The sequence below is a fragment of the Rutidosis leptorrhynchoides genome, chromosome 5 (genome assembly GCF_046630445.1).
Source record: "Rutidosis leptorrhynchoides isolate AG116_Rl617_1_P2 chromosome 5, CSIRO_AGI_Rlap_v1, whole genome shotgun sequence".
In the NCBI taxonomy this organism is placed as follows: domain Eukaryota; kingdom Viridiplantae; phylum Streptophyta; class Magnoliopsida; order Asterales; family Asteraceae; genus Rutidosis; species Rutidosis leptorrhynchoides.
Genome location: NC_092337.1, coordinates 362,867,585 through 363,011,763, shown reverse-complemented (window position 1 = coordinate 363,011,763; position 144,179 = coordinate 362,867,585).

The window sequence follows — 144,179 nt, the reverse complement described above, 5'->3', positions numbered from 1 at the left end:
TAGGAAAGAAAATGGAAATGAAAATGAAATAAATGGATGTGTGGTGGAGAGTAAATGCTCCCACCAGATTTACATGTCAAATTACCATTTTGTCCCTCAAAGTCATTTAATTTAAGCTAAAACCGGAATCAGAACTGCAGAATTGCCGCGGCACGGCACTAAATGTCGCGGCGCGACGTTACAAAGGAAAAACCACCACTCTTAACTCAACTTCTGATCCTGGTTTGCTTGCTTTGCCGCGGCACGGACCCATTTGTCACGGCGCGGCTTAAGGCACGATCTGGTCAGCTCGACCATCTTAAACACAAAAATCGTTTTACACAACATTAATTCGTTCAAGCCTCCAATACAAGTCTAACTCTCATATCTAAGTCTCACAAGACTTAACACTAACCGAAGCTCCTTTAAGACTTATTTACACACACATTAACAAGTATATATATATATATATATATATATATATATATATATATATATATATATATATATATATATATATATATACACAATTACGCATAAACAACGAGTTACATACGTACAAATGATTAAGTATGTACCTTTCGATATGTACGGGAAAAACGGGATGTTACAACTCTCCCCCACTTGAATCGGAGCGCGTCCTCGCAATCCAAGCCGCATGACAAGAAGGAAGATAAACCAACACAAACTCTTCGGGCTCCCAAGTAAACTCGGAACCCTTACTACGACGCCATTGAACTTTAAAAGTCCTAACCTCTTTATGTCTCAACCTTTTGACCTTCTCATCAAGTATGGCAATTGGTTCCTCGATATACTCTAACTTATTATTTAGCTCAATCTCGTCTAACGACACCCAAGACGAATCATCCGCAAGACACTTACGGAGATGAGAAACATGAAATGTATTATGGATCCCCGCAAGCTCTTCGGGTAATTTCAAACGATACGCGACTTCACCAACACGAGCTAAAACCTTAAATGGTCCAATAAACCGAGGAGCTAACTTTCCTCGTTTCCGAAACCGAATAATACCCTTCCATGGCGAAACTTTGAGCATCACCATGTCACCTTCTTGAAATTCGATCGTTTGTCTACGTTTATCGGCATACGATTTTTGCCTATCTTGAGCCTTTTTCAAATGCTCTCGAATCACATCAATCTTGCTATTCGTCTCTAAAACCAAATCGGTACTCCCGATTTCCTTTTGTCCCACTTCACCCCAACAAATCGGGGTTCGACACCTACGCCCATAAAACATCTCATAAGGTGGCATCCCAATACTAGTATGATAACTATTATTGTACGAGAATTCCACCAAAGGTAAGTGCTCGTCCCAACTACCACCAAAATCGATAATACACGCCCGTAACATATCCTCCAAAGTTTGATTCGTACGTTCGGTTTGACCGTCCGTTTGAGGATGATACGCCGTGCTCAATTTCAATTGCGTACCCATATCTTCATGAAACTTTTCCCAAAACCGAGATGTAAAACGGATATCTCGATCCGAAATAATAGATATAGGAACACCGTGTCGTGAGATGACTTCCTTGATAAACAACTTAGCCAAGGTCTCCGACGATATCGCTTCCTTAATGGGAAGAAACAAAGCACTTTTCGTCAATCGATCAACTATAACCCAAATCGAATCAAATTGGGTTCTCGCCGTTTTAGGTAACTTTGTGATGAAATCCATGGTAATGTGCTCCCATTTCCATTTCGGGATTTCTAACGGTTGTAACTTACCATACGGCTTTTGGTGCTCGGCTTTAACTTGCAAACACGTGACGCATTGCTCAACATACTTCACAACATCACGTTTCATGCCCGGCCACCAATAATCTTTCCTTAAATCAAGATACATTTTTGTTTCGCCCGGATGAATGGAATACTTTGACTTATGTGCTTCATCAAGTAGCACTTGTCGGTAATCACCCATCTTAGGCACCCACACTCATCCTTGAAAAGACAACAAAACACGCGAGCCCATAGTAATGAACTCCGATTGTCCCACAATTCGCTCCGCATGCTTGTTGTGAACGTAAGCCTCTATTTGAATCATACCAAGTTTCTCAAGAAAATTGTTAGTAATAATCATACGTAACAATCCTAATCGTAACGCCGGGTGATGACTCTTTCGACTTAACGCATCCGCGACCACATTCGCCTTGCCCGGATGATAAAGTATCACACAATCATAGTCTTTTACCATATCCATCCACCTACGTTGACGATAATTCAAATCTCGTTGATTAAAGAGATGTTTCAAACTCTTATGATCCGAATAAATCATACACTTGACACCATACAAGTAATGGCGCCAAATTTTTAACGCATGCACAACCGCCGCCAACTCAAGATCATGAGTCGGATATCTCGTCTCGTGTTCCTTTAATTGTCGAGAGGCATAAGCGATGACTTTACCTCCTTGCATTAGAACACACCCGAGTCCATTTAATGAAGCATCACAATAAACAGTCATGTCTTCCACCCCTTCCGGCAAAACTAACACCGGAGCTTGACACAACTTCTCTTTTAACACTTGAAAAGCAATTTCTTGCTCGTTCTCCCAAACAAACCTCACGTTCTTCCTTGTCAATTTCGTCAATGAAGAAGCGATCTTAGAAAAGTCTTGGATAAACCGACGATAATAACCGGCCAATCCGAGAAAACTTCGGACTTCCGTAGGCGTAGTCGGTTGTCTCCAACTCTTCACCGTCTCTATCTTCCCCGGATCCACTTGGATACCGTCCTTGTTCACAATGTGGCCAAGGAATTGAACCTCCCTTAGCCAAAATTCACATTTGGAGAAATCGTAACGTCTTCAATACTTCACGCAAATGATGTTCATGCTCGTTCATACTTTTCGAGTAGACTAGTATGTCGTCAATGAACACAATCACCGACTTGTCCAACATGGGTTGGCACACCCGGTTCATAAGATCCATGAATGCCGCCGGCGCATTCGTAAGACCAAAAGGCATAATTACGAACTCAAAATGCCCATAACGCGTTCGAAAAGCCGTTTTCTCGATATCTTCCTCACGGACCCGCATTTGGTGATAGCCGGACCGTAGGTCAATCTTTGAGAAATACGTAGCACCTTGGAGTTGGTCAAACAAATCGTCAATCCGAGGCAACGGATAACGATTCTTGATCGTCACTTTATTCAACTCCCGGTAATCGATGCACATCCGCATACTACCATCCTTCTTTTTCACGAATAAAACCGGAGCGCCCCACGGCGAAGCACTCGGTCGAATAAAACCCTTCTCAAGCAACTCTTGGGTTTGATTTAACAACTCTTGCATTTCCGTCGGTGCTAAACGATAAGGAGTTTTAGCAATGGGAGTAGCTCCCGGAACCAACTCAATGCGAAATTCAACTTGTCTTTCCGCCGGAATACCCGGTAACTCGTCAGGAAAAACGTCTTCGAATTCACTAACCACCGGAATTTCACGAATAGGTGGTGGCTCATCATGAGTATCAACAACATGGGCAAGAAAAGCCATGCCACCACTAACAAGAAAACGACGTGCCCGTGCAAAAGAACATATCGGCACAAGTCTTCTTCGTCTATCGCCATGAATAATCAACTCTCCACCACTTGGGGTCTTCACACGTATAAAATTTTCATGGCATGCAATATCAGCTCTATTTCAATCGAGCCAATCCATACCAACAACGATATCAAAATCGCCCAAAGTCATAGGGATGAGATCAATTTTAAAGTTTTCGGCACCAAAAATGACATCATAGTTCTTACACACATCAACCACTAGCACCGTCTTGCCGTCCGCTATTTCGACTTCTACCGGGCGACTTAACTTAGCTAACGGTCTATCAAGTTTAGGCACAAATTTTGGAGAAACAAACAACAAATTTGCACCGCTATCAAATAAAATCCTTGCCGGATTAGAATTAACCATGAAAGTACCTGAAACTACTTCGTTTGATTGTTTGGCTTCGTCATTGGTCATCAAATAGTTGCGACCTCGAGCCGTACCCGCCGCCTTCTCTAGCCTTTTAACATTATCGTTGTTCAAATCGGGACACTCTGACTTTCGGTGTCCTTCTTTGTTGCAATTAAAATAAGTGGGCTTGTTTGTTGAATTTGGCTTCGGGCAATCTCGAGCCATATGTCCACGTACCCCACAATTGTAGCAAGTAGGGACGAAGTTCCCAAAACCACCGGTAGCGCCCTTCTTCACACTATTGACACTTTCGGAACCCTTTTTGTTCTTGTTCTTTTTATTTGAAAAGTTCGAATAACTCGAACCTTCAAACTTTCTTTTCGGAAAAGTGAAATCGCTTTTTCTTGGAACCTCCGGCTCAAAACCCCGAGCCAACTCGTATAGCTCTTCAAAAGTCTTAGCCATTCCCCCACTAATCTTACCCTTGAACTCGTCGTTTAAAGTACGGTAGAAATCTTTCATTAGCTTGTGATCGTCACCAACATATTCCGGGCAAAAGCGAGTCTTTGCCAAAAAGGTAGACTTGAGAGTAACCAAGTCCATTGAACCTTGTTGCAAATGATGCAACTCGTCCCGGATTCTATCAAGGTCGGAAGAAGTTCGGTATTCTTGGAAGAATTCCTTCTTAAACACCTCCCATGTCAAGATCATGCATTGCTCTTCACCGTATAAATTGATTTTATCGTCCCACCACAACTTGCCTTCCTCACGTAGCATGCTAGACCCATATCTCGTCTTCTTTTCGGGAGGACATTCCGCGGTACGGAAAGCTCCCTCGATATCGAAAATCTAACAAGTGCTTTTCAATGGATCCCTCACCCCATTAAACATCGGGGGGTTGAGTATCCTTGAAGTTTTTGTAGCGGAAGTCCCGCCTTCCTTCACCTCCTTCACCGCGAGGATAAATGTTTCTAGCATCAAGGGCCTCTTCGATAGTGGCCTTCATTCGTTCATTTATCAAATCGGTCACTTGCCTGTCGACCGAATCTTGGAAGACCTTTCGGACGTCCGTAAGAAAATCCGCTTTTAACTTTTTAAAGACGGCCTCAACCTTAGCCGAAAACTCGACGTCCTCGCTTGTACTTCCGTTATCATGATCGGGTCCGTTTCTCGTCTTCATTCTATAAAACGGAAAGGGTTAAACCATGAACGAAAAGCATAACATGTGAGTATACACATGCGTACCACACTACCCCATCTTGCTCAACAATCGTCGTACATTACTCGTTTGACACGATTTGCACTCGTAACAATGGTAGCTAATCGTTGTTACGCGAGCAAGTCGCATTAACTCACTAGTACAACGTCCGTCTTGCTTGATGATTGCTAAACACAATACAAAACAATTAGCACAAGGTTAGTTCATATAAACCAAGGCACTAACAATTCCCGATTAGACCCAAAGTCCTACAAGTCCCGCATAAAGCGCTCACACAATAAAGTCCAAGTCTAGGCACCTATCTCAAGTCGCCTAAATCCCTTAGACCATGCTCTGATACCACTTAAAACAACCCAACCCGTACTCCGTACGACATATTTTTTAAAAAAAAAATATAATACACATTTACGCGTCAATTAAATATGTAACCCATTCCACACGATTCGTCAAAACACACTACGAGTTTAATGTCTACAAAAAGGCACAAAGGCCATTAACGAATGTGATACTAGTTTGACCAACAACAAATGATAGTTTATAATCCAAACGACACTCGAGCATGGTTTGGGGCTAAACTACCCAAAACGTTCGGCCACTTCAAAAACTATCCCAAAAGCATCCCCTGTCAACACAAACGGGAGACAACTAATCCAACCGTATGCCCTTACCCTTGTCCAAGCCGGAACCTATAAAATGGTAAACAACGAGAGGGTAAGCAATGCCTAGTGAGTGCAACAATTATACATACATATATATAACCTACTTACTTGCAAACACTTACCAAATCCGCATACATACTAGTTACATACTTAGCATACATTTCACAAGTATAACGCTAAGTACCACGATAGCAAGGCTAGTATAACAATAGCATATATCACAACAACACATTATGCTAAAATACAAGTATAACGATGATGTTCACAACATTCATAGTACTCAAGATTTCAAGGCTAACCCAACGAATGGTATCGTCAACATCGAACTTAAACCCCATTCGCCTACATTAATGTGGTATCGTCAACACCGAACTTTAAACCCACATATGAGGTATCGTCAACATCGAACTTTAAACCCTCATCAACTCACTACAATAGTCGTATGACATCGTCAACATCGAACTTTAATTCCATACGTGAGGTATCGTCAACAACTAACTTTAAACCCTCATCACAACACAATATACTCTAGTGTATGGTATCGTCAACAACGAACTTTAAACCCACACCCCACAAGTAAATAAATTATATACATACACATATAATTATTCCACTCACCTTGTCACAAGGATGATGATTTAGCACTTCCGAGCTTCAACGCAATGTACCTAAATCATTAAGTGCACATTCAATTTCACAACTAGTGGGATTTACCACAATACTCCCACTTGAGCATTTAATGACCCAATTTGCATTAAATGACTCGACTACACACAACCGCCCATAAATGGCCAAGACTCAACTTTAATCAATAAGACTAGTGAATTAAAGTCTATTAACTTCAATTAACACAAAACTTAAGGTAATCCATACCCATTTCAACTAATTAGGTCAACTAGTACATTTTGACCCATTTTATAACACTTAAACTCACAATCAAGTCAAACTCGCCCATTAACACCTCTTTCATAATTCTTAAAGTGCATTAGTGGCTAACAACACCAATTGACACTTACAACCTCAAATCACAAGGCCAAAATCCTATATTGTGGCTATTAGGGTTTCATTACAACACATAACCCAAACTCGCCCATTTTACCACCAAATGGGTCTTACAATTCTCTAGTACCCAAAACCCTTGTCATTAACCAATTAAAACTCAAAACTTAGAGTTAGAACTTACTGAGACTATCAACGCGTAGCTAGAGACACAAGGAACAACTTTAAATCTCGCTCCTAGGTTTGATTCACAAATCTCCAACTTCAAATCTCAAGATCAAGCTAGGTGGATTTTGTGTTTTGGGAGAGAAATAGGAAAGAAAATGGAAATGAAAATGAAATAAATGGATGTGTGGTGGAGAGTAAATGCTCCCACCAGATTTACATGTCAAATTACCATTTTGTCCCTCAAAGTCATTTAATTTAAGCTAAAACCGGAATCAGAACTGCAGAATTGCCGCGGCGCGGCATTAAATGTCGCGGCGCGACGTTACAAAGGAAAAACCACCACTCTTAACTCAACTTCTGATCCTGGTTTGCTTGCTTTGCCGCGGCGCGGACCCATTTGTCGCGGCGCGGCTTAAGGCACGATCTGGTCAGCTCGACCATCTTAAACACAAAAATCGTTTTACACAACATTAATTCGTTCAAGCCTCCAATACACGTCTAACTCTCATATCTAAGTCTCACAAGACTTAACACTAACCGAAGCTCCTTTAAGACTTATTTACGCACACATTAACAAGTATATATATATATATATATATATATATATATATATATATATATATATATATATATATATATATATATATATATATATATATATATATATATATATATATATATATATATATATATATATATATATATATATATATATATATATCTACACAATTACGCATAAACAACGAGTTACATACGTACAAATGATTAAGTATGTACCTTTCGATATGTACGGGAAAAACGGGATGTTACACATAGGAAGTTATCTTTGGTGCAGTCGTAACTACGGGTTTCTAGGGGCAATTTTAGGTTATTTTTGGGGAATTTCAAGGTCACTAAACTCCTTAAATCATTTCATTAACGAAGCTTGATCTTATCAACATTGAAGAATCATCATCAATTTGGGTTAATCTCTTCTTTGATTCAATGAATTCTTTTTCAATTGTTTTCATGACTTTTGCTTTAATCATGGTTGTAGGCTAAACTATGTATGACTTTTACTTTAATCATGGTTGTAGGCTAAACTAATTATTTTCATCTAGACAAAATACTTGTGTTGAATGTATCTTTGAAGATTTTTTATTGTATGTTTTGTTAGGTATCTGAGAATGAGTCGATCATACTCCCAACAGATCCTTTAGATGAGGGTCATATAAAGGATCTAGAAACTCAATAGAAGTTAACAATAGTCAATGTTATGTAATGAGATCAAGAAAGCCGTGGAATAGAAATTCTCATTTTCTCTCAACTTCCTTGATTACTTTGTGGCTATTCGTTCCATTCATCGTGTTCATGTTGGTCTTATGATCCAACATGTGGTATTAGAGCGGGATCTTCAACGAAACGAAGATGATCCGCATGAATATCGATGAATGTTCATATCCGACACCTTACACCTTCATATCTTCGAACCTTCATCATGAAGATCTTCATATCTTCATGAAGATCTTCATACCTTCAACCAAAAATTTTCGAAAACACGAAATTATTCCAAACACGTTACCGAATCTCACCAAAACACAAACACATTCAAATGAGATTCAACCGAAACCGAATCTCATTTTATCGAATCTAAACCGAAACTTATTCAATTTCACACCAAAACACAAACATCAAATACACAACAACTATTCTGAGATCATATCATTCTTTATCATATATCATAAAATAAATTCACAAACTCAAATTCAAGTTTCACTTCTCTTACTGTACTAGACATTCATATTCATGAGTCTCAAATCAAAAGTTTAAAAAGTGATGATCATTCAACAATCTCAATTACAAATTCGTGATCCAAAGTCAACAACAAACACTCGTTGATCACTAAATTAAATGATCAAAATCAGATTCAAAAACTAAATAAACAATTCAGTTTCATTAGTCTGCTACAGTACATGCCTATTTTTTTTTTTGAGATTCTTAATTGATGTATCTGGATACAAATGAAGCTTAGCATCATGATTCTAAGCCTAAAGATAACCTTCGATAATCAATAATTCTAATTATCATCAACAAAATCATTATGAATCAGGAATTCATTGTTCATCGAGCTCAAAATGAAACCGATTCGGTCTCTGGATCATTCTGAATTGAATTGATGAAAAGTAAAAATACAACTTGATTGGTGATCTACTCGTTGATGTTTCTGCAAAACTTGAAGTTCTAACTCGAAGAAATCATCACAAATTCGAGAGTCAAAGCTTCAAAACACAAAGTCAAACTGATTATTTGATTCAAATTCGGTTTCTATGTTGTGTTTCTGGTTCGATTAATGATCAACGAAGGTTATACAAATGATTTGCAGCATATTTTATTGAGGAATAATGACCTAAAACTGCTCAAATCACGAAATCGAATTTTTGAAGTTCATGCTCATCGCGCACTGTTCATCGGAGAATTCATGTTTTTCTTGCTATTTTTGTTCGAGTTTCATCACAAAAGATGTTAACCGATGCAGCTGGAATCTGTCTCAATTGATTTTGTGATCTAATTTCTTGAATTAATTTGTTCGATGAATTTTTGTGAAGAACAGATTCGGCTCAAACATTTGAAGATGAACAGCTTTAATGATTCCGTTGCACTTGTGATGAAGGCAGTAAAAGCCTTGAATCATATTCGGCTGTTGAAGATTCATATTCGACTCAACTTTGCTAAATTACATTCGGTATTACTGATGATTTTGCATTGCATATTGAGAGTCGGTATTGTATATCATTCGGTACGGCTGTTATTATCTCAGACTCGGTATTGAAGGTTTGTTATTGCTGTTTATATGCTTCGGTCTGTTGATGATAACTCGGTATAACATTCGGTTGTTCATGTCAAGCCTGATTTGGTATTCTTTGTTCACACTTGGGCTCTCAAATACCGAAAATCCTAAATGCACAATTGATGTTAAGTGGCCCAACCGAATCTGGTTAGCCCATTAGGCTGTCCACTTTCTTTGGCCTGATTTCAGATTTGTTACAAGAATAGTCCCTGGCAGGTTTGAAACTTTTGCAAGGGTAGTCCCTAAACCGAATCTGAGAGCTTATTTGATAGTTTTGACCCCTGCAGCTTATCAGAATTTTCAAGACTGGTCCTTTACTAAATCTAGCCTTCCAAAGCATATTTTTCAACTACTTTTGAGGCTCGGATTCCCATGGTTATTCTCATACTCGTTCGTTATGATATTTTGGAGATTTGCCGAGCTCATCAACCATTTTAAACAATGAAGCTCTTATTTCATGCGAGCATCATTGTGGGGGAGATATGTATATGGTTGATGTGCGTATGACTTCAATACACGTACTTTATTGGACTCGGACTTCAAAGAAAGAATTGTTTGTTTGGGGGGGGGGGGGGGAGTTAGAGACTCGAAGAAGATTCCACATCATATGGGGAGTTTAAGGATCAAGCTACCAAGCCAATAGCTAATGATCGAGACTTTGATGAGAGCCCATGTAATTTGAGGGGGGACCTTTTAGAGTTTCAAAACGACTTCTCAATGCAAGAAATTCTAGAAAGACAAAATCGTTGCGTTACTTGTTTGACGAGTGAGCAAAGGAAAACGAAAAGCGACTTCCACATCCTTGGGGGAGTATCTAAGACGTTAGGAACTTCAAAGGAGCCATCGATCTATACACTTTATGAGAAGATCATGTGTTTGATTGAAATCAAACTTGACCGGTCGTGCCCCATATACTTTGAAGGGGGAGTTTCTCTAGTTTTTCGAGCTTACTAATCAAGACAAGTGTTGGAGGGGAGTTATATTCATCAACGACATGAAGTGATGCTACGATGAATGTCACATGGTTGCGCATTGCTTCTGTACAAATCCAAAGACCATTGAAGGTAGAAGAAATCCAACATTGAAGATCTACTTCAATGGCCATGCAAGATTCGCGAGGGGAGCTAGTTAGCAATAGCGTGTTTCTTTCATTGTAATTTTGTATGTATATCCTATGGAGTGTTCGTTTGGAAGTATGATTACCTCATGAGGGGAGATTGATAGGTACCCGAGAATGAGTCAATCATACTCCCAAGAGATCCTTTAGATGAGGGCTATATAAAGGATCTAGGAACTCCATAGAAGTTAATAATAGCCAATGTTATGTAATGAGATCAAGGAAACCGTGGAATAGAAATTCTCATTTTCTCTCAACTTCCTTGATTACTTTGTGGCTATTCGTTCCATTCATCGTGTTCATGTTGATCTTATGATCCAACATGTTTAATGATTATTAGCTTGAACAATTGAATTCTTGTTGATGTTATTTGATTTTAGTGATTGATGATTATAATTGTTCAATAGAATGAGAATTCATTGAAGACTGTTATAATGGTTCATAAAGATTAAAGCTTTCGTTTCGATTTATGGATTGTTGTGGTTGTCCAATTTAGTGACGTATATTGGAGTCTGTCACATATAATTGATTAATTAAACTCTTATAAACACTTGTGCATTGATCAGAGACAGTATTGAATTGCATTAGTTGATTAGTTGATACAAAGGTTGATTGTGTACAACGAGAGCCGGCACAGTTGTTGATTACAGTGAACTCAGAGTCATAGTTCAAGTCTAACAGTGTAAGATCCTGATTCCAGTTCTGTGGGACGCCGTCCAGAAGTGTGGGACGCCATCCAATTGTGAAAGACCGGACGCCGTCCAAGTTGCCGAACGCCGTTCAGATGAGCTGACGGGCCAGCTGTTAGATTTTAGATATTTAAAAAGGGATTTTTGGTAATTTCACTCATGGGACGAGTTTAAGGCCACAAGATCAGTTAGTGGAGTGTCATAACTCCATTATCACCTACCTTCATCTTTCCACTTAAATTCAAGAGAGAGATAAGAGTTCTAGAGTGAGAGAGCTCAAATCGAGAAGGAAGAAGGTTGATTCGGGTCAAAGTGCGCGCTTTAAAGTTGTTCATCTAGTCACTAGCTGCGTTGTGATTGTGGTGGCAAGTCTTAACCTTGATTTCCTTATTTTAAGTTGCTTAAGGTTTAGAGTTTTGTGTTAGAGATGGACATGAAACCCATTTGATAGCGGTTTGGGGGGTTTTTGGGTAAGTTTGGGTCATGAGGACTCGAAGATGACTAACCCAGGGTTTTGAAATGATAAATTGAACTCTTGAGTCTTAATTTGGTTAGTTGAATGCTAGCACACTTAGATATTTTGTAAGTGGGTGTTATTCGGGTATGTGGGTGACTCAAATGGGTGTGTTAACCACGAAATGGGTCAAATGAGTTTTGGGTGACCTAGGTTGTTTAACGAGTGTGAAAATGTGGTAACCTTGCGTTAAAAGTGTATTAGGACCCGAAATGGCTAGTGTTAGGGTTTTGACGAAGATCACCTAATATTAGGGTTAAGTGTGCAAATGGGTCAAAATTGCACTATGGGTCAATGTGTCACTTGAATGGTGAGTAAGTTGGTTGACCAACTCGATTGTATGATTGATTATATGAATGATGTAATAAGTACGTCACGTTGGAGATTGCGAGCTTGATTAACTCACCAAAGGCGTTAAGGTGAGTGGAATAATTATGCGTATATGTATATGGCGTATTTATTTGTGAATGTTATGGTATGAACCACGAGTCGATAGTACCATAGCATGTATGTGACGAGTGTCATGATGTGAATCACGAGCCGGTAGCATCAAGTGTGAACCACGTGCCGGTAGCACTATAAAATGAAGTGTGAACCACGAGCCGGTAGCACTATAAAACGAGGCATGAACCACGAGCCGGTAGCGCCAAAGTGTGAACCACGTGCCGGTAGCACTATGAAGGAGTATGACTCAAATGCATAGTGGCGTGAACCAAAGAGCCGGTAGCGTCATAGCATTACGTATGGTGTGAACCACGAGCCGGTAGCACCATAGCGTTATGGTTAACCATATTATGTTTGTTGATTATTGTTTAGCATGCTATATATATATATATATATATATATATATATATATATATATATATATATATATATATATATATATATATATATATATATATATATATATATATATATATTGTGTTGAGAATATGCTAATGAGGTGTTGTGATAGAGTGCGAGTTAGTAGCATTATGAGTTCATGGCATGCTATTTGTGTTATAAATTCGTATGAGGTATTTGGTGGGTGCGTTTGCAAATAGATGGGTTATATATATGTATGTATAATTGTTGCACTCACTAAGCATTGCTTACCCTCTAGTTGTTTACCTTTTTAGGTTCGGGCTTGGATAAAGGCAAGGGTATTCGATTGGATTAGAGGCCTCCCGCTTTGTTTGATAGGGGACGCTTTTGGAAAGAATAGTTTTTTTGAAGTTTTACCAAGATGTAGGTAGTTTAACCCCAAACACCATGCTCTAGGTGTCGTTTGGAATTTAAACTCTTATGGTCGAAACTTGTATTTTTGAACGAAACTTGTAAATGGGCCGATGTGGGCCCGGTGTTGTAAAACTTGGTTTTATGGTGAAAACTTCTTAGTTTTAATTATTATAACATGTTGTGAAGGTCGTTTCATTTTAAAAGTGTCGGGAAGCGGGTTTTTCGCTCACGTAAGTTGAACCCCGGAGACAGCAATCTGCAGTTCATTTGAACGCCATCCCAAATGACTGGACGCCGTCCTGGTCTTCAGTACTGGACGCCGTCCAGATTACTGGACGCCGTCCAGATGCACTGCCAAGCAAAAAAAATTTTAGGGCGTGTTTTTGGCATAACGAGGGTTGGATCGTTACAAGTGGTATCAGAGCATGGTCTAAGGGATTTAGGCGACTTGAGATAGGTGTCTAGACTTACACTTTATTATGTATGCACTTTATGCTGGACTTGTAGGAGACGGGTCGGACCGGGGATTGGTTAGTGCTAGGGTTTATATGAGCTAACCTTGCGCTAATTGTTTAGTGTTGTGTATGCAATCATCGAGCGAGATAGACGTTGTACTAGCAAGTTAATGCGAGGTGCTCGCTTAACAATGATTAGCTACCATTGTTACGGGTTCAAATCGTGTCAAACAAGCGATGTACGACGATTGTTGATCAAGATGGGGCGGTGAGGTGTATATGTATATATATATATGTTATGTCCTTTCGTTTCATCGTTTAACCTATTTATGTTTTATAGTATGAAGACGAGAAACGGACCCTAAAACAATGACAGAGGTACGAGCGAAGACCTCGAATTCACGGCCAAAGTTGAGGCCATCTTTAAACTTCAAAAAGCGGAATTTCTTAAGGATGTTAGGAGGATTTTTCAAGAGTCGGTTGATGGGCAAGTAACCGAATTAATAAATGAACGAATGAATGCCGCGATCGAAGAGGCACTCGAAGCTAGAAACATTTATCCTCGTGGTGAAGGGGGTGATGGTAATGGTGGACACGGAAGGCGAGACTTCCATTACAAAAACTTCAAGGATGCTCAACCTCCTATGATTAATGGGGTGAGGGATCCATTGAAAAGCACATGTTGGATTTCCGATATCGAGGGGGCTTTTCGTATAGCGGAGTGTCCTCCCGAGAAGAAGACGAGGTACGGTTCTAGCATGTTACGTGAAGAGGCTAAGATTGGTGGGATGATAAAATCCAATTGTATGGTGAAAAGCAATGTATGAACTTATCGTGGGAAGAGTTTAAAAGCGAATTCTTTAAGGAATACCGAACTCAATCTGATCTTAATAAAATTCGGGACGAGTTGCGCGATTTGCGACAAGGTTCGATGGACTTGGTTATTCTCAAGTCTACTTTCTTGTCAAAAACTTGTTTTTGTCCCGAGTATGTTGGTGATGATCGAATGTTCATGCTAGATTTTTATCGTACTTTGAGTGATGAGTTGAAGCGTAAGATTAGCCGGGGAATGGCTAAGTCTTTTGAAGAGTTGTTTGAGTTGGCTCGGGGTTTCAAACCGGAGATTCCGAAAAGAAGTGATTTCTCTTTCTTTAAGAGAAAATTCGAAGGTTCGAGTCATTCGAGTTTTTCAAGCAAGAAGAACAAGAAGGGTTCCGAGAGCGTTAAGAGTGTGAAGAAAGGTGGTTCTTTGAGTTATGGACCCACGTGTTTTAATTGTAATCAAAAGGGGCACATGGCCCGTGATTGTACTAAGGTGCCGAGCAAACTTACTTGTTACAATTGTCAAAAGGAGAGACATCGAAGGACAGAGTGTCCCGATTTGTATGGTGATCAAGTGAAAAACTTAGAGAAGGCGGCGGGTACGGCTAGGGGATGTAACTACTTGATGACCAATGATGAAGCCAAATAATCCAATGAAGTTGTCTCAGGTACTTTCATGGTTAACTCTAATCCGGCAAGGGTTCTATTTGATAGCGGTGCTAATTTATCGTTTGTATCTCCGAGATTTGTGCCTAAGTTGAATAAACCACTAGCTAAGTTAAGACATCCGATAGAGGTCGAAATAGCGGATGGTAAGACGGGGCTAAGGGTTGATGTGTGTAATGATTGTAATGTCGTATTTGGTACCGAAATCTTTAAAATCGATCTTATCCCGATGACTTTAGGTGAGTTTGATATTGTCATTGGTATGGATTGGCTCGATCGTTATAGAGCCGATATTTCATGCCATGAAAAGTCTATTCGTGTGAAGACACCAAGTGGGGGAGAGTTAATTATTCATGGCGATAAACGTAGAAGACTTATGCCTTTATGCACTTATACACGGGCACGTCGTTTCCTTAGTGGTGGTGGCATGGCTTTTCTTGCCCATGTAGTTGATACTCGTGAAGAACCACCGTCCATTCGTGAAATTCCGGTGGTTAGTGAATTCGAAGACATTTTTTCGGATGAATTACCGGGTCTTTCACGGAAAGACAAGTTGAATTTCGCATTGAGTTAGTTCCGGGGGCTACTCCCATCGCTGAAACTCCTTATCGTTTAGCACCAACAGAAATGCAAGAGTTGCTTTAAAAGGGTTTTTTTCGACCGAGTACTTCGCCATGGGGCGCTCCGGTTTTATTCGTGAAGAAGAAGGATGGTAGTATGCGGATGTACATCGATTATCGGGAGTTGAACAAAGTGATGATTAAGAATCGTTATCCGTTGCCTCGAATTGACGATTTGTTTGACCAACTCCAAGGTGCGACGTATTTTTCTAAGATTGACTTACGGTCCGGCTATCACCAAATGAGGGTCCTTGAGGAAGATATTGAGAAGACGACCTTTCAAACGCGTTATGGGCATTTTGAATTTGTAGTCATGCCTTTCGGTCTTACGAATGCACAGGCGGCATTCATGGACCTTATGAACCGAGTGTGCCAACCTATGTTGGACAAGTCAGTAATTGTGTTCATTGATGACAAACTCGTCTATTTGAAAAGTATGAAAGAACATGAACGTCATTTGCGTGAAGTATTGAAGACGTTACGGAAGGATAAGTTGTATGCTAAGTTCTCCAAATGTGAATTTTGGCTAAGGGAAGTTCAATTCCTTGGTCATATTGTGAACAAAGAAGGTATTCAAGTAGATCCGGGAAAGATAGAGACGGTGAAGAGTTGGGAACAACCGACTACTCCTACAGAAATAAGAAGTTTCCTCGGATTGGCCGGTTATTATCGTCAGTTTATCTAAGACTTTTCTAAAATCGCCTCTCCATTGAAAAAGTTGACGAGGAAGAATGCGAGATTTAATTGGGAGAACGAGCAAGAAATTGCTTTCCAATTGTTAAAAGAAAAGTTGTGTCAAGCTCCGGTGTTAGTGTTGCCGGAAGGTGTAGAAGATTTGACGGTTTATTGTGATGCTTCTTTAAATGGGCTCGGGTGTGTTCTAATGCAAAGAGGTAAAGTTATCGCTTATGCCTCTCGACAATTAAAGGAACACGAAAAGAGATATCCGACTCATGATCTTGAATTGGCGGCGGTGGTTCAAACGTTGAAAATTTGGCGCCATTACTTGTATGGTGTCAAGTGTAGGATTTATTCGGATCATAAAAGTTTAAAACATCTCTTTGACCAATGAGATTTGAATTATCGTCAACGTAGATGGATGGATGTAGTGAAGGACTATGATTGTGAGATACTTTACCATCGGGGTAAGGCGAATGTGGTCGTAGATGCGTTGATTCGAAAAAGTCAACATCCGGCGATACGAGTAGGGTCATTACGCATGATTATTACAAATGATTTTCTTGTAAAGCTTGGTGAGATTCAAATTGAAGCTTTTGTTAATAATAAGCATGAAGAACGAATCGTGGGGCAGACGGAGTATATTACTTTAGGCCCGATGGTTTGTTGTCCTTTCAAGGACGAGTGTGGGTGCCTAAAATGGGGGATTTTTGACGACTGCTACTTGATGAAGCACATAAGTCAAAGTATTCCATTTATCCGGGCCCGACGAAGAAGTATCTTGATTTGAAGAAAGAATATTGGTGGCCGGGCATGAAACGTGATGTCGTAAAGTATGTTGAACAATGCGTCACGTGTTTGCAAGTTAAGGCCGAACACCAAAAGCCGTATGGTAAGTTACAACCGTTAGAAGTCCCGAAATGGGAATGGGAGCACATTACCTTAGATTTCATTACCAAGTTACCAAAGACGGCGAGGACCCAATTTGATTCGATTTGGGTGATAGTTGATCGGTTGACGAAAAGTTCCTTATTTCTTCCCATTCAGGAAACGATATCGTTGGAGGCTTTGTCAAAGTTGTTTATCAAGGAGGTGATATCGAGACATGGGGTTCCTATATCTATTATTTCGGATCGGGATACTCGTTTCACATCTCGGTTTTGGAATAAGTTTCATGAAGATATGGGTACATAATTGAGAATGAGCACGGCGTACCATCCTCAAACGGATGGTCAAACTGAATGTATGAATCAAACATTGGAGGATATGTTACGGGCGTGTATTATTAATTTTGGTGGTAGTTGAGATGAGCACTTACCGTTGGTGAAATTCTCGTACAACAATAGTTATCATGCTAGTATTGGAATGCCACCTTATGAGATGCTTTATGGGCGAAGGTGTCGAACTCCAATTTGTTGGGGTGAAGTGGGACAAAGAGAAATCGGGAGTACCGATTTGGTGTTAGAGACGAATAGTAAGATTGAAATGATTCGGACAAATTTGAAAGCGGCTCAAGATAGGCAAAAGTTGTATGCCGATAAACGTAGGTGACTTATTGAGTTCTAAGAAGGTGACATGGTGATGCTTAAGGTTTCGCCATGGAAGGGTATTATTCGGTTTCAAAAACGGGGAAAGTTAGCTCCTCGGTTTATTGGGCCATTTAAAATTTTAGCTCGTGTTGGTGAAGTTGCGTATCGTTTGGAATTACCTGAAGAGCTTGCGGGGATCCATAATACATTTCATGTTTCCCATCTCCGTAAGTGTCTTGCGGTTGATTCATCATGGGTACCTTTAGACGAGATTGAGCTAAACAATAAGTTAGAGTATGTTGCGGGGGAGATGGCTATACTTGATGAAAAAGTGAAAACGTTGAGAAATAAAGAAGTGAGGACTTTTAAGGTTCAATGGCGTCGTAGTAAAGGTTCCGAGTTTACGAGGGAGCCCGAAGAGTTTGTGTTGGTATATCTTCCTGCTTGTCATGCGAGGACGCAATCCGGTTCAAGTGAGGGAGAGTTGTAAGATCCTGATTCCAGTTGTGTGGGACGCCGTCCAGAAGTGTGGGACGCCGTCCAATTGTGAAATACCAGACACCGTCCAAGTTGCCAAACGCCGTCCAGATGAGCTAACGGGCCAGCTGTTGGATTTTAGATATTTAAAAAGGGCTTTTTGGTAATTTCACTCATGGGACGAGTTTAAGGCCACAAGATCAGTTAGTGGAGTGTCATAACTCCATTATCACCTACCTTCATCTTTCCACTTAAATTCTAGAGAGAGAAGAGTTCTAGAGTGAGAGAGCTCAAATCGAGAAGGAAGAAGGTTCATTCGGGTCAAAGTGCGCGCTTTAAAGTTGTTCATCTAGTTACTAGTTGTGATTGTGGTGATAAGTCTTAACCTTGATTTCCTTATTATAAGTTTCTTAAGGGTTAGAGTTTTGGGTTAGAGATGGACATGAAACCCATTTGATAGCGGTTTGGGGGTTTTTGGGTAAGTTTGGGTCATGAGGACTCGAAGATGACTAACCTAGGGTTTTGAAATGATAAATTGAACTCTTGAGTCTTAATTTGGTTAGTTGATTGCTAACACCTAGATATTTTGTAAGTGGGTGTTATTTGGGTATGTGGGTGACTCAAATGGGTGTGTTAACCACAAAATGGGTCAAATGAGTTTTGGGTGACCTAGTTGTTTAACGAGTGTGAAAATGTGGTAACCTTGCGTTAAAAGTGTATTAGGACCCGAAATGGCTAGTTTTAGGGTTTTGACGAAGTAAACCTAATATTAGGGTTAAGTGTGCAAATGGGTCGAAATTGCACTATGGGTCAATGTGTCACTTGAATGGTGAATAAGTTGGTTGACCAACTCGATTGTATGATTGATTATATGAATGATGTAATAGGTACGTCGCGTTGGAGGCTGTGAGCTTGATTAACTCACCAAAGGCGTTAAGGTGAGTGGAAAAATTATGCGTATATGTATATAGCGTATTAATTTGTGAATGTTATGGTATGAACCACAAGCTGGTAGTACCATAGCATGTATGTGACGAGTGTCATGATGTGAACCACGAGCCGGTAGCATCAAGTGTGAACCACGAGCCGGTAGCACTATAAAATAAAGTGTGAACTACGAGCCGGTAGCACTATAAAATGAAGTGTGAACCACGAGCCGGTAGCACTATAAAACGAGGCTTGAACCACGAGCCGGTAGTGCCAAAGTGTGAACCACGAGCCGGTAGCACTATAAAGGAGTATGAATCAAATGCGTAGTGACGTGAACCAAAGAGCTGGTAGCGTCATAGCATTACGTATGGTGTGAACCACGAGTCGGTAGCACCATAGCGTAATGGTTAACCATATTATGTTTGTTGATTATTGTTTAGTTTCATGACCCGTCCTAATCCATCTGGACGAATACATTACATTTGGTTACATCGCGAGGTATTTGACCTATATATGATACATTTTACAAACATTGCATTCGTTTTTAAAAGACAAACTTTCATTACATTGAAAGTTGACGGCATGCATACCATTTCATAATATGTCCAACTATAATTGACTTAATAATAATCTTGATTAACTCAACGACTCGAATGCAACGTCTTTTGAAATATGTCATGAATGACTCCAAGTAATATCTTTAAAATGAGCAAATGCACAGCGGAAGATTTCTTTAATACCTGAGAATAAACATGCTTTCAAGTGTCAACCAAAAGGTTGGTGAGTTCATTAGTTTATCATAAACAATCTTTTCCATCACTTTTAATAGACCACAAGATTTCATTCAATAATCATACACTCGCAAGTGTTTAAAATTCATTCGTATGGATTGAACACCTCGTAACCGACATTAACAAAATACATCTAGAATATCCCCATATATAAATATCGAAGTACTAAAGCAGTTCAAATTCTCTGACTGGGCGTGTCAAAGCCCATAGATCTATCTTTAGGATTCACGTCAGTTGGTGGTAATTATAATAAACACCAATTCTTAGGCTACCAAGTTCAACAAGGGCGATATCCGGTATAACAATTCAACCATAGAATGTAGTTTCAATTACTTGTGTCTATTTCGTAAAACATTTATAAAAGCAGCGCATGTATTCTCAGTCCCAAAAATATATATTGCAAAAGCATTTAAAAAGGGAGCAAATGAAACTCACAATACTGTATTTTGTAGTAAAAATACATATGACGACATTGAACAAGTGAACAATGCAGGGTTGGCCTCGGATTCACGAACCTATATCATTCGTATATATATTAAAACATATACTCGTAATCGAACAATTTCATATATTATAACTTTATACATTATTTATTTAGTTTGTAAATATAATTAAAATGATTATTATTTATATAATTTTATATAACTATTATTCATCATTAATAATAATAAAATTGTATATTAAGGTTTATATATGATAAAAATATATATTTATATTTTAGTTGATATCTTTTATATATAGTTTAATTTATATCTTTTTAATAATAAAAATATAGTGTTATATATTTTTATAAAAACATCTATTTGTAGTGGTTCTGATAAGGATAAAAATGATAGTAATAATATTGATAGTAATAATAGTAATAATAATGATAATGTTAACTTTTGAAAATGAGAATTGTAATAAGGATAATAACTTTACTACTAACGATAATTTACTAAAAATGATGTTTTTACTAATAAAGATAACCATAGTAATAGTAATAATAATGATAACTTTAACAATAATACTTATATTAATGATAACAATAATAATACAGATAATTACCAAATGATACAAATACTAATAATAATAGTCATAATCCTAATAATAATCATAATACATATATTAATAGTAGAAATGATAAAATTAATGATAACAATATTAATAATACTAATAGTATTTAATGATAATATCATAACTAATATTCATAATAAAAATAATAATAGGTATAATACTTAATATTAATAATAATAACAACACTCTTACTTAATAATAATAACAAATAATAATAATAACAACAACAATAATAATCATAATAATAATTAATAACCAATAAAAATAATAGAATTTGAAAACTACCTCAAGTGATAAGCCTTCAAAAATAATAAACGACTTAGACGAGACTCGAACATGCGACCTCTCGTTCCCCGCTAACACCTCCCAACCGTCCAACCAATTCAGTTTTTCTGAATTTAAAGCACTCTATATTTATTTATCTTATTATTCATGTGTTCGATATTTTCTTCTTCACAACCAAATTGACTAGAGATCAAATCCAGTTAATACGAGTTTTTGAGATTTGAATTATACTAGAATTTGAAACCTAAAGGACCTGTGATAAATTGTTTGTGTTTATAGAAATTGAATAAATAAAAAAAAATTCAGACTTTATGAACACGCTATGAACACAAATTCAATCTCGAAATTGTAGGCTGTTATAGCACACAATTCCTTCATGAAAAAGGTTCTAAATTGACTCTGTAAACTTTCTCCATCATCAATTTAATTTGAAACACCAAAATGAACGCGAATTTCTTGATGAACACTTTAGTTGACTTTGAAAATAAGGTTTGACTTTGAAAATTACAACTCGATAGTAAAAATTGGAGGTTGAGATTTTGCAGGTAGTTGGAGTAATTGATTTCTATCGTAACAGCATTTAAGGATTTTTAAAATTCGATATGAAATTGGCTATTGTTGAATGTGGTCACGAACAGAGGTTTATCGAGCTATTTGTTTTCTGTTTTTGAATTGCAGTAAAGAATGGAATGTATCTGAGTAAATGAACGAACTGTAACACTTATAATTGACCCTAATTTGTTTACATTGCAATTTGATATGGACATATAACAATATTGAGACAAGTTTGTACCGGCAGAAAAAAAAATCAAGAAGATAATAAAAATTAAAAGCTAGATTACGATGGGTATCTGATTAAATCTTCAATTCGTACCAGTTTAGAGACATAAACAAAAAAATTACATAGTGTGATTGTGATGTAAAACAAAATTTGAATCAAATAATTGAATACGTAATTATCCTTATTTATTTATGTTTATTTATTTATTTATTTATTTTTTTAAAAGAAAACGTATATAGATATATATCTATATTTAATATGTATTTATATATATATAAATCTGTATTTATTTTATGTATATGTATTTATATATATTTGTATTTATATATCTTGTTTATATATATATATACATATCTAATTCTTAAATTTTGATATTAAAAAAAATAAAAATATTAATATTAATAATAATAATAATACTAATAATAATATTATCAATAATAATATTATTAATAAAGGAACTAGGAATAATAAAAGTTAAATGATAATATTATTACTTACAATAATAATAAATTTAATTACTAATAAAGATAATAATAATAATATACTAACTTATACATATCAAATGTTATTTATTTACATGTTTTATATTTGAATTAAGAATATTAACAATGAAAATATTAATTTTATCAATAAAAATAAAGAAAGTAATGATAAAAATTATATTCAAACTTGTAGTTAAATTTAATATAGTACCATTTATTAACTATATCATTTTTATTTATAATATATTGAATCTTTAAAATTTATTAATTATATATATATATATATATATATATATATATATATATATATATATATATATATATATATATATATATATGATATTACTTTCGTATAGGATTCATACATGTATATATATACAGACAGTTGTTCGTGAATCTTCGGGAATAGTCAAGGTCAAATGCATTCATGAAAATAGTTCAAACATTTTGAGACTCGTTTTAATAAACTTTGCTTATCGTGTCAAACTCATTTACAGATTAAGTTTAAATTTAGTCGAAAATTTCTGGGTCGTCACATTTAGCATGTAATATATATATATATATATATATACATATATATATATATATATATATATATATATATATATATATATATATATATATATATATATATATATATATATATATATATATATATATATTGTGTTGAGAATATGCTAATGAGGTGCTGTGATAGAGTGCGAGTTAGTAGCATTATGAGTTCATGGCATGCTATTTGTGTTATAAATTCGTATGAGGTATTTGGTGGGTGTGTTTGCAAATAGATGGGTTATATATATGTATGTATAATTGTTGCACTCACTACGCATTGCTTACCCTCTCGTTGTTTACCTTTTTAGGTTCGGGCTTGGATAAAGGCAAGGGTATTCGATCGGATTAGAGGACTCCCGCTTTGTTTGATAGGGGATGCTTTTGGGAAGAATAGTTTTTTTGAAGTTTGACCAAGATGTGGGTAGTTTAACCCCAAACACCATGCTCTAGGTGTCGTTTGGAATTTAAACTCTTATGGTCGAAAATTGTATTTTTGAACGAAACTTGTAAATGGGCCGATGTGGGCCCAGTGTTGTAAAACTTGGTTTTATGGTGAAAACTTCTTAGTTTTAATTATTATAACATGTTGTGAAGGTCGTTTCGTTTTAAAAGTGTCGAAAAGCGGGTTTTCCGCTCACGTAAGTTGGACCCCGGAGACAGCAATCTACAGTTCATTTGGACGCCGTCCCAAATGACTGGACGCCGTCCTGTGTAGTGACCCAAACTTTTCCATATTTATTTATATTAATTAAATTTGATAATTACATGATTAAGTGTTTCCAACATGTTAAGCAAGACGTGATTAATTGAAATAGGTTTCATATAGACAATTGACCACCCAAGTTAACCGGTGATTCACGAACGTTAAAACTTGTAAAAACTATGTGATGACATATATATGGTTACATATATAGTTAACATGATATTATGATAAGTAAGTATCTCATTAGGTATTTTAACTATGTGTATATACATAAAAATGAGACTATTGAATTAAAAAAACTCAAAAACGATATATATATAACGATTATCGTTATAACAACGTCTTACTAAATACATATGAATCATAATAAGATATTGATACACTATGTTTAATCATGAAATGATAAGTAAACATGTCATTAAGTGTATTAACAATGAACTACATATGTAAAAACAAGACTACTAACTTAATGATTTCGAAACAAGACATATATGTAACGATTATCGTTGTAACAACATTTAACTGTATATATATCATACTAATATATATTAATATATCATAATATAATGATAATGTAATAATTTAACATCTCTTTAGATATTATAAACAATGGGTTAACAACATTTAACAAGATCGTTAACCTAAAAGTTTCAAAACAACATTTACATGTAACGACTAACGATGACTTAACGATTCAGTTAAAATGTATATACATGTAGTGTTTTAATATGTATTCATACACTTTTGAAAGACTTCAAGACACTTATCAAAATACTTCTACTTAACAAAAATGCTTACAATTACATCCTTGTTCAGTTTCATCAACAATTCTACTCGTATGCACCCGTATTCGTACTCGTACAATACACAGCTTTTAGATGTATGTACTATTGGTATATACACTCCAATGATCAGCTCTTAGCAGCCCATGTGAGTCACCTAACACATGTGGGAACCATCATTTGGCAACTATCATGAAATATCTCATAAAATTACAAAAATATTAGTAATCATTAATGACTTATTTACATGTAAACAAAATTACACATCCTTTATATCTAATCCATATACCAACAACCAAAAACACCTAAAAACACTTTCATTCTTCAATTTTTTTCATCTAATTGATCTCTCTCAAGTTTTATCTTCAAGTTCTAAGTGTTCTTCATAAATTCTATAAGTTCTAGTTTCATAAAATCAAGAATACTTCCAAGTTTGCTAGCTTACTTCCAATCTTGTAAAGTGATCATCCAACCTCAAGAAATCTTTCTTATTTACAGTAAGATATCTTTCTAATACAAGGTAATACTCATATTCAAACTTTTATTTAATTTCTATAACTATAACAATCTTATTTCGAGTGGAAATCTTACTTGAACTTGTTTTCGTGTCATGATTCTGCTTCAAGAACTTTCAAGCCATCCAAGGATCCTTTGAAGCTAGATCTATTTTTCTCATTTCCAGTAGGTTTATCCACAAAACCTGAGGTAGTAATGATGTTCATAACATCATTCGATTCATATATATAAAACTACCTTATTCGTAGGTTTAAACTTGAAATCACTAGAACATAGTTTAGTTAATTCTAAACTTGTTCGCAAACAAACGTTAATCCTGCTAACTTGACTTTTAAATTCAACTAAACACATGTTCTATATCTATATGATATGCTAACTTAATGATTTAAAACCTGGAAACACAAAAAACACCGTAAAACAGGACATACGCCGTCGTAGTAACACCGCGGGCTGTTTTGGGTTTGATAATTAAAAACTATGATAAACTTTGATTTAAAAGTTTTTCTTCTGGGAAAATGATTTTTCTTCTAAACATAAAACTATATCCAAAAATCATGGTTAAACTCAAAGTGGAAGTATGTTGTTCAAAATGGTCATCAAGACGTCGTTATTTCGACTGAAATGACTACCTCTTACAAAAATGACTTGTAACTTATATTTCCAAATATAAACCTATACTTTTTCTGTTTATATTCATAAAATAGAGTTCAATATGAAACCATAGCAATTTGATTCACTCAAAACGGATTTAAAACGAAGAAGTTATGGGTAAAACCAGATTGGATATTTTTTGATTGTTGTAGCTACGGGAAATATTGTAACAAATCTATATTAATCATATCCTAGCTAACTTATATTGTATTATACATGTATTCTAATATATTATGTAATCTTGGGATACCATAGACACGTATGCAAATATTTTGACATATCATATCAACCCATCTATATATATTATTTGGAACAACCATAGACACTCTATATGAAGTAATGTTGGAGTTAGCTATACATGGTTGAGGTTGATTCCAAAAAAATATATACTTTGAGTTGTGATCTAGCCTGAGACGTGTATACACTGGGTCATGGATTGGATCAAGATAATATATATCAATTTATTTTCTGTACATCTAACTATGGACAACTAGTTGTAGGTTACTAACGAGGACATCTGACTTAATAAACTTAAAACATTAAAACGTATTAAAAATGTTGTAAATATATTTTGAACATACTTTGATATATATGTACATATTTGTTATAGGTTCGTGAATCGACCAGTGGCCAAGTCTTACTTTCCGACGAAGTAAAAATCTGTGAAAGTGAGTTATAGTCCCACTTTTAAAATCGAATATTTTGAGATGAGAATACATGCAGTTTTATAAATGTTTTACGAAATAGACACAAGTAATTGAAACTACATTATATGAGTGAATGATCGAAACCGAATATGCCCCTTTTGCTTGGTAGCCTAAGAATTAGTAAACCGATCTACTAATTGACGCGAATCCTAAAGATAGATCTATTAGGCCTATCGAACCCCATCCAAAGTACCGGATGCTTTAGTACTTCGAATTCGTTTTTATCATGTCCGAAGGATTTCCCGGAATGATAGGGGATATTATTATATGCATCTTGTTAATGTCAGTTACCAGGTGTTCACCATATGAATTATTTTTATCTCTATGTATGGGATGTATATTGAAATATGAAATCTTGTGGTCTATTATTATGATTTGATAATATATAGGTTAAACCTATAACTCACCAACATTTTTGTTGACGTTTTAAGCATGTTTATTCTCAGGTGATTACTAAGAGCTTCCGCTGTTGCATACTAAAATAAGGTCAAGATTTGGAGTCCATGCTTGTATGATATTATGTAAAAACTGCATTCAAGAAACTTAGTTTTGATGTAATATATTCTTATTGTAAACCATTATGTAATGGTCGTGTGTAAACGGTATATTTTAGATTATCATTATTTGATAATCTACGTAATGCTTTTTAAACCTTTATAGATAAAATAAAAGTTATGGTTGTTTTAAAAATGAATGCAGTCTTTGAAAAACGTCTCATATAGAGGTCAAAACCTCGCAACGAAATCAATTAATATGGAACGTTTATAATCAATATGAACGGGACATTTCAGTTGGTATCCGAGCGTTGGTCTCAGAGAACCAGAAATTTGCATTAGTGTGTCTTATCGAGTTTGTTAGGATACATTAGTTAGTCTGAACTTCGACCGTGCTTTCTTTAAAAACGATTGCTTAACACTTTTGTTGGAAACTATATATTATTAACATGTAAATATTATGTGATATATTAACTTCTTAATGTGTTTGATATTGTGTGATAGATGTCTACCACTAGTACAAATCCCATCGATTCACCTAATAATAATGAAGAGTCGAATATATTTTGGGAAGAATCACAAATTCCCGAAGAGGAACCGGAAGAAGAGGAACCGGAAGAGGAGGAATCGGAAGAGGAGGAACCGAAAGAAGAGGAACCGGAAGAGGAGGAACCGGAAGAGGAGGAACCGGAAGAAGAAGAGGTTTCGGAGGAAGAAATATTGATACCTATAGTAAATCGATTAAATAAAAGAAAATTCTCAACCAACAGACCAAAGTTAATAATGGTCAATGGTGTTTTCACCGAGGAAGCAAAATATTGGGAAGATTATCAATTTTCCGATGAATCGGATCCCAATGAGGATTCCGATGATGTTATAGAAATTACCTCAACCCAATTTAATAAAGCAAAAGAAAATAATAAGGGAAAAGGTATAATAATAGAGAAACCTGATTCCAACCCCGATGAACTTTATATGTATCGGCAACATCCGTATTTCCTAAATTGTAACAATAACCCGGGAACCTCTAAACCACCAGGTTTTTCTAAACTATTGTGGAAAATGATAGCTCGTATTAGAGGAGCACCATATATCCCTAGAAAATTAGGAAAATGAACCAAGTCCGAAGAAGAAGAAACCAGTGATTCAGAATAGAGGGTTGTAATCATGTTGTGTATTATATGTATTGTAGTGTGCTTGTACTTTTATGTTCTATGTAAAAATTGCTTGTATTGTTTGTTAATTATCCTTTACGAATCTAATCCTTGTCTATTTTACAGTATAAAAACAAAATGGACGTTAAGGGTAGACAACCGAATATTTTAGAAGATCTACCAGAGGATATGATTGAGGAAATCTTGTCTAGACACGGTCAAAATTCTTCAGCACAATTAATTATGGCAAAATTAACTTGTCAAACATTTGAAAGACTTTCCAGAAATGTCTTAGTTTATAAAAGACTTTCCTTTGATAGGTGGGGTATATCACATTGGGGAGACCGTAAGTTACACCATGTTTTCTTTAAAACGTTAAATGCGGGGAACCCAAATGCAATTTTACGCTACGGGTTAAGAACCTATTTTGACTCAACATATCCCAACATAGGATTTTGTGAATTAGAAAGAGCTTCTAACATGCAACATAAAGAAGCATGTTATGCTTACGGGTTAGTGATGTTCGCTTCTTACCAAAGTGAGAAAAAGAACATCGGATTGCAACTTTAAAATAAAACCTTCTCACAAGTGACGGATTCAGTAGTTGGGGTGAGAAACAAGGTTTTTAGATTATTACAGGGCTGTTGGACATTATGAAACCCTCGTCCTTTTGACGACATTACAACATGCTGCCTAGCCAATGGTCATAACGGTTATTTTCCACAAGACCAAGGATGGGAAGTCGTCTTAGTAAAACCAGAATGCATGACTTGTTTATGGACTTATGAATTACGTGTCTTTATTTCCTTTGCTGAACAACTTGCGTATTAACTAGATTTATCTTCAAAACTATCCTGTATCAAAGTGTACTATATTTCATGTTATATGTAATATAGCGATGTTGTAAGTTTGAAGAATATTTATATGTGATATATTATTATAATCAGTTTTTTCATATGAAATTGTAGTAGTTGAATTGTATATTAGCTACTAAGTATGAACTTAACGGGTAGGTAGTACCCGAATTTAAACTTATAAAACGCTAATATGAAGAAAAAGCTTTTATAAATGAGTTCATATTATGCTACGAAATACTATTGACTACTTTTAATATTCTGTATGATTAACTCGATTTAGTTGGCTATTTTGAAGGAAATGGCACCGACTACTCGACACACCATGAATATGAATGAAGAGGAATTTCGTACCTTTCTTGCTGCAAACATAGCCGCAGTACAGGCTGCGCTACATACCAACAATAACTCTGAATCTAGCAATGCAGCTAACGGCGCAAGAAATCGTGTAGGATGCTCCTACAAAGAATTCACTGCCTGCAAACCTTTGGAATTTGATGGAACCGAAGGACCAATTGGATTGAAACGGTGGACCGAGAAAGTCGAATCGGTGTTTGCCATAAATAAGTGTACTGAAGAGGACAAAGTTAAGTACGCTACGCATACCTTCACAGGTACTGCGTTAACGTGGTGGAACACCTATCTTGAACAGGTAGGACAAAATGCTACTTACGCACTACCGTGGTCGGCATTCAAGCAATTAATGAACGAGCAGTACCGTCCTAGAAACGAAGTCAATAAACTCAAGGTAGAACTTAGAGAGTTACGAACACAAGGGTTCGACATTACCACATATGAACGACGATTCATAGAGTTGTGTCTATTATGTCCTGGAGCATTCGAAGATGAAGAAGAGAAGATCGACGCATTTGTAAAAGGGTTACCAGTAAGGATTCAAGAAGATGTGAGTTCACACGAGCCCGCTTCTATACAGAAGGCAAGTCGAATGTCTCATAAACTCATAAATCAGATTGAGGAAAGAATTAAAGAGCAGGTGGCCGAAGAAGCCAACACAAAACAACTCAAGAGGAAGTGGGAGGAAAATTGTGACAAGAGTCAACAGTACAACAACAACAACAATTACAACCACAATCGCAACAACTATCCCAACAACCGCAACAACATTCGCAACAATAACCGCAATCCTAACAATAACTACAACAAACATCCCAACAACAACAACAACTACAACAACCGTTTCAACAACAATAACAACCCCAACAACAACCTCAATAACAACAACGGCAACAAAAACTAAAAACAGCCATGTCATAGGTGTGAAGAAAATCATCAGGGGTTTTGCACGACATTTTGCAACAGGTGTAAAATAAATGGTCATAGCGCGACAAAGTGTGAGGTCTACGGACCAAAGTTTAACAGAACTAAAGGAACAAATAATGACAGAACAAGTAACGCCGAAACGAATAGTGTCGGAGCAAGTAATACCAACACTGTTTGTTATAAATGTGGAAAACCGGGCCACATTATTAGAAATTTCCCGAATCAGGGGAATACTAATGGGCAGGGCCGTGGAAGAGTTTTCAATATTAATACAGCAGAAGCACAGGAAGACCCGAAGCTTGGTACGGGTACGTTTCTTATTGACGATAAATCTGCTTATGTTTTATTTGATTCGGGTGCGGATAGAAGCTCTATGAGTAGAGAATTTTGTGCTAAATTAAGTTGCCCATTGACGCCTTTGGATAGTAAATTTTTACTCGAATTAGCAAACGGTAAATTAATTTCAGCAGATAATATATGTCGGGAGAGAGAAATTAAACTGGGGGATGAAACGTTTAAACTTGATTTAATACCAGTCGAGTTAGGCAGTTTTGACGTAATAATTGGCATGGACTGGTTGAAAAAGGTGAGAGCAGAGGTCGTTTGTTACAAAAATGCGATTCGCATTATCCGTGAAAAAGGAAAACCTTTAATGGTGTACGGAGAAAAGAACAACGCGAAGTTAAATCTTATTAGTAGTTTGAAGGTGCAAAAACTAATAAGAAAAGGTTGTTACGTCATTCTAGCACACATCGAGTAAGTTAAACCTGAAGAAAAGAACATCAGTGATGTTCCCGTCGCAAAAGAATTTTCCGATGTATTTCCGAAAGAATTACCGGGATTACCCCCACATCGATCCGTTGAATTTCAAATAGACCTTGTACCAGGAGCTGCACCAATAGCTCGTGCTCCATACAGACTCGCATCCAGCGAAATGAAAGAATTACAAAGTCAGTTACAGGAACTTTTAGAGCGTGGTTTCATTCGACCAAGTACATCACCATGGGGAGCTCCTGTTCTGTTTGTCAAGAAGAAAGATGGTACATTCAGCGAGAGTTGAACAAACTTACCATCAAGAACCGTTACCCATTACCAAGAATCGACGACTTATTTGATCAACTACAAGGCTCGTCGGTTTATTCGAAGATCAATTTACATTCTGGATATCACCAAATGCGGGTGAAAGAGGATGACATTCCGAAGACTGCTTTTAGGACGCGTTACGGTCATTACGAGTTTATGGTTATGCCGTTTGGATTGACTAACGTACCAGCTGTGTTCATGGACCTCATGAGTGTGTGGGCCATATCTTGACAAGTTTATCATTGTTTTCATCGATGACATACTTATTTACTCGAAGAATGATCAAGAGCACGAATAACTTTTGAGAAAAGTGCTAGAGTTGCTGAGAAAAGAAAAACTGTACGCTAAGTTTTCAAAGTGTGCATTTTGGTTGGAAGAAGTTCAATTCCTTGGTCATATAGTGAACAAAGAAGGTATTCAGGTGGATCCAACAAAGATTGAAACCGTTGAAAAGTGGGAAACCCCGAAAACTCCGAAACACATACGCCAATTTTTAGGGCTAGCTGGTTATTACAGGAGATTCATCCAAGATTTTTCCAAAATAGCAAAACCCTTGACTGCATTAATGCACAAAGGGAGGAAATTTGAATGGAAGGATGAACAAGAAAAAGCGTTTCAATTGTTGAAGAAAAAGTTAACTACGACACCTATATTGTCATTACCTAAAGAGAATGATGATTTTGTGATATATTGTGACGCCTCAAAGCAAGGTCTCGGTTGTGTATTAATGCAACGAATGAAAGTAATTGCTTATGCGTCTAGACAATTGAAGATTCACGAGCAGAATTATACGACGCATGATTTAGAATTAGGCGCGGTTGTTTTTGCATTAAAGACTTGGAGGCACTACTTATATGGGTTCAAAAGTATTATATATACCGACCATAAAAGTCTTCAACACATATTTAATCAGAAACAACTGGACATGAGGCAGCGAAGGTGGATTGAATTGTTGAATGATTATGACTTTGAGATTCGTTACCACCCAGGGAAGGCAAATGTGGTAGCCGACGCCTTGAGCAGAAAGGACAGAGAACCCATTCGTGTAAAATCTATGAATATAATGATTCACACTAACCTTACTACTCAAATAAAGGAGGCGCAACAAGGAGTTTTAAAATAGGGAAACTTAAAGAATGAAATACCCAAAGGATCAGAGAAGCATCTTAATATTGGGGAAGACGGAACCCGGTATAGGGCTGAAAGAATTTGGGTACCAAAATTTGGAGATATGAGAGAAATGGTACTTAGAGAAGCTCATAAAACCAGATACTCAATACATCCTGGAACGGGGAAGATGTACAAAGATCTCAAAAAACATTTTTGGTGGCCAAGTATGAAATCTGATGTTGCTAAATACGTAGGAGAATGTTTGACGTGTTCTAAGGTCAAGGCAGAGTATCAGAAACCATCAGGTCTACTTCAACAACCCAAAATCCTGGAATGGAAATGGGAAAACATTTCCATGGATTTCATCACTAAATTGCCAAGGACTGCAAGTGGTTTTGATACTATTTGGGTAATAGTTGATCATCTCACCAAATCAGCACACTTCCTACCAATAAGAGAAGATGACAAGATGGAGAAGTTAACACGACTGTATTTGAAGGAAGTCGTCTCCAGACATGGAATACCAATCTCTATTATCTCTGATAGGGATGGCAGATTTATTTCAAGATTCTGGCAGACAGTACAGCAAGCATTAGGAACTCGTCTAGACATGAGTACTGCTTATCATCCATAAACTGATTGGCATAGTGAAAGGACAATACAAACGCTTGAAGACATTCTACGAGCATGTGTTATTGATTTCAGAAACAGTTGGGATCGACACCTTTCGTTAGCAGAATTTTCCTACAACAATAGCTACCATTCAAGCATTGAGATGACACCGTTTGAAGCACTCTATGGTAGAAAGTGCAGGTCTCCGATTTGTTGGAGTGAAGTGGGGGATAGACAGATTACGGGTCCTGAAATAATACAAGAAACTACCGAGAAGATCATCCAAATTCAACAACGGTTGAAAACCGCCCAAAGTAAACAAAAGAGCTACGCTGACATTAAAAGAAAAGATATAGAATTTGAAATTGGAGAGATGGTCATGCTTAAAGTTGCACCTTGGAAAGGCGTTTTTCGATTTGGTAAATGAGGGAAATTAAACCCAAGGTATATTGGACCATTCAAGGTTATTGATCACGTCGGACTAGTAGCTTACCGACTTGAGTTACCTCAACAACTCGTGACTGTGCATAACACTTTCCACGTCTCAAATTTGAAGAAATGTTTTGCTAAAGAAGATCTCACTATTCCGTTAGACGAAATCCAAATTAACGAAAAACTTCAATTTATCGAAGAACCCGTCGAAATAATGGATCGTGAGGTTAAAAGACTTAAGCAAAACAAGATACCAATTGTTAAGGTTCGACGGAATGCTTGTAGAGGACCTGAGTTCACCTGGGAATGAGAAGATCAGATGAAGAAGAAATACCCGCACTTATTTCCAGAAGATACGTCAACACCTCCAACTGCTTAAAATTTCGGGACGAAATATATTTAACGGGTAGGTACTGTAGTGACCCGAACTTTTCCATGTTTATTTATATTAATTGAATTTGATAATTACATGATTAAGTGTTTCTGACATGTTAAGCAATCAAACTTGTTAAGACGTGATTAATTGAAATAGGTTTCATATAGACAATTGACCACCCAAGTTGACCGGTGATTCACGAACGTTAAAACTTGTAAAACCTATATGATGACATATATATGGTTACATATATAGTTAACATGATATTATGATAAGTAAGTATCTCATTAGGTATTTTAACTATGTGTATATACATAAAAATGAGACTATTGAATTAAGAAAACTCAAAAACGATATATATATAACGATTATCGTTATAACAACGTCTTACTAAATACATATGAATCATAATAAGATATTGATACGCTATGTTTAATCATGAAATGATAAGTAAACATGTCATTAAGTGTATTAATTGTCATAACCCGACCTTAACCATAAGGACGAATACAATAACATATGATTTCATCGCGAGGTATTGACCTCTATATGCGACGTTTTTCAAAAACTGCATTCGTTTTTACAATACAAACCATAACTTTTATTACAAATACAAGGTTTAAACAAGATAATAATGATTATCGTTTAGCGATAATCTTAGACTTACAAACTTTACATGTGATAATAACAATACGACTTCCAACGTATTTTACATTACAAATCCTCCGATATGCAGTTTTATTTTTGACACAAATATGCATACTCAAGATCTTGCTTAAATTCAACATGTTGCAGCGGAAGCTTTTAGTTATCACCTGAGAATAAACATGCTTAAAACATCAACATAAAGTTGGTGAGATATAGGTTTAATGCCAGCAGCGTTATAAATATAGACCACAAGATTTCATATATAAACGTTTTAATAAAAATATTCTAAGTTGTTGAGCACTTGATAACCATACTTAATATTTAATAAACGTCGCATATTCCCTTTATTATGAAATCTTACTACACCGTACCAAGTGTAGTTACCGAAACGAAGTACTGTGCAACCGTTGAATACTGGTCGTCCAGTCCGGTTGGGGTTGTCAGGCCCGATAGATCTATCAACAGGATTCGCGTTTACAATACCTCATGTAAATTATAGTTACCAAGTTACAGGGAAGTATGCCAGTGGTACAACTCAACGTAGAATATATATTTTTAATCACTTGTGTCCATAACGTAAATCATAAAATGCATGTATTCTCATCCCGAAATATTTAGAGTTTAAAAGTGGGACTATATACTCACTTTTGCCTTGAAGGTATTTATCACGACTTGGTCTCCGATAGATATCACGAACCTAACTATATATATATAATATATCAACATATTTTCTTTTTAAGTAATCGTTACATATATATATATATATATATATATATATATATATATATATATATATATATATATATATATATATATATATATACTTTTAATATTTTCTTAGTCCGTAGTTAGCAGTCCGATGTTAGTGGTCCACAATTAGTTGCTTAAATAAAATAAATAAAGACCCCATCATATTCGTACTGATCAGAATTAATCTCGACCCATGGTACCATGTTGTCAAGTGACGTGTTGCGTACATAAAGTACCGTGTTGTCAAATGACGTGTTGCGTACAATCATGAGGTCTTATGATTAATCTTCTCGTGTTGTTTACGGGTGGTCCTGAAATATATAAAATCAAATCATAAGTAAATATATATGAAATATCATATTAATTATAAATATATGATTAATTTAATTTTTCTCCAAATATTTTCGTAGCTAAACTAGCTTAGGATACCCGATCTTGTTTTAGTCGTAGTTTCTTCATTACAACTCCGTTTTTGTTGGTTCAACTTGACACTTCCTTGGATCGAGTCAATTTTTAAGAATATGAACTGAAAATACCTTAGGTTGTATTCAAAATCACAGGTTATAGGTCAAACTTTGGTGAAACTTATGAAAGTGATCATTTTCCATCATAAAAACAACATTTAATGATCATTTTTCTAAAAATACTTACACTTTGAGTTAAACCATGAAATTTTTATGTGTTAACATATTCATAAGAAATATCATTCTTCCAGATCAAGAACTTCCAATTCAAAGCTTAAGATGGTTTTTAATTATCCAACCCAAAACAGCCCCCGGTTGCACTCCGACGACGTAGATTCAGTTTTTAAGATGTTCTTTGTAAAACCAAGTTATATCTTGTTAAGTTAGCATATCATTATGATATATTATAGGTCTTGAAGTATTTTAAAAGTTAAGTTAGAAGGATCTATTTAGTTTGCAAACAAGTTTGAAATCATTCAAACTATGTTCTTGTTGTTAAAATTTTACAACACAAAATAAGATAGCTATATAAATATGAATCGAATAAGGTTATGAACAAGGTTACTACCTCAAGTTACTTGGACAAAGTTACTGTAAAAGATGAGAAAAATCCTAGAACCAAAAGAGTGGTGGAGTTGGATCAAAAGGTTGGAAGTAAACTTGTATTTTTGGAAGGATTATTGAAGTTTTCTTGTAAGGAATTTATTATGATGATTAAGGCTTGTTTTTGAAGCTAGATCTTCATGGTTATTTGCTGAGATTGTGAAGAACACTTAAGGTTCCTAAGAGTGTGTTTTTGGTTAGAGAAAATGTGTAGTAAAAATGAAATTGGAATGGAGTATAAATGGTGGTGAAAAGATGTATAAATTTGTAATATTGTGCAAAAGTCTTGTAATATGCCAAATTGATTAATCATGCATGCTAAGATCCAAAATTGGCTGACTCATGGCTGCTAATAAAGTGATTGTGATGTGTATATATGTCATAACCCGTCCTTAACCATAAGAACGTGTTAGATAACGTATGATTTCATTGCGAGGTATTGACCTCTATATGCGACATTTTTTTAAAGAAAAACTGCATATATTATACATTACAAACCATGATCCTTATTTTTGATACAAGCTTTGGACAAAATAAAGATGATTATCGTTTAGCGATAATCTTCGACTTACAAACTTTACAAATGATAATAACAACCCGATTTCTAGCATATTTTACAACACAAGTTCTTGGATATGCAGTCTTATTTTTGACACAAATATGCGTACGCAAGATCCTGCTTAGATTCAACATGATGCAGCGGAAGCTTCTAATTATCACCTGAGAATAGACATGTTTAAAACGTCAACATAAAGTTGGTGAGATATAGGTTTAATGCCGGCAGCGATATAAATATAGACCACAAGATTTCATATATAAACATTTTAATAAAAATATTCTAAGTGGTTGAGCACTTGGTAACCATACTTAACATTTAATCACGTCGCATATTCCCTTTATTATGAAATCTTACTACACCGTACCAAGTGTAGTCACGAAACGAAGTACTGTGCAACCGTTGAATACTGGTCGTCCAGTCCGGTTGGGGTTGTCAGGCCCGATAGATCTATCAACAGGATTCACGTTTACAATACCGCTGTAAATAACAGTTACCAAGCTACAGGGAAGTATGCCAGTGGTACAACTCAACGTAGAATATATTTTTCAGTTACTTGTGTCCATATCGTAAAACATAAAATACATGTATTCTCATCCCGAAATATTTAGAGTTTAAAAGTGGGACTATATACTCACTGTTGTCTTGAAGATATATATAATTTGACTTGGTCTCCGGTTGATATCACGAACCTATCCATATATAATATATCAATACCTTTTCTTTTTAAACAAACGTCACATATATATACTTGTTATACTTTTAATACTTTGAATAATTCCTTAGTCCGTAGTTAGCAGTTCGTTGTTAGTAATTCAATTTTAATGGTTCATTTTTAGATGTTTAATATACCCGCAATGAAATAAATAAAACCCCCTAACGAAATAAATAAAACCCCATGTTGAGTCCCCAAAATAATTAAGGATTTAATTATGACAAAACAATATTTATTTGCACTAAAGTGTTATGTGCAGCCAGCACACGTTTGTTTATGTATAGTCAGCTAATATAGCTGTGTCGAGTGTTTAGTATGCTGCCTAGTCTATCAGCACAAGGTAGAAATGTATTCTTCGAATCAGCACAGGATGTGCACCCAGCAAATCAAGAATATCAAGTGACTCAGCATATGAAGGACCAGTAAGTCTGGATATTAGCATACAACACAAGACAGCCATGCTCCATTACAAGCATGGTAGTTTCCCAGAGTGGTCTACATCAACGCACTATTCAACAGAAGTCGAAGACAAAGTTGAACAGAAAAGGACAGGAGTCGGCGGCTGACAAGTGACCTTACAAGACCACGTGGGAATGCAGAAGTGGAACGCATGTGCAGACATGTGTTATACTTTATTCATACCTAGGGAACACAACATTCCATTTGTCTAAATCAAATGGTAGTGCCAAACCGAATTGGTGTGTTCCAGCAAATAGCTACCTAAGAGGAAAGAAGGAGAGCACGCCTTCTGACACAATTGTCCCCACAAGTACAAGGCATCCAATGTACTAGTGGACAATAGATTAATTACACGGTTAATAGAACTACTATATATATTGTTGTATCCACTATTGTAAAAACTAGTGGTGTGGGTTTATCTGTTAGAGTCAAAACCGTGTAATAGCTTTAGTTTATCTCTTAGCTATAATCTAGGTAATCTGTATCAACCAACTATCATTTCCGCCAAGGATAGTTGTGATTCTTTCTGATTTAATCAATAAAGAATAACAGTTGAAAATTACCTGTGACTCTATCTTATTTACTACAGAATACTAAACGTGTTTAACTGACTAGTTAATTAAGAAAAGAATTGTATTCACCCCCCCTCTACAATACTCCTGTTGTTATTAAGGGACCAACAACTGGTATCAGAGCTTCAGTCTTGATAATTAATATCTTGGATCTGAATTCTCTTATGGCTTCGTATTCAAACTCAGCTTACCTTGAGAATGGCTCGTCTAACAGACCACCTAAGTTTGATGAAGATGAGTATGAAACCTGGAAGGCAAGCTTCATGCTACATCTTGAGTCTGTGGATTCACTCATGCCTGGAATTGCCAAAGATGGCCCTTTTGTTCCCACTGAGACAGTTGGTAGTGCACCAGCAACAGCTGACACTCCTGCCATCCCTGGCAGAGAGGTTATTCTCACTCCCTCTAGATGGGATGATGAGGATAAACGTCGAGTTGGTCTTGACCCTAAAATCAGAACCCTGTTAGCCATAACTTTGCCTAACCCACTGTTCAAACTGATCAAGGGAAAAGAAAATGCTAAGCTTATGCTTGACTACCTAGATGTCACCTATGAGGGTATGGGAGAAGTTAGGCAGAACAAGATGATTGCTCTTAAAAGAGAATATGAAATGTTCTTTGCCTATAAGAATGAAACCCTTAAGCAAACCTTCATTAGGTTTAACTCTTTGATAGCAGACCTGACCACTTTAAATGTAACCTACACTGAATTTGAACAAGTGAACAAATTCATTGATGCACTGCCATGTAAATGGAAACCTGTTACTGACCCATTAAGAACCACACAGACCCTAAAGAACTTTAACCTGTCTTCTCTCTACAGTTCCCTTTGGAATCATGAGAAGGCAGAAGCCAAGTTTGAACTTAACATGAAAGAAAACTTTAGGTCTGCCCCCACCACTTCAAAATCATCTAAAAATGATGATGCTGCTCTTATTGCTGCTGCTAAATGGAAGAAAGCTCAAAAAGCTTTACTGGTTCAAAAGTTACTGGCAGAACAAGAGTCAGCTGATAGTGTTGAGGAAAGTGGTACTGGGTCTGAAGAAAGCAGTACAGATGAAAGTGATGTAGAAGGGTTTGCTGAAGGTATGGCTCTGCTGGCTAGGCAGTTCAAAAGGTTCAATCGTAGTAGAACCAGCAAGTCATACAAATGGAGCAAAAAGCCAAATGCTAGGTACAACAGCAAGTCAGTCAAGGGTCCTAAATCTGAGTGCTTTAATTGTGGGAAGGTTGGACATTTTGCTGCTGAATGCATGTCCAAGAAACCTTCCACGTCACATGCTAACTCTTTCTCAAAAGCTGATAAGTACAAAAACAAGTACAAAGCTATGAAAGCTCAGATGAAGGAAAGTGCAAAGACTGACAAGAAGGGTAAACAGCCAGAAAAGGTTCTAGTTGCTGAACATCATGACTGGGATGAAGCCAGCACGTCCTCATCTTCTGATAGTGATACTGATGATGATGGTGCTGGTTATGCTACTGGTAAAAGGCTGTGTTTGATGGCCAAAGAGGTAGAGGAGTCTGATGAGGATGATGGTGGTAGTACGTTTTTGGCTGATATGAGGGAAGCTGATCAAAGCAGAGATTCTCCTCAATGGAAAACTGAAATGATGTATAAGGGCATTCAAAACAAGCAAATCTGGTATCTCGACAGTGGTTGTTCGAGACATATGACCGGAAGTAAGTCCCTGCTGATGGACTATCAGGAAAAGGATGGTCCAGTTGTTTCGTATGGAGATAATTCGTTGGGTTACACAAAGGGTTTTGGTACTTTGACAAATGGGAATGTCACGTTCTCAAATGTTGCATATGTAGTTGGGCTTAAACATAACTTACTCAGCATAAGCCAACTGACAAGCAAGAATAAGATAGTCCAATTCAGAAAGAAAATTGGTGCTATTTTTGATAAGACAGGGAAGCCACTGCTGACTGCAAAACGTCATGAAAACATGTATCAAATTGACATGAACACAGCAGTCACAACAACTGATACTTGTTTCTATTCGAAGGCAGCAGACAACCTGAAGTGGTTATGGCACAAGAGACTCTCACATCTCAACTTCAAAGATATTCACAAATTATCCAGTAGAAGTTTGGTGTCTGGGCTACCCACAATGTCTTATGTGAAGGACAGATTGTGTCCTGGTTGTGAAAAGGGAAAACATCACCATGCCTCGTTCAAATCAAAGCAAATCTCATCTGTTGAGAAACCATTTCACTTACTTCATATGGATCTATTTGGTCCAGTGAATGTGGCCAGCTGTTGTGGGAAGAAGTATACACTGGTTATTGTTGATGAATACTCGAGATACACTTGGGTGTTCTTTCTAAGGCAAAAGAGTGAAGCTGCTGATGAAATCATCAATTTTATCAAAAGAATGGAGCTTTTGAATGGGCAACTGGTGAAGCAACTAAGAAGTGATCATGGTACAGAATTCAGAAATGCTACATTAGAAGAATTTTGTGCTGACAAAGGTCTTTCCCAAAATTTCTCTGCTGTGAGAACACCTCAGCAAAATGGTGTTGCAGAAAGAAGAAACAGAACTCTCATTGAAGCAGCAAGATCTATGTTGGCTGAGTCTGGGTTGAAGAATTCCTACTGGGCAGAAGCTGTGAATACTGCCTGTTTTACCCAGAATAGATCTCTTATCGTGAAAAGACATCAGAAAACTGCTTATGAAGTTCTCAAAGGAAGAAGACCCTCAATTTCATTTCTTCATGTATTTGGCACTCCCTGTTACATTCTAAATAATAGGGATCAGCTGGGCAAATTCGATGCTAAAGCTGATGAAGGTATATTCCTTGGATATTCCAACATGTCAAAGGCATATAGGGTCTACAACAAAAGAAGAGGTTGTTTTGAAGAATCCATTAATGTTACATTCGATGAAACTGCCTCTTCTTCATCTACTGATCGTGAAGATGAAGTATTACTGTTTGAAGAGCCTACTCAGCAAGCTCTTGATGATGAAGAGCCAGCAGCACAACCCTCACCAATCCATGCTGCTGGGTTCTCTGATGATGAAATGGAACATTCTGTTTCATCTGTGTCTAAACCAAGTGGACCTACTGGCTCTACTGAAGTGCTGCAACTTGAGCCTAGGTCTGCTGGTTCTGAGAGATCACAAGCTGGTACTGATTCTACTGATATTGATCAGCAACCTTCTGTTGCTGCTCACTCATCTGAACCAGCTGATGATCAAGATGCTGTGTGTTCTACAACCAGCTCACCTGTTCATAACACCAAATGGACAAGGGAGCATCCGATTGAGCAGATTATTGGTAATCTTGCGAGTGGTGTTAAAACACGGAGGCATGCTACCAGTAACTTTTGTATGCATGTTAATTTTGTGTCTACCATTGAGCCCACGTGTCCTGAGGAAGCACTTCAAGATCCTAGCTGGGTTGGTTCAATGCAAGAAGAAATTACTCAGTTTGATAGGAACAAAGTGTGGACATTGGTACCTGAACCTGAGGATAAGACAAAGAAGATCATTGGTACTAAGTGGGTGTTTAAAAACAAGATGGATGAAGATGGTGTCGTTATCAGAAACAAAGCAAGATTGGTTGCTCAAGGGTTTAGACAGGAAGAAGGATTGGATTATGGGGAAACTTATGCACCAGTGGCTAGGATGGAAGCTATCAGATTGTTCTTAGCATATGCTGCTAGGATGAACTTTAGAGTATTTCAGATGGATGTTAAATCTGCATTTCTGAATGGGAAGCTGCAAGAAGAAGTTTATGTCAAACAGCCTCCTGGTTTTGTAAGCAGTAAATATCCAGACCATGTCTACAAGTTAGACAAAGCTCTTTATGGCCTTAAACAGGCTCCAAGAGCATGGTATGAGACACTTCATGTGTATCTCACTGGTATAGGTTTTAAAGTTGGAACAATTGATACCACTCTATTCTCAAAAGAGAGAGATGGTGATCTCTTGTTGGTACAGATATATGTGGATGATATTATTTATGGTTCTAAAAATGAAAAACATTGTCAAGATTTTTCAAAACGTATGTCAAAGGCATATGAAATGAGTTTACAAAGAGATCTGCAATACTTTTTAGGATTGCAGATCAAACAACTTGATGATGGAATATTCATAAGTCAAGATAAATATATCAAAGATATGTTAAAGAAATTTGGTCTGACCTGTTTAAAAGACATAGGGACTCCAATGGCAGCATCCATTAAAATAGATGCTGATCCAAATGGTGAACCAGTCAATATCACTGAATATAGAGGTATGATTGGATCCCTACTTTATCTCACAGCCAGCAGACCAGATATTATGTTCGCCACATGTCTCTGTGCCAGATATCAAGCTGATCCTAAAGAGTCACACTTGCTGGCAGTAAAAAGAATATTCAGATACCTAAAAGGTACTGCTAAACGTGGTCTTTGGTATCCCAAAGACCAGGATTTTGAACTAATTGGGTATTCAGATGCTGACTTTGCAGGGTGTAAAATAGACAGGAAAAGTACTACTGGTGGGTGCCAGTTACTGGGTAGTAGGCTAGTCAGCTGGACAAGCAAAAAGCAAAATACTGTGTCCACATCCACTGCTGAAGCAGAATATGTCTCTGCTGGTAGTTGTACTGCTCAAGTACTGTGGATGCAAAGCCAGCTAAAGGACTATGGTGTTCATGTTACAAAAACTCCAATCTACTGTGACAACACCAGTGCAATTGCTATCACCAACAATCCTGTGATGCACTCAAGGACTAAGCACATCGATGTTCGGTATCATTTCATAAGGGATCATGTTCAAAAGGGTGATGTTGAGTTACATTTTATTTCTACAGACCAGCAATTAGCAGACCTATTTACAAAGCCATTAGATGAGAAACGTTTTAACTATCTCATCTCTGAGCTGGGTATGCTTGAGCTTTAAATAAAGGACAACTTTTGTTGGTGTGCTGGTTCTACAACGTGTAGGGCAAACCAGTAAGTCACATTTATTTACTTACTGCCTACATGTCAAACAACCAGCACAGCAAGGTCTTTTATATTTTGGTTACTTAAATGTTTTAAATGAAATAATAAATAGCTCTCCAAATTTAATGATTCCTTAAAACTGGAAACTCATTTACTTCCAATGATTTAAATTAAATTCATGACATATTAAATGTAACAAAAGTATTTTGTATTTAATACAAAAAATTATTTTTGAGGTTTTAAATCAATTTGTTTGAAATAAAATCTGATGCATTTAATGCTGTATGGGAGTAATGAGTGTTTAAGCCGTATAAATGTCATGTCAACCGTCTGTCTCCATTTAAAAACGTGCCAGTCTGTCACATCTGCCCACGCGCCTGCAGATGACAGTAATTTTCTCTCTCCTGCACTTTTTCACCCAATCACAACGGATAAAAGTGTGTTTCATCTTACAAAATAACCTTCGGTTATTCATTTTTCAAAACACACACACTTTTACTCTCAAAATCTTTTCAATCTTCAAATCTTCATCCTACACTCATCAATGGCAGAACAACAACAGAAATCACCACGTGCTGCAAGCCAGCAAGAGGAACAACAGCAACAACAGCAACAACAACCTCAAACAGTCGAACCACAACAGCAACCACAACCTGCCCCACAACCGGCACCGGCACCGGAGGAACCGGTGGTTCAAGAACACGTCGTTCAAGGACCACTGTTCAATCTCCACCCCAACCTGATTAGGGCTCCCAATGCACCTGATCACTCACTGATTCGCCTATCTAGAGGCAATGCTGCACATGCCCTCTCTATTCCCAAATCGAAGGTTAACAAAGGGTATGAGGCCCTCATCGAATACATCCGTCAATCACCTCTGGCGAGAGCCATCACCGGTGTACCTTCCCGATTCTATGCTGCCTGTTTGGCACGATTTTGGTATACTGCCACTGTTGCCACCACTCCCGGCAACGTTCCATGTATTCGTGGCATGGTGACTGAAACCCTAAATTGCTCTGTCACCGTCGAAGCTATTAGACGTGCTCTTCAATTGCCCGGTGGACCATTTGTTGCTTCACCTACTAGTGACGAATTAAGAAGGGAGGTGTTGGAGACCATTGGGTTTGCTGGACCAGTGGCACACACACCGTTGAGAAAGCATATGCCACCTCTGTGGTACTACTTCTTTGGGTTGATGACTCAGTGCATGAGTCAAAAGTCAGGAAGCTTTGACCAATGCTCAGATTTTGAGCTCAAGCTTGGTCATGGGTTGTTGTTCAACAGGAACATCGATTACGCCCTTGAAATTTATTTGAGGCTAAGGGAAATGGTGACTGCCAGAGTAAGAACCAACTTGATTCCATTTCCACGATTCTTAAGCCTGGTATTTGAAAGTGAACTGGGTGAAGCTTATCAGCAAATTGCTGATCAATCATTTGAGGTCCCAGTAAAACAAGGGGGTATGCCAAAAGATGTACCTGCTGCTCCATATGCTGAGTTGACACCAGCAATGAACGAGTATCTTGCTGCTCGTCGTGGAGCCACCCAATCGACTGCCTCTGGTTCTGCACCAGCTGAGGGGGAGGGTCCTCAGCGAAAGCCAGCAACGCGAAGGAAGCAGCCAGCTACCTCAACTAGTACAGCCACCGTCTCATATACTGGTAAAGCAGTAGTTGTATTAGAATCTAGTGCTCTCTAATCATAAAGAACAGCCCTAGTCTTATATACTGACTACCCAATTCTAGTGTTGGAATCCGTTGCTCATCTATTTCTTGGTAACAGGCAAACCTAAGCGTGCTAAAGCTGGCTCCAAGCGAACCACAGGGGAGATTGCACCAGTCTCAGCTGCTGCTCCTGCAAAGGATGTAGCTATGGAACCTGGTGCGTTTCTAGACCAAACAGCAGAACAATCTAACTTAATTGAAAATTTTTTAACTGCTGACTTGAAAAATGTTGAGGGAGTTAACGGTATAACCCTGGCTCCCAAGCTGACTGGTTTTAAAACTGGTGTCAAGAAGAGTAGCAACCCATACTCGTCTAACCAGGCACTTCCACATTTTTCTGAACTGAACTTATTGCAATACTCTCTGCTGACAGTACAACCAGCAGAGAACATAACTGACCCCCAAAGCAGGCTTGAGCTGGGTCTTCATCGTGTTGAACCAGCTCAGGTGACTGCACAGCCAGTATGTTACTCGGATACTGATAAGAGTTGCACTCCTACATCTTTACCAGCCAGATCTCTTACACTATCTGGGTCAACATGTGTTGCCAATGAGTCAGCAGAGTCACCGCTGTACTTACAGACACCTTCTTCTGTCTCATTCGAAGGGCTGACCAAATCAAAAGTCTGTCCCCAGAGACCAAAAACAGATGCAATTGTTGAGTCAAATTTATTTGGTTCTACAGTTGCTAACATAACTTGTTCTATTGTTTCAGTTCTTAGCAGGGTAGATGAACAGGCAGAGGGGGAGCAAAATAAAGATGTTGTTATTCCTACTGGTGATATTGCTGCCTCTGCTACTGGTGTTGGAGCCACTGATTCTGTTACTGGTGGTGCTGATGCTAGTACTGTTGATTCTGCTGCTGCTGGTGTAGAAGATGTTATCATGGAAGAACCTCCTGTTCTTGAGAAGGTTATTGACAATATTGTCAAGGATGTTCTTCTTGATGAACCTGTCACCCAGCCAAGAGTGGACTCTGCATTAATGTCTGATGAGCCTGCTGATTCTTCTGATTCTTCTTCTATGGAACGTCAAGTTCTTACAGAATCGGCAGTTCGTCATCCTATTGGTCCGATTTTGGTTGCTACTGAACCAGCTGCTGAGATGGAGTTTGAAACCATTCAGCCGAATGCAGCTAATGTTATTGTCATTCCTGGTTCTGTTTCTGGTGCACAGGTTGCTGCTGTTAAGGATGCTGGTACCTCTGCTGACACAACTACTGATTCGACTAAGGCTTCTGTTACTGAGGAAACAAAGCCATATGTTGTGCAGGTACCAGATCCAGATGAAGTTGTTCCTAACTTCATTTTCAAGGGAGCGTCAATCTCTCCCAAGATTGCTATGCTGGTCGATCAGCTGACCATTGATCCCGAATCTGCGATAGTCTCAGCCAGCAGATTACCTCGTGAAGAGATGGTTGAACTATTATCTCAGCTTGATAGACCAGCTAGAGAAGAAATTTATGAGAGGATAGCCCTGCTGGAGCAAATCAATGAACAGCCTTACTATCATGTTTTTGGTATGGCTCCAGCTGCTTCGCCATTTCCTGGTACATGGAGGCCTCTCAAGTTTGTCATCGATCCTACTACTGGTAAGTGTGTTATGCAAAATGTCCCTGATTCGCCAGTACCTTCTTCTTCCTCAGCTTCTTCCTCCTCATCTTCTTCTGATGAGGATGCTGATGAAGGTACTGGTAAGGGCGAACCAGTCACTCATGATAATGTGACTGGTTCCAAAGACAAACCAGTGGATCTTACTGATGACAATGCTGATAGTAATGCTGACAAGGATATCAGTGGTTCTAAGCCTTCGGGCGAAGGTAAAAACGATGGTGATCATGATGATGAGTCAGCTCCTGACCTTCCATCTCCACCACCCCACGGTGATACTCCTCTGTTAGCTTGTGCTGACCAACCTTCAACCTCTGCATACTTAAAGTTCAATGCAGATGAGGTTGCTGATATTTCCACCTTTGCTGTCTATAAGACACTGCAAGGGATCACACCAAATTTGGAGGAAACTATTCGCAGAGCTATTGTTGATAGTGTCTCTGCTGCTGTCAGATCTGCTGGAGAGGCTGTTACAACTCCTATTGATCTTAAACTCCAGCAGGTGTGTGCTTTTGCTGATGTGGCAGTCGAAGCAATCACAAAGCACCACGAAGATGAAGAGGAGCTTCAAAGGCGAATTATCTCTCACAATGAGTACTGTGAAAATATCACCCGACTCCAAGCTGATTTGGATGCTGCTAACCGCAGAAATACTTTCTTAAATGAGGAGAACAGGGTGTTACACGAGAGATTGGAATCGCAGGAAGCTCAAATGGCTAACATGATTCCTGCTGCTGCCTATGTTCAGATGGTTGAAAACATGCAACGAATGGCTGCTTTGCAAGGTGATGTTCGGGCCATCGTTGAACAAATGGCTATGGGTGTAGCCAGGAATGAAGTTAGATCCTCCAATCTTCTGCTACGACAATTTGGTGTGGATCCTGGTGCCCATCTTACTCCAGAGGTTGCTGAGTGGAACAATTTTGCCTTCTCTGCTCCTCAGTCAGACAGTGATCTTGATGCTACTGTCTCCCCTTCTATTCACCTTACTGCCCGTGCTGATGACAAAAAGGGGGAGAAAAAGTCTCAAAAGAAATCTAAAAAGAGAAAACAGTCTGAGGGGGAGCATGAACATGAAAAGGCTCCTAAACAACCCAGGAGAGATGGAGATGGTGATGGTGATGGTCAAGACACTGGCCCTAAGCCCAGCAATGCTCATACTGAAGCTGGTGGTGCACAGGCAACTGGTGGTACTCAACCCAGTGTGTCTGCCACACCAGTGGATGATATTGGTTCTGGCAGTAAGCCCAGTGATGTTTCTGATATGGCTGTAGCTGAAGCTTTTGTGCTGTCTCAATCTATTGAACGTAAAATGAAGAGGAAGTTAGAGAGACATCAAAAGCGACAGCAGGAACTAGATGATGCCTTCAATGCCAAGTTTGAGGCCTTTGCTGAACTTAAACGTCGTAAGATTATGCACAGAAGATGGCTGAGTCCAAAAGCAATGGAAGTCGATGATGACCTGACTGCCTTTGATAAACACAGAAAAGAGGCAAGAAAAAGAAATGCCAAGTTCATGGTCAAATACGACAAACAGAGGGCAAAGCTGTATGCACAGAGAGCAGAAAGAATCAGGAACATGACTCCTGCTGAGATGAAGGATTACCTTGATTCTACTGAGTCAACTGGTGGAGTTAGAGCTGATATTTTCATGAAATGGGTTGATGCTATGTTAGAACCCAGCTCTACTCCTCAACCAGCATCTGCTGCTCAGCCAGCTACACAACAAACACAGCCAGCAGAAACAATCATCCTTAATGATGATGATGCTATTAGACAGGGGGAGCATCTTGCTATTGTTCCTTACCTGCCTCCTATTCAACCAGTATCGACACAAGAACCATCAGCTGAACCCAGGCCTATTGACAAATACAGGGTGAAATCTGCTCCTAGGGACAATCAGCCCCTGAGGAAAGGACCCCTATTCGAGGCAGCTGATGAAGGTACTGATGTGGTTGAGCCAGCTGATACTAATCAGTCAGCTGGCATTGAAGACACAGCAAGGAGTGCTGTGATAGAAGACCCAGCCAGAAGTGTGCTGCTGGGTAGTACAAGTGTTGAAGACCCAGCAAAGTCGGTTGAGCTGGGTGCTAAACAAGTAGGTGATGAAACGGTTGATCCTGCTCACTTCACAGTCTGGGGAAGAGACGGCCAAACATTTGTTCTATCTCCTCTTCCTCCCCAGATTCAAGTTTACTTTGACAGAACACAGGATAACCGGGTCAATCAGCATCCAGTTAGTTCATCTGGCAGCTATGAATCATCTATGTATCCTCCATCTTCCCCAAGGGTTCATGACAAACATATCACTTGGGAAGATGACTCAGTAACCCATGGTGAGCCAAACATCAGAAAAATGAACCCAGATGAAAGAGATGCCTACAGACTTCAGATCACTGTTCCAGAGTTGCTTGAACAAAGACAAATTGAACTTAATGAAAGAATTCGTCAAGTCAGGCTGCTGCATCACCCTCTTGATCAGCCACACTATATTGCTGCACTAACCTTTGGCGTTGACATTAGGGTGTACTTGAATAACAGTGGTCTCAGGCTCTCCACTACTGATGAAAGAATTCATTTTGAAGATGCTCTCCAGCTGGGTATGGATATAAGGGAGTATTGTGCTGCCCTTAGTACTGAAGAGGGTAGAAAGATGGTTGAAGCAGTAAGATCCCTGAACATTTCTTATGATGATTATCTGATGGGTTTAGCTGCTGAAAGGGAAGCCAGAGAAGCTGCTGATGCTGAACTTGCTGAACGTTCAAGGCTTCAGGATATTGAAGACAGATTGGCTGCTGACAGAAAGCAACAGGCTGAGTCCCTCAAACTAGCCAGAGCCATTGTCAAAGAACAGGATAAGGTTTTTGATAAGATAGAAACTGCTGAGAAAGTACCTACCACTGCTCCTGTAGTACCTGATCACAATATTGAGTTTCCTGATACTTACTATAAGAGCAGGTATGGTAATGTGATGAATAGAAGATCTAATCCCTGCAGAATTATCAAGGTAAACAGGGGGACAAAAAGGGCTTTCAATGTTGTCAGGGAGAACAATGTTCAAGAAAGGATTAGTTTTGATGACTTAAGAACTCTTGGATTCAGTGAATGGATAGAAATCTTGGAGTATTTCATTGGTAAAGGCGAGAGTGCTATCAAGAGTGCTCTTAAGACTGAACTCCAACAGCTGTTCAAGAAGGCAACTAAGTTTGGGAATGCACCAGTAGTTGATGTTGATGAATTTCTTGCTCAAAAGCCTAAAGGGAAGCAACCTACTGGTGAAGGACCAACTGGGAGAAGCCGAATTGTTCTACCTCCTTCCATCCCTGTTTTTGACCCTGCTGAATTACCTCTCCTGTTCCCTGAAGCCTGGAAGATTAAACAAGAGGAGCTATCTGATGAAGAAAGAGAAAGAGAAAGGGATAAAGATAGATAGTCTCCTATGTGCTTAACTTGTATCTTTGTAATTTACTTTTTATTTTTGAATTATCTTGTAATTATTGTATATATCTGATGTAATGTAAGTAAAGTGAGTTTATCTTCAAAATCATATCAAATTATAAGATATAGATAACTCATCAAAAGATCCCAAAACAAACTTAAAGGGACGAATTTACTGTCTACTCTCTCTAGGTCCCTAAGTGCTGGCTTTAGTGTTTTCTCTTCAAGTCATAGGTTTTGTCATCATCAAATAGGGGGAGATTGTTGAGTCCCCAAAATAATTAAGGATTTAATTATGACAAAACAATATTTATTTGCACTAAAGTGTTATGTGCAGCCAGCACACGTTTGTTTATGTATAGTCAGCTAATATAGCTGTGTCGAGTGTTTAGTATGCTGCCTAGTCTATCAGCACAAGGTAGAAATGTATTCTTCGAATCAGCACAGGATGTGCACCCAGCAAATCAAGAATATCAAGTGACTCAGCATATGAAGGACCAGTAAGTCTGGATATTAGCATACAACACAAGACAGCCATGCTCCATTACAAGCATGGTAGTTTCCCAGAGTGGTCTACATCAATGCACTATTCAACAGAAGTCGAAGACAAAGTTGAACAGAAAAGGACAGGAGTCGGCGGCTGACAAGTGACCTTACAAGACCACGTGGGAATGCAGAAGTGGAACGCATGTGCAGACATGTGTTATACTTTATTCATACCTAGGGAACACAACATTCCATTTGTCTAAATCAAATGGTAGTGCCAAACCGAATTGGTGTGTTCCAGCAAATAGCTACCTAAGAGGAAAGAAGGAGAGCACGCCTTCTGACACAATTGTCCCCACAAGTACAAGGCATCCAATGTACTAGTGGACAATAGATTAATTACACGGTTAATAGAACTACTATATATATTGTTGTATCCACTATTGTAAAAACTAGTGGTGTGGGTTTATCTGTTAGAGTCAAAACCGTGTAATAGCTTTAGTTTATCTCTTAGCTATAATCTAGGTAATCTGTATCAACCAACTATCATTTCCGCCAAGGATAGTTGTGATTCTTTCTGATTTAATCAATAAAGAATAACAGTTGAAAATTACCTGTGACTCTATCTTATTTACTACAGAATACTAAACGTGTTTAACTGACTAGTTAATTAAGAAAAGAATTGTATTCACCCCCCCTCTACAATACTCCTGTTGTTATTAAGGGACCAACACCCCATCGTATATGTATTGGTCGAGATTAATCTTGACCCACGGTACCGGTGTTGTCAAATGACGTGTTGCGTACATAAAGTACCGGTGTTGTCAAATGACGTGTTGCGTACAAACATGGGATCTTATGATTAATCTTCTCGTGTTGTTTGCGGGTGATCCTGAACCATATAAAATTGAATTATAAGTACATATATATAAAATATCATGTTATCTTAGAAATATGTGATTTTATTTAATTTTTCCCAATTAATCCCGAAGTTAAACAAGTCTTAGATATCCGATCTCGTTTTGGTCATAGTTTCTTCGTTACAACTCCGTTTTCGTTGATTCAACTTGTCACTTCCTTGGATCGAGTCCCTCTTTAAGACTCTGAACTGTAAATACCTTAGTTTGTATTCGAAATCACAGGTCATAGGTCAAACTTTAGTGAAACTTATGAAGTTAATCATTTTCCATCATGTAAACAACCTTAAATGATTATTTTTCTAAAAATACTTATACTTTGAGTTAAATCATGAAATTTTTATGTGTTATCATATTCATAGTAAAAATCATTTTTCCAGAAAATAAACCTCCAATTCAAAGTTTAAGATGGTTTTTAATTATCCAACCCAAAACAGCCCCCGGTTGCACACCGACGTCGTAAATTCAGTTTTTAAGGTGTTCTTTGAAAAACCAAGTTATACCTTGTTAAATTAGCATATATTTATGATATATTACAGGTCTTGAAGTATTTTAAAAGTTAAGTTAGAAGGATCTATTTAGTTTGCAAACAAGTTTGAAAACATTCAAACTATGTTCTTGTTGTTAAAATTTTATACCACAAAATAAGATAGCTATATATATATGAATCGAATAAGGTTATGAACATAGATTCTACCTCAAGTTCCTTGGACAAGGTTGCTGTAAAAGAGAAGTAAAAAGCTAGAACCAAAAGGGTGATGGAATTGGATGAAAGATTGGAAGTAAGTTTGTGTTCTTGGAAGGATTTCTTGAAGTGTTTTTGTATGGTTTTCTTATGGTGATTAAGTAAGGTTTTTGAAGCTAAATGATGGGGAAAATGCTTGGAGATGATCAAGTATGAAGTTAAGAGTATTTTGAGAGAGAAATGGAAGTGTAAGTATGAGAAAATGGGGTGAAGAAATGGTGTGCATGCATAAAAACGTTTTTAGGTTATAAAGGAAAAAAAAAGATACCTAACTTTGTTTTCTTGCTAAATAATTCATGCTACTTGACAAATGGTTGGTTCCACATGTTTCTTAATCATTTAAGGCTGCTAAGGAGCAGATTTTTATTGGTATATACCAATAGTAAATACATCTAGAAGCTGCGTATGATACGGGTACATATACTCTAGGTATACGTATAGAAATCTTTGAGGAAACGGAACGAGGATTCAAATATAGCTATCTTTTGTAAATATACTTATATTGTGTTATGTATGTAAGCCCTTTAAAAGTGATAAAATACATATCTATACGATGCATGTATAAGTAATATAGGTTATAAGTATTTACGTCGAAAAACATTACGTATAGTTATCGTTTTGAAAACTTAAGTTAGTAGTTTTAAAATATACTTATAACTTATTGTTATTAATACAAAATGAGATATTAAAACATTCTTAGATCATGTTAAATATGTATATATACATATATATACACAAACGTATAATTATCATATGTTATATAGTTCGTGATATCATCGGTCAAACTAGACGGTCAAACGTTGTGTAAACTCTTTTCGGAAATATAAATCTCGACAATTTGGATTGCTTATCATGTTGGTAAGGTTTAATTTATGTAAATATTAATCTTATAAGTATAGAACGATCGAAAAAGTGCGGGTCGTTACATTACCTCCCCGTTAAATAAATTTCGTCCCGAAATTTTAAAATTGTACCTATTTTGCGTCATTGAGAAACAAGTGTGGATACTTTTGTTTCATCTGATCCTCTCGTTCCCAAGTAAACTCAGGACCTCTTCGAGCATTCCAACGAACCTTAACGATCGGTATGTTGCTCTGCTTGAGCTGTTTAACTTCACGGTCCATGATTTCGATTGGTTCTTCGATGAATTGTAGTTTCTCATCGACATGGATTTCTTCAAGAGGAATGGTGAGATCTTCCTTTGCAAGACACTTCTTAAGGTTCGAGACGTGAAAGGTATTATGTACTCCGGCGAGTTGTTGCGGTAACTCGAGTCGATAAGCTACCGGTCCAATGCGTTCAATAATCTTGAACGGGCCTACGTACCTTGGGTTCAGTTTACCCCTTTTGCCGAAACGTATTACACCTTTCCATGGTGACACTTTTAACATAACCATGTCACCGATCTGAAACTCTAATGGTTTCCTTCGAACATCGGCGTAGCTCTTTTGGCGACTACGGGCTGTTTTCAATCTCTCCTTGATTTGTACAATCTTCTCAGTCGTTTCGTGTATGATCTCGGGACCCGTTAATTGTCGATCTCCTACTTCATTCCAACAGATAGGAGATCTACACTTCCTTCCATACAATGCTTCAAATGGCGCAGCTCCAATGCTCGCATGATAACTATTATTATACGAGAATTCTGCTAACGGTAGATATTTATCCCATCCGTTTCCAAAATCGATCACACATGCCCTGAGCATGTCTTCAAGAGTCTGAATTGTTCTTTCACTCTGCCCGTCAGTTTGCGGATGATATGCGGTACTCATATCCAAACGAGTTCCTAGTGCCTCCTGTAGTGATTGCCAGAACTTTGAGGTAAATCTACTATCACGATCAGATATAATGGAAATAGGTATTCCATGCCTTGAAACTATTTCCTTTATATATAATCGTAATAATTTCTCCATTCTATCCGTTTCCTTTATAGGCAAGAAATGTGCAGATTTGGTAAGACGATCAACAATTACCCAAATAGTGTCGTATCCCCAGGCAGTCTTTGGTAACTTCGTGATGAAATCCATGGTAATACCGTCCCATTTCCATTCTGGGATTTCTGGTTGTTGAAGTAATCCTGACGGCTTTTGGTGTTCTGCTTTGACTTTGGAACAAGTTAAACACTCCCCAACATATGTTGCAACGTCTGTCTTTAAATTAGGCCACCAATAATGCGTCTTAAGATCTTGATACATCTTTCCAACTCCAGGATGTATCGAGTATCTTGTCTTATGTGCCTCATTCAATATCAACTTCCTTAATCCACCCAACTTCGGTACCCAAATACGGTTTGCAAAATATCGAATTCCGTCTTCCCGTATAACGAGTTGCTTCTCATACTTCTTCATTATTTCATTTCTTATGTTTTCTTTAGTAAGTGCTTCTCGTTGAACTTCTTTGATTTGTGAGTTGAGATTCATGCGAATTTTTATGTTCATCGCTCGTACTCGAATTGGTTCTCGTTCCTTTCTGCTTAGAGCATCGGCCACCACGTTCGCCTTCCCGGGATGATAACGAATTTCACAATCATAGTCGTTTATCAGCTCGACCCACCTACGTTGCCTCATGTTCAGCTGTTTTTGATCGAAAATATGTTGAAGGCTTTTATGATCAGTAAACACAGTGCATTTAACCCCATACAAGTAGTGTCTCCATATCTTCAATGCAAACACGACTGCTTCCAGTTCTAGATCATGCGTCGTATAATTCCGCTTGTGAATCTTTAATTGTCGGGATGCGTATGCAATAACTTTCTTCCGTTGCATAAGAATGCAACCAAAACCTTGTCGCGAAGCGTCACAATATATTTCAAAATCATCGTTCCCTTCTGGTAACGATAAAATAGGCGCCGTAGTCAACTTCTTTTTCAGTAATTGAAATGCACTCTCCTGCTCAGAAGTCCATTCATATTTCTTCCCTTTTTGCGTTAACGCTGTCAACGGCTTAGCTATTCGGGAAAAATCTTGAATAAACCTTCTATAATAACCGGCTAAACCCAAAAATTGGCGTATCTGCATTGGTGTCTTAGGAGTCTCCCATTTTTCAATGGCTTCAATTTTTGCTGGATCAACCTGAATTCCTTTGCTACTAACAACGTGGCCAAGAAATTGCACTTCTTTCAACCAGAAAGCACATTTAGAAAATTTAGCATATAGCTGTTCTTTTCTCAACAACTATAATATCAACCTTAAATGCTGCTCATGCTCTTGCTCACTCTTGGAATAGATAAGAATATCATCAATGAAAACGATAACAAACTTATCTAAATATGGACTACAAACTCGATTCATGAGGTCCATGAATGCAGCTGGCGCATTCGTCAATCCAAACGGCATGACCAAAAATTCGTAATGACCGTAGCGTGTCCGAAAAGCAGTTTTCGGTATATCTTCTTCTTTGACACGTAATTGATGATAGCCCGATCTTAGGTCAATTTTCGAGTACACACATGATCCTTGGAGTTGATCAAATAAGTCGTCAATTCTCGGTAGTGGATACCGATTCTTGATAGTTAACTTATTTAATTCACGATAATCTATACACATTCGGAAAGATCCGTCTTTCTTCTTGACGAATAAAATTGGAGCTCCCCACAGTGAAGTACTTGGTCGTATGAATCCACGATCCAGTAATTCTTTTAACTGACTCTGAAGTTCTTTTAACTCGGACGGTGCAAGTCTATATGGAGCACGGGCAACCGGTGCAACTCCTGGTACAAGATCTATTTGAAATTCTACAGATCTAAATGGAGGTAATCCCGGCAACTCTTCCGGAAATACTTCAGGAAAATCTCTTGCCACAGGCACGTCATTGATGCACTTCTCTTTTTCTTTCTTTTAGACTTTATTAACATGTGCTAAGATAGCATAGCACCCTTTCTTCAAGCACTTTTGAGCTTTCAAATAACTAATGAGTTTTAGCTTTGATTTACCCTTCTCTCCATAAATCATTACTGGCGTTTTATCCTTACGAGGAATGCGAATTGCCTTCTTGGCGCACACAACTTCAGCTCCTATTTTGGACATCCAGTCCATGCCGATTATTACATCAAAACTTCCTAATTCTACGGGTATCAAATCAATCTTAAATGTTTCTCCGGCTAAATTTATTTTACAATCACGGCAAATTTTATCGGCTTTAATTAGTTTACCATTAGCTAACTCAATCATGTACTTAGCATCTAGAGGTAATGATGAACAATTCAATTTAGCGTGAAAGTCTCTACACACGTAACTTCTATCAGCACCAGTATCAAATATAATAGATGCGGATAAGTTATTAATGGTAAACGTACCCGTAACAAGCTCCGGGTCTTCACATGCCTCTCTAGCATTAATAACAAATGCTCTCCCACGTGCAGGTCCGATATTCTTCTCTGGATTCGGGCACTGGCTCTTATAGTGACCTTGTTTTCCACACCCAAAACAAGTAATGGTAGCCAAAGCAGTTCTATTTGCATTGGTGGCAGGAGTCTTGGTACCATTTGTATTTGTAACGAGAGCCCTACAATCTTCAGCAAGATGACCCTTTCGATTACATTTGTTGCATACCACATTACAGTAACCAGAGTGATGTTTGTGGCATCGGTTGCATAAAGGATTTTGTCCTTTATAACCAAAGCTTAAACCACTACCCGCACCTTGCGTGTTTTCTTGTTTCTTAAAAGATTGTTGTTGGTTACCTCGATCATAATTTCCATTCCACTTTCTTTTGTTACCTGATACCTTCACATCAGTATTGGATACTTTCTTATCCATGATGACCTGATCCATTAGCTCGTTTGCCATGGTTATAGCTTCATGAATTGTCTTAGGTTTCGATGCTGTAACATTTGCCTTGACCTTTTTGGGCAAACCATCTTTGTACATTTCAATCTTCCGTTCTTCGGTTGGAACCAATTCAGGACATAGTAAAACTAATTCCATGAATCGCTGATTGTAGTTGGTGATTTCAGTACCAATAACCTTCAGACTTCGTAACTCATCTTCCAACTTCCTAACCTCATTCCTTGGACAATATTCGTTGATTAACATTGTTTTGAATTCTTCCCACGGAGTATCATAAGCTACATCTCCTCCTACAGCCTTCACATAATTTTTCCACCACGTGAGTGCACTATCTTGTAAAGTGCACGATGCATACTTGGTCATGTCCTTTTCAACACAACCACTGATTTTAAACACAGTCTCCATCTTTTCTATCCACCGGGTTAAACCGATCGGTCCTTCTATTCCACTGAATGATGAGGGCTTGCAAGCTTGAAAAGTTTTGTAAGTGCACCCCACACGAGGATTTGGGTTAACTGCAGCACCTCTTGCAGCCTCGACCCATAACATTCTGTCGTTCACTCGCTGATTGATGAGTTCCTGGATTTCTTGTTCCGTCATTCGGTTCAATCGCGCCATATTCTTCTATAAGAATGAAAAGAAAATAATTATTCACATGGAATATTATAGATGTAGTGTATATTTACAGTACATTATAGCTTATTAATAATATGAACCAGGTATTATTATAAAAGCCTTTTCTTCTTATTAGCGTTTTATAATTATATCTAGGGTAGTACCTACCCGTTAATGTCCATACTTAATAGCTTAGTACAGAATCAATTACTACCATCTAAATAATACTTAACCATGGAAAATTATTGCATTTCACACTTCACTATTTTACATATGCTTATCTTACATCGAACATTAAACAAACCACACTAATAATATTATACAAAACATTATATGATCCCATGGTTTAATACGGCAGCGCATCGTTTGGTCTATTTTCTAGGACGTTTAGGTTCAAAGAATCGCTTAACGCTTATCCTGGCTGTCTGCCTATATTTTGGCTGTGGGACTAAAGAACTGGATGCCGGGATAGAACGAATAGGAATAGCGGGAATAGGGGTGGTAGTGTCTAGTGGAGTTGGTGCCACATCATCCTTACTAAACTCGGGATTTAAATTTTCTAATTCATTAGCCTTTCGTTTCTTTCCTAGTTCGAACTCGTCTTTTGTAATTTCCTGTATTTCTTCCTCGGGTTCACTTTCCTCCTCGGGTTCACTTTCCTCCTCGGGTTCACTTTCCTCCTCGGGTTCACTTTCCGGGTTCTCTATAGTCGGTTCATCCGGAATTTGTGAGTCTTCCCCAAAGATATTATTTTCGTCATCGGATAGGTTAATGACTGGAACACCATCTGAAGATTCTGGTTCGGAGTCGCTGAACGTGATGATAAGTTTTGAGCCCAACATCTATCACACAACAACTAACCCATTATGAAAGGATCCAAAACTAATCATCCGGACGATGTCCATATTGATTACAAACGAATTACAACAGTTGATAACATCGCGAGGTACTTGACCTCTATATGATACATTTTACAAACGTTGCATTTATTCTTAAAAGGCAATCTATCTTTACATAAAAAAATTAATAAACTCGTCAAACATTTCTCGATATCCAAATGACCTAAACTGTCATTTACTTAATAAATGTCTTTAATGATCTTCAATGACTCGAATGCAACGTTCTTGTATCATGGCTTAAATGGTCCCAACTAGTATCCTTAATATGAGCTAACGCACAGCGGAAGTCTTAATTCATACCTGAGAATAACATGCTTTAAAACGTCAACATAAAGTTGGTGAGATATATAGGTTTGATGCTAGCAGCGATATAACGATGGACCACAAGATTTCATATATAAACATTTTAATAAAAATATTCTAAGTGGTTGAGCACTTGGTAACCATACTTAACAATTAATCACGTCGCATATTCCCTTTAATATGAAATCTTACTACACTGTACCAAGTGTAGTCACGAAACGAAGTACTGTGCAACCGTTGAATACTGGTCGTCCAGTCCGGTTGGGGTTGTCAGGCCCGATAGATCTATCAACAGGATTCGCGTTTACAATACCTCATGTAAATAATAGTTACCAAGTTACAGGGAAGTTTGCCAGTGGTACAACTCAACGTAGAATATATATTTTTAATCACTTGTGTCCATAACGTAAATCATAAAATGCATGTATTCTCATCCCGAAATATTTAGAGTTTAAAAGTGGGACTATATACTCACTTTCGTCTTGAAGATATATATATAATTTGACTTGGTCTCCGGTTGATATCATGAACCTATCCATATATAATATATCAATACCTTTTCTTTTTTAAACAAACGTCACATATATATACTTGTTATACTTTTAATACTTTGAATAATTCCTTAGTCCGTAGTTAGCAGTTCGTTGTTAGTAATTCAATTTTAATGGTTCATATTTAGATGTTTAATAAACCCCCAATGAAATAAATAAAACCCTCATCGTATATGTATTGGTCGAGATTAATCTTGACCCACGGTACCGGTGTTGTCAAATGACGTGTTGCGTACATAAAGTACCGGTGTTGTCAAATGACGTGTTGCGTACAATCATGTGATCTTATGATTAATCTTCTCGTATTGTTTACGGGTGATCCTGAACCATATAAAATTGAATTATGAGTACATATATATAAAATATCATGTTATTTTAGAAAGATGTGATTTTATTTAATTTTTCCCAATTAATCCCGAAGTTAAACAAGTCTTGGATAACCAATTTTGTTTCGGTCATAGTTTCTTCGTTACAAATCCGTTTTCGTTGATTCAACTTGCCATCTCCTTGGATCGAGTCCCTCTTTAAGACTATGAACTAAAAATACCTTGGTTTGTATTCAAAATCACACGGCATAGGTGAAACTTTAGTGAAACTTATGAAGTTAAACATTTTCCTTTATTTAAACAACCTTAAATGATTATTTTTCTAAAAATACTTATACTTTGAATTAAATCATGAAATTTTTATGTGTTATCATATTCATAGTAAAAATCATTTTTCCAGAACATAAACCTCCAACTCAAAGTTTAAGATAGTTTTTAATTATCCAACCCAAAACAGTCCCCGGTGGCACTCTGACGTCGTAAAAACAGTTTTTAAGATATTCTTTGAAAAACCAAATTATACCTTGTTAAATTAGCATATATTTAAGTTATATTACAGGTCTTGAAGTATTTTAAAAGTTAAGTTAGAAGGATCTATTTAGTTTGCAAACAAGTTTGAAAACATTCAAACTATGTTCTTGTTGTTAAACTTTTATACCACAAAATAAGATAGCTATATATATATGAATCGAATAAGGTTATGAACATAGATACTACCTCAAGTTCCTTGGACAAGGTTGCTGTAAAAGAGGAGTAAGAAGCTAGAATCAAAAGGGTGATGGAAGTGGATGAAAGATTGGAAGTAAGTTTGTGTTCTTGGAAGGATTTCTTGAAGTGTTTTTGTATGGTTTTCTTATGGTGTTTAAGTAAGGTTTTTGAAGCTAGATCTTCATGGAACTTTGCTGAATGTTTATGGAGTTTAATGTTCTTGAGAGTGTGGGTGTTTTTAGCTAGAGAATGGAAGTAAAAATGAAACAAAATGAGGATACATATATACTCCTAAAAAAATGTTTATGTAGTAGACATGGACAAATTTTTAGTTTGTATTTTTGTAATTAGTCTTACAATCATTCAAAAGTAATTACCTTATACATAAGGCATGAACAAGGGCTGGTTAGGTGGTGATTTGATGTGTATATACCAATAGTAAATACGTATAGAAGCTAGGTATGATACGAGTACAAATACTCTAGATATACGTATAGAAATTTTGTGAAAAATGGAATGAGGATTCAAATATAGCTATCTTTTGTGAATACACTTATATGATTTTATGTATTTAAGTCTTTAAAAGTGATTAAATACATTACTTATACGATATATGTATAAACATTATAAGTCTTAAGTATTTATGTCAAATAACGTTACGTATAGTTATCGTTTTGAAAACTTAAGTTAGTAGTTTCAAAATATACTTATAACTTATTGTTATTAATACAAAATGAGATATTAAAACATTCATTAATCATGTTAAATATGTATATATACATATATATACACAAACGTATAATTATCATATATTGTATAGTTCGTGATATCATCGGTCAAACTAGACGGTCAAACGTTGTGTAAAACTCTTTTCGGAAACATAAATCTCAACAATTTGGATTGCTTATCATGTTGGTAAGGTTTAATTTATGTAAATATTAATCTTATAAGTATAGAATGATCGAAAAAGTGCGGGTCAACTTTAGGGTTTTTGCTTATCGTGTCGGAACCATATAGAGATTAGAGTTTAAATTTGGTCGGAAATTTCCGGGTCGTTACAGTACCCATCCGTTAAAGAAATTTCGTCCTCGAAATTTGGTAGAGGTTGTCATAAACAACAATAGGAATGTTTTCATGACGAATATGAGGTAATAATGAAATTTTATCATTATTGAAAGATTTAGATAAAACGATTTGGTTATGTGAGACGCACGAGCGAAGCTATCACAAAAGAGTGAAATGAGTAAATATAGAATTGTTGTAACCGATGACGTGATTATGATCGATTTCCGGGATTTAAGGGTTTTAAAGAAAATCTTATGTAATAAGATTTAGTTTTGCGGCGATCAGGATCTTCTTTGATTTAACGCGGCAATCTGTTTTGATTTCTTTGTCGAATATTTCACTATAAATTTACCTCCTTCCCTTTCTTTCTTCCCACATCTTCTATTCTTTCTCTTTAGTTCATACTTTAAGACATTCGCTAATATGCTCCATCCCATTCTAACCCTTGTTATATTTCTAACTTTCATATCTTTCATTCTTCTTTTTCATCTATCACCAGAAGAATCTATTCTCTTTTATCCTTTCCTTGGAATTATAATGTTTTTAATTCTCCCGTGCCTTTACGTTGCAATACGTATTGATATGCACGGTTTGTAGTTTCGGGGTTGTTGTTAGGTTTTATACCTTCCCTTATATTTCGATGTTCCTACTCCCGTCCCTTAAAATCATTGTCATCCACAGTTAATGCTCTCTCTTATTTGCTGTGGTTTATGTTCCTATTTCTATTCTGAAGTTTTGTCCCTTCATTTCTTCTTCCCGTCCTCGAGCCAAGCGAACAATGGTCCGAAATTCGTAGGTAGGAAATTTGGAATGAACCTTGCTATTGGTTTTAGAATGAAATTGTAATGGCACGATCTTGATTCGTTAAATTACTCGAATATTCTGAAAAAAAAATAGAACTATCAAGGTGATACGTTCTAATATGTTTGAAGACTTGATAGAATGTAAGAGCCGTGTAACATGGCACATGATGACGGTACTGTGAATCATCACATTCCATTAGAAACTTAACATGACTTACTGTAATATAATGAAGTTGATCAAGTTTCATTATATTATACTAGTTCATGTATCAGTTCCCAACACTACTTCAAAACATTCATATTTTTAAACTTAGAGATTTCAGAATTTAGAAACTAACACAGTTTCTTTTATATTGTAGCGCAGATGTTACGGAGAGTTAAATGATCGCAGATAGGAATAGTTGTAAAAATATCTCCAGAAATATGAAAAATATGTATAACGAATGAAGATATCTTATAATATCTAAGATAAAATGATGGTGAAGAATATCATCTTGAAAAGTTTAGAATAAGGAGCAGTGTTCTTACTAACGGTTTCAGCAGGCACTGGATCATTTGGATCCTTTGAAGGCAGGTTCTGTTTTCATGATTTGTTCACGGCCTCCTTCATACTTTGCTCAATCCGTTTTCCAGTTCCAAACCTTCTCTTTTTCTCAGCTTTACCACCATACCATTCTTTATCATCAATCTTTTGATTGTTAAAGTCGTTTACAGTTTTTGCTGCTTCATCAGCATTTCAAGAGCTACTTCATAGTTCAGGGTGTTTTCAGAAATCATGAAAGGATTTGAATGCGAATTGTAATCGTCAAGTTACGAATGAGGTTTAAGATAAAATCAAGTGGCAAACTTGAAGAATTGTTTAGTTTCATATGTTACAATCAACATTTTAATTCATTTTAATTGTCCAATGTTTTCTTCTTTATGCCACTTGTTGGATTCTGGTAGGTCAAAATCCGAATATGAAATTTGATTGAAAATGGTTATTCTGGGGTGAGCGGATACGAATATCGGTGGTTGTAAGTAAGATAATAGATAACCGTTGAATCAGATTCAAGAATGTACAATATAACTTATTAATGTGAATTCTAAATATTCCTCGGGTACTACCCACCCGTTAAAATATTTTCATCATTAATAGTTTGTACGAAGGAATTTTTAATTACTATCTTTATGAAAATATACTTGCATATATATTTTCTTCCGAGATAATCATAGATTTAATGAGTCAATAAGATATTAAACTCATTTGATTTATCGTTAATTCTAGATTACATAATCTCTAAGACTTTAGAAATTACATAATCGTCATACGATACGTAAAGCGAAGATAATCGATGTAGAACGATATATAGAACGAAGATCATACTCGAAGTACAGATATTGAGTCGTGTGATGTTGATATTCGAGATACAGATTGTGATGTTGAGATTGTGATTGGGGTGATAAAGGTACTGTCGGCGTTGACGATGGTAGTACGGATTATGCTGCTGGTGTTGCTGTTGGTGTTTGTAACCTTCGCACCATATTCTCCAAAATCACTACCCGAGCACGGAGTTCGTTGACTTCTTCTATTATACCGGGATGATTGACGGTTGGAACGAGCGAATGAACAAGATTTGAAATATGGGATAGTATGTAATCATGACGAGATACTCTAGAAATGAGCGAGAAAATGGTGTTTCGAATGGGTTCGCCGGTAAGTGCTTCAGGTTCATCGTTAAGAGGGCAATTTGGTGGATGAAATGGATCACCTTCTTCTTGCCTCCAGAAATTTAGTATATTACGAACCCATCCCCAGTTCATCCAGAATAGATGATGGGAAATTGGTTGATCCATTCCGGTGACGCTGTTCTCGGAGCTCGAATGGAAATCCATGTCGGCGTAGCTATCGAAGTCGGAGGAATTCGAACTGGATGAAGAATTCATCTTGTATAGTTGGAGAAATGAATTTTTTTGGTTTGGAATAGATTATAGGAGTTGGGTTTGGTACTCTTCAATACATAATTTTCATATGTATATATAATACCGAAATCCCGTGAATTACGGAGAATCTTTGAAATTCGTCGGGCAATGTTTATAGTAATAGATACGCTAGGATATGAATTTTGTCTATACACTATCGATGCACTAGATGCAGTAAGACGTGTCTAGACTAAAGAATGATAAGCAGGCAACTCCCTAAGGATGATAAGAAGATGGTTTCCGACTAGAAATGATAAGCAAAACTTTTTAGCAGGTAGATACGGTCAAAGTCCAGACTCACTAATGTATCCTAACAACTACCAGTTAGACACACTAATGCAAGGCCTGGTTCGCTAAGACCAACGCTCTGATACCAACTGAAAGGATCCAAAACTAATCATCCGGACGATGTCCATATTGATTACAAACGAATTACAACAGTTGATAACATCGCGAGGTACTTGACCTCTATATGATACATTTTACAAACGTTGCATTTATTCTTAAAAGGTAATCTATCTTTACATAAAAAAATTAATAAACTCGTCAAACATTTCTCGATATACAAATGACCTAAACTGTCATTTACTTAATAAATGTCTTTAATGATCTTCAATGACTCGAATGCAACGTTCTTGTATCATGGCTTAAATGGTCCCAACTAGTATCCTTAATATGAGCTAACGCACAGCGGAAGTCTTAATTCATACCTGAGAATAACATGCTTTAAAACGTCAACATAAAGTTGGTGAGATATATAGGTTTGATGCTAGCAGCGATATAACGATGGACCACAAGATTTCATATATAAACATTTTAATAAAAATATTCTAAGTGGTTGAGCACTTGGTAACCATACTTAACAATTAATCACGTCGCATATTCCCTTTAATATGAAATCTTACTACACTGTACCAAGTGTAGTCACGAAACGAAGTACTGTGCAACCGTTGAATACTGGTCGTCCAGTCCGGTTGGGGTTGTCAGGCCCGATAGATCTATCAACAGGATTCGCGTTTACAATACCTCATGTAAATAATAGTTACCAAGTTACAGGGAAGTTTGCCAGTGGTACAACTCAACGTAGAATATATATTTTTAATCACTTGTGTCCATAACGTAAATCATAAAATGCATGTATTCTCATCCCGAAATATTTAGAGTTTAAAAGTGGGACTATATACTCACTTTCGTCTTGAAGATATATATATAATTTGACTTGGTCTCCGGTTGATATCATGAACCTATCCATATATAATATATCAATACCTTTTCTTTTTTAAACAAACGTCACATATATATACTTGTTATACTTTTAATACTTTGAATAATTCCTTAGTCCGTAGTTAGCAGTTCGTTGTTAGTAATTCAATTTTAATGGTTCATATTTAGATGTTTAATAAACCCCCAATGAAATAAATAAAACCCTCATCGTATATGTATTGGTCGAGATTAATCTTGACCCACGGTACCGGTGTTGTCAAATGACGTGTTGCGTACATAAAGTACCGGTGTTGTCAAATGACGTGTTGCGTACAATCATGTGATCTTATGATTAATCTTCTCGTATTGTTTACGGGTGATCCTGAACCATATAAAATTGAATTATGAGTACATATATATAAAATATCATGTTATTTTAGAAAGATGTGATTTTATTTAATTTTTCCCAATTAATCCCGAAGTTAAACAAGTCTTGGATAACCAATTTTGTTTCGGTCATAGTTTCTTCGTTACAAATCCGTTTTCGTTGATTCAACTTGCCATCTCCTTGGATCGAGTCCCTCTTTAAGACTATGAACTAAAAATACCTTGGTTTGTATTCAAAATCACACGGCATAGGTGAAACTTTAGTGAAACTTATGAAGTTAAACATTTTCCTTTATTTAAACAACCTTAAATGATTATTTTTCTAAAAATACTTATACTTTGAATTAAATCATGAAATTTTTATGTGTTATCATATTCATAGTAAAAATCATTTTTCCAGAACATAAACCTCCAACTCAAAGTTTAAGATAGTTTTTAATTATCCAACCCAAAACAGTCCCCGGTGGCACTCTGACGTCGTAAAAACAGTTTTTAAGATATTCTTTGAAAAACCAAATTATACCTTGTTAAATTAGCATATATTTAAGTTATATTACAGGTCTTGAAGTATTTTAAAAGTTAAGTTAGAAGGATCTATTTAGTTTGCAAACAAGTTTGAAAACATTCAAACTATGTTCTTGTTGTTAAACTTTTATACCACAAAATAAGATAGCTATATATATATGAATCGAATAAGGTTATGAACATAGATACTACCTCAAGTTCCTTGGACAAGGTTGCTGTAAAAGAGGAGTAAGAAGCTAGAATCAAAAGGGTGATGGAAGTGGATGAAAGATTGGAAGTAAGTTTGTGTTCTTGGAAGGATTTCTTGAAGTGTTTTTGTATGGTTTTCTTATGGTGTTTAAGTAAGGTTTTTGAAGCTAGATCTTCATGGAACTTTGCTGAATGTTTATGGAGTTTAATGTTCTTGAGAGTGTGGGTGTTTTTAGCTAGAGAATGGAAGTAAAAATGAAACAAAATGAGGATACATATATACTCCTAAAAAAATGTTTATGTAGTAGACATGGACAAATTTTTAGTTTGTATTTTTGTAATTAGTCTTACAATCATTCAAAAGTAATTACCTTATACATAAGGCATGAACAAGGGCTGGTTAGGTGGTGATTTGATGTGTATATACCAATAGTAAATACGTATAGAAGCTAGGTATGATACGAGTACAAATACTCTAGATATACGTATAGAAATTTTGTGAAAAATGGAATGAGGATTCAAATATAGCTATCTTTTGTGAATACACTTATATGATTTTATGTATTTAAGTCTTTAAAAGTGATTAAATACATTACTTATACGATATATGTATAAACATTATAAGTCTTAAGTATTTATGTCAAATAACGTTACGTATAGTTATCGTTTTGAAAACTTAAGTTAGTAGTTTCAAAATATACTTATAACTTATTGTTATTAATACAAAATGAGATATTAAAACATTCATTAATCATGTTAAATATGTATATATACATATATATACACAAACGTATAATTATCATATATTGTATAGTTCGTGATATCATCGGTCAAACTAGACGGTCAAACGTTGTGTAAAACTCTTTTCGGAAACATAAATCTCAACAATTTGGATTGCTTATCATGTTGGTAAGGTTTAATTTATGTAAATATTAATCTTATAAGTATAGAATGATCGAAAAAGTGCGGGTCAACTTTAGGGTTTTTGCTTATCGTGTCGGAACCATATAGAGATTAGAGTTTAAATTTGGTCGGAAATTTCCGGGTCGTTACACATTAGTACTACATAATATTTACATATAAATTTTAACCAACAATGATAAGCAATGGTTTTTAAATCAAACCCGGTCAAAGTCCAGACTTACTAATGTATCCTAACGACTTATCAGTTAGACACACTAATGCAAACCTGGTTCGCTAAGACCACCGCTCTGATACTACATGTCATAACCCGTCCTTAACCATAAGAACGTGTTAGATAACGTATGATTTCATTGCGAGGTATTGACCTCTATATGCGACATTTTTTTAAAGAAAAACTGCATATATTATACATTACAAACCATGATCCTTATTTTTGATACAAGCTTTGGACAAAATAAAGATGATTATCGTTTAGCGATAATCTTCGACTTACAAACTTTACAAATGATAATAACAACCCGATTTCTAGCATATTTTACAACACAAGTTCTTGGATATGCAGTCTTATTTTTGACACAAATATGCGTACGCAAGATCCTGCATAGATTCAACATGATGCAGCGGAAGCTTCTAATTATCACCTGAGAATAGACATGTTTAAAACGTCAACATAAAGTTGGTGAGATATAGGTTTAATGCCGGCAGCGATATAAATATAGACCACAAGATTTCATATATAAACATTTTAATAAAAATATTCTAAGTGGTTGAGCACTTGGTAACCATACTTAACATTTAATCACGTCGCATATTCCCTTTATTATGAAATCTTACTACACCGTACCAAGTGTAGTCACGAAACGAAGTACTGTGCAACCGTTGAATACTGGTCGTCCAGTCCGGTTGGGGTTGTCAGGCCCGATAGATCTATCAACAGGATTCGCGTTTACAATACCGCTGTAAATAACAGTTACCAAGCTACAGGGAAGTATGCCAGTGGTACAACTCAACGTAGAATATATTTTTCAGTTACTTGTGTCCATATCGTAAAACATAAAATACATGTATTCTCATCCCGAAATATTTAGAGTTTAAAAGTGTGACTATATACTCACTGTTGTCTTGAAGATATATATAATTTGACTTGGTCTCCGGTTGATATCACGAACCTATCCATATATAATATATCAATACCTTTTCTTTTTAAACAAACGTCACATATATATACTTGTTATACTTTTAATACTTTGAATAATTCCTTAGTCCGTAGTTAGCAGTTCGTTGTTAGTAATTCAATTTTAATGGTTCATTTTTAGATGTTTAATATACCCGCAATGAAATAAATAAAACCCCCTAACGAAATAAATAAAACCCCATCGTATATGTATTGGTCGAGATTAATCTTGACCCACGGTACCGGTGTTGTCAAATGACGTGTTGCGTACATAAAGTACCGGTGTTGTCAAATGACGTGTTGCGTACAAACATGGGATCTTATGATTAATCTTCTCGTGTTGTTTGCGGGTGATCCTGAACCATATAAAATTGAATTATAAGTACATATATATAAAATATCATGTTATCTTAGAAATATGTGATTTTATTTAATTTTTCCCAATTAATCCCGAAGTTAAACAAGTCTTAGATATCCGATCTCGTTTTGGTCATAGTTTCTTCGTTACAACTCCGTTTTCGTTGATTCAACTTGTCACTTCCTTGGATCGAGTCCCTCTTTAAGACTATGAACTGTAAATACCTTAGTTTGTATTCGAAATCACAGGTCATAGGTCAAACTTTAGTGAAACTTATTAAGTTAATCATTTTCCATCATGTAAACAACCTTAAATGATTATTTTTCTAAAAATACTTATACTTTGAGTTAAATCATGAAATTTTTATGTGTTATCATATTCATAGTAAAAATCATTTTTCCAGAAAATAAACCTCCAATTCAAAGTTTAAGATGGTTTTTAATTATCCAACCCAAAACAGCCCCCGGTTGCACACCGACGTCGTAAATTCAGTTTTTAAGGTGTTCTTTGAAAAACCAAGTTATACCTTGTTAAATTAGCATATATTTATGATATATTACAGGTCTTGAAGTATTTTAAAAGTTAAGTTAGAAGGATCTATTTAGTTTGCAAACAAGTTTGAAAACATTCAAACTATGTTCTTGTTGTTAAAATTTTATACCACAAAATAAGATAGCTATATATATATGAATCGAATAAGGTTATGAACATAGATTCTACCTCAAGTTCCTTGGACAAGGTTGCTGTAAAAGAGGAGTAAAAAGCTAGAACCAAAAGGGTGATGGAATTGGATGAAAGATTGGAAGTAAGTTTGTGTTCTTGGAAGGATTTCTTGAAGTGTTTTTGTATGGTTTTCTTATGGTGATTAAGTAAGGTTTTTGAAGCTAAATGATGGGGAAAATGCTTGGAGATGATCAAGTATGAAGTTAAGAGTATTTTGAGAGAGAAATGGAAGTGTAAGTATGAGAAAATGGGGTGAAGAAATGGTGTGCATGCATAAAAACGTTTTTAGGTTATAAAGGAAAAAAAAGATACCTAACTTTGTTTTCTTGCTAAATAATTCATGCTACTTGACAAATGGTTGGTTCCACATGTTTCTTAATCATTTAAGGCTGCTAAGGAGCAGATTTTTATTGGTATATACCAATAGTAAATACATCTAGAAGCTGCGTATGATACGGGTACATATACTCTAGGTATACGTATAGAAATCTTTGAGGAAACGGAACGAGGATTCAAATATAGCTATCTTTTGTAAATATACTTATATTGTTTTATGTATGTAAGCCCTTTAAAAGTGATAAAATACATATCTATACGATGCATGTATAAGTAATATAGGTTATAAGTATTTACGTCGAAAAACATTACGTATAGTTATCGTTTTGAAAACTTAAGTTAGTAGTTTTAAAATATACTTATAACTTATTGTTATTAATACAAAATGAGATATTAAAACATTCTTAGATCATGTTAAATATGTATATATACATATATATACACAAACGTATAATTATCATATGTTATATAGTTCGTGATATCATCGGTCAAACTAGACGGTCAAACGTTGTGTAAACTCTTTTCGGAAATATAAATCTCGACAATTTGGATTGCTTATCATGTTGGTAAGGTTTAATTTATGTAAATATTAATCTTATAAGTATAGAACGATCGAAAAAGTGCGGGTCGTTACAATATACTAATAGTAAATACGTATAGGAGCTGGGTATGATACGAGTACATATACTCTAGGTATACGTATAGAAATTTTGAGGAAACGGAACGAGAATTCAAATATAGCTATCTTTTGTAAATATACTTATATTGTTTTATGTATATAAGCCCTTTAAATGTGATTAAATACATATTTATACGATACTTGTATAAGTATTATAGGTTAAAGGTATATATGTCAAATAACGTTACGTATAGTTATCATTTTGAAAACTTAAGTTAGTAGTTTCAAAGTATACTTATAACTTATTGTTATTAGTACACAATGAGATGTTAAACCATTCTTAGATCATGTTAAATATATATAAATACATATATATACACAAACGTATAATTATCATTTGTTATATAGTTCGTGATATCATCGGTCAAATTGGACGGTCAAACGTTGTGTAAAACTCTTTTTAAAAACATAAATATCAACAATTTAGATTGCTTATCATGTTGGTAAGGTTTAATTTATGTAAATATTAATCTCATAGGTATAAAATGATCGGAAAAATCCGGGTCGTTACAGTACCTACCCGTTAAATAAATTTCGTCCCGAAATTTTAAAATTGTACCTATTTTGCGTTCTCGGGAAACAAATGTGGGTACTTTCATTTTATCTGATCCTCTCGTTCCCAAGTTAACTCGGGACCCCTTCGAGCATTCCAATGAACCTTAAAGATCGGTATGTTGCTCTGCTTGAGTTGTTTAACTTCACGGTACATGATTTCGACTGGTTCTTCTATGAATTGTAGTTTCTCGTTGACTTGGATTTCTTCAAGAGGAATGGTGAGATCTTCCTTTGCAAGACATTTCTTAAGGTTTGATACGTGAAATGTATTATGTACTCCGGCGAGTTGTTGCGGTAACTCGAGTCGATAAGCTACCGGTCCAATGCGTTCGATGATCTTGAACGGGCCTACATACCTTGAGTTCAGTTTACCCCTTTTACCGAAACGTATTACACCTTTCTAAGGTGACACCTTTAACATAACCATGTCACCGATCTGAAACTCTAATGGTTTCCTTCGGACATCGGCGTAGCTCTTTTGGCGACTACGGGCTGTTTTCAATCTCTCCTTGATTTGTACTATCTTCTCAGTCGTTTCGTGTATGATCTCGGGACCAGTTAATTGTCGATCTCCTACTTCATTCCAACAGATAGGGGATCTACACTTCCTTCCATACAGTGCTTCGAATGGTGCAGCTTTAATGCTCGCATGATAACTGTTATTATACGAGAATTCTGCTAATGGTAGATATTTATCCCATCCGTTTCCAAAATCGATCACACATGCCCTGAGCATGTCTTCAAGAGTCTGAATTGTTCTTTCACTCTGCCTGTCAGTTTGTGGATGATATGCGGTGCTCATATCCAAACGAGTTCCCAGGGCCTCCTGTAGTGATTGCCAAAACTTTGATGTAAATCTACTATCACGATCGGATATAATGGAAATAGGTATTCCATGCCTTGAAACAATTTCCTTTATGTATAATCGTAATAGTTTCTCCATTCTATCTGTTTTCTTTATAGGCAAGAAATGTGCAGATTTGGTGAGACGATCAACTATTACCCAAATGGTGTCATAACCCCAGGCAGTCTTAGGTAACTTTGTGATGAAATCCATGGTAATACCATCCCATTTCCATTCTGGGATTTCTGGTTGTTGAAGTAACCCTGATGGCTTCTGGTGTTCTGCTTTGACTTTGGAACAAGTTAAACATTCCCTAACATATGTTGCAACATCTGTCTTTAAATTAGGCCACCAATAATGCGTCTTAAGATCTTGATACATCTTTCCAACTCCAGGATGTATCGAGTATCTTGTCTTATGTGCCTCATTCAATATCAACTTCCTTAATCCACCCAACTTCGGTACCCAAATACGGTTTGCAAAATATCGAATTCCATCTTCCCGCATAACGAGTTGCTTCTCATACTTCTTCATTATTTCATTTCCTATGTTTTCTTTAGTAAGAGCTTCTCGTTGAGCCTCTTTAATTTGTGAGTTGAGATTCATGCGAATTTTTATATTCATTGCTCGTACTCGAATTGGTTCCCGTTCCTTTCTGCTTAGAGCGTCGGCCACTACATTCGCTTTCCCGGGATAATAGCGAATCTCACAATCATAGTCGTTTATCAGCTCGACCCACCTACGTTGCCTCATGTTCAGCTGTTTCTGATCGAAGATATGTTGAAGGCTTTTATGATCGGTAAACACAGTGCATTTAACCCCATATAAGTAGTGTCTCCATATCCTCAATGCAAACACTACTGCTCCCAATTCTAAATCATGCGTCGTATAATTCTGCTCATGAATCTTCAATTGTCGGGATGCGTATGCTATAACTTTCTTCCGTTGCATAAGGACGCAACCAAAACCTTGTCGCGAAGCGTCATAATATATCTCAAAATCATCGTTCCCTTCAGGTAACGATAAAATAGGTGCTGTAGTCAACTTCTTCTTCAGTAATTGAAATGCATTCTCCTGCTCAGAAGTCCATTCGTACTTCTTCTCTTTTTTTTGTTAACGCTGTTAATGGTTTAGCTATTCGGGAAAAATCTTGAATAAACCTTCTATAATAACCAGCTAAACCCAAAAATTGGCGTATCTGCGTTGGTGTCTTAGGAGTCTCCCATTTTTCAATGGCCTCAATTTTAGCTGGATCAACCTGAATTCCTTTGCTACTAACAACGTGGCCAAGAAATTGCACTTCTTTCAACCAAAACGCACACTTAGAAAATTTGGCGTATAATTGTTCTTTTCTTAACAATTCTAATACCAATCTTAAATGTTGTTCATGCTCTTGCTCACTCTTGGAATAGATAAGAATATCATCAATGAAAATGATAACAAACTTATCTAAATACGGACTACAAACTCGATTCATGAGGTCCATGAATACAGCTGGCGCATTCGTTAATCCAAACGGCATGACCAAAAATTCATAATGACCGTAGCGTGTCCGAAAAGCAGTTTTCGGAATATCTTCTTCTTTGACGCGTAGTTGATGATAGCCCGATCTTAAGTCGATTTTCGAGTACACACATGATCCTTGCAGTTGATCAAATAAGTCATCAATTCTCGGTAGTGGATACCGATTCTTGATAGTTAACTTATTTATTTCACGATAATCTATACACATCCTAAAAGATCCATCTTTCTTCTTGACGAATAAAATCGGAGCTCCGCACGGTGAAGTACTTGGTCGTATGAATCCACGGTCCAGTAATTCTTTTAACTGACTCTGAAGTTCTTTTAACTCAGATGGTGCAAGTCTATATGGAGCACGAGCCACTGGTGCAGCTCCTGGTACTAGATCTATTTGAAATTCTAAAGATCTAAATGGAGGTAATCCCGGCAACTCTTCCGGAAAGACTTCAGGAAAATCTCTTGCCACAGGCATGCCATTGATGCTCTTCACTTTTTCCTTCGTTTCGACTTTATTAACATGTGCTAAGATAGCATAACACCCTTTCTTCAAGCACTTTTGAGCTTTCAAACAACTAATGAGTTTTAGCTTTGAGTTACCCTTCTCTCCATAAATCATTACTAGCGTTTTATCCTTACGAGGAATGCGAATTGCCTTTTTGGCACACACAACTTCAGCTCCTATTTTGGACATCCAGTCCATGCCGACTATTACATCAAAACTTCCTAATTCTACGGGTATCAAATCAATCTTAAATATTTCTCCGGCTAAATTTATTTTACAATCACGAAAAATTTTATCGGCTTTAATTAGTTTACCATTAGCTAACTCAATCATGTACTTAGCATCTAGAGGTAATGATGAACAATTCAATTTAGCGTAAAAGTCTCTACTCACATAACTTCTATCGGCACCAGTATCAAATATAATAGATGCGGATAAGTTATTAATGGTAAACGTACCCGTAACAAGCTCCGGGTCTTCACACGCCTCTCTAGCATTAATAACAAATGCTCTTCCACGTGCAGATCCATTATTCTTCTCTTGATTCGGATACTGGTTCTTATAATGACCCTGTTTCCCACACCCATAACAGGTAACAGTGGCCAAGGCAGTTCTATTTGCATTGGTGGCAGGAGTCTTGGTACCGTTTGTATTTGTAGCGGGAACCCTACAATCTTCAGCAAGATGACCTTTTCGATTACAATTGTTGCACACCACATTACAATAACCAGAGTGATGTTTGTGGCATCTGTTACATAAAGGATTTCGTACCTTGTAACCCGAGTTCGAACCGCTACCCGCACCTTGCGTGGTTTCTTGTTTCTTGTTGGATTGTTGATGATTACCTTCCCACTTTCTTTTGTTTCCTGATGTCTTGACATCGGTGTTCTTATCTAGAATAATCTGGTCCATCAACTCGTTCGCCATGGTGATGGCTTCGTGAATAGTCTTGGGTTTCGATGCTGTAACATTTGCTTTGACATTTTTAGGCAAACCATCTTTGTACAGTTCTATCTTCCTTTCTTCGGTTGGTACCAATTCGGGACATAGCAAAGCTAATTCCATGAATCGCTGATTGTAGTTGGTGAGTTCAGTACCAACAAGTTTCAGGCTTCGTAATTCAGCTTCCAACTTCCTAACCTCGTTCCTTGAACAATACTCGTTGATTAGCATTGTTTTGAATTCTTCCCAGGGAGTATCATAAGCTACATCTCCTCCTACGGCCTTCACATAGTTTTTCCACCATGTGAGTGCACTATCTTGTAAGGTGCACGATGCATACTTGGTCATGTCCTTCTCAATACAACCACTGATTTTAAACACAGACTCAATCTTTACGATCCACCGGGTTAAACCGACTGGTCCTTCTGTTCCACTGAATGATGAGGGCTTGCAACCTTGAAAAGTTTTGTAAGTACATCCCACACGAGGATTTGGGTTAACTGCAGCACCTCTCGCAGCCTCAACCCATAACATTCTATCGTCCACTCGCTGATTGATGAGTTCCTCGATTTCTTGTTCCGTCATTCGGTTCAATCGCGCCATAATCTTCAATAAGAATGAAAAAAATTAATTATTCACATGGAATATTATAGATGTAGTATGTATTTACAGTACATCGTAGCTTATTAATAATATGAACCAGTTATTATTATAAAAGCCTTTTCTTCTTATTAGCGTTTTATAATTATATCTAGGGTAGTACCTACCCGTTAAAGTTCATACTTAATAGCTTAGTACAGAAATTAATTACTATTACCCAAATAATACTCAACCATGGAAAATTATTGCATTTCACACTTCACTATTTTACATATGCTTATCTTACATCAAACATTAAGTAAACCACACTAGTAATATTATACAAAACGTTATATGATCCCATGGCTTAAAACAACAGCGCATCATTTAACCCAAAACGTTTGTGTTCAAAGAAATCGCTTATAGGTTATCTTGACTGTCTCCCTGCATTTTGGCAGAGGGGCTGAAGAACTGGATGCCGGAATAGAACTAATAGGAATAGCGGGAATAGGGGTGGAAGTGTCTGGTGGAGTTGGTGCCACAACATCCTCACTAGACTCGGGATTTGGATTTTCCATTTCAGTAGCCTTTCGTTTCTTTCCTCGTTCGAACTTGTCTTTCATAATTTCCTGTATTTCTTCCTCCTCAGGATCACTTTCCGGTTCCTCTTCAATTGATTCATCCGGAACTTGTGAGTCTTCCCCAAAGGTGTCGTTTTCATCATCGGATAGGTTAATGACTGGAACACCATCTGAAGATTCTGGTTCGGAGTCGCTGAATGTGATAACAAGTTCTAAGCTAGACATCTATCACATAACAACTAGCATGTTAGTATCACATAATATTTACATATTATTTTTTTTTAACCAACAGGGATAAGCAATAGTTTTCTATATCAAACACGGTCAAAGTCCAGACTCACTAATGCATCCTAACAAACTCGATAAGACACACTAATGCAAATTTTCTGGTTCTCTAAGACCAACGCTCTGATACCACATGTCATAACCTGACCTTAACCATAAGGACGAATACAATAACATATGATTTCATCGCGAGGTATTGACATCTATATGCGACGTTTTTCAAAAACTGCATTCGTTTTTACAATACAAACCATAACTTTTATTACAAATACAAGGTTTAAACAAGATAATAATGATTATCGTTTAGCGATAATCTTAGACTTACAAACTTTACATGTGATAATAACAATACGACTTCCAACATATTTTACATTACAAATCCTCCGATATGCAGTTTTATTTTTGACACAAATATGCATACTCAAGATCTTGCTTAAATTCAACATGTTGCAGCGGAAGCTTTTAGTTATCACCTGAGAATAAACATGCTTAAAACGTCAACATAAAGTTGGTGAGATATAGGTTTAATGCCGGCAGCATTATAAATATAGACCACAAGATTTCATATATAAACGTTTTAATAAAAATATTCTAAGTTGTTGAGCACTTGATAACCATACTTAACATTTAATCAACGTCGCATATTCCCTTTATTATGAAATCTTACTACACCGTACCAAATGTAGTTACCGAAATGAAGTACTGTGCAACCGTTGAATACTGGTCTTCCAGTCCGGTTGGGGTTGTCAGGCCCGATAGATCTATCAACAGGATTCGCGTTTACAATACCTCATGTAAATAATAGTTACCAAGTTACAGGGAAGTATGCCAGTGGTACAACTCAACGTAGAATATATATTTTTAATCACTTGTGTCCATAACGTAAATCATAAAATGCATGTATTCTCATCCCGAAATATTTAGAGTTTAAAAGTGGGACTATATACTCACTTTTGCCTTGAAGGTATTTATCACGACTTGGTCTCCAATAGATATCACGAAACTAACCATATATATAATATATCAACATATTTTCTTTTTAAGTAATCGTTACATATATATATATATATATATATATATATATATATATATATATATATATATATATATATATATATATATATATATATATATATATATACTTTTAATACTTTTAATATTTTCTTAGTCCGTAGTTAGCAGTCTGATGTTAGTGGTCCACAATTAGTTACTTAAATAAAAGAAATAAAGACCCCATCGTATTCGTATTGATCAGAATTAATCTCGACCCATGGTACCATGTTGTCAAGTGACGTGTTGCGTACATAAAGTACCGTGTTGTCAAATGACGTGTTGCGTACAATCATGAGGTCTTATGATTAATCTTCTCGTGTTGTTTACGGGTGGTCCTGAAATATATAAAATCAAATCATAAGTAAATATATATGAAATATCATATTAAATAGAAATATATGATTAATTTAATTTTTCTCCAAATATTTTCGTAGCTAAACTAGCTTAGGATACCCGATCTTGTTTTAGTCGTAGTTTCTTCATTACAACTCCGTTTTTGTTGGTTCAACTTGACACTTCCTTGGATCGAGTCAATTTTTAAGAATATGAACAGAAAATACCTTAGGTGGTATTCGAAATCACAGGTTATAGGTCAAACTTTGGTGAAACTTATGAAAGTGATCATTTTCCATCATAAAAACAACATTTAATGATCATTTTTCTAAAAATACTTACACTTTGAGTTAAACCATGAAATTTTTATGTGTTAACATATTCATAAGAAATATCATTTTTCCAGAACATGAACTTCCAATTCAAAGCTTAAGATGGTTTTTAATTATCCAACCCAAAACAGCCCCCGGTTGCACTCCGACGACGTAGATTCAGTTTTTAAGATGTTCTTTGTAAAACCAAGTTATATCTTGTTAAGTTAGCATATAATTATGATATATTATAGGTCTTGAAGTGTTTTAAAAGTTAAGTTAGAAGGATCTATTTAGTTTGCAAACAAGTTTGAAATCATTCAAACTATGTTCTTGTTGTTAAAATTTTACAACACAAAATAAGATTGCTATATAAATATGAATCGAATAAGGTTTTGAACAAGGTTACTACCTCAAGTTACTTGGACAAAGTTACTCTAAAATATGAGAAAAATCCTAGAACCAAAAGAGTGGTGGAGTTGGATCAAAAGGTTGGAAGTAAACTTGTATTTTTGGAAGGATTATTGAAGTTTTCTTGTAAGGAATTTATTATGATGATTAAGGCTTGTTTTTGAAGCTAGATCTTCATGGTTATTTGCTGAGATTGTGAAGAACACTTAAGGTTCCTAAGAGTGTGTTTTTGGTTAGAGAAAATGTGTAGTAAAAATGAAATTGGAATGGAGTATAAATGGTGGTGAAAAGATGTATAAATTTGTAATATTGTGCAAAAGTCTTGTAATATGCCAAATTGATTAATCATGCATGCTAAGATCCAAAATTGGCTGACTCATGGCTGCTAATAAAGTGATTGTGATGTGTATATACTAATAGTAAATACGTATAGGAGCTGGGTATGATACGAGTACATATACTCTAGGTATACGTGTAGAAATTTTGAGGAAACGGAACGAGAATTCAAATATAGCTATCTTTTGTAAATATACTTATATTGTTTTATGTATATAAGCCCTTTAAAAGTGATTAAATACATATTTATACGATACTTGTATAAGTATTATAGGTTAAAGGTATATATGTCAAATAACGTTACGTATAGTTATCATTTTGAAAACTTAAGTTAGTAGTCTCAAAGTATACTTATAACTTATTGTTATTAGTACACAATGAGATGTTAAACCATTCTTAGATCATGTTAAATATATATAAATACATATATATACACAAACGTATAATTATCGTTTGTTATATAGTTCGTGATATCATCGGTCAAATTGGACGGTCAAACGTTGTGTAAAACTCTTTTTAAAAACATAAATCTCAACAATTTAGATTGCTTATCCTGTTGGTAAGGTTTAATTTATGTAAATATTAATCTCATAGGTATAAAATGATCGGAAAAATCCGGGTCGTTAAATTAATAATGAACTACATATGTAAAAACAAGACTACTAACTTAATGATTTCGAAACGAGACATATATGTAACGATTATCGTTGTAACAACATTTAACTGTATATATATCATACTAAGATATATTAATATATCATAATATCATGATAATGTAATAATTTAACATCTCTTTAGATATTATAAACAATGGGTTGACAACATTTAACAAGATCGTTAACCTAAAGGTTTCAAAACAACATTTACATGTAACGACTAACGATGACTTAACGACTCAGTTAAAATATATATACATGTAGTTTTTTAATATGTATTCATACACTTTTGAAAGACTTCAAGACACTTATCAAAATACTTCTACTTAACAAAAATTCTTACAATTACATCCTCGTTCAGTTTCATCAACAATTCTACTCGTATGCACCCATATTCGTACTCGTACAATACACAGCTTTTAGATGTATGTACTATTGGTATATACACTCCAATTATCAGCTCTTAGCAGCCCATGTGAGTTACCTAACATATGTGAGAACCATCGTTTAGCAACTAGCATGAAATATCTCATAAAATTACAAAAATATTAGTAATCATTCATGACTTATTTACATGTAAACAAAATTACACATCCTTTATATCTAATCCATATACCAACGACTAAAAACACCTACAAACACTTTCATTCTTCAATTTTCTTCATCTAATTGATCTCTCTCAAGTTCTATCTTCAAGTTCTAAGTGTTCTTCATAAATTCTATAAGTTCTAGTTTCATAAAATCAAGAATACTTCCAAGTTTGCTAGCTTACTTCCAATCTTGTAAAGTGATCATCCAACCTCAAGAAATCTTTCTTATTTACAGTAAGATATCTTTCTAATACAAGGTAATACTCATATTCAAACTTTGATTTAATTTCTATAACTATAACAATCTTATTTCGAGTGGAAATCTTACTTGAACTTGTTTTCGTGTCATGATTCTGCTTCAAGAACTTTCAAGCCATCCAAGGATCCTTTGAAGCTAGATCTATTTTTCTCATTTCCAGTAGGTTTATCCACAAAACCTGAGGTAGTAATGATGTTCATAACATCATTCGATTCATATATATAAAACTACCTTATTCGTAGGTTTAAACTTGAAATCACTAGAACATAGTTTAGTTAATTCTAAACTTGTTCGCAAACAAAAGTTAATCCTGCTAACTTGACTTTTAAAATCAACTAAACACATGTTCTATATCTATATGATATGCTAACTTAATGATTTAAAACCTGGAAACACGAAAAACACCGTAAAACCGGACATACGCTGTCGTAGTAACACCGCGGGCTGTTTTGGGTTTGATAATTAAAAACTATGATAAACTTTGATTTAAAAGTTGTTCTTCTGGGAAAATGATTTTTCTTATAAACATTAAACTATATCCAAAAATCATGGTTAAACTCAAAGTGGAAATATGTTTTTTAAAATGGTCATCAAGACGTCGTTCTTTCGACTGAAATGACTACCTCTTACAAAAATGACTTGTAACTTATATTTCTGACTATAAACCTATAATTTTTCTATTTAGATTCATAAAATAGAGTTCAATATGAAACCATAGCAATTTGATTCACTCAAAACGGATTTAAAATGAAAAAGGTATGAGTAAAACAAGATTGGATATTTTTTGATTGTTGTAGCTACGGGAAATATTGTAACAAATCTATATTAATCATATCCTAGCTAACTTATATTGTATTATACATGTATTCTAATATATTATGTAATCTTGAGATACCATAGACACGTATGCAAATGTTTTGACATATCATATCGAACAATCTATATATATTATTTGGAACAACCATAGACACTCTATATGCAGTAATGTTGGAGTTAGCTATACAGTGTTGAGGTTGATTCCAAAAATATATATACTTTGAGTTGTGATCTAGCCTGAGACGTGTATACACTGGGTCGTGGATTGGGTCAAGATAATATATATCAATTTATTTTCTGTACATCTAACTTTGGACAACTAGTTGTAGGTTACTAACGAGGACAGCTGACTTAATAAACTTAAAACATTAAAACGTATTAAAAATGTTGTAAATATATTTTGAACATACTTTGATATATATGTACATATTTGTTATAGGTTCGTGAATCGACCAGTGGCCAAGTCTTACTTCCCGACGAAGTAAAAATCTGTGAAAGTGAGTTATAGTCCCACTTTTAAAATCTAATATTTTAGGATGAGAATACATGCAGTTTTATAAATGTTTTACGAAATAGACACAAGTAATTGAAACTACATTATATGGGTGAATGACCGAAGCCGAATATGCCCCTTTTGCTTGGTAGTCTAAGAATTAGTAAACCGATATACTAATTGACGCGAATCCTAAAGATAGATCTATTGGGCCTAACTAACCCCATCCAAAGTACCGGATGCTTTAGTGCTTCGAATTCATTTTTATCATGTCCGAAGGATTTCCCGGAATGATAGGGGATATTCTTATATGCATCTTGTTAATGTCGGTTACCAGGTGTTCATCATATGAATGATTTTTATCTCTATGTATGAGATGTATATTGAAATATGAAATCTTGTGGTCTATTATTATGATTTGATAATATATAGGTTAGACCTATAACTCACCAACATTTTTGTTGACGTTTTAAGTATGTTTATTCTCAGGTGATTATTAAGAGCTTCCGTTGTTGCATACTAAAATAAGGACAAGATTTGGAGTCCATACTTGTATGATATTATGTAAAAAATGCATTCAAGAAACTTATTTTTGATGTAATATATTCTTATTGTAAACCATTATGTAATGGTCGTGTGTAAACGGTATATTTTAGATTATCATTATTTGATAATCTACGTAATGCCTTTTAAAACTTTATAGATAAAATAAAGGTTATGGTTGTTTTAAAAATGAATGCAGTCTTTGAAAAACGTCTCATATAGAGGTCAAAACCTCGCAACGAAATCAATTAATATGGAACGTTTATAATCAATATGAACGGGACATTTCATCCTGGTCTTCAGTACTTGACGCCATCCAGATTACTAGACGCCGTCCAGATTACTGGACGCCGTCCAGATGGACTGCCAAGCAAAATTTTTTATAGGGCTTGTTTTTGGCATAACGAGGGTTGGGTCGTTACAAACACTCAGTCAATTTAATTAACCACAATCTAGAAGTCTTAGGCTACGAGAAATTTCGTGTCGTATAATATGGTTTGAAGTGTTTGTTCAGGGGTATTCCTGGTAAACCGGTTAGATTAGTTGCAAATGTTTTGTGATTGATCAGAGCTTAATTTAGAAACATCCAACACTAGTGAATAAAGTCTAGGTGAACATATTTCTTATCATCTGAATTTGAATATATCTTTACTACGTTTTGTTAACATAAAACACCAAAAATTATTGCCTTTAAGTTTAAATCTCTTGATTCGGCTAATCGTTAAATAGTCAACCAAATTATTCATAATTTACCTTATTTCATTTCCTTTTAGTTAATTGCATTTAATTATATAATCTTGAATTGAGTGTGAACTGTATTTGGAACGATAACCATTATTTTTTATTGCTATACTATTACACGATCGAGTAAACTGCCCGTGAATGTGTATAGTTTTAATCAATAAATCTTAATGCATAATTTATAGACGTGATTTTACACATCATTATTGATATTCTGATATTTTCTACACGTCATGCCCATTCTTTTCCGACGAGTGCAAATTCAACCCAACAACGGTTAAGTTTTGGGGTTGGTTTGGGGGTTGATCCGAGAATTGGTAATGAGTGGTTGATGAGAGCATTTGGAAAATATGAGCGATGTATGTTAAGGGTAGGGAAGTTCGCTTTATTGTTAAAACAAACTAGTTTAAAACCCGCGACTTCGCGGGATTATATATAAAAACTTTTGTAATCAGTTGAATTGATCAATGATATACATCAAACTTACTCATATTATTAGTTTGCAACTTGCATATACAACGTATCGTGTAGTTCATTATGTTGCAACAATCTTTGCACCGCCATGTATGTTGCAACCTGCTCTTGAGGTATCGTGTAGTTCATTTTTTCTTGTAAACCTGCTCTTGAGGTTCTTCAAGTGCTAGCTTGGCTCGTTTCACCGCCATGTATATTGCAACCATCTTTGCACCTTTTCTATTAAGCAAAGTAAACGGAAGATCGTCAATGACAATCAGTTATTCCACAGTTCACGCAAACATCATAAATTGTTTTTCAAGTTCTTTATGTTATATATGTGAGTTATGACATCTTCATATGATTGCAAAAACTTCTCAAATTTGAGACGTCAAACATATACTTTAAACCATATAACAATAGATAGGCTCCGAAAGGAAAGTAGATGTATAGGAATAAATACTCTCAATTAACTAAGCAAAGCATAACATGCAAGATATCATCTAACTAAAAAAGTCCACTACTACATTATTAGACTATCAATTTGCATATCATAAATGTATAGGCATAATAATACATTCAATATTGAAACTGTAATGCATTGCAAGTATACCTCCACAGATGCACTGTAGCAACCTATAGGCTTGTCTTCTGCTGTTTCTAAACTATAAAAACAAAAACGATCAACAATATCCAACGAAACGAAAAACATTTTGAATTCGATATTTCAATCAATTCAAAATAAGTTTAGAATAAATCGAACTAAAATAAAAGTAAATACCTTCCAATTGCATCCAGTTAACTATTTTATCAGCAAACTTTCATCATCCGTCGAATAGAGAGAGTGATGAATTTCTCTACTCTTGATAGTTTTACTCTGCGTAGAGAATTGACTTGTCTTTATTCTCGGATAGGGGAAAGATTGTCTACATCTTACCTCCCCATACACCACCTAGGTGGTATTGGGTTTTGTTGTTGTTGTTGTTGTTGTTTCTTCACCATTCTCAACATGGACAAATTAACTGAACTAAAGAAAGTGAGAGTTGCTTACACTCAATCGATCCTTTTGTAATACTAATGGCAACACAACATAAAAACAGACTACCTTTTTTCTTTTTTGTTAGTTCCACCTACCAAAATAAGGCCACGGAAAAAAATTAGTACTAATTTACTTTCAATTTTCCTCCATCTGCCAGTATTATAGTATTTTTCATCATGACTTTATGCCTCTATAAGAACTACCTTCTCAGTCTACAAATAAGAACATAGATATTCACCTACTGATGATATATGAGATAAACATTGAACACCTTAGTATACTGATATTGTTGATATTGTTGATGTTCATGTAAAAGAAAATTACCTACACATGCATTTATGTATGCAAAATACACATGCATTTAGTAAAATACCTGATGTGGATGACAAATAATTTTGATTTGTATCAGAATTCGATCGATAGGGTTTGCTGTACCGTGTTTTGACTTCGGAGGCTATTTTTCAAATTTGTAACCCGATTCGACCACCTGCTTCAATCCAATGTCGTGTTTAGTTTTGTAGATTATGAACCCTAATTCACAGAATCATAGTATATTGCAACCATTTGTTACATATAGCACTCACCATCTTTTGTTCTCCCTTTCTAATGTTGTTATTTCTCGAAACCCCAATTTGATCAAGGTTTGGGCGCCGTTTATTACATCTAACAATTCACCTTCTTTTGTTTTGTTTGCTAATGTTGTTATTTCTCGATCTGAATTGCAAAACCCAATTTGACGAGGTTTGGGCGCCGTCTGTTACATCTAGCAGTTCACCATCTGATGTTCATTCAATTGAATTGAATTGAATGTTTGCAGATACCTAATCAAGGCCGTTTGTTGTTGATATCCTTAGAATAATCTCAGACTTGGATGACTATTAAGCTTTAAACGATGCGATTTGGAATCGAGATACAATAAGGGAAAGAGTAGTCGGTCTGTGAATGTGAGAAAGATTTGGAAGAATAGTAAAAAATGGAATACATTGTAATCGACCCTATTTTTTATTTTTGAGCGGAAGACGGTGGGGGTTTACTTGACAATAAATAAATAGGAAAGGAGGAGAGAGGCAATTATTGAGTGACCATTAGATCAAAGTGACAAATAGAAATCTTCTTTCTCCAGAATAACCTCTTCTTATTGGTTGAAATCCTAAGTGGACATTTGATATGGGACAACCCAAAATGGAAAGGTGGACATTTGAAGTGGGACGGAAGGAGTATTAAACATTCAACTTTTAATCTAGACCATTGGATTCAATTAAAGACAACCTTTACCCTTACTTCTACACCCTTAGATTTAATTATAAGCTTATAACTCTTTTCAATCGCCACTTTTCCCTAATTACCCTTATCTAAACGCGGGCAAGAAGAATGCAAAGAACACACAAGTCATCGAGACACACACACACACACACAAAATTAGGGCAAAACTCTCTTATTCCTGCGTTCGACTACATTTTAAGATAAAACGACAAACCCAAAAACGTCAATCAAACAAGATTAGGGCAAAGAAATTGGCAAAGAAAACGATCGGATATTAATCTTCTTGGATTAGGGCTTTTAGAACGCATTGAAAGTCATCGTTACATAAGGTATTTTCACCAATTTAATTTGTATAACGCTCAATCTAGGGTTTCACATTGAATTGGGTTAACAATGGATTTAATTTTGTTATTGCTATTTCGTATTTAGTATCACTTTCATGTATTCTGTACAAACCGATTATTCTTTGGTGAATCTAAATGCTCGATCTATGCAAACATGTGGGATGTTACAGGTGTCCTGGTTTGGTTTTTTTTATTGGTGTTTATATGTGGGGATTATCTTTTTCCCGACTTATACGGTGTTATTCCTATTTTCAAATTGCAGGTATGAGCAAAGTCAGAGGTAAGAGATAAGAAAATACAGTTGATGGGGCTTCAGATTGTTATAATTTGTTTAAATAAATAATCTTCACTCTTTAATTTATTTTTCCATTTCTTTATTGTATGTGTAGGTGGTCGTTCTCTTCAATATGAAAAAAATAATCTTTGAGCTTTTTGAAGTAACGACAAACGATACAATAGAAAAGTCCTTTGAATCTGCAGGTAACTTTTTGAGGTGCTGCAGTATTGAGTCTGTATGTGGTCTTTATTGTATATGTTCAAATGATACAGTAGAAATATCCAAACATAAGTAACGACAAGCGACTAAACACATGGTTGGTTATCTCATCTAACCTTTTTGAAGTTTTATTTTGAGTCGTTCGCATTCTACGGTTGTTTAGCTTTATTTTGTAGGTGAGTTCACTTTTTCCTGTATGTTGTCTTAATGTTGGTGTGTCATTTTGATGTTTAACATTTTCGAGTTTATATATGTTTGTTAGAAAGTTTTTTGGTTGGTAAGTTTTTACATTCATTATATTTTTAGTTACTAAACGGTTTTTTTAAGTTTACTTTCTTACATCTTTGAAGGTTTATGGATGCATACATGCTGTTCGACATAATGTCAGTAACAATCTATGTCGTTTGTTTAGGTTACAATTTTTGAACGGGTAGGATTTCTTTATTTTTACTCTGAATTCAGTAATTGTTTGCATGTAATGGTTCTGTTCAAAATTATTTTGTTATTAATGATTGGGATTTTAGGTTACCATATACATTAACAAAATCGGAATATATGATATGCTTCAGGTTTTGGTATTCTTATATCAAACCCATTAATCAGTAGAATAGAAGGTTAGCAGGTGGATCTCTGCTGTCATCATCATCATTACTTTGGGACACAAAGGTTAGTTGTAATATTTTTGTTATGATTTTCTGATTTAGGGTTCTTATTGTACAACGATGCATGTGTATATGGAAAGGAAATGTAGGGTTAGTAGTACAATAGAAGGTTAGCGGGTCGTTCTTTGCTGTATCATCATCATTACTTTTGGAAACAAAGGTTAGTTGTTGTAATATTTTTGTGCTTGATTGTTTTTTCATGATTTCTTTGTTCATCATAAATGATTTAAATGGAATTTCATACGTTAGAGGATCTAATCGTATGGCCACTCTCCATACTTATCATTTGTCCGCTGCTATTTCAACAACTGCAAATGTTGTCAGCTTAGCTCACTTGACTTCTATGTACATCCATGTTTTAATCGCAGAGTTGACCACATGTGTTCCAGGTAAATAATATTCGTTGTGATTTCTTTTTAACGCGTTGTAGTTGTTTTTATCTCATTTGTACTAAGATGTATTGATATTGAATTGTGTAGTTGTAGCTGCTAATCAGTAGGACACAGTGTGTGCTTTGCAGCCTGTTGCAATTCAATGTATATGTACTATAGCTATAACAGCAGTTGAGGGTCACAAATTACTCGGGCTGCGTCTATCAATTGGAGTAACATCTTATTTTCTAAAGGTGAATTTAAGTTTGTGGTCACATTATTATAATTTACTTTCGTGGTATTGTTGTATACGTTTGTCTAATTACCTGCCTTTTCATGACTCACTTATATTACAACATATTGCTTTTCTTAGTTACGATGATTGATTTAGAGTCAGCATCAGTTACAACAGATTACGTCTTAACCTCACAAGGTAAGCTTAACTATGTAATCAAATTCTACTTAATGTGCTTTATGTGTTTATGCTGTTTACAACTGTTTTGTGCTCAATGATTTAGTTGTTCATAATTAAGTTAATGTAGATATAACAGTCTATTTTCAGTGTAGGCTGTATTAGTTTTTTGCATGTGCTTCGGTGAAAAAATCTATGTGTTTGTTTTCTCTAATATTTACCGCGTTTTAAACTTCAGTTTTAAAGATAGCCAAAGAGAAGAGGTCATTAAACCGTACACACCAACCACCCTTGACACATCAATGTGTAAGCTTGAAATTTTGGCATATTTAATCGTCAATGGGTCGACCTGGGTGGTGTGATATCTTAAATGATTTGAATAAATTATTCGCTAAAGGGGACATTTCTTACAAGTTGGAGTTTATAAAAATCTGATGACCTTCACTTGGTTTGTAAGGTATAATGAAAACTCTATATTTGTGGATTCCGAGATGTACATTACCGGTTTATAGGGGAGGATTAATTTTGTTATAGATTGGGATTCAGTTTTGGTGATTATACTATGAGTTTTGAAAATGTTGAATTCGGTAATTATACTAAACTTACCCGTTGTACAACTTAATTATATAAAAACAGCGCACGAGATTACATTGATTGGCAGTTCCTCTTACGATTACAGAAGAACAATCAATTATCTTTCGACAATTCCATTGAATAGAGATAATGCTGAGTTTGAACAGAGGCTTACGTGAGAATATGAAGAGTTCACGAAAGTTAATAATGTTGACAGCAATACCATGACTCTCTCAATCTCATGTTTGTGAAGACTAAAGAGGACGATTATTACATAGTAACCAATTAACAACAATATGTTGACCCTAGGTACGCGTTTACTAACCTGTGCTTGATGTACATCTTCACCATCTGCTTTTTGATGTATAAAGTTGGGGTGACAATATGGGCGGGTCAGGCAGGTGGAATAATCGGTCTAAACGGGAAACTTTCATCTATTTAAAGTAACAAAGGAGTAGTTAATGAAAATTGGTTTGTCTGAATGATATTATATGATTAGGTAGTTAATGGTGATCACAAAGCGCATCTTTTTACAATGGCACTTTGATATTCCAAATAGAGCTATTTAGAAGGTTGTAAGAAATGAAACATGTTGGACGACTATTAACCAACTAAGTACTTTATATGGTATATATTGATAGAGATTGACTATCAAATAGAGCTATTTATATTAACCTGTATACTAAATGTTGTGTATGATTGATATGAGAATTATATTCAGATCTAATAATCGTCTTGATATTGTTTTTAGATACTACATTTTTGGATAATGCTACAAAGCATAAATGGTATTGTATGATATGTAAAATCACTTTAAGAAAGCTTATCGGATCCTGCAACCCAGTTAAGATCTTAACAGGTACGCATTTTCTTACATGCAATAGTGATTTAAAGGTGATTAACATATCTTGATTTTCGCAAGATATCTAGTGAAGCTGCAATAGTGATTTGAATTGTGCAAAAGTTTTCTTAAATGTTTAAGATCTTTTCCAAAGCTAAGTTGATTGGTGCAAAGGTTGGGATCCGATAAGAGACCAAAAACCGAGTTAATTTTTTTAAATATATTATTTGTTGTAGTAGATTCTAATTGCCCTAAGATTTTGGATTTCCTTGATGTGTAAAAAACTCAAACAAAACTAATCGGATATCTCCAAAATTAATTTTTTTTAAAATAATCAGCACAATGATTTACACTTGAATAGACCGTGGGTTGTAGCTGGCTTATTGACTTTCTTATCCGTCCTACTACTAAGTAGTTACTCATTGACTGTATTATGGGCTGCAAATGTCTTCACTTATTCTTATTTGTTGATTTAGTTCAACCTGCCTAATGACATAGCGGGAATGGAGGGTCGGTAATGGAGCCCCGATTTCTTTTTGGCACGATATATGGATTGATGAGTCTAAGTTGAGCTTCCAATTTTCTTCTTAAAGAATCAGCAAATTCGCGGGTCTTTAACTACTTGCTTAAGTGTTGACACTAAATGACTACTTTAGACAATTCTTTACATTGAGTAAAATCTAGGGAGAACTTTTTAGCAAAATATTTAGCTAAATGATAATGGTCCATTATCAAAATATCAAGCGAAAACTAAATATCCGACATGAAGTTATCAATTATCCTTTGTATTAACCATTTGAAATTCAGTTATATTCAGTCGTTTCATGATACTTGATTTATATCTACAAATTTTGTTCAGCTTCATGTTTTGCCTTGAATTGTTTCCTATACACACTTTTGTTCGATTACATTGACTTGCTCATAAATATTATATTATATTTGTAATTTTTATTGCCGAAACCCGTAAATTTTGCGGGTCTTAAGCTAGTTATATATAATATAGATATAGATGGCTCCTCATACCAACTGGACCTTTTAAATAGAATTCGGGTCTCAATTGACACGCCCTAATCTTGACTCTGTGAATATTCCCTTTTTTTGTATAACATGTAGAACACGCTAGAAATCGATATTTGGAATTCATATATGCACATGTGCACAATATCTGATTAAGTTTCCGGGCAGCTAAGTTTTCCGTCTTTATTTCTTGGTAAATTATCTAGACCGAGAAAATTTTGCGTCCGAGATAAATGTTGGTATTTATGCTTCGAATCAGGTGACCAAGAAACTACTTTGATTTTGATCTAAATTATCGAAAGTTAATTTTAATCGAGATAACTTAGTTTGTCCTTAAATATTATCGAGAAAACACTAAAGTCAAATTTTCTACTCAATTTCAAATTCAAAAGATATTTTTATTTGAAATCAAATAAACCGCCAATATTCAAATTTATGAACATGAAAAGAATCTTCAATTTTTAGGAGAACTTAACTAGCTAATCCTCAAACGTCAAACAAATTAAAGCGTTCTAACTCAATCACGCTCAAACCTTAACCTAAATTGATCATGGTCATCAAAATTTTTGGAATTTTGACGTAGAACTCTAATGAACAGTAATTTGAATTTCTAAGTAAAACGCGAAATAAACTCAAATCAACCGGTCAAATATTATTACTTTCATATGATAATTAACCTTGGTTCAAGCTTAATCTTTAATAATTACTCAATAAATCAATTAGAATAACGAAAAACGCTGTTAACAAACACGAACACTAATTTTTTTCAATTTAATAGATCTAAGCATAAAACTAATCAACCCCAAGGGATAGTGTATTGGCGAGGACTTGAAAATTTCTAGTGAAGACTCAAGTTTAATCCACATTAATTACACGGGTCTTGCCTTTTCAAGAAAAAAAACTTAAAACTAATTTCGACCCACAGATTTGTTATAAATCATTTTCTGAAGCAAATGAATTTTATATCACGTCAATTCAACAATCCAACACTTAAATCTTTTAATCCCTCTCGAAGTCAACACGAACAAAGTCAAAACCAAACTTAATTTTCAATCTAAGCTTAAACGTGTGAATCTAAACAACAAGCTACTGCTGCAATCGTCTAGAATTAACCTATTATACTCTAGTACCAGTTGAAAACTGCTAATTCGTGCTAATTCATCTAATATGATGATTCAATGTGCACGCATACGTAGAGAATGAACATTGACGATTTTTTAGTAAATGATTTATTGTCAAATGTATTACAAATTCACGCAGCTTCTTGAACTACTCTAATCTCATGTTTTGTTATTGATTGATAGCAAACATTTTATAGGGTTTCAATTTTAGTAAATGATTTATATGATTTATTCGCTTGAGTGCTGATCATATACATAGCACTGTATATGTATATTTTATTTACTAAAGGTTAAAAGCAGAAGTTACGCGAAGTATATTCGAAAGGCTTGGAATATACGCTGAAAATAAAGATAGCGGATCAGTTTCCGCGCTAATAAAAGACTACGGGTCATTTCGCTAAGTTTTCGCGGATAGTTAAACAGTCCGCTGACCGCGGATATTTCGAATACTATAAATAGAGAGCTTGGCCTCTCATTTATAGGTTGTTAATTCTCTGCCATTTGCCCAGACCTTTGTAATTTTCACTTGTGACTTTGCCCAAGGAAGATTTACATTGAGTTAAGGTGAATCATGCTAATTAACAATCAAGACCGGGTCGAGGTGGTTGATCACATGATTGAAAAGTGAAAGACGATTATCAGGGCCCAAAATAATCATCAAACATCACATCTTCCATCTTAATCTCATTGCACTCTATCCTTAATTAAGTAACTTCTTAATATAGGATTGATCAATTGGCGCCATCCGTGGGACACGTTCAAAATTAATCTCGAAATTTTTTGTTTTTGTTGATAAACAATCGAATTTGCTTGTTTAATTTTAAATCGTGTATCGTCCTAATCCATCTGGACGAGTACATTACATTGGGTTACATCGCGAGGTATTTGACCTCTAAATGATACATTTTATAAACATTGCATTCGTTTTGAAAAGACAAACTTTCATCACATCGAAAGTTCACGGCATGCATACCATTTCATAATATATCCAACTATAATTGACTTAATAATAATCTTGAAGAACTCAATGACTCGAATGCAACGTCTTTTGAAATATGTCATGAATGTCTCCAAGTAATATCTCTAAAATGAGCAAATGCACAGCGGAAGATTTCTTTCGAACTGTGACGACCCAGAAATTTTCGACCAAATTTAAACTTAATCTTTATATGGTTTCGATATGATAAGCAAAGTCTATTAAATTGAATTTCAAAAACTTTGAACTATTTTATGAAATCATTTGACCTTTGACTATTTCCGACGACTCACGATGCGATTACTTGTAAATAGATACGCATATATTAAAATATATACATATATAAGTATATAATAACATGAGATATTATATATTGTAATTGTTGGAATTAATTATGTGAAATATTAATAATATATGTAGAAGTTATTTGATAAATTTTAACGCTAACTGTATTTTACTTGGGGTTAAGGGTGAATAGTTAATTTAATTTTTATTTAATAGTTAATGACTGAATTTTATACCATAATGACTGAAATAAATAAATATAATTAAGGTAAAAATTTGGGATTTTTAAGTGTATTTTTATTCGCCACTGATTACAACGGAGCACGATGTATCCATGAAAAATGGTCAGTAGAAAAGAACAAACAGAGACAGCTTGCTTTTGAAAATAAATGTATGTCTTTGAATTTAATCATAGAGTGATGGTTTTGTTTTAACTACTATGTACACATTTCTATCCCAGCATAATATTACATGATGTATATAAAATAATGCAGTATAACAACAAATAAAACCCACTTTCCGAATTTGACAAATGCAAGACTTTATTTATTTATTTAATTTTTTTTTGATACCCCACACTCAATTTGATGTTAGCTGTCATAACCCATCCTTAACCGTAAGAACGTGTTAGATAACGTATGATTTCATTGCGAGGTATTGACCTCTAAATGCGACATTTTTAAAAGAAAAACTGCATATATTATACATTACAAACCATGATTCTTATTTTTGATACAAGTTTTGGACGAAATAAAGATGATTATCGTTTAGCGATAATCTTCGACTTACAAACTTTACAAATGATGATAACAACACGATTTCTAGCATATTTTACAACACAAGTTCTTGGATATGCAGTCTTATTTTTGACACAAATATGCGTACGCAAGATCCTGCTCAAATTCAACATAATGCAGCGGAAGCTTTTAGAAATCACCTGAGAATAGACATGTTTTAAAAGGTCAACATAAAGTTGGTGAGATATAGGTTTAGTGCCGGCAGCAATATATATATAGACCACAAGATTTCGTATATAAACAGTTTAATAAAAATATTCTAAGTGGTTGAGCACTTGGTAACCATACTTAACAATTAATCACGTCGCATATTCCCTTTAATATGAAATCTTACTACACTGTACCAAGTGTAGTCACGAAACGAAGTACTGTGCAACCGTTGAATACTGGTCGTCCAGTCCGGTTGGGGTTGTCAGGCCCGATAGATCTATCAACAGGATTCGCGTTTACAATACCGCTGTAAATATTAGTTACCAAGCTACAGGAAAGTATGCCAGTGGTACAACTCAACGTAGAATATATTTTTCAGTTACTTGTGTCCATATTGTAAAACATAAAATACATGTATTCTCATCCCGAAATATTTAGAGTTTAAAAGTGGGACTATATACTCACTTTCGTCTTGAAGATATATATAATTTGACTTGGTCTCTGGTTGATATCACGAACCTATCCATATATAATATATCAATACCTTTTCTTTTTAAACAAACGTCACATATATATACTTGTTATACTTTTAATACTTTGAATAATTCCTTAGTCCGTAGTTAGCAGTTCGTTGTTAGTAATTCAATTTTAATGGTTCATTTTTAGATGTTTAATATACCCGCAATGAAATAAATAAAACCCCCAACGAAATAAATAAAACCCCATCGTATATGTATTGGTCGAGATTAATCTTGACCCACGGTACCGGTGTTGTCAAATGACGTGTTGCGTACATAAAGTACCGGTGTTGTCAAATGACGTGTTGCGTACAATCATGGGATCTTATGATTAATCTTCTCGTGTTGTTTACGGGTGATCCTGAACCATATAAAATTGAATTATATAAAATATCATGTTATCTTAGAAAGATGTGATTTTATTTAATTTTTCCCAATTAATCCCGAAGTTAAACAAGTCTTGGATAACCAATTTTGTTTCGGTCATAGTTTCTTCGTTACAACTCCGTTTTCGTTGATTCAACTTGCCATCTCCTTGGATCGAGTCCCTCTTTAAGACTATGAACTGTAAATACCTTAGTTTGTATTCGAAATCACAGGTCATAGGTGAAACTTTAGTGAAACTTATGAAGTTAATCATTTTCCATCATGTAAACAACCTTAAATAATTATTTTTCTAAAAATACTTATACTTTGAGTTAAATCATGAAATTTTTATGTGTTAACATATTCATAAGAAATATCATTTTTCCAGAATATAAACCTCCAATTCAAAGTTCAAGATGGTTTTTAATTATCCAACCCAAAACAGCCCCCGGTTGCACTCCGACGTCGTAAAAACAGTTTTTAAGGTGTTCTTTGAAAAACCAAGTTATACCTTGTTAAATTAGCATATATTTAAGTTATATTACAGGTCTTGAAGTATTTTAAAAGTTAAGTTAGAAGGATCTATTTAGTTTGCAAACAAGTTTGAAAACATTCAAACTATGTTCTTGTTGTTAAAATTGTATACCACAAAATAAGATAGCTATATATATATGAATCGAATAAGGTTATGAACATAGTTACTACCTCAAGTTCCTTGGACAAGGTTGCTGTAAAAGAGGAGTAAAAACCTAGAACCAAAAGGGTGATGGAAGTGGATGAAAGATTGGAAGTAAGTTGGTGTTCTTGGAAGGTTTTCTTGAAGTATTTTTGTAAGGGTTTTCTTATGATGATTAAGTGATGTTTTGAAGCTAAAAACTTATGAGGACCTTGAAGAATACTTGAAGGTTGAAGATAAGAGAGTTTAGAAGATCATTTAACTTGAAAGAAAATTGTTATGAAAGTGTGCATATGTGTATATAGGCGTATATATGTATATGTATATATAGACTTTATTTTTTTGATTTTTAGCTCAAAAGTCCTCATATATGATCCCACATGTATTGACTAATCAAAGGCTGCTAAGATCATATAATTGAAGTCTAATAATTGGTATTTTTCAATAGTAAAACTTCTAGAAACTACGTATTTATACGGGTACATATACCCTAAGTATACGTATAGAAATCTTGTGAAAACGGAACGAGGATTCAAATATAGCTATCTTTTGTGAATATACTTATATGGTTTTATGTATTTAAGTCCTTAAAAATGATTAAATACATTACTTATACGATATATATATAAACATTATATGTCATAAGTATTTAAGTCAAATAACGTTACGTATGGTTATCGTTTTGAAAACTTAAGTTAGTAGTTTCAAAATATACTTATAACTTATTGTTATTAATACAAAATGAGGTATTAAAACATCCTTAAATCATGTTAAACATGTATATATACATATATATATACAAACGTATAATTATCATATATTGTATAGTTCGTGATATCATCGGTCAAACTAGACGCTCAAACGTTGTGTAAATCTCTTTTCGAAAAACATAAGTCTCGACAATTTGGATTGCTTATCATGTTGGTAAGGTTTAATTTATGTAAATATTAATCTTATAAGTATAGAATGATCGAAAAAGTGCGGGTCGTTACATTACCTCCCCGTTAAATAAATTTCGTCCCGAAATTTTAAAATTGTACCTATTTTGCGTCATCGAGAAACAAGTGTGGATACTTTTGTTTCATCTGATCCTCTCGTTCCCAAGTAAACTCGGGACCTCTTCTAGCATTCCAACGAACCTTAACAATCGGTATGTTGCTCTGTTTGAGCTGTTTAACTTCACGGTCCATGATTTCGATTGGTTCTTCGACGAATTGTAGTTTCTCGTCGATATGGATTTCTTCAAGAGGAATAGTGAGGTCTTCCTTTGCAAGACACTTCTTAAGGTTTGAGACGTGAAAGGTATTATGTACCCCGGCGAGTTGTTGCGGTAACTCAAGTCGATAAGCTACCGGTCCAATGCGTTCAATAATCTTGAACGGGCCTACATATCTTGGGTTCAGCTTACCCCTTTTGCCAAAACGTATTACACCTTTCCAAGGTGACACCTTTAACATAACCATGTCCCCGACCTGAAACTCTAATGGTTTCCTTCGGACATCGGTGTAGCTCTTTTGGCGACTACGGGCTGTTTTCAATCTCTCCTTGATTTGTACTATCTTCTCAGTCGTTTCGTGTATGATCTCGGGACCAGTTAATTGTCGATCTCCTACTTCATTCCAACAGATAGGAGATCTACACTTCCTTCCATACAATGCTTCGAATGGCGCAGCTCCAATGCTCGCATGATAACTATTATTATACGAGAATTCTGCTAACGGTAAATACTTATCCCATCCGTTTCCAAAATCGATCACACATGCCCTGAGCATATCTTCAAGAGTCTGAATTGTTCTTTCACTCTGCCCGTCCGTTTGCGGATGATATGCAGTACTCATATCTAAACGAGTTCCTAGTGCCTCCTGTAGTGCTTGCCAGAACTTTGAGGTAAATCTACTATCACGATCAGATATAATGGAAATAGGTATTCCATGCCTTGAAACAACTTCCTTTATATACAATCGTAATAGTTTCTCCATTCTATCCGTTTCCTTTATAGGCAAGAAATGTGCAGACTTGGTGAGACGATCAACAATCACCCAAATGGTGTCGTAACCCCAGGCAGTCTTTGGTAACTTCGTGATGAAATCCATGGTAATACCATCCCATTTCCATTCTGGGATTTCTGGTTGTTGAAGTAACCCTGACGGCTTTTAGTGTTCTGCTTTGACCTTGGAACAAGTTAAACACTCCCCAACATATGTTGCTACGTCTGTCTTTAACTAAATATAAAGATGATTTAGACATATAACAAGAATTTGATTTGAGTCACTATCTGACATGTGTTTCTATCTCACTAAACTATCCATGATGGAAGTGAGGATCACTTAAACACAAATTAAAATCACGAGATGATGAACTATTAAATTGTGAGCTGTATTATAAATATCAATAAAAGTAACTACATTATTAATTAAGCATGTGGGAGTTGAATTAATGAATTTGAATTGATTGATACAGTACTTAACTTTAGAAATCACTATCCTATCTATTTTTCTTTTATACCCACTTGCTATTATGATTTTAAACTGAAGTCAACAAACCCTTCTCTTCTTCTTTTGCTAGTCAACAAACAAACACCCTAAACCATTTTCATTACTTCTTTGATCGACCCTCATTACAACCGGGAAAAAAGAACCCAACCCGAAACCACCACTTTGATCATCTTCAATCACCACCACTTCGCCACCTTTAAACCCACCTTCAAAAGCTTCACCTTCCACCATTGATAATCAATCATCACCAAACTTCGACCCTTGTCACTGCTCGTGTGTTAATAATTGAATGTAACCCAGAATACAAACCATTGGACTGTTACTGTTGTGTTATTCGAAGCAACCACAACCCATCACCATCGGTCACCACATACTACAACCCATCTCCTGCCTTTTGTTTTACATCTTATTTCGACCAACCCAACCCGCCACCCAAAATAGCTTGTCTCTTGTGGTGTATACTCGATGAAACCCAGCTCAAGAATATTTTTTTTTCGGTTGTTGTGGCAACTATTCGAAGGCTTCACAAGCACACCATCATCTTCAATAATATTATCATCAACCCATAAAAACCAATCAACGACTCCTACTTCTATTTATTTTTTTAATAACAGCAACAACAATAATGGGGATGGAATGATAAAGATGATGATACAGTGAACATGAAGGTTGTGTTAATTGAACAATGAAGATTATGGTTACGATGAAGAACAAAAGTGATGACTGTGACGATGGATATGATATGGAGATCGAAGATGTTGATAATGTTACAGATGATGACTATAAAATAATGAAGATGAAGAATAAACGAGACCCTTTTACCTATCGGTGTCGGCCAATTTTTTTTTTCCTTTATGTTTTCTTTTTCCTGACCAAACCCTACCTTCCACTAAATCCATTTTCTATTTAAATTAAAACGGTATTGGTTTGATTTAGCTGGGCCGTGAACTAGTTATACAGATGGGCCGAGAGCCAAGTTACAATTTACTGATGGGCCGAGCTACACAAGGACTGATGGACTGATTTTTTGTGAATATGAATAAGAAACACGGCTTATATAAATTAAGGTGTTAAGTTATAATAGAAAAACGAGTAACAGAAGAGTGGCTGGGTGTTGTTATGGGTGAACGAAAGGTCGCGGGTTCGAGCCCGAGCTGTAGCGTATATTTTTTTTAAAGCTTGTTTCTTCAAAGGTTGTATTCTAAATATTATTATTATTATATTATTTTTATTATTAATGTAAGTATTATTATTATTATTATTATTATTATTATTATTATTATTATTATTATTATTATTATTATTATTATTATTAAAAACTATCATTATTAACATTATCATTACTAATAACTATTTTTATTTTTATTATTATATATTTTTTAATTATCATTCTTATTAAAAATTAATATTTCTATTATTATTATTAGTATTATTAAAACTATCATTTTATTATCATTATCATTATTAGAATTATCATTATTATTATAAGTATCATTATTATTAATACTATTCCTATTATTAATATTATTTTACCAAATAAATATTTGTTATATAAAAATATATTTAAATACATATGACATAACTATATTAATATTTTTGTAATAAATACTAATTATGTATCTAAAGTATATAAAATAAAAATAGTTAATTAAATTATTAATGAAACATATAATTTACTAAAATAATAATAATATATGTAAATTTGTTCGATTATAAGTATGTGTGTTAATATATATACAAACAATATAGGTTCGTGAATCCGAGGCCAACCCTGCATTGTTCAGTTCCGTCGTATGCATATTTTTACTACAAAATATCGTATAGTTAGTTTCATTTGCTCCATTTTTAAATGCTTTTGCAATATATATTTTTAGGACTGAGAATACATGCGCTGCTTTTATAAATATTTTACGAAATAGACACAAATAATCGAAACTACATTCTATGGTTGGATTATCGAAATCGAATATGCCCCTTTTTATCTTGGTAGCCTAAGAATTAGGGAAATGGCCCCTAATTGACGCGAATCCTAAAGATAGATCTATGGACCTTGACACGTCTCATTCGGGTTACGAATGCTTTAGTACTTTGATTATCATGTCCGATGAGAGTCCCGGAATGATGGGGATATTCTATATGCATTCTGTTAGTTCGGTTATCAAGCGTTCACCATGTAACATCCCGCATTTTTTCATTAAATTTATTTTAACATCGTCTTTTTTTTTAGATAATATCTTCCGTTATCTTAATTCGTACCTTTCGTTGACTAACGTTCTAAATATTTCCGTTATTTGGTTATAACATCTCCCGGTTACTCTAGCGTTTTTAAAATACTCGTTTGGTTAATTTCCGCGCCCGCTTTAAACTCGAGGGACCGAAGTTGCCAAGTGGGCAAACTAGTTGACTAGGTCAACTAGTCAACCCACTTCCCACCACCCATTCATTTGATACTTACACCTCCTCATCCCTTATCCTCTCAAACTCAAGAACACCATTTTCATCTTCTCCATTAATTCATCATCCAAATCCGAATCAAGAAGGAAACATCAAAACAAATTACATTTTCGTAATCCTCTCTTCATCCTCTACATTTTGGTACCAATTTCATCAAGTTTGGGTAACTTTCTAAAAACACTAGATTTCTCTAAATTCGTTTTATATACTTGAAATAGTGTTAATTAGTGTCTATGGCTCAAGTATAACATGAATATATGTTTTGTTTGCTCGATTTGTTGTTTCTGGAGTAACTAGCATGAACTTGAAATGGGTTTTCTTAATCTTGGATTTTGGATGATTAAATGTTGTTTAAATGCTAAAGTTCATGTTTTAATTGTGCTACTAGTATCACTAACTTCAATTTGATGTGTAGGTTGCTTTAGAAAACTTCATAAACTTGAATATTGATTTTGTGAGTTTTGGTTAGGGTTTGATAACTCTTAAAATGGACTTTTGATTATTTGAATGTCATGAAATGTTATTGGTAAGTGTCTGGTTGGATTGTATGCTTGATTACCTCCGAAACGGCATATCATATTGATGTGCGCAGAGGTGTATATGAAATAGCTTATATTTTACTAGGAAAAACTATTAAATACGATACAATTTTACACAAGATATTTATTTATTTATAGAATGGATATACTTAAACCTTGCTACAACACTTATAGGCAGTGTACCTAATCGTACAGTAGTGTAGTTTTTAGTAAGTCCGGTTCGTTCCACAGGGAATCTTTTAAGCAAAGCTTAACGCTATATTAGTTTTAATTTATAAAAAATACAAATATATATAAGTAATATTTTTATTAAAAAGGGGGGGTTTTTACCGTTTAATGACCGGTTTGTCGATTTAAAACTTTAGTCACAGTTAAAACCTAATGTAAAATATTAAATAAATAAAAGACTTAATTTAAAGCGTAAAGTAAATAACGATAATGAAATTGCGATAAATAAAAGTGCGATAAAATAAATTTGCGATAATTAAAAAGTACGATAATTAAAAGTGCAATTAAATACAATGACAATAAATAAAAAGTACGATAATTAGAAGTGCAATTAAATATAAAATAAAGGAAATTAAATATGAAATAAAAGAATTATGCTTATTTAAACTTCCGTAATCATGATGTTTAACGTGTTGATTTTAGTTTTATGCCCATGGGTTAATTTTCCTTTGTCCTGGATTATTTAATATGTCCGTCTAGTTTTTGTCCATAACAGTCCATCAGTCATAAATATAAAGTCCGAGTATCCTCGTCAAATTATCCTTATACCCGAAGTCAAATATTCCAACTAATTGGGGACTTAAACTGTAACAAGATTTTAATACTTTGTTTAATAATTACACCAGGTTATCGACCGCGTGTAACCCAAGGTTTTAATACTTTGTTATCAATTATGCCAAGTGTCCTTGTACATAATTTCACCCTTGTTTTAATAATTCTAGTGACTATTAATCCATTCCCGTGTCCGGTTAAATGAACTATTATTCGTACATATAAATACCCCGCCCATCGTGTCCGATCGAGTGTATATGGTTATTTATTGGGACGTCCAATTGTAAATCTTTATATTAAAATTAACAAACTATCATTTAGTTAAACAAATATAAAGCCCATTAATAGCCCATAGTCTAATTTCCACAAGTGTCGTTCTTTTGACCAAACCCCAATTATGGTACAAAGCCCAATTATCCAATTTTAATATTTAGCCCAACATCATGATTACTTCGTTTTAAATAAGCATAATAATAACTTAGCTACGAGACATTAATGTAAAAAGGTTGAACATAACTTACAATGATTAAAAATAGCGTAGCGTTACACGGACAGAATTTCGACTTACACCCTTACAATATTCGCTAACATACCCTTATTATTAGGATTTAAAATTAAAATTAAAATTAAAATATAAATATATATATATATATATATATCTATATATATATATATATATATATATATATATATATATATATATATATATATATATATATATATATATATATATATATATATATATATATTTACGTATGATGAATGAGAAAAAGATGTATTGAATTCAGAAAAATGAGTTGCCTTTTATAGGCCCACACTGAAATTTGGGGCTCCGCGAGTCGCGGCCCTTGTTGCCTTCGAACTCCGCGACTTGCAGAGGTAATCTTTACAGCTCACACATCTTTGGATCCTTTCTTGCCGACGGATTTTATAATGTAAATATAATATAAATATATAATTTATATAATTAATTATATATTATATTATATTTATATATATAATTAATTTGTAACTTTCGCTCCGTTGTGTCGGGCGTTGAGAGTTGACTCATGTCCCGGTTCCGGATTTTTGAACGTCCTTGCGTACAATTTAATATCTTGTACTTTGCGTTTTGAATCTTGTACTCTTGAAATTTTGAGACGTTTCTTATCAATAATTGGAACCACTTTGATTGTACTTTGTACTTTTGAGCTTTTTGGTCGTTTGCGTCTTCAATTCGTCGAATCTGTCTTTTGTCTTCACCTTTTATTATTTAAACGAATATCACTTGTAAATAGAACAATTGCAACTAAAAGCTTGTCTTTCTTGAGGGATAATGCTATGAAATATATGTTCGTTTTTAGCATTATCAAATATTCTCACACTTGAGCGTTGCTTGTCCTCAAGCAATATAGTCTTGAAATACTAGAATCACTTCTTTATTCTTCACACTTTGTACATCAGTGATTTCTTTACGGCGGTATAAACAATGGTAGTAACGATGTGGTTTACAGTCTCACATGACTTATGAAAATTTAGATCCATTAAGGAAATTGGATCTTTATGAAAACATTTGATCTTTTGAAAATTAAATCTAGCTTTTACCCTAGATAAGTTTTCCGGAATAACCCTTCACCGGTGTTTGCAAATTCTTTTTGTGGGTTTGGTGGGTTTCATATTTGAAATTTTTAGCTCAAAACTTGCGGTTTTGTGTCAATCACTTGCTAACCTTGTATTGGGAAAGCAACACATCCAGTATACTTGCTCCGTATATTACCTTTCGGTAAACTACCGTCCGGTTGTAAAGGAAAACGTTGAACAAGCAACTGTTAAGGCAATGTCCCCTGACATGCTTTTAATTATGGTCTATAACGTGTCGGATGCAATTACTATCCTTTGTAGGATCAATAGTAAAGCTCACCCTTATAATTTTTCGGTCTGGCACGAGGTCCTGTCTTTGACCATATTATGTAACCACCGTTCTTACGGTTGACACCCGATTTGGTTCAGGTGACCTAATGAATTCTAGGTGAATTCCTAGGATTTTACGTTCAATGGTAATGAACGCATTGAAAATGGGTTTTCAGAAAACAAATCGGTTTGAAATTTTGATCAAAATATTTTCTCGTTCAAGCTCGAGTTTAGATATCATCGAATTCCATGAGTTTGTAATTCTCAATCTTTAAAGTCAATCTCAAGGATTGAGTAATATCAGGCTTAAATGCTAATTTTTAATCTTTAAGGAGATTATCCTTTCTAGAAGTCTGATTCATTAGTCTTTGATATCGCGTATTTTATACACATTTTCATTGGCGATATCGGTTACATTTTGGTCCATTTGGATACGATTTGGCGGTTATATTGATAATATTGAGTTGTTCGAAGTTTGACGAGCTAATTATTAGAAAGTGGTGTTTTATGAAGTTTATGGGGCATTTTGTTGGATTGTTATTCCTAATGGTGCACCGAGGATGGAAACGTTAAGTAATTAGCAGGTATATTGGGTTTTTAGATGATTCAAGATAAGAAAGTGTGTAAAAGTCGAAGGAACCAGAAACAGTTAATTGCCGCGGCGCGAGAAAGGCCTCCGCGGCGCGGCCGTACACGTGTTTTCAAATCAGAACTTGAGTTAAGAAGATCAAAATTTCATGTATAATGTCGCGGCGCGACCATTAACTCCGCGGCGCGGCAGATCTGTCGGTTCAGCTATTTTGGCAAGTATTTAAGCCCGAATTTAACCCTAATTATTCATAATCGCATCCTGACGAATTCCAGCCACTTTTTGACGAACTTAGGTGATTTTTGGAGATCTTCAAGGTCATTCTAAGGTATCAATCATTCCGAGATCAAGTCTTGATTCGTGTGTTCTTCAGGATTCAATCTTTAATTAGTTTTATTCTTTTGTTATCAACAATGAATTATTCTATGTTTTTGATTGCTATTTTGATTTCAGCCATGATTGTAGGCTAAAACCTTTAATGTTTGTCTAGATTGAATATTTGCAAGTGTTTGGATGATACTTTAATGTTTTATTGATTGATGCATGATTAATTATGAGTTTTGATTAAAGAACCATTCTTGTGGGTGTTAATTATTGTTACTAGGTTGATTAGTGAATCTTGTTTGAACAAAGGGAACCCTGTTTCAATTTAGTGATCTAATTCCCAATTGATTTGTCTTAACCGATTGGGTGCTTACTGGACCAAGGGGGTAAATCGGGTAACGTAATTAACCAAAATAGGGGTGAATTGTGTGGAGCGAACGCGTAACCAATTGAATCTTAATCTTATAATTAGCTAGTTACTAAGTCACAAACGAAAGATGGTATTTGGTAAAAGGGAACCCTAAGCCAATTAATCCTAGTTTGACGTGTTTGCTAAAAGAGAACTCTGGGTAAACCGACTCTGTAATTGCGTGCATTGATTAATATAACTAGTGCTTAAAAACAAATCATCCAACACTGCGAATAGGATATCTAGGCGAACATTCTTTTATCCATTGAATTCAAATATCTTTATTTTTCTGTCGAGTCTGCATTTATTTTATTTAAACTTAAAAACCAAAAATATTGTCTTTTATTTTCAAAGCTATCTTGATTTGGCTAATCGTTAAATAGCCGCAAAACAAACTATCTCGTACTTTCGATTTTCATAGTTTAACTTAGTTTACTTTTATTAGTTTCAAACTTAATTCTCACGTTAATACTGTCCTTGGAACGATCTTGGAATTACCATTTTTATACTATTGCACGATCGGGTACACTGCCCGTTAGTGTGTAGTAATCTTTAAACCAGGCATATTTCCAGTGATAAATTTATATACTAGATTTCACACATCAAGTTTTTGGCGCCGCTGCCGGGGACAGTTGTGTTGAAAATTAAGTTTGATAATTAAGTTTGTTCTTAGTTAATTTTAACTGTTTAGTTTAATTTAATTCTAATTGAGTCGGTGCGTTTAATCGGTTTGTTAGCTGTGTTCTTGCAGTTACAGGTAGTGCATGCAACATACGCGTTCTTCAGATTCTCCAATTGTTAAACCATTTGACGAGCCTGAAAGAGAGTTGTTTAAAGCTTTAAGTCAGAAGCAAAAGTTAACAGTGGATTCATCAGTTTCATCGGGTGATACTTACGTTAATTTGGGAAGTACTTCTGAGACTGTGGTGCCCGAGACACCACCTGAAATTTTTAACGAAGAAGACTCTTACGCTTCGTCTGATACTACAGAAACTGAAGAAATGGCCGAAGGAGAAGCACCCCGTCCTCAGACTATGGCTGAAAAGTTGAAGGCCACCCGAGGAGGCCAAGGCAATTCGATTACTCAACCGAATATTACTCAGCCTTTTCAAATTACAGGGCCGATCCTGAATTTGATTTCTTCTGATTGCCGATTCTATGGCAAAGATACCGAGGATGCTAACGAGCATCTTCGTAATTTTAATGATGTTTGTAACTTGTTTAAGCTACATGAGGTTGCCGACACTTCAATTAAGACAAGACTTTTCCCTTGGACTCTTAAGGGAGAAGCTAAGAGATGGTTAGATAAGCAACCTGAGGGTACAATTAGATCTTGGGAGACTCTGGAGGATAAGTTTTTGTCGAAGTTTTTCCCTGCATCTCGAGCTGCTCGACTTCAAGCAGATATTTCTCAATTTAGACAAAAGAGCAGTGAGACATTGTTTGATGCTTGGGACCGTTTTGCTACTTTGTTACGCTCGTGTCCGCAACACGGGTTGAATGATTTACAGAAGGTTCAGATTTTCTACAAAGGTTGTGATATTCCTACGCGTCAGACTATTGATCAAGCTGCAGGTGGTACGTTAATGGATAAGACTGAAGAAGAGGCGTTAGAGATCATTGAAAAGCAAGCTGCTTATTCTCATGAGTGGCATCAGGATCATGAATCTTACCCTTCAGCTTCAGTTAAGAGAACAGAGACTACAGGTACAGGTGCTTATGATGATTTTGGGTCTATCAGTGCTAAGTTGGATTCGTTTGGTAGGAATTTGGAGAAGATGAACAAGGATATTCATGGTATGAAGGTTGGTTGTGAATACTGTGGAGGTTTGCATCTGGGCAAAGATTGTGATGCGGGTTTGACTATGAATCAGAAAGAAGAGGTCAACTATATTAGTCAGCAGAATAACAATCAGTTCCAGGGACGTGCTCAGTTTAATAGGAATTTCAATAATCCTTATAATCCGCAAGGTAATCAGGGTTCGAGGTTCCAACCGGGTTCTAGTGGAGGTTTTCAGCAGCAAGCTCCCGGTTATTTTCAGAAACCACAGGTCGAAGAGAAAAAGTCCAACCTTGAGGCTATGATCGAGAAGTTAGTGATATCTCAGACTCAACTTGTCACTACCGTTACTCAGAATAATGAAAAGAATGACCAAATGTTTCGAAATCAACAAGCAGCTATTCATAATCTTGAACAGCAGATTGGTCAACTTGCTAATAAGAGTAGTGAGAGAAAACCGGGGGAGTTACCGAGCAAGACGGATACTAACCCGAAAAACGGGCATGTTAATGCTATCACCACCCGAAGTGGTTTAGCGTATCATCCACCGAGGATGCCCGACGAGTATGATTTGAGGGTACCGTTAGTTAATGATAGTGAGCCGGTTGTTGCAAGTGAACCGGAAAGGGAAAAGGAGCCGGAACAGGTGGCTGAAAAAGTTGTTAAGGAACCGGTTACTGTTGCTGCTAAACCGGTAGTTAGAGAGTATCAACCACCGCTCCCATTCCCGAGGAAACAGCGATTGGAGAAGCTAGAGGCCGAAAAGTCCAAGTTCATGGACTTGATTAAAAAAGTTAACATAAATATGCCTTTTATTGATGTTATTGCAGGTATACCTAAGTATGCGAGGTTTCTTAAGGATTTGCTGACTAACAGGCGGAAACTGGAGAACGTGTCTTCAGTTAGGTTGAATGCCGCATGCTCAGCGGTAGTTGCAAACAAGCTTCCCGAGAAGCTTGAGGATCCTGGAAGTTTTACAATTCCTTGTTTACTTGGTAATCTAGACTGTATGAGGGCTTTGGCGGATTTGGGGGCTAGCATTAACTTAATGCCTTATTCTATTTATCTTAAGCTAGACCCCGGGGAGTTAAAACCCACGCGTATGGCTGTGCAGCTAGCCGACCGCTCTATTAAATTCCCTCGTGGAATCATAGAGAATATGCTAGTTAAAACCGGGTCGTTAGTTTTTCCGGCGGATTTTGTGGTTTTGGATATGGAAGTGGATGAAAGGATTCCACTAATTTTGGGTCGGCCATTCTTAAATACTGCTAGGTGTATGATTGATGTGTATGGCCAAAAGCTGACCCTTAGGATAGATGATTTGAGTGCAACATTCTCAATCGACCATGCTTTAAAATACCCTGGCTACACTGATGATACATGTTATTTTCTTAACACTGTGAATGTCCAGTCTGAGTTTTTGCAGGAATTCCCAGAGTTACAGGGTTCAGGAGAATGCTCATTGGTTGAGATTGATGAGGATGTGCAGGTTAAGGAGGTGGATATTTTAACCACCTTGATGGAAAACGGCTATGAGCCGACTGAAGAGGAGTTCAAAGAACTCGAACGTGATTCAAATTACCGGAGCAAGTCTTCAATTGAAGAACCTCCCGAGCTTGAATTGAAGCCACTTCCAGATCATTTGGAATACGCTTACTTGCATGAGGAATCTAAGCTTCCGGTAATTATTTCTTCTTCTCTTTCAGCAGGTCAGAAAACTGAGCTTGTAACCATGCTAAAGGCCCATAAACCGGCCATTGCATGGAAGATTCACGACATTAAGGGTATTAGTCCCTCCTATTGCACCCACAAAATCCTAATGGAGGATAACTCCAAACCCGTGGTGCAACGCCAAAGGAGGTTGAACCCGCACATGCAAGATGTCGTGAAGAAAGAGATAATAAAGCTCCTTGATGCAGGTCTGATTTACCCGATTTCTGATAGCCCGTGGATTAGCCCGGTACACTGTGTACCTAAGAAAGGTGGTATGACTGTTACCACCAATGATAAAAATGAGTTAATTTCCACGCGGACTGTCACGGGGTGGCGTGTTTGTATCGACTACCGTAAGTTGAACGACGCCACACGTAAAGACCACTTCCCGCTACCTTTCATGGATCAAATGCTAGAGAGGTTGGCGGGAAACAGTTTCTATTGCTTTCTCGATGGTTTCTCGGGCTATTTTCAAATTCCTATCTCGCCCGAGGACCAAGAGAAGACCACTTTCACGTGCCCGTATGGCACGTTTTCTTATCGACGCATGCCCTTTGGCCTTTGCAATGCTCCGGCCACTTTTCAAAGGTGCATGATGGCCATATTCCATGACATGATCGAAGATTGCATGGAGGTGTTCATGGATGACTTCTCGGTCTTCGGTGACACTTTCGATTCATGCCTTCTTAATTTAGAACGGATGTTGGTCAGGTGCGAAAAATCTAATCTTGTGCTCAACTGGGAGAAGTGCCATTTCATGGTTCAAGGGGGCATCGTTCTCGGGCACAAGATTTCTAAAAACGGTATAGAGGTGGATCCCGCAAAGGTTACCGCTATTAAGAACCTTCCACCCCCTACCGATGTTAAGGGTGTTAGGAGTTTTCTCGGGCACGCCGGTTTTTACCGGCGATTCATTAAAGATTTTTCTAAGATTGCCAACCCGATGAATAAACTCCTTGAAAAGGACACCCCGTGGAACTTCTCCGACGAGTGCCAAAAGGCATTCGAGCTTTTGAAGGAGAAACTCATCAATGCGCCAATCATAATTGCTCCGAATTGGTCCTTACCGTTCGAGCTTATGTGCGATGCATCTGATTTCGCTGTTGGCTCAGTTTTGGGTCAAAGGGTCGAGAAGCATTTCCGACCCATCTACTATGCAAGCAAGACCTTGCAAGGAGCGCAATTAAATTATACTACCACTGAAAAAGAGCTCCTTGCGGTGGTCTTTTCGTTTGATAAGTTCCGGTCCTACTTAGTCTTATCTAAGACTATTGTCTTTACGGACCATTCTGCTCTAAAGTACCTTTTTGCTAAACCCGATGCAAAACCACGACTTCTTAGATGGATCTTGCTTTTGCAAGAATTTGATGTGGAGATCCGGGATAAAAAGGGTGCTGAAAACTTGGCGGCCGATCACCTTTCACGTCTTGAGAACCCCTCCCGTGAGGTTCTCGATGAGACGACCATTCGTGATGATTTTCCCGGCGAATATCTCATGAAGGTGGATAAGGTTGATGAGCCGTGGTACGTGGACATTGCTAATTATCTCGTTGGGAGATTCTTGGAGAAAGGGTGGTCACATCAAAAGAGGAAGAAATTCTTCAGTGACCTTAAGTACTATTTCTGGGAGGATCCCTATCTTTTTCGTTGTTGTCCCGATGGAGTTATCCGCCGGTGCGTTTTCGGTGATGAGTGTATGCGAATTCTAACCGAGTGCCATAGTGGGCCTACCGGTGGGCATTTTGGACCCCAAATTACGGGGCGTAAAGTCTATGATGCCGGCTTTTATTGGCCGACAATCTTCAAAGATGCCCACCTGGTTTGTAAGTCATGTGATTCGTGCCAAAGGGCCGGTAAAGTCACCAAACGTGATGAGATGCCTCAACAAAGCATCCAGGTTTGCGAAGTATTTGACGTTTGGGGAATTGACTTTATGGGGCCATTTCCGAAATCTCAGAATTATAGTTACATACTCGTTGCCATTGACTACGTGTCTAAATGGGCCGAAGCGCAAACTTTACCCACAAATGATGCACGAGTTGTGATTTCGTTCCTTAAGCGTTTATTCTCTCGATTTGGAACTCCTAAAGCTTTAATTAGCGATAGGGGTACTCATTTTTGTAACGCTCAAATGGAGAAGGTATTGAAGCGATATGGAGTTGTCCATAAAGTTTCTACTTCATACCATCCCCAAACGAGCGGACAAGTTGAGAATACCAATCGAACTCTTAAAAGTATTCTTGAGAAAACTGTGGGGTCGAATCCGAAGGAGTGGGCAAATAAGCTCGATGAAGCTTTGTGGGCGTTTAGAACCGCCTTCAAAACGCCACTTGGTACCACTCCTTATCGGTTGGTTTATGGGAAAGCGTGCCATCTCCCGTTGGAGATTGAGCATAAAGCTATGTGGGCACTTCAAAAGTGCAATTTAGACTTGAAGGAAGCCGGACGCCTAAGGGCGGGGCAATTGAATGAGCTTGGTGAATTACGCCTTGATGCGTACGAGAATTCATTGATTTATAAAGAAAAGACCAAGCAATGGCATGATAGGAAGTTAAAGGGTCCAAAAGAGTTTAACGAAGGCGATCGAGTGCTTTTGTTTAACTCTAGATTGAAGCTTTTACCGGGAAAACTTAAGTCCCGGTGGACGGGACCATTTGAGGTCGTTAAGGTGTACCCATACGGTACGATTGAGTTAAAAAATGCGAATGGTATTACCTTTAAGGTTAACGGACATCGTGTGAAGAAGTATGTTGATGGTCCGTTAGTGATTGATGATGAGGTTCGCGTTGAACCCGATCCCAACGCCACTTGAAGTTGGGGACGAGTTGCGTGAACGACTCATTAAATAAGGTTCACATTGTTGTATAGTGTGTATAATTAGGTGCGATCACGGGTTTGTTGAGTCCAAATTGCTAAATGAATGATTTTGATTGATTACTAGTTGGATTTGTGGTAGTTTTTGGTTATTGTTTTTTTTAAAAAGGATGCTGAATTGTAAAAAAAACGAAGTGGCAGTTCCCTTTGTATTGCCGCGTCGCGGCAACGGCCCTCGCGGCGCAGAGAAGTGCGTAGGTTGGAAACAGAAAGGGACTTAAAGATGTTATTTAAATATGTGTATTGCCGCGTCGCGGCAATTTTGGTCGCGGCGCGAGGTATCATTGGTTTGGGGATTCACGTTTCTCAAAAGAATTAACCATCAGGGGTAGTGTACTGCCGCGGCGCGGCAGTTAACATCGCGGCGCGACATTTCAGGCGCGCAGATACTGAACCCCCGGTTTTGTTTAAAGTTAAATGGGCCAACCCGAATAATTACATGACCCGTCGCGAATTTGACCCTTTTTAGGGTATATGCATCAGTTTTACACCAAATATTCTCACACACTTATCTCAAGAACACCTAAGGCTTTTCAAACCCTAAATTCAATTACCCAAATCACTTCTTAATTTCTTCAATTAATTGCTACATCATGCCGGTTAAGGTCCGATTTTAACTAATCTCTTGCTTTTTCTTTCATTAATCTTGATTAATCTTGTTAATTTTAGGGTTTATGTTTGAAAATTTAAGGGGTTATGTTTAATTGAATCTTTTATGCTTTAATATGAATTAATTGTTGAGGAATTTGATATTATTGTGTTTCTTCATGATTTATTGTGTTGATTATGCATGATATTGATTCTTGAAATTATGGTAGTGATTAAATTCGAATTTCATGATTAAATATTTGGGGATTTTGTTTGAAAGGGTGTTGATTGTTAATGATGGTATGTTTTAAGATAGTGTGGGGTAATTTGGGCGGGTTTCATGTGAGAATTTGGAATTGGTTAAGTTTGTTGAGTTTTTGTGATTAATGAGATGACTATTTGAATGTGGAGTTGTTTAATCTTGATGTAATTGGATGGTTGATATGATGAAGTTTGTTATATGGAGTTTAAAGTTAGTTGTTTAAAGAAACACATTTATGCTATAAGAGTTTTGGAATTAGTTTGAATGTGAAACATGAAACACAAACATATGTTTTGGATACTTGCTATTGTTTAAATGCTTAATTGAAGTTGAAACGAGTTTGATGACAATTGATGCAAGTATGTGGAACATGTTGATTTCGCTTAACGCTAACTCTTCAATGTTTGTGTTTGGATTTGTTTTTGTTTAATTTGTGCAGAGAAGCAGAGCTAGTGCACCATCATCCTCCACGGCTCAGGCCCGTATGGAGGAAGAACGACGAACCGACCCGGAAGTGTGGTTGGAAACAGTTCAGGAAGAATTTTCTCAATACTATGCATTTATTTCGGTTCGAAACATCCAAGCTACTTGGTTTTTCAGCTGGGATGAGTTAGACAGAGCATCTGATGAGGTTAAAGAGGAAATTGCTTCCATATTGTCGTTGTCTTATTGTGGGTTCGAAATAGATGCATGGGAACGCGCTATGTCCCTACGAGAGCATCTTTATAGGGAATTAATTGTTGAATTTTTCTCCTCGCTTAGCTTTCGTACTAGACGAAATGGGGAAGATAAAGGGTTCTTAACTTTTCGATTGGGGGGCGAGAGAAGAGCGATGAGTCGATTTGATTTAGCGCGAGCGTTGAATTTGTTTGAAGGGTGGACCGATAATCTTTTGAAACGGTATTTACAGGAGACAGAGTTTATTGGTAATCAGGAAGGCTATCTTGAGCGTGATTTTTGGGAGGAAATATCGGGTTTGGTGCCTTTTGTGTCAAATGAATCTAAGGGCTCTGATATTCAACGAAAAGACTTACGGTTGTTTCAAAAGCTTTTATCAAGTACTTTTTGTGCCCGACGGAATGGGAATGATAAAGTTAATTCCACCGAGCTATGGATTTTGTTTAGGTATACACGAGGTGCACATGTGGATTTGTGCAATCTTATTGGCACATATTTGTCAAATCATTCACGAGAGGTTCGATCCACACGGCCAATTCTTGGTGGCCATTTTGTTACACGAATTGCAAAATGGTTCGATATTGATTTTAGTAGATGCACCAGATTGACTGATCAGCTGCAGATTATGAAACCTTTTAATCTAAGGTTTTATTTTAATGCCAATTTCGTTATGTGGAATGAGAGTAGAGATACAGCGGTGCCGTTTGTCGAGCCACAAGCACCCGAGGTTGGGGGTGCTAATCAGGGTATGAATGAGCCGGAGCAGGTTGCTCCAAATGTGCAAGCTGGGGGTGAGCAGCAATGGGGAATTTCCCAAGAAATTTGGGATGGTTTGGTTTCATCGGTGGGTAATATACAGGTTGGTATGTCGAGTGGGTTTCGTGATTTCCGTAGTGATCAGCGGGAACATGATAACAGAATGTGGGCGAGCCAACAAAGAGTTGAGGCGAGTAATGTTAGGCAGGAGGAAAGGTTGGATGAAATAAACCATGATCAGCAGTGGATTGCCTATGGTCATGACTGGCAGCGCCACAACGATCGCCTCTATTACCACGATCCAGAGAATTATTTTGGTACCATCGCTCAGCAACCAGTCTACTATCGGAGTGAGGTTAGGCCTCGAGTTCAGGCCCCGATTTATGATGAGAGTGAGAGATTTCAGGATGCCCAGCGCAGATATGAGCAGCAGTACCCGTACGGCAGCTGGCCGTATGACGGGTTTCAGTGATGAGGGCCTGCGTGCCCGTTGATCTTGTTGTATTGGTTTAAGACTATTTTCTTTTCGATTTGGTTGTACTAGATATTTTTATTTTTCGTATGATGTACTTTGAGACCTATTTGGGGCAAGGCGTTTCGGTACCGGGTGGTACCACCTTGCCCATTTATGTATTTGGTGTGTTTTTCTTTTTGTTAGGTGTGTTGGTGAAACGGTTTTTCAAGTCTGGCATTAAGTTCAGCAAAACTACTTTAATGATGGTATTGGTGTGAGGATCGGGAATGGACGATGTTCTTATGCTGGCAGTCAGTTCAGCGCCATCTGTCACTGTCATTCCACGATCTGTGGTTATACTCGATAAGTTTTTATTTTTCTTACCCTTTTGATTTTAATCCATTTTTGATCTCAAATAATGGGGACATTACTTAATCTCAAGTGTGGGGTGGGGGATGTAAAATCTCTCGGGTTGGTTATTAATAGAATCATCATTATTTTGGTTTTGACATTTAAAAGACTTAACGTTTCACGGGGTTTTGGTCGTAAAAAAAAAAAAAAATTGAAAAATTTAGGGAAAAATATAAAAAAAAATTGGAAAAATTAGTTAGAGAGAAAAAAAAAAAAAAAAAAATATATAAATGTAGTTAAAAATTCGACCAAAACCTTTGTTTAAGTATGGCTTGGAATTTATATTTCATGATGTTTAAAGAAGCCAAAGTTGTTTTACATGTTCATTACCATTGAACATGAAATCCTACGAGTTCGAAGAACTAAATAGTAGGTCACCTGTACCAAAACGGGTGTAAACCGTGAGAGAGCGGTGATTGCATAGCGTGATTGTGACCGAATCACGTGCCAGATCAAAAACTTTTGGTTACTTGGTATAGCATACTTCCGAAACTATATCATTTTATTATTGCATCATTTAATGATGTGAAACTGTGGGAAGAGGAGCCTTGAGCTTCACCAGTGCTGTCCTTTTTAGGAGCAATAGCTACGTGCTTGTGTTTGCTTAGACAACACAACCCATAGCCAAAAGCTATGGAACCCGAAGGTTTTCGGGATTTTTCAAAACCGGTGTCAATTGAAACAGATTGGCACTTCCGAGTGACTCAGATCCACTCATTAAGGAAGTAAAGTCTTCCGATTGTCTTACTTGGTACGTATACCTCTTACGCGTGCCATTTCATTACCCATCATTTCACGATGAGGTACTGTTAGAGGAGAAAGTCTTGAACTTTCAAAACACGTTCATTATTTTGAATGTGAAATCCTACATGAACATTCAGTTCATACGTAGGTCACTTGTACAAAAACGGGTGTCAACCGTATGAACGGTGATTGGATCGTGTGGTCGAAGCCGGGCCATACGCTAGATCGAAAACTTTATAGGGCGGTCTTCATTGTTTCTCCTAACAAGGACAATGTATGCGCTCGACCACCTTTTATGACCATACAGGATGAATCCACTCCATCCTAAAGGGAGTCAAGTCTCCCGAACGACACACTTGCTGATTCATTTCAGAAGTTGTAGTCCAGACCAGTTGTAGGGTGACGAAAAATCTTGAAAAGTCATTGCTAAAATCGACTGGAAATCTACCAGGCCTCAACATCAAACAGGGAAACTGGTAGTCGAAGCTTTTCTCAATGAGGGAGATTAGCTAGCCAAATGGGAAGCGCACCATGATACACAAAATGTCCGTGATTGATCAGATTCCCAGTGGATAACCTCCGGAAAGGTAAGATATCAGCTTTTAAGCCTGATGAACCTCAATCTTTATGGTTGACTTAACGGATTAGACGGTTACCTCATAACCATCGATGATATCCGGACGTAATGTGTATCCTCCTAAGCACATTATTTTCTACCGACATCTCGCGATGTTAGGTACTGTGGGAGGCTTGGCTTGACCAATTGCGGGGTAGCCCGTACGTTCTCTTGGCACATGTGTTCGATTGCTTATTCCTTGGTGCTAGGTTCCCACTTGATTCCCGATGCTATTGAAGACTTATGATTCGAGGTTCTCTGATTCATCATTATGGTACGTTATCGAGATTACTTTTGGTTATTATAATGATTCATATTGATTGCGGTTTGGGAAGTTACTTTGGGGGAATGCAAGTGGGAACCATAGTTGTTACTTTTGCCAAATCGTGCCCACGCTAGATGCTTGTTGGTTTCTTGATTCATTGGTTCTACATTCGTATTGAAGACGTTATTATATTGTAGAAGATAATTTTCGAGTTCTATTGCTTGAGGGCAAGCAAAACTCTAGTGTGGGGTGGTTTGATATCGCGTATTTTATACACATTTTCATTGGCGATATCGGTTACATTTTGGTCCATTTGGATACGATTTGGCGGTTATATTGATAATATTGAGTTGTTCGAAGTTTGACGAGCTAATTATTAGAAAGTGGTGTTTTATGAAGTTTATGGGGCATTTTGTTGGATTGTTATTCCTAATGGTGCACCGAGGATGGAAACGTTAAGTAATTAGCAGGTATATTGGGTTTTTAGATGATTCAAGATAAGAAAGTGTGTAAAAGTCGAAGGAACCAGAAACAGTTAATTGCCGCGGCGCGAGAAAGGCCTCCGCGGCGCGGCCGTACACGTGTTTTCAAATCAGAACTTGAGTTAAGAAGATCAAAATTTCATGTATAATGTCGCGGCGCGACCATTAACTCCGCGGCGCGGCAGATCTGTCGGTTCAGCTATTTTGGCAAGTATTTAAGCCCGAATTTAACCCTAATTATTCATAATCGCATCCTGACGAATTCCAGCCACTTTTTGACGAACTTAGGTGATTTTTGGAGATCTTCAAGGTCATTCTAAGGTATCAATCATTCCGAGATCAAGTCTTGATTCGTGTGTTCTTCAGGATTCAATCTTTAATTAGTTTTATTCTTTTGTTATCAACAATGAATTATTCTATGTTTTTGATTGCTATTTTGATTTCAGCCATGATTGTAGGCTAAAACCTTTAATGTTTGTCTAGATTGAATATTTGCAAGTGTTTGGATGATACTTTAATGTTTTATTGATTGATGCATGATTAATTATGAGTTTTGATTAAAGAACCATTCTTGTGGGTGTTAATTATTGTTACTAGGTTGATTAGTGAATCTTGTTTGAACAAAGGGAACCCTGTTTCAATTTAGTGATCTAATTCCCAATTGATTTGTCTTAACCGATTGGGTGCTTACTGGACCAAGGGGGTAAATCGGGTAACGTAATTAACCAAAATAGGGGTGAATTGTGTGGAGCGAACGCGTAACCAATTGAATCTTAATCTTATAATTAGCTAGTTACTAAGTCACAAACGAAAGATGGTATTTGGTAAAAGGGAACCCTAAGCCAATTAATCCTAGTTTGACGTGTTTGCTAAAAGAGAACTCTGGGTAAACCGACTCTGTAATTGCGTGCATTGATTAATATAACTAGTGCTTAAAAACAAATCATCCAACACTGCGAATAGGATATCTAGGCGAACATTCTTTTATCCATTGAATTCAAATATCTTTATTTTTCTGTCGAGTCTGCATTTATTTTATTTAAACTTAAAAACCAAAAATATTGTCTTTTATTTTCAAAGCTATCTTGATTTGGCTAATCGTTAAATAGCCGCAAAACAAACTATCTCGTACTTTCGATTTTCATAGTTTAACTTAGTTTACTTTTATTAGTTTCAAACTTAATTCTCACGTTAATACTGTCCTTGGAACGATCTTGGAATTACCATTTTTATACTATTGCACGATCGGGTACACTGCCCGTTAGTGTGTAGTAATCTTTAAACCAGGCATATTTCCAGTGATAAATTTATATACTAGATTTCACACATCAGTCTTATCCAGCTAATTTGCACGGCGTCCTCCCCATTTTGCAAGACAGATCCTCTCATGGTTAGGATAAGTCTGACCACTTGGCGACCCTGTTTGATGCTGAGGTCCGTGGATTTCCTGCTGATTTTAGTGATGACTTTTCTACATTTTTTGTCAACCTACAGCTGGTCTGAACGAAAACTTCTTGACCTAAATCAAGAAGCGCGTGTCTTTTTCGGAAGACTTTACTTCCTTTAAATGATGGAATTGATTCATCGTGTAGATCCATCTCTTCTTTTCTTTCATCGGGTAAAACAGTTAATTATCGTCCAAAATAAAAGTATTTTCAATTATTTGTACAAAAATATGTGATATATATATTGAATAACTTGGTAAAAATTTCCCACGCTTGGCTTTTATTTTCCTTTCTTTGCCTTTTTATTTTCCTCTATTCCATTCTTAAATGAATTCTAACATTTTTGGGTTATTTCTCAATTTATGTCCTTTCCGAGGTAACGACAATTTCGGTATTAACACCTAGTTTTCATCGTTCATAAATATGTGTAAACATGATTTTGAATTCATTTAGTTTGAAAATTTTGAATTTTTTTTACTAAAAGTGGGTAGTAAGTATATAAGACTAGGGCTGTTCTTTGTTATCAGAGAGCACTAGATTCTAATACAACTACTGCGTTACTAGTATTTTTAACGGTAACCAAGTGTTTAAATTTTAAAAAAAAAAATTTAACATTCTGAAAGAATTTAACCCCTTCCCACACTTAAGATCTTGCAATGCCCTCATTTGCAAGAAATCAGTAACAATTTAAATTATTGAGGGTGATTTGCGCAGAAAAATGATTAAATTTTTACCATAGTTTCCAAACATATTGTTGTTTTTGTTGAATGGTAAATGGTGCACATCATTTGTTCATTCCGTTTGTTGTTATATCACATTTATTTTGCATCTTGTCGTCAAAATTAGTTGCTTTTGCTGAACTTAATGCCAGTCTTTGAAAATGCGTTGTTTTACCCTGTTGTGTACATAAGATAAACTGCAAACATATATACATATTTTTGAAGCTTGGTATATTACCCCACATTCAAAAATTATTAAAATCTAATAATAAAAGTTAGAAAATTATAAAAACTATTACAATATCAACATAAGTGCTAAATGTAGTAACATTACAAAAAATAAAATAAATAAAACTAAATAAACTAGGGTTGATACTGATACCAGTAGGGGTTCCATGCATAACCGTATGTGTTATAGAATGCTTCAGCTGGGTTATAAGTAGGATACGGTGGTTGGATCTCTATAGACCAGGGAAGAAATACAGGCTTTGGAGTAGGAATATAGTTTCTACCTACATGTTGACAATGAGCTATGATGTGGTTTTGATGAACTTGCCAATCTTCAAATGCTCGATGTCTAGCATTTTCATATTCTTGTGAAGCTATAAACCTTTGCATTTCTGTCATTTCATTTTCCCCTCCCACATTACCTGGCTGTTGATTTCTTTCCACCTGTGGATGTCTTCCATTATATGGTACTGTGGCGTTATTTCGCCTCTTCAAAACCTTAGCACTATGATATACATTTAAACCAATTGTATCGTGGGGTTCTGGTTCTTCGATTAATAATCCCCCGCGACTTATATCCACATCGAGATACTCAGCAATTAATGTAATAAATATACCACCTCCTATTATACTATGCGGCTTCATCCCCCTAACCATAGCCGATAAATAATAACCCACACAATAAGGTATACTTACAGTGCTTTGTAGGTCTCGAATACACATGTGGTAAAATAAATCTTACTCATTTACCTTTTCCTTATTTTTACCTCGCTGTGTAATCGAGTTCGCTAGAAACCTGTGAATTACTCTTAACTCAGCTCTATCTATATCCGTATAAGAGTAATTTCCCCCTTTAAATCGGTGATGGCTAGTCATTTGACTCTATACACCATGCGTATCAAAATTTTCATCAATCTTCCTACCATTTAATATCAACCCTTGACAATCGGCAGATGCTAGCTCCTCAGGCGTATATATACGTAAGGCCTGAGCTGTAGTGACCCGAACTTTTCCATGTTTATATATATTAATTGAGATTGATATTTACATGATTAAATGTTTCCAACATGTTAAGCAATCAAACTTGTTAAGACTTGATTAATTGAAATATGTTTCATATAGACAATTGACCACCCAAGTTGACCGGTGATTCACGAACGTTAAAACTTGTAAAAACTATATGATGACATATATATGGATATATATATAGTTAACATGATACTATGATAAGTAAACATATCATTAAGTATATTAACAATGAACTACATATGTAAAAACAAGACTACTAACTTAATGATTTTTAAATGAGACATATATGTAACGATTATCGTTGTAAAGACATTTAATGTATATATATCATATTAAGAGATATTCATACATGATAATATCATGATAATATAATAATTTAAAATCTCATTTGATATTATAAACATTGGGTTAACAACATTTAACAAGATCGTTAACCTAAAGGTTTCAAAACAACACTTACATGTAACGACTAACGATGACTTAACGACTCAGTTAAAATGTATATACATGTAGTGTTTTAATATGTATTTATACACTTTTGAAAGACTTCAATACACTTATCAAAATACTTCTACTTAACAAAAATGCTTACAATTACATCCTCGTTCAGTTTCATCAACAATTCTACTCGTATGCACCCGTATTCGTACTCGTACAATACACAGCTTTTAGATGTATGTACTATTGGTATATACACTCCAATGATCAGCTCTTAGCAGCCCATGTGAGTCACCTAACACATGTGGGAACCATCATTTGGCAACTAGCATGAAATATCTCATAAAATTACAAAAATATGAGTAATCATTCATGACTTATTTACATGAAAACAAAATTACATATCCTTTATATCTAATCCATACACCAACGACCAAAAACACCTACAAACACTTTCATTCTTCAATTTTCTTCATCTAATTGATCTCTCTCAAGTTCTATCTTCAAGTTCTAAGTGTTCTTCATAAATTCCAAAAGTTCTAGTTTCATAAAATCAAGAATACTTTCAAGTTTGCTAGCTCACTTCCAATCTTGTAAGGTGATCATCCAACCTCAAGAAATCTTTGTTTCTTACAGTAGGTTATCATTCTAATACAAGGTAATAATCATATTCAAACTTTGGTTCAATTTCTATAACTATAACAATCTTATTTCAAGTGATGATCTTACTTGAACTTGTTTTCGTGTCATGATTCTGCTTCAAGAACTTCGAGCCATCCAAGGATCCATTGAAGCTAGATCCATTTTTCTCTTTTCCAGTAGGTTTATCCAAGGAACTTAAGGTAGTAATGATGTTCATAACATCATTAGATTCATACATATAAAGCTATCTTATTCGAAGGTTTAAACTTGTAATCACTAGAACATAGTTTAGTTAATTCTAAACTTGTTCGCAAACAAAAGTTAATCCTTCTAACTTGACTTTTAAAATCAACTAAACACATGTTCTATATCTATATGATATGCGAACTTAATGATTTAAAACCTGGAAACACGAAAAACACCGTAAAACCGGATTTATGCCGTCGTAGTAACACCGCGGGCTGTTTTGGGTTAGTTAATTAAAAACTATGATAAACTTTGATTTTAAAGTTGTTATTCTGAGAAAATGATTTTTATTATGAACATGAAACTATATCCAAAAATTATGATTAAACTCAAAGTGGAAGTATGTTTTCTAAAATGGACATCTAGACGTCGTTCTTTCGACTGAAATGACTACCTTTACAAAAACGACTTGTAACTTATTTTTCCGACTATAAACCTATACTTTTCTGTTTAGATTCATAAAATAGAGTTCAATATGAAACCATAGCAATTTGATTCACTCAAAACGGATTTAAAATGAAGAAGTTATGGGTAAAACAAGATTGGATAATTTTTCTCATTCTAGCTACGTGAAAATTGGTAACAAATCTATTCCAACCATAACTTAATCAACTTGTATTGTATATTATGTAATCTTGAGATACCATAGACACGTATACAATGTTTCGACCTATCATGTCGACACATCTATATATATTTCGGAACAACCATAGACACTCTATATGTGAATGTTGGAGTTAGCTATACAGGGTTGAGGTTGATTCCAAAATATATATAGTTTGAGTTGTGATCAATACTGAGATACGTATACACTGGGTCGTGGATTGATTCAAGATAATATTTATCGATTTATTTCTATACATCTAACTGTGGACAACTAGTTGTAGGTTACTAACGAGGACAGCTGACTTAATAAACTTAAAACATCAAAATATATTAAAAGTGTTGTAAATATATTTTGAACATACTTTGATATATATGTATATATTGTTATAGGTTCGTGAATCAACCAGTGGCCAAGTCTTACTTCCCGACGAAGTAAAAATCTGTGAAAGTGGTTTTACTAGGACTACTTCCAATCCTTGGTCTTGTGGAACATAACCGCTATGGCCGTTGATAAGACAGCGTGTTGTAACGTCGTCAAAGGGACGAGGGTTACGTAATGTCCAACAGTCCCGTAACAATCTAAAAACCTCATTTCTTACCCCAATTACCGACTCCGTCACTTGTGGGAACGTTTTGTTTAATAGTTGTAGCCCGATGTTCTTGTTCTCACTTTGGTGAGAAGCGAACATTACTAATCCGTAAGCATAACATGCTTCTTTATGTTGCATGTTAGCCACTTTTTCTAAATCACGAAGTCCAATATTTGGATATATTGAGTCAAAATAATTTCTTAACCCATTACGTAAAGTAGCATTTGGGTTCCCCGCAATATATGCGTCAAAGTAAACACATCGTAACTTATGGATTTCCCAATGTGATATCCCCCATCTTTCAAACGAAAGCCTTTTATAAACCAAGGCATTCTTGGAACGTTCTTCGAATGTCTTACAAACTGAACTCGCCTTAAATAGTTGTGCCGAAGAATTCTGACCGACTCTAGACAAGATTTCATCAATCATGTCTCCGGGTAGGTCTCTTAAAATATTGGGTTGTCTATCCATTTTGTGTTTTTATACTGTAAAATAGACAAGAGTTAGATTCATAAAAAAAATACTTATTAATACAAGCAATTTTTACATATATCATAAAGCATAAGCACACTATATTACATATATTACACCACACGAATACAACTATCTTATTCCGACTCGCTTGTTTCTTCTTCTTCGGTTTTGGTTCGTTTTGCCAACTTTCTAGGGATATATGATGTTCCCCTAATACGAGCCGTCGTTTTCCACATTGGTTTAGAAAAACCTGGTGGTTTAGAGGTTCCCGGGTCATTGTTACAACTTAAGGACTTCGGGGGTTGACGATTGAAAGGATCCGAAACTAATCATCCGGACGATGTCCATATTGATTACAAACGAATTACAACAGTTGATAACATCGCGAGGTACTTGACCTCTATATGATACATTTTACAAACGTTGCATTTATTCTTAAAAGGCAATCTATCTTTACATCAAACATTAATAAACTCATCTAACATTTCTCGATATCCGAATGACTTATTCTGTCATTTACTTAATAAATGTCTTTAATGATCTTCAATGACTCGAATGCAACGTTCTTGTATCATGGCTTAAATGGTCCCAACTAGTATCCTTAATATGAGCTAATGCACAGCGGAAGTCTTAATTCATACCTGAGAATAACATGCTTTAAAATGTCAACATAAAGTTGGTGAGATATATAGGTTTGATGCTAGCAGCGATATAATAACCATGGACCACAAGATTTCATATATAAACATTTTCATAAAAATTATTCTAAGTGGTTGAGCACTTGGTAACCATACTTAACAATTAATCACGTCGCATATTCCCTTTAATATGAAATCTTACTACACTGTACCAAGTGTAGTCACGAAACGAAGTACTGTGCAACCGTTGAATACTGGTCGTCCAGTCCGGGTGGGGTTGTCAGGCCCGATATGTAGTGACCCGAACTTTTCCATGTTTATATATATTAATTGAGATTGATGTTTACATGATTAAATGTTTCCAACATGTTAAGCAATTAAACTTGTTAAGACTTGATTAATTGAAATAGGTTTCATATAGACAATTGACCACCCAAGTTGACCGGTGATTCACGAACGTTAAAACTTGTAAACACTATATGATGACATATATATGGATATATATATAGTTAACATGATACTATGATAAGTAAACATATCATTAAGTATATTAACAATGAACTACATATGTAAAAACAAGACTACTAACTTAATGATTTTTAAACGAGACATATATGTAACGATTATCGTTGTAAAGACATTTAATGTATATATATCATATTAAGAGATATTCATACATGATAATATCATGATAATATAATAATTTAAAATCTCATTTGATATTATAAACATTGGGTTAACAACATTTAACAAGATCGTTAACCTAAAGGTTTCAAAACAACACTTACATGTAACGACTAACGATGACTTAACGACTCAGTTAAAATGTATATACATGTAGTGTTTTAATATGTATTTATACACTTTTGAAAGACTTCAATACACTTATCAAAATACTTCTACTTAACAAAAATGCTTACAATTACATCCTCGTTCAGTTTCATCAACAATTCTACTCGTATGCACCCGTATTCGTACTTGTACAATACACAGCTTTTAGATGTATGTACTATTGGTATATACACTCCAATGATCAGCTCTTAGCAGCCCATGTGAGTCACCTAACACATGTGGGAACCATCATTTGGCAACTAGCATGAAATATCTCATAAAATTACAAAAATATGAGTAATCATTCATGACTTATTTACATGAAAACAAAATTACATATCCTTTATATCTAATCCATACACCAACGACCAAAAACACCTACAAACACTTTCATTCTTCAATTTTCTTCATCTAATTGATCTCTCTCAAGTTCTATCTTCAAGTTCTAAGTGTTCTTCATAAATTCCAAAAGTTCTAGTTTCATAAAATCAAGAATACTTTCAAGTTTGCTAGCTCACTTCCAATCTTGTAAGGTGATCATCCAACCTCAAAAAATCTTTGTTTCTTACAGTAGGTTATCATTCTAATACAAGGTAATAATCATATTCAAACTTTGGTTCAATTTCTATAACTATAACAATCTTATTTCAAGTGATGATCTTACTTGAACTTGTTTTCGTGTCATGATTCTGCTTCAAGAACTTCGAGCCATCCAAGGATCCATTGAAGCTAGATCCATTTTTCTCTTTTCCAGTAGGTTTATCCAAGGAAATTAAGGTAGTAATGATGTTCATAACATCATTCGATTCATACATATAAAGCTATCTTATTCGAAGGTTTAAACTTGTAATCACTAGAACATAGTTTAGTTAATTCTAAACTTGTTCGCAAACAAAAGTTAATCCTTCTAACTTGACTTTTAAAATCAACTAAACACATGTTCTATATCTATATGATATGCTAACTTAATGATTTAAAACCTGGAAACACGAAAAACACCGTAAAACCGGATTTACGCCGTCGTAGTAACACCGCGGGCTGTTTTGGGTTAGTTAATTAAAAACTATGATAAACTTTGATTTAAAAGTTGTTATTCTGAGAAAATGATTTTTATTATGAACATGAAACTATATCCAAAAATTATGGTTAAACTCAAAGTGGAAGTATGTTTTCTAAAATGGTCATCTAGACGTCGTTCTTTCGACTGAAATGACTACCTTTACCAAAATGACTTGTAACTTATTTTTCCGACTATAAACCTATACTTTTTCTGTTTAGATTCATAAAATAGGGTTCAATATGAAACCATAGCAATTTGATTCACTCAAAACGGATTTAAAATGAAGAAGTTATGGGTAAAACAAGATTGGATAATTTTTCTCATTTTAGCTACGTGAAAATTGGTAACAAATCTATTCCAACCATAACTTAATCAACTTGTATTGTATATTATGTAATCTTGAGATACCATAGACACGTATACAATATTTCGACCTATCATGTCGACACATCTATATATATTTCGGAACAACCATAGACACTCTATATGTGAATGTTGGAGTTAGCTATACAGGGTTGAGGTTGATTCCAAAATATATATAGTTTGAGTTGTGATCAATACTGAGATACGTATACACTGGGTCGTGGATTGATTCAAGATAATATTTATCGATTTATTTCTGTACATCTAACTGTGGACAACTAGTTGTAGGTTACTAACGAGGACAGCTGACTTAATAAACTTAAAACATCAAAATATATTAAAAGTGTTGTAAATATATTTTAAACATACTTTGATATATATGTATATATTGTTATAGGTTCGTGAATCAACCAGTGGCCAAGTCTTACTTCCCGACGAAGTAAAAATCTGTGAAAGTGAGTTATAGTCCCACTTTTAAAATCTAATATTTTTGGGATGAGAATACATGCAGGTTTTATAAATGATTTACAAAATAGACACAAGTACGTGAAACTACATTCTATGGTTGAATTATCGAAATCGAATATGCCCCTTTTTATTAAGTCTGGTAATCTAAGAATTAGGGAACAGACACCCTAATTGACGCGAATCCTAAAGATAGATCTATTGGGCCTAACAAACCCCATCCAAAGTACCGGATGCTTTAGTACTTCGAAATTTATATCATATCCGAAGGGTGTCCCGGAATGATGGGGATATTCTTATATATGCATCTTGTTATTGTCGGTTACCAGGTGTTCACCATATGAATGATTTTTATCTCTATGTATGGGATGTGTATTGAAATATGAAATCTTGTGGTCTATTGTTACGATTTGATATATATAGGTTAAACCTATAACTCACCAACATTTTTGTTGACGTTTTAAGCATGTTTATTCTCAGGTGATTATTAAGAGCTTCCGCTGTCGCATACTTAAATAAGGACAAGATTTGGAGTCCATGCTTGTATGATATTGTGTAAAAACTGCATTCAAGAAACTTATTTTGTTGTAACATATTTGTATTGTAAACCATTATGTAATGGTCGTGTGTAAACAGGATATTTTAGATTATCATTATTTGATAATCTACGTAAAGCTTTTTAAACCTTTATTGATGAAATAAAGGTTATGGTTTGTTTAAAAATGAATGCAGTCTTTGAAAAACGTCTCATATAGAGGTCAAAACCTCGTAACGAAATCAATTAATATGGAACGTTTTTAATCAATAAGAACGGGACATTTCACGATAGATCTATCAACAGGATTCGCGTTTACAATACCGCTGTAAATAATAGTTACCAAGCTACAGGGAAGTATGCCAGTGGTACAACTCAACGTAGAATATATTTTTGATCACTTGTGTCCATAACGTAAATCATTTATAAAAACAGCGCATGTATTCTCATCCCAAAAATATTTAAAGTTCAAAAAGGGACTATATACTCACCTAATGTATTTTGTAGCAAAAATACATATAACACCGTTGAACACTTATAAGGTTAGCCTTCAATTCACGAACCTAATTAATTATATATTTATATATCGATTAATATTTATCTAACAATTAACGTCAATATATAGTGTACCACAATCCTAGTGCTCGAGTCTAATATGTAAAAGTTAATAAAAGTTTATTTGACTCAAAACGACTTCCAAAAACGTTTACAAAATTATAGTCATTCACATATATATAAATTTTATAGTTTTAGATATTTTTATAAAATTTATGATTTTACAATTTATTTAACAAATAAAGCATATATGTATATTTATATATATACCAAATATTAGAAATGATATTTTTAATAAATATATTATTATTTTTATAAAAATATGTTAAAATAGTAAAATGATGGTTTATAATAATAATAGTATTTTTTTTTTCAAAATAATTCTTTTATTCAAACAATAATTTTAATGTTATTAATGATAACCGAAAATAATAAATTGATGGTTTTATTAATTATAATGTTCAAAATAATAATTTAATAGTTTTTGACAAAAATATCATTTATCTTTAAATAATCATAATAATAATAATGACAATAACAATATTAATAATTTCAAGAATAATAATTTTACAGTTATTGATAAAAATATTAATTATTAATAATATCAAAAATCATAATAATTTTAATGATAGTAATTATTTTAACGACGACGTAAAGAAATAAAAATATTCATTTTTAGTAATTTGTACAAAAGTTCAATTGGCTATAACTTCAAATCCGTCCGTCGAATCCATTTGACATATAAATGAAAAGTTTATAGTTTTTCGCCACCTTTCCAAAAACATATATATCATATACCTTATTTCAACCGCAAGAGTAACTAATTCAGATTCTATCCTAAAAATATATTTTAACAAAAATAGATATAAAAATATACACGATCCTAATTTCTCGAGCACTAGTCAGGGACACACTAAAAGTAAATAAAAGTTAAGTTTAGAGTGCTCACGTATCAATATAGAGATTCAATATTGCAGGATATTATTTAGACGCAACGGAGATGACAAACACTAGTTTGTCTCATAAGCAAAACTCCCGATCCATACCCATAACTTTCATAGATTTGACCCATAATCTCCTTAATCTTATCCCACTTATGAAACCAGTTTTGGTACATTTGGGCAGAACCCCGTCATAGAAATTTAGATATTTTTGGCACTAATGTCACTCCTAATCCTAAGATTAATATTAATCTTGATCTTACCCTTATTAGTAATACTACTATTAGTAGTATTCATAAGTTTAATTGATTAATAATAATAATTAAATGATGTTAAATATACGGAGTACTTGTAATCTGAATAAAGAGGAAGAGGATTGTGGTTTGTGTGTACGTGTGTGATTATTTGATAAATGAAAATATAAATCACAAAACTGATCGAATATTTAAAGGAAAATTGCGGGTCCCTCTTCTCCGCGAGTCGCGGGGATGTTGTGGGCTTTTTGCCGCGAGTCGCGTCCCCAGCTTTGACAGCTGTACTCCATAAAAATGCCTTGCCGACAGATTTTAAATATATATATATATATTTATTTATTTAATTTAAATAATTAATTAAATATTATATTATATTTACGTTAATGATAAAAATATAATTTTTAAAAAAATTACTTTTACGTTGTTACCTGACAAAAGTCTCGAGTCCGGTTTTCCAAATAAAGTTTCGTGTGCCGAGGAAATTAACATTTTACGTTTCGTGACTCGTACCTTTATCAAAATAATGGGTTTTAATTTATGAAAACAATCCCACTAAAAATGTAACTTAATCTTTTAAATATTGTGGTCATTTACTCATATAAATCAAAGTTTAATTATTTGTCAAAATATATTTTTAAATTGAAAACGTTTAATATCGTTTTGTAAAATACATATATATATATTTAATGGACACGTTTTATTAAATATTTGTTTTTATAAAAATTACGGACCGTTACATTTATCGTTTAACCAAAAGGTTTCAAGAAAAATTACGACTTTTAGAATAACGTTAAAACCTTTATTTTATTAAAACGACTCATTAATATTTTGACAAAGATAGATTCAGATATTTGTAAAATCTTATTGTCTTTTACTCTCACCGTTAAATATAATATTCTTATATCGAAACCTATAATATCTAATACTTTGTTATCGTTAACTATAAATAAATATATAACACATAAACACATAAACGTTCATGAATCGTCAGGCTTTGTCAAAAGGATAACTAATCATCCAGATATAGATTTGAGGCTTTCTAGACTCAACATTAGGGTTTTTGCTTATCGTGTCGGAAACATATAGAGGTTAGGGTTTAGATTTGGTTGGAAATTTCCGGGTCGTTACAGTACCCACCCGTTAAAGAAATTTCGTCCCCGAAATTTGGTAGAGGTCGTTAAGAATAACAACAGGAATGTTTTCATAACGAATATGAGATAATAATGAAGTTTTATCATTATCGAGAGATATTAGATAAAACGATTCGATCATGTGAAGTGTACGAGTGAAGCTATCACAAAAGAGAGTGAAATGAGTAATATGGACTTGTTTTAACCGATGACGTGGTTAGGATTGATTTCCGGAATTTATGGAATTTTTTTTTTTTTTTTTTTAAAGAAAATCTTATGTAATAAGATTCAGTTCTTCGACGATTTAGGAAACAGGATCTCCTTTGATTTAATGCGGCAAATCTGTTGTGATTTCTTTGTCGGATATTTCACTTATAAAACTACCTCCTTCCCTTTCTTAATTCCCACATCTTCTATTCTTTCTCTTTAGTTCCTACTTTAAGACATTCGCTAATATGCTCCATCCCATTCTAATCCTTGTTATATTTCTAACTTTCATATCTTTCATTCTTCTTTTTCATCTATCACCAGAAGAATCTATTCTCTTTTATCCTTTCCTTGGAATTATAATGTTTTTAATTCTCCCGTGCCTTTACGTTGCAATACGTATAGATATGCACGGTTTGTAGTTTCAGGGTTGTTGTTAGGTTTCATATCTTCCCTTATATTTCGATGTTCCTACTCTTGTCCCTTAAAATCATTGTCATCCACAGTTAATGCTCTCTTTTATTTGCTGTGGTTTATGTTCCTATTTCTATTCTGAGGTTTTGTCCCTTCGTTTCTTCTTCCCGTCCTCGAGCCAAGCGAACAATGGTCCGAAATTCGTAGGTAGGAAATTTGGAATGTACTTAGCTATTGGTTTTAGAATGAAATTGTAATGGCACGATCTTGATTCGTTAAATTACTCGAATATTCCGGAAAATAGAACTATCAAGGTGATACGTTCTAATATGTTTGGAGACTTGATAGAATGTAAGAGCCGTGTAACATGGTACATGATGACGGTACTGTGAATCATCACATTCCATTAGAAACTTAACATGACTTACTGTAATATAATGAAGTTAATCAAGTTTCATTATATTATACTAATTCATGCATCAGTTCCCAACACTACTTCAAAACATTCACATTTTGATTTCGAATGTTTCAGAATTTAGAAACTAACACAGTTTCTTTTATAACGCAGATATAATGGAGAGATACATGATCGCAAATAGGAATATTTGTGAAAATATCTCCAGAAATATGGAGATTATGTATAACGGAAGATATGAAGATATCTTATAATATCTAAGATAAGATGATGATGAAGAATATCCTCTTGAAAGGTTTAGAATAAGGAGTGGGGTTCTCACTAATAGTTTCAGCAGGCACTGGATCAATTGGATCCTTTGAAGACAGGTTCTGTTTTCATGATTTGTTCACGGCCTCCTTCATACTTTGATCAATCCGTTTTCCAGTTCCAAACCTTCTCTTTTTCTCAGCTTTACCACCTTACTATTCTTTGTCATGAAACTTTTGACTGTTAAAGTAGTTTATGATTTTTGCTGCTTCATCAGCATTCCAAGAACTACTTCGCAGTTCAGGGTGTTTTTCAAAACTTCACATTCAGAGTATGAAATTCTTAGGGATAAACGTTTTAGGTATGACTGAAAAAGTTCTGCAAGATTTTCAAAATACTGATTGCGGATTTCGCCAAAGAGATAACAAGCTGCTGGTACATCTGTTGATGTTGTTGTGGAATATAAAAGGTTTTCCGGCAACGACGGCGAAAGGACAAGATATAAATGTTACGATTATAATAGGAGTAGTCTCACTGAGAAGTCGAAATAGAGCTGTGACAAAATTAGCTTCTTGAAAAGGAAGTGTAAGATTGTTTTTGCTAATAAATGGCAAAGGATTCAACACAGTATGTGTTAAACTATGAATTCGGATTCGAGAGTTTTTCCGGTGCGCATATCTTTTCTTCTATAGACGAGGTGCGGCGGGTTCAACTTCTCGATCGAGGTGTTTTTGAGAATCATGAAAAGTTGTGAATGCGAATTGTAATCGTCAAGACACGAATGAGGTTTATATAGAATCAAGTGGCAAACTTGAAGAATTGTTTAGTTTCATATGTTATAATTATCATTTTAACTCATTTTTTTTTAATTGTCCAAAGTTAGCAACCCAATAGTCCGATTGTCCAATGGTTCAATAATTCAACAGTTCAATATATTTATACATAATTTAATATACATAAGTAATTAATACGTATCGTGACCCGTGTACCGGTCTCGGTGTCGATCACAACTCAAAGTATATATATATTTTGGAATCAACTCCGACCCTGTATAGCCAACTCCCACCTTCACATATAGAGTGTCTACGGTTGTTCCGAAATATATATATAGATGGGTCGATATGATAAGTCGAAACCTTGCATACGTGTCCCGTTATTTAAAGTGCGTAAAAATAAATAACAGAAATTAAATGACGATAAATAAAATTGTGAGAATGTAAATTGCGATAAATTAAATGTTAATCAGTTAGCTGGGAACAGTTAGCCGGAACAGTTAGCGTGAAATCCTATCACAATTCCCATTAATTAATTCGTTTGTTTCTAACACTTTTTATTTTTGTCCAATGTTTTCTTCGTTATGCCACTTGTTGGATTCTGATAGGTCAAAATTCAAATATGAAATTTGAATAGAAATGGTTATTCTGTGGTGAACGGATACGTATATCGGTAGTTGTAAGTAGGATAGTAAATGATCGTTGAATCAGATTCGAAGAATGTACAGTGTAACTTATTAATGTGAATTCTAAATATTCCTCGGGTACTACCCACCCGTTAAAATATTTTCATCATTAACAGTTTGTACAAAAGAATTTTTAATTACAATCTTTATGAAAATATACTTGAATATATATTTTCATCGGATGTAATCATGGATTTAATGAGTCAAGAAGATATTATACTCATTTGATTTATCATTAATACTAGATTACATAATCTCTAAAACTTTAGAAATTACATAATCACCATGTCGAACGAGGAAAAATGAGGTAGAATGATACGTAAAGCGAAGATAGTCAATGTAGATCGATGTGTAGAACGAAGTTCATACTCGAAGTACAGATGGTGATATTGAGGCGTGTAATGTTGATATTCGAGGTACAGATTGTGATGTTGAGAGTGACGGCGCGGTTATGGTTTAGGGATGATAAGGGTACTGTCGACGTCGATGATGGTGGTACTGATTATGCTGCTGGTGCTGCTGCTGGTGTTCGTAACCTTCGCACCAGGTTCTCCAAAGTCGTCACACGAGCGTGTAGTTCATTAACTTCTTCCAGTACTGGTTAAAGCGAGTGAATGATTAAGATTCGAATATAGAATAATATATAACCGTGACGGGATTCTCGGAAGGAGAGGAGAGAAAATGGTTTTCCCTAAACAGGTTCGCCGATAAGCACTTCAGGTTGAAAAGGGCAATTTGGTGGATGGAAGAGATCTTCGACGTGAAATGATTTTTGGATGTCGGATGATATTCTAGCTATTTAGAATATCTACATATATATTACTAAAGATTTTGTAGACTACAGAAGAATTTGCGGCATATATCAGGCAAATCTACAGATACGCCAAGATAGAAATTATCAGATACGCTAAGATATGAATTTCGTCTATACACTATCGATGCACTAAATGCAGTAAGACGTGTCTAGACTTATGAATGATAAGCAGACATCTTCCTAAGGATGATAAGCAGATGATTTCCGACTAGAAATGATAAGCAAAACTTTTGACAGGCAGACACAGTCAAAGTCCAGACTCACTAATGTATCCTAACAACTACCAGTTAGACACACTAATGCAAGGCCTGGTTCACTAAGACCAACGCTCTGATACCAACTGAAAGGATCCGAAACTAATCATCCGGACGATGTCCATATTGATTACAAACGAATTACAACAGTTGATAACATCGCGAGGTACTTGACCTCTATATGATACATTTTACAAACGTTGCATTTATTCTTAAAAGGCAATCTATCTTTACATCAAACATTAATAAACTCATCTAACATTTCTCGATATCCGAATGACTTATTCTGTCATTTACTTAATAAATGTCTTTAATGATCTTCAATGACTCGAATGCAACGTTCTTGTATCATGGCTTAAATGGTCCCAACTAGTATCCTTAATATGAGCTAATGCACAGCGGAAGTCTTAATTCATACCTGAGAATAACATGCTTTAAAACGTCAACATAAAGTTGGTGAGATATATAGGTTTGATGCTAGCAGCGATATAATAACCATGGACCACAAGATTTCATATATAAACATTTTCATAAAAATTATTCTAAGTGGTTGAGCACTTGGTAACCATACTTAACAATTAATCACGTCGCATATTCCCTTTAATATGAAATCTTACTACACTGTACCAAGTGTAGTCACGAAACGAAGTACTGTGCAACCGTTGAATACTGGTCGTCCAGTCCGGTTGGGGTTGTCAGGCCCGATAGATCTATCAACAGGATTCGCGTTTACAATACCGCTGTAAATAATAGTTACCAAGCTACAGGGAAGTATGCCAGTGGTACAACTCAACGTAGAATATATTTTTGATCACTTGTGTCCATAACGTAAATCATTTATAAAAACAGCGCATGTATTCTCATCCCAAAAATATTTAAAGTTCAAAAAGGGACTATATACTCACCTAATGTATTTTGTAGCAAAAATACATATAACACCGTTGAACACTTATAAGGTTAGCCTTCAATTCACGAACCTAATTAATTATATATTTATATATCGATTAATATTTATCTAACAATTAACGTCAATATATAGTGTACCACAATCCTAGTGCTCGAGTCTAATATGTAAAAGTTAATAAAAGTTTATTTGACTCAAAACGACTTCCAAAAACGTTTACAAAATTATAGTCATTCACATATATATAAATTTTATAGTTTTAGATATTTTTATAAAATTTATGATTTTACAATTTATTTAACAAATAAAGCATATATGTATATTTATATATATACCAAATATTAGAAATGATATTTTTAATAAATATATTATTATTTTTATAAAAATATGTTAAAATAGTAAAATGATGGTTTATAATAATAATAGTATTTTTTTTTTCAAAATAATTCTTTTATTCAAACAATAATTTTAATGTTATTAATGATAACCGAAAATAATAAATTGATGGTTTTATTAATTATAATGTTCAAAATAATAATTTAATAGTTTTTGACAAAAATATCATTTATCTTTAAATAATCATAATAATAATAATGACAATAACAATATTAATAATTTCAAGAATAATAATTTTACAGTTATTGATAAAAATATTAATTATTAATAATATCAAAAATCATAATAATTTTAATGATAGTAATTATTTTAACGACGACGTAAAGAAATAAAAATATTCATTTTTAGTAATTTGTACAAAAGTTCAATTGGCTATAACTTCAAATCCGTCCGTCGAATCCATTTGACATATAAATGAAAAGTTTATAGTTTTTCGCCACCTTTCCAAAAACATATATATCATATACCTTATTTCAACCGCAAGAGTAACTAATTCAGATTCTATCCTAAAAATATATTTTAACAAAAATAGATATAAAAATATACACGATCCTAATTTCTCGAGCACTAGTCAGGGACACACTAAAAGTAAATAAAAGTTAAGTTTAGAGTGCTCACGTATCAATATTGAGATTCAATATTGCAGGATATTATTTAGACGCAACGGAGATGACAAACACTAGTTTGTCTCATAAGCAAAACTCCCGATCCATACCCATAACTTTCATAGATTTGACCCATAATCTCCTTAATCTTATCCCACTTATGAAACCAGTTTTGGTACATTTGGGCAGAACCCCGTCATAGAAATTTAGATATTTTTGGCACTAATGTCACTCCTAATCCTAAGATTAATATTAATCTTGATCTTACCCTTATTAGTAATACTACTATTAGTAGTATTCATAAGTTTAATTGATTAATAATAATAATTAAATGATGTTAAATATACGGAGTACTTGTAATCTGAATAAAGAGGAAGAGGATTGTGGTTTGTGTGTACGTGTGTGATTATTTGATAAATGAAAATATAAATCACAAAACTGATCGAATATTTAAAGGAAAATTGCGGGTCCCTCTTCTCCGCGAGTCGCGGGGATGTTGTGGGCTTTTTGCCGCGAGTCGCGTCCCCAGCTTTGACAGCTGTACTCCATAAAAATGCCTTGCCGACAGATTTTAAATATATATATATATATATTTATTTATTTAATTTAAATAATTAATTAAATATTATATTATATTTACGTTAATGATAAAAATATAATTTTTAAAAAAATTACTTTTACGTTGTTACCTGACAAAAGTCTCGAGTCCGGTTTTCCAAATAAAGTTTCGTGTGCCGAGGAAATTAACATTTTACGTTTCGTGACTCGTACCTTTATCAAAATAATGGGTTTTAATTTATGAAAACAATCCCACTAAAAATGTAACTTAATCTTTTAAATATTGTGGTCATTTACTCATATAAATCAAAGTTTAATTATTTGTCAAAATATATTTTTAAATTGAAAACGTTTAATATCGTTTTGTAAAATACATATATATATATTTAATGGACACGTTTTATTAAATATTTGTTTTTATAAAAATTACGGACCGTTACATTTATCGTTTAACCAAAAGGTTTCAAGAAAAATTACGACTTTTAGAATAACGTTAAAACCTTTATTTTATTAAAACGACTCATTAATATTTTGACAAAGATAGATTCAGATATTTGTAAAATCTTATTGTCTTTTACTATCACCGTTAAATATAATATTCTTATATCGAAACCTATAATATCTAATACTTTGTTATCGTTAACTATAAATAAATATATAACACATAAACACATAAACGTTCATGAATCGTCAGGCTTGGTCAAAAGGATAACTAATCATCCAGATATAGATTTGAGGCTTTCTAGACTCAACATTAGGGTTTTTGCTTATCGTGTCGGAAACATATAGAGGTTAGGGTTTAGATTTGGTTGGAAATTTCCGGGTCGTTACAACGATACATATAAAGTTCATCGGGGTTAGAATTAGATTTCTCTACTTTTATGCCCTTTCCCTTATTATTTTCTTTTGCCTTTTTAAATTCAGTTGGGGTAATTTCTATAACATCATCGGAATTCTCGTCGGAATCCGATTCATCGGAGAATTGGTAATCCTCCCAATATTTTGCTTCCTTGGCGGAAACACCATTGACCATAATTAACCTTGGTCGGTTGGTTGAGGATTTTCTTTTACTTAACCGTTTTATTATTTCCCCCACCGGTTCCGATTCTTCTTCCGGTTCCGATTCTTCTTCCGGTTCCGATTCTTCTTCCGGTTCCGACTCTTCTTCCGGTTCCTCTTCGGGAACTTGTGAATCAGTCCATGAATCATTTCAATTTACATTTGACTCTTCATTATTATTAGGTGAGTCAATGGGACTTGTTCTAGAGGTAGACATCTATCACATAATATCAAACGCGTTAAGAGATTAATATATGACATAATATTAACATGTTAAAAATATATAGTTTCCAACAAAATTTGTTAAGCAATCATTTTTAAAGAAAACACGGTCGAAGTCCAGACTCACTAATGCATCCTAACAAACTCGATAAGACACACTAATGCAAATTTCTGGTTCTCTAAGACCAATGCTCGGATACCAACTGAAATGTCCCGTTCTTATTGATTAAAAACGTTCCATATTAATTGATTTCGTGGCGAGGTTTTGACCTCTATATGAGACGTTTTTCAAAGACTGCATTCATTTTAAAACAAACCATAACCTTTATTTCATAAATAAAGGTTTAAAAAGCTTTACGTAGATTATCAAATAATGATAATCTAAAATATCTTGTTTACACACGACCATTACATAATGGTTTACAATACAAATATGTTACATCGAAATCAGTTTCTTGAATGCAGTTTTTACACAATATCATACAAACATGGACTCCAAATCTTGTCCTTATTTTAGTATGCAACAGCGGAAGCTCTTAGTATTCACCTGAGAATAAACATGCTTAAAACGTCAACAAAAATGTTGGTGAGTTATAGGTTTAACCTATATATATCAAATCATAATAATAGACCACAAGATTTCATATTTCAATACACATCCCATACATAGAGATAAAAATCATTCATATGGTGAACACCTGGTAACCGACATTAACAAGATGCATATATAAGAATATCCCCATCATTCCGGGACACCCTTCGGATATGATATAAATTTCGAAGTACTAAAGCATCCGGTACTTTGTATGGGGTTTGTTAGGCCCAATAGATCTATCTTTAGGATTCGCGTCAATTAGGGTGTCTGTTCCCTAATTCTTAGATTACCAGACTTAATAAAAAGGGGCATATTCGATTTCGATAATTCAACCATAGAATGTAGTTTCACGTACTTGTGTCTATTTTGTAAATCATTTATAAAACCTGCATGTATTCTCATCCCAAAAATATTAGATTTTAAAAGTGGGACTATAACTCACTTTCACAGATTTTTTACTTCGTCGGGAAGTAAGACTTGGCCACTGGTTGATTCACGAACCTATAACAATATATACATATATATCAAAGTATGTTCAAAATATATTTACAATACTTTTAATACATTTTGATGTTTTAAGTTTATTAAGTCAGCTGTCCTCGTTAGTAACCTACAACTAGTTGTCCACAGTTATATGTACAAAAATAAATCGATAAATATTATCTTGAATCAATCCACGACCCAGTGTATACGTATCTTAGTATTGATCACAACTCAAACTATATATATTTTGGAATCAACCTCAACCCTGTATAGCTAACTCCAACATTCACATATAGAGTGTCTATGGTTGTTCTGAAATATATATAGATGTGTCGACATGATAGGTCGAAACATTGTATACGTGTCTATGGTATCTCAAGATTACATAATATACAATACAAGTTGATTAAGTTATGGTTGGAATAGATTTGTTACCAATTTTCACGTAGCTAAAATGAGAAAAATTATCCAATCTTGTTTTACCCATAACTTTTTCATTTTAAATCCGTTTTGAGTGAATCAAATTGCTATGGTTTCATATTGGACTATATTTTATGAATCTAAACAAAAAAAGTATAGGTTTATAGTCAGAAAAATAAGTTAAAAGTCGTTTTTGTAAAGGTAGTCATTTCAGTCGAAAGAACGACGTCTAGATGACCATTTTAGAAAACATACTTCCACTTTGAGTTTAACCATAATTTTTGGATATAGTTTCATGTTCATAATAAAAATCATTTTCCCAGAATAACAACTTTTAAATCAAAGGTTATCATAGTTTTTAATTAACTAACCCAAAACAGCTCGCGGTGTTACTACGACGGCGTAAATCCGGTTTTACGGTGTTTTTTGTGTTTCCAGGTATTAAATCATTAAGTTAGCATATCATATAGATATAGAACATGTGTTTAGTTGATTTTAAAAGTTAAGTTAGAAGGATTAACTTTCATTTGCGAACAAGTTTAGAATTAACTAAACTATGTTCTAGTGATTACAAGTTTAAACCTTCGAATAAGATAGCTTTATATGTATGAATCGAATGATGTTATGAACATCATTACTACCTTAATTTCCTTCGATAAACCTACTGGAAAATAGAAAAATGGATCTAGCTTCAACGGATCCTTGGATGGCTCGAAGTTCTTGAAGCAGAATCATGACACGAAAACAAGTTCAAGTAAGATCATCACTTGAAATAAGATTGTAATAGTTATAGAAATTGAACCAAAGTTTGAATATGATTATTACCTTGTATATTAGAATGATAACCTACTGTAAGAAACAAAGATTTCTTGAGGTTGGATGATCACCTTACAAGATTGGAAGTGAGCTAGCAAACTTGAAAGTATTCTTGATTTTATGTAACTAGAACTTGTAGAATTTATGAAGAACACTTAGAACTTGAAGATAGAACTTGAGAGAGATCAATTAGATGAAGAAAATTGAAGAATGAAAGTGTTTGTAGGTGTTTTTGGTCGTTAGTGTTTGGATTAGATATAAAGGATATGTAATTTTGTTTTCATGTAAATAAGTCATGAATGATTACTCATATTTTTGTAATTTTATGAGATATTTCATGCTAGTTGCCAAATGATGGTTCCCACATGTGTTAGGTGACTCACATGGGCTGCTAAAAGCTGATCATTGGAGTGTATATACCAATAGTACATACATCTAAAAGCTGTGTATTGTACGAGTACGAATACGGGTGCATACGAGTAGAATTGTTGATGAAACTGAACGAGGATGTAATTGTAAGCATTTTTATTAAGTAGAAGTATTTTGATAAGTGTATTGAAGTCTTTAAAAAGTGTATGAATACATATTAAAACACTACATGTATATACATTTTAACTGAGTCGTTAAGTCATCGTTAGTCGTTACATGTAAATGTTGTTTTGAAACCTTTAGGTTAACGATCTTGTTGAATGTTGTTAACCCATTGTTTATTATAACAAATGAGATGTTAAATTGTTATATTATCATGATATTATGATATATAATATATCTTAGTATGATATATATACAGTTAAATGTCGTTACAACGATAATCGTTACATATATGTCTCGTTTCGAAATCATTAAGTTAGTAGTCTTATTTTTACATATGTATTTCATTGTTAATACACTTAATAATATATTTACTTATCATTTAACATAATTAACCAAGTGTATCAATATCTTAATATGATTCATATATACCTAGTAAGACGTTGTTATAACGATAATCGTTATATATATCGTTTTCGAGTTTCTTAAATTAATAGTCTCATTTTTATGTATATAACTCATTGTTAAAATACCTAATGAGATACATACTTATAATAAAATCATGTTAACTATATATATAACCATATATATGTCATCGTATAGTTTTTACAAGTTTTAACGTTCGTGAATCACCGGTCAACTTGGGTGGTCAATTGTCTATATGAAACCTATTTCAATTAATCAAGTCTTAACAAGTTTGATTTCTTAACATGTTGGAAACATTTAATCATGTAAATATCAATCTCAATTAATATATATAAACATGGAAAAGTTCGGGTCACTACAGTATGTGCAACGCCAATGAAGACTAAATCCGAATATGCAAGATGTTGTTAAGAAAGAAATTATTAAACTGCTAGATGCAGGTTTAATTTATCTAATTTCTGATAGTCTATGGGTAAGCCCAGTTCAATGCGTGCCTAAGAAGGGTGGCATGACTGTCATTACAAATGAGAAAAATGAGCTTATTCCTACTAGGACTGTAACAGGATGGCGTGTGTGTATTGATTATAGAAAATTAAATGACGCCACCAGAAAAGATCACTTTCCCTTACCTTTCATTGATCAAATGTTGGAAAGATTAGCTGGAAATAGTTACTATTGTTTTCTTGATAGTTTTTCCGGATATTTTCAAATTCCAATAGCACCCGAAGATCAAGAGAAAACCACGTTCACGTGCCCTTATGGTACTTTTGCTTACAAACGCATGCCATTTGGACTTTGCAACGCCCCTGCAACCTTTCAAAGGTGCATGATGGCGATTTTTCACGACATGATAGAAGAATGCATGGAAGTTTTCATGGATGACTTTTTAGTCTTCGGTGATACATTTGAATCATGTCTAGTTAATCTTGAACGAATGCTTATTAGATGTGAACAATCAAATCTAGTTCTTAATTGGGAGAAATGCCATTTCATGGTTAAAGAAGGCATCGTTCTTGGACATAAAATTTCAAAAGAAGGAATTGAAGTGGATAGAGCTAAAGTAGATGTAATTGCTAAACTTCCACATCCCTCCAATGTTAGAGGAGTTAGGAGTTTTCTAGGGCATGCCGGTTTTTATCGACGTTTTATAAAAGATTTTTCTAAAATTGCCATTCCTATGAATAAACTCCTAGAAAAGGATGGTCCATTCATCTTTTCAGATGAATGCATCAAATCTTTTAATATTCTTAAAGAAAAACTCACTAATGCGCCAATCATGATAACTCCAAATTGGAATTTACCGTTTGAACTTATGTGCGATGCAAGTGATTTTGCAATGGGAGCCGTTTTAGGACAAAGGATTGAAAAACGATTTCAACCTATATATTATGCTAGTAAGACGTTACAAGGAGCACAAACGAATTACACAACTACTGAAAAAGAACTCCTTGATATTGTCTTTGCTTTTGACAAATTTCGTTCATATCTCGTTCTAGCTAAAACGGTGGTCTATACCGACCATTCTGCTCTTAGATACCTATTTTCGAAACAAGATGCCAAACCAAGATTAATCCGTTGGATCTTACTCTTACAAGAGTTCGATATTGAAATCCGAGATAAAAGAGGAGCAGAAAATCTCGCAGCCGATCATCTTTCTCGTCTTGAAAATCCTGAATTAGAAGTTCTAAAAGAATCGGCCATACAAGACAACTTTCCTGATGAATATCTATTGAAGATAGATCATAATGAAATTCCATGGTTTGCAGACTATGCAAACTACTTAGTATGTGGATTCCTTGAAAAAGGATTATCGTACCAAAAACGAAAGAAATTCTTTAGCGATATAAAACCCTATTTCTGGGAAGATCCACATTTGTTTAAAAGTTGTCCCGATGGAATAATACGCCGATGTGTATTCGGAGATGAAGCTAGTAAAATTTTAAACCATTGTCACACAGGACCAACAAGAGGGCATTATGGGCCTCAACTCACAGCAAGAAAAGTTTATGATGCTGGATTCTATTGGCCTACAATTTACAAAGACGCACACCTTCTTTGCAAATCCTGTGATGTATGTCAAAGGACCGGAAAAATAAGTCAACGTGATGAAATGCCACAAAATGTCATTCAAGTATGTGAAGTATTTGACATTTGAGGTATTGACTTTATGGGTCCATTTACAAAATCTCATAATAATCTCTACATTCTCGTAGCCATTGATTATGTATCTAAATGGGCGGAAGCACAAGCTCTCCCAACTAACGATGCACGAGTTGTAATCAACTTTTTAAAACGTCTTTTTGCAAGGTTTGGAACACCGAAAGCTTTAATAAGTGATCGGGGAACTCATTTTTGTAATAATCAACTTGAGAAAGTTCTTAAAAGATATGGAGTAACTCATAAAATCTCCACTGCATATCATCCACAAACAAGTGGACAAGTTGAAAATACTAACCGAGCTTTAAAACGTATTCTAGAGAAAACCGTAGGATCAAATCCGAAGGAATGGTCCATTAAATTGGAGGATGCACTCTGGGCTTTTAGAACAGCCTACAAAACTCTAATTAGAACCACACCTTTTAAACTCGTTTACGAAAAAGCATGTCACCTTCCAGTAGAAATTGAACACAAAGCATTTTGGGCTTTGAAGACATGTAATCTTGATTTACATGAAGCTAGACGTCTACGGTTAAGTCAACTAAACGAATTAGAAGAATTAAGACAAGAAGCATACGAAAATTCGTTAATCTATAAGGAAAGAACGAAGAAATGGCATGATAAAAGAATCAGAAGTTCAAAAGAATTTAAAAAAGAAGACAGAGTTCTTCTTTTCAATTCACGATTCAAGCTATTTCTTGGAAAATTGAAATCAAGATGGTCTGGACCATTCATAGTCAAAAGAGTTTTCCCATACGGAACGATAGAATTAATAAATTCAAATGGGATTGAATTTAAAGTTAATGGTCACAGAGTTAAACACTACATAGATAGTCCGATGGAAGTCGACAACGAAGTTAATCACAATTT